Source organism: Uloborus diversus, chromosome 2 (assembly GCF_026930045.1).
Source record: "Uloborus diversus isolate 005 chromosome 2, Udiv.v.3.1, whole genome shotgun sequence".
Lineage (NCBI taxonomy): Eukaryota > Metazoa > Arthropoda > Arachnida > Araneae > Uloboridae > Uloborus > Uloborus diversus.
Window position 1 is genome coordinate 171,398,332 of NC_072732.1, and position 106,176 is coordinate 171,504,507.

A 106,176-nucleotide genomic window follows, 5' to 3' on the forward strand; every position below is an offset into this window, starting at 1 on the left:
ATGGGGGCCATGGCCCCTCCCAAAGCCTTGTGATTGTAGGAATTTAAAAAAAAAGAAATAAAAAATATTATGAGAAGATAACAAAATTTAACACATGTGTTTTACTGAAAAAGAAGTATAGGTCTTAGTTAGGAGATAAATTATATCCCTATCCTCGAAACAAAATTTTTATTTCCAAAATTTTTCTCCATCTTTTACATCATTTCTTGATTCCAACTACAGACACTTGGACGATCTCTAAATACTGCTGTTCTCAGAGTATACCTATTGTTCACAATACCAAAGAGAGCCTAAATTTTCGTTTTTATGGCTTTAATTTAGAAACTAGGGAGAGAACCTCCTTTTCCCATGCCCTTTCGCAAATGCCTTGATATGTAGCAAAAAATTGCATTTTAAGTCTTTTATTTGGAAAAAATATCAACGGAAACTAGCTTATCCAGACCTTATCACTTAACTTCTTAAAAGCAACTGAAATGAAATTTTTTGGGACTTCAGTTACAAACGATTTTTGATAGGACCCCCTCCCTCCCTAGTTTATATCGTGATGATAGCTTTAAAAGGAAGTTTTTGGAGGAGCTCACGAATCTTCCATCCCTTTCTAAAATATGCATAAATATAGTTAAAAATCGAATTTTTAGAGCCTCAAAGGCAAAATATTTCCATGAAAGAAGGATTCTAAGCACCTTCACACTTCCTTTAATGTAAGCAAACATTACCTTAAGGTGCATTTTTACGCTGGACAGTTGAAGAGTTAGAAGAGAACCCCTCCTCTTCTAACTTTTTAATGTATAATAACAGAATATTTTGGTTTCTAAGCTTTATTTTCAAAAAGTATTTTGGAGCCAGCGCCCGAAACCTGACCTTTCTCCGTAAATCATCAAAAATAGACAAAATGCGTTTTTGGTTTCCAAATTTTCAAAAATTACTCGGAAATTTAAATTTTGAAACATTTTCGAGGGAGATTCCTAAATCCACCCCCTCACCTAATGTTTCGATACCCCGAAAATTGAGTTTTTACAACTTCATTTTAATAAAATTTCTGGGGAGGTCGGAGTTTGCTCAAAAATTTCGGATGGCCCCTCCCAAAACAATCTGCTGGATCCGCCACTGAACTAGAATGATTTTTACTGCAGCTAAAACGACTAGGAACGATAATCAGCAGACAAAAGGGATGACTTGAAACTATTTTACAATGTTACTGGTTACAACTAAGATATTTGAAATAAACTTGAGGGAATTTAAGAATTCTGGAACGAAACAACGACCTATCTACACACCCTTCAACCCCTGATTCCTTATGAGTTTCGCAGCAACCTTTAGTGAACATAATTTTCTCCCCTAACCTTTATTTTTCATGAGACAAACAGTCTAAAGAGGAAAAAAAATCTACAAATGTCTCGAAAAAAAATCTACGAATGTCTCGAAAAAAAATTCGAACATAGAAATTTTTTCGATACATAGAATCCATTTTTCTATGTAATGAACATAGAAATTTGCTGGGATTTCGATATATAGAAAATTTCGATATGTGGAAGTTCGATATATGAAAGTTCGACCTTCGATATTTGTTTCAGATTTTTAAACAGCAGTACGTGCCTGTGCCACAAACTGTTTTTCGAAGTTGAGAAAAATAAAAATAGGAGAAGAGAAGGAGAAGAAAGGAAATATTTAATTTATTATTGAATAAAAATTAGCTTAACATAGACATGATAAGATTTGTCCCAGAAAATTTCGCACAGTCTTACAAGGTAATTTTGAATTCTATCTTTTTTTAAATCCTAAATTACCTGAATATTGATGAAAAGGTAGAGCTTTGAATAAATAATTAATGTTATGATTCTTTTGCTAGGAAATCTTCTTTACTAATAATAAAGCTGAAAGTCTCTTTGTCTGTCAGGATCTCTGTCACGTGCATAGCGCCTAGACCGTTCGGCCGATTTTCATGAAATTTGGCACAGAATTAGTTTGTAGCATGGGGGTGTGCATCTCGAAGCGATTTTTCGAAAATTCGATTTGGTTCCTTTTCTATTTCAATTTTAAGAACAAAAATATCATAAGATGGAAGAGTAAATTACGAAATTATCATAACGTGGAACCGTAACATGGGCCCAAGCCAACAGGCGAGATACAAAATTATCGTAACGTGGAACCGTAACATAGGTACACGCCAATTGGCGAGATACGAAATTATCATAACGTGGAACTGTAACATGGGTACACGCCAATTGGCGAGCAAATTCACCATACATTATTTGTAAATATACAGGCGAAACCAAAAACCTTTTAATTTTTCTATTACGGGCAAAGCCGTGCGGGTACCACTAGTTTTGAATAAAATAACAGCGAAACGTAAAGAAGTACGATCCATAATTTTTCATAAGGAGTTGGATTTTTTTTTTTTTTTTTTTTTTTTGTAACACTATGTTAACAAAGGTAAAATAAGTAAAAAAAATAAGTAAAAATACTGAGGTACAGCAATTTTCCTAAAATTACTGTACCTCAGTATTTTAGTACTGTGAAAGTATGAATGCCCGTCCAGATTTTGAAAAAGCATTTCTTTTGAAAAATTCGGCCATAAAGTACTTGCCGAGCAGGGAATGTGCAATCATTGAAGCGACAGAAGCTCATACTTCTTCAAAAAAATATTTTTGCTAAGGAGAAATTCAATGTTTTTTTCTCTTGTAAAATAAGTTTATGATCTTAATTATGCTGAAAAAAATTGTCTCGTTTTTTGCAAATTATCTGTGTTAACCGTTTAAATATGAGCAAAACTTTCTGTGGCAAGCCTAATGATTCCTGTTCTATAGCCGTATGATCTTAGACGTCTTAGGCAGGACATGGAGGTCTAAAGTCTATTTGACTGTTATGCGTGCTCCAAACTGTAGGTTTCATTGTATCGAAGCATTTTTTGGGTGCTTTAGAGTAGTAGTGTAGGAGGGGGGGGGGGTACGTTTGTAAGAAATTTTGTAGCTGTTTTTCATCGTTGAGTTCAGTAAAATTTTAACTATAAATAAACGCGTAAAAATGTCACTGCTTAAAATAAATGAATAAAGGATCAGCAGAACCAAAAATATTTTTAAAAATGAAACGGAATTCAAACGAATAACCGAAAAATAATCGATTTATGTTGATTTGTTCAAGACTGAGCATGCAGCAAAGCTTTGTGAAAATTCAGGAAAATCTACTCACCGGAAGCTTATGAAAATTGGGATAAAAATTATTTCAGGTGCCGATGTTTAAAAGCATGAACTTGATAAAGCGTTTAAGAAAGTCATATGAAAGCTTAGTTTTTGTAAGCATACAGAAAATTCTGGCGTAAAATGAGTGAGACGTTACGCTATAGTTACATTACCATAATGTTACCTTCCACAAGCGATGTGTAACTTTACACCAGTTATATCAGTTAAGTTACTCCAGAGCAGTGGAGACAGCAAAGCTGCCACCAATTTTATAGAGTAAGGTTACACAAAACTTTTTAGTGTGTACTGGAACATTTGTAAGCTTTTTTGTTTTTCAAGGTCATCTTCTAGTTGCCAAAAATCAAAGTAGCACGAATATCTTCTTTCTTAACATTTTCCATTTCAATCTTAGAAATTAATTTTATTTTTAATAGGATTGATCCCTATTATGGCTTTCATTTCACTAGTCCAAAAATGCGAAGGAGTGTTTTCATGCATTTAAAAAAAAAAACTCTAGGTACATCTTTGCTTCACGTTGTGTTTATTCTGAATATAAATACATTTGCTCGTATAATACAAGGGTAATAGAAATAACAAAAATAAATAAATAAATAATAAAAAGAGGAACAAAATGAATCCGAAAAAAAGGAAAGAGAAGAGAAAGAAGCTGAAAAAAAACCTTTTCACTGGGTTTAAAAAATTTCAGAGGGGCTTAGAACCTGTAAGCCGCTGCGGAAGAGTTCGGTTTTATAACCCCCCTACTCCCCCATCCACCCAGTAAATACTTCCCTAATCCTGTGACTCCTGTGGCGTAGTCTTTTGCCTAAAATGAACCCAAGAGAAACTATTCTGCTTTATTAGATTCCTGTCGTGACAGTCTAGAATTATTTTGAGCCGCAAATACATTTTCTTAATAAAGCGAAAGCAGTCGAAGCACAAAAAGAATTCAGAAAGTGCCTAAAAGTCGAAGTTCGCAAGGCATTCTGGGCAAGGCAACGAAAAGCATCTACCCCCGATTTTTGGCCCACTGCCTTTCGTTGCGCTGATGTTCGATGGAAAACACGTGCTCTTCCGAATAGTTTTTGTCAGGTAAGGACTGATAATTTAAATTAATTTTTTTGTTGACTGATAAGAAAACTGATAGTATATATTAATTTTGTTATTGTCAGGTAAGGAAATCTAAAACAAAAACATAAATGAATTTTGTTTTTCTCGGGTAAAGAAATTAATATAAATAAATTAACTTTGTAACCGTCAAGTAAGAAAATTTATGATATCAATTAATTTTTTATGGTCAGGTAAAGAAATTAGTGACGTAAATTAGTTTTGTTATTTCCTGGTAAAGAAATAAATATAGATATTTTTCTTTATTGTCATGTAAGGAAATTGATAAATTAAATACATTTTATTATCGTCAGACAAGGGAACTGATAATATAAATGTAAATTAACTTTGTTATCATCAGGTTAAAAAATTGATAATGTGAATTAATATTGATGGTGCCAGGTAAGGAAACTGATAATTTAATTTAATCCTGTTATCTCACTCTCAATGGGGCAATTTTGATCAAACAAAAACTCATAATCTAATATTAGAACATGAGTACTAATTTTAAATTTATTTCAATTTAATAGTTTTTTACAAAAGTGCTACTAAAGTTGTCGGACAAAGAAAAACATGAAGAATTCTTTTTTGAAAATGTAGCATCAGATTTGTTCGTTTTAAGCTGATTTATTTTTAACAAATATCTTAGAAGCGTTCATTATTTAGTGGAAAATTAAGAACAGAAAAAATCCTTAATAAGCATATCTTTTTCATTAGTTGACATACAAAATTTATATAGAATATTCATTTGATGTGTTAAAAGAAATCGAGTGAAAAATTTGAATATGGAAAACATCAAAAAATTAATTAGTTAAATAATTTATGCATTAAAAAAAGCCCTTTTTTGGCAATTTTAGTTAGAATTTAAGTGGTCAGTCAGCCTCGACACTTTTCTTCACACCCTCTTGCTTGCTCAGATACGATATTTTATTTAAAAGAATAAAATAAAAAAGAATAATTTTTAGTTTGTTTTGAAGCTGCAATTTTCGGATTTTTTAAGCTTTATTTTTATTTATTTTATTTCATTTATTTATTTTTATTTTAAACTTTGAAGTTTGCAGATTGTAAGAAATCCTTGGGTGATGGGTAAAAATGAAGGTTATTTCCGCACAGTCTAACCTGTTTAAGAAAATAGCAAGTTTCCACAAAAAAAAAATCAATAATAATAATAATAATAATAATAAAAAGCGGGATCAAACTGACCAATTACAACGGTATCGTACGTTAAAAATTCATTACATACATTAAGTGAGACATTCGCTTAACTGATATTCCAATAAGTGGGATCGACTGTATTTCTTACTAAAATATATATAAGAATCACTTACCAAAATTTAAAAAACACGATGCAAGTTTTGCATTTTAGTGTAGCCTAACATTCAGAAAGAATTGTTTGTATACTTTTTCCATTCGTTTATTTTCATTTACGATTTAGAGTACTGGTTTGTTAAGTATTATGTAATTTTTTGAAAGAAATGTACTTTACTTCCCAGTTCCGAAACTAGGAGGGGGGGAGCAAGATGTGACCCTTGCAACGGGCGGCAACTTCTGGGAGGCGAAAGATTTATCCTATTCGACATAAAAACTTGAAGGACAAGGGGTAAGGGCGGTAGTTTTAAAATCTGTCTCGGCTAGGAAAAACCAGAGAACTTGCTACTTCCTTAACTTTGCGATATTTAAAGCATAAAAATAAATATAAAAATGTCCGTCAGACAAATAGTAAGAAAACTGACGTTTAAATTCGCACGTATTTTGCAAAAAAATTGTAGACACATTTCCAAAAAAACTCTTTTTCAATGTAGAATAGTGTGAGCTTTTGGATGTAAAATCATTCGACAAAATCTAAAGTTTTTATCAGATGACTACATTCATGAACTTCCACTTTTCTGCATTGAAAAAGGTTTTTTTTTTAACTCCAAAATACGTGTCTGCAATTTTTTGCAAAATTAGTTCATTAAAAACGCTGTTTTGTTACTGTTACTTCGTAATGCAAATGTATTAATTTTTTAATTAATTAATTAATTAATTTGTTTTACTTTATTTTATTCATTTATTTGTTTTTTATCATTGTTATTGTTATTAGTATTATTCGTTTTGTTTTGCTTTCAGACAGCATTGCAGAAAAAAAAAATATCTTCTAACAGGCACGCAGTTCAAGCATACCCTTTTTAAAAAGTTTAAATAAATTCCATACATATACGAATATCGTTAAAAAGTATATTTGAATTTCAACAAAATACAGAAAATAAATTCATGAAGCTAGGAAAAGTAGTTTATGTACCTGATTGTTAACAACAATTACAATGTCACAGGTGAAATAATGTTTAGAAAAAACATCGTATTTCATATTCAATAGAAGTGATTTATGAAAATTAGCTAGTGTTTTTTATTAGAGTACAATTACTACTAAATTGAAAGCGTTCGTCCTGGGAACAGTTTCGTAATTAGTAGCTGCTAAAATTCTTGGAAACAACAGAATTTGTTTTGCTGCATAGGTTTTTTTTAATGCATAATTATTCAAAAACTATCCAGGTAAAGAAAAAAATCATTGTATCGTAATGGCCAAGATATAGAAATTTATTGCGAATTTCTAAAAAGAAAAAAAGTCAGGCCACTGACCTGGTTTAAAGGTTAATATAAAATAGGGATTCCGTTAGCGTGTATGTATTCGTGTGTAGTGTATCTAGAAAAACATGAAATTCCGGAAGATTTGGAGTCATAGTTAGTGCAACAGATGTAATCAACGTAAGAAGTATCTAACAAAAATGAGATTTAAAATAAATGACGAAAATAAATGAAATAAATCATTTAAAAATAAGAATTGCTGTTTTTGTGCAAGCCTATGCACGAAACCTAGTTTAAACCAAAGCAAGTGAAACTTAGTTTCTTTAGGCTTTATTTTTATTTTGACACTAAATTTGGAACGCCAATTTCTTATTGGAACTGAAATTTGAAGTTCAAGCGAAATTTTCAAATTCCCGCACTCTAAAAATGTATTTTCACCTGAATTTAGAATGTTACGTTTTGTTGATTTTCTACTGCTTAATTTGACTATAAATGACATTTGCAGATCGCATGACTCGGGTAAAAGTGTCCAATTACTCTGTAAACAAGTTAAAATAAAAATTAAAAAAATGATCTTTTTTCATTGCATTCAGTGGGCGTACAAGTTAACTTAGGGACTGAGAAGTTTATATTTCCAGAAAAGAGAAAAGGATTATTCCCTCTCTTTCCTAAAGTTTCGAAACGACCCCTTAAGCATAGAGGGATTTGAAGCGAAGTGAAATGGTAAAATATTTCACTGATTGCGGCGCCACCTCTGGCAAAAATTTTAACTATGTCGTCACATATACTGTTGATTCCGGTCAGTAAATAATTACCTCAAAAATTCAAACAAGATAGCAAAAAAAGATATTTTCAAAATTATATATTGTTATTGTAATATTTCATAGTATATCAAACGTAATTTTTGAGACTATCAAATGATCAAGTTCTTACTATCAACGTTTCAAATAATAATTGACACTTACTGATGTTCATTATAGTATTTGTACCATAAATGCACGGTGCGTCTCCCGACGTTGCATGGGAAGTTGAAGTCATATCAACACTGTAAAAAAAATTCGGAAACGTTTCTGAGTATATCGTGCAGCTGCGGTTCATGAAATTTTCGAAAACGTTTCTGAGTATTTCGGAATTCTCTTTCTGTAATGTCCGGAAACGTGTCTGAGTATTTCGGAATCCTCTTTCTGTAATGTCCAGAAACGTGTCTGAGTATTTCGGAATCCTCTTTCCGTAATTTTCAGAAACGTTTCTGAGTATTTCGGAATCCTCTTTCCGTAATTTCCAGAAATGTTTCTGAGTATTCTGTGCAGCTGTGGTTCATGAAAGTTTCGAAAACGTTTCCGAGTATTTCGGAATTCTTCAAACAATTTTCAAAAACGTTTCCGAGAATTTCGGAATCCTTTTTCCGTGATTTTTTCTAAAATATAATTCTTTATTATAGTATTGCATACCATATCAGTTTCAATTCTTTCATATCTAAGAGCAATAATACAAGCAATTTTAGAATCATTCGTGGATTTTTTTTTTTTTTTTTTTTTGGAATTTCTAATGACAAATAGCATGGTTAACAGCATAACATATGCACAGTTATAAATTTTTGAAAAATTATGAAATAATCTACTAGTTTCACTCCTAATCACAAAATCGTCGGGGAATTGGAGTGGGGGTACCTTCTGAAAAGTGGGGATTGTTTGTTAAACAATCTTAAACTTCAGTTTTTCTCTCAATATTTTCAAGACAAAACTATCAACATATTGTATTTTTAATGCAGAACTTAAAAACATATCTTGTATCAAACTTGATAGCTTTTATCTTCGGATAAAATTTGACAGGACTTACCTACCCTTCGCGTTCCGGAATTTGTTCACCTCAAATCAATTTCTCTGACGAACAAAGTGTACCGAAAAGTACCAACAGAGAAATTGATGAATTTAAATATGACACCAAGTCCCCCTGCTGGAACCATTCGGGTTGATTCTTCTGTTCTTGCCCTTTCCAGCTCATCACAAATATAAATACTTATTCAAAATAGGTTACTGATTTTATTTTTACAGTGTGCGCAAAATGCATTATATATTTTATTTATTAAAACATTGAACTCTATTACATGATTATTCCATTTCATATATACGAGAATACCCCCCCCCACCCCCCATAAGAGTGATGGTGCACCCATAAAATGCTATGAAGCACCCCCCCCCTCGAAAAAGCAACATCATATACATTATAAATCAAAGTATCATATACATTATAAATTAAAGTATCATATGAATTATAAGTCAAATACTTTAATATGGTGTAAAAATACAAAATTATTTTATTAAGTCTTTTTTTTTTTTTTTTTTTTGCTTTTGGTAAAATTGAGGCTCGTAAAACGAAAAAAATGAAGACACTTTTAAATACATACATGTATTTATTTGTTAAATAAATTAATACACATTTAACTAATTTAAAGCGTTTCGCTAATGCAAATATTTAAAGAGATATCGTCATTTAGATAATACTGAAGCACTATGTTCCTAATTACAAGAGATAGTTTTTTTTTTTTTTACTTCATACAATCTAGCTACACTGTTTACAAGAGAATGAAAACATGCAACCTTAAAGACGAACTATCAAACCTGACAATTTGCATATTATAACATTTAATTCATAATGCTTGATACATAAATGTTCAGTCAAATATTAACTGAGATTGACACATAAAAACAAAGTACACAATAACACTTATTTAAATTTTTTTATATGAACATATGAACTAAATCTCTTTAAAGTAATAGAGTTGCAAAGCGACTTACCTATTCGTCGGTGGTGGTCTTTTGCAGGCTTTGGTCACCAAAAAGGTGATTTTTATGACAGAATAAAATTCTGCCAACAAAAATTACCCATTTGGTAGAAAGAAGAAAAGTATCCAAGAAAAAAGTAAATTACCTACACAAGTTATGCGACGCAATGAATTTACATGGCGTCCTCTAGGCAGTTATTTGGTTTTTAATTTCAGTTTGTATTCCTTCCGCGAGCATGCGTCGAGAATTTGCACTTCGTACTTAAAAATAAGTGACATAGCTTCAAATTCAATCTCATGACGATACATAAGCAAGAAAATATAAGACTTTAAAATTATCTTCAGTAAATTCATGCGAGGAACAAAACTTCTACTAATTCCCTTGATGAGTGTTACTTCGCATACATGAGTCAGCACTTGTTTTCATTGCGTGCTTTCGAAAGTTTCAGTTTAGATTTTCTGCTGGACTATAAAATTGCCGTGTAATCTGCGCATGCGTCGACTCTTACTTTCTTGCTAAACCGGAAACGTTTCTGATTATAGCAGAAAACTGCGGAGGGCGTACGAATCTGTGTATTACGGAAAACTTTTTTATATATTCAGAGAGTTTTCCGAGATTTTTTACAGTGAAGAAATACAGGTTCAACACTCAGGTCTAAATAAAAGAAAAAAGTTTTAGTGTAAAATTTCCCATCAGAAAAATGGTAACAGTCCTAAGAAAATCCTACTAGAATAAAAACATCATTCCATAAGAAATTCCATTCGAAAAATGACAACAGATATATAAACAGATAAAATAAAGTCTGCACTCCTGCAAAAAAAAACCCCCTCCAGTTCGCCATCAGAGGTCAGACTGTGTTTGATGTTGCGAGGGCCCATTCGGTTGTTGCATCTTTTCCTGACAAAAAAGGCGGGGAAAAGAACTAAGATCTGGTGAGCCGTGAGGAATGTCCAACATTCTCTCCTGAATAAACAGGGAGAAATATTGTAAAAATGCCATCAGAATAAAGACAACAGCCGTGAAATAACGTCAGTAGATCCAGTAAACCCTGTTAGAATTAGGATAACCGTTACCAAGTAAAAACAAAAGTCCCCTATTACAATCTCGACATTAGTATCAAAAAATCTTTATTGAAGGCAACAGTCTTCATGAATTTGATTAGATTGATATTAGCAATCTCTGAAAAAATTCCATTAGATAGAGAACAACAGCAACTAAAATCCTCATTACAAGTAAGTGTAAAGTTCCTAAGTAACTTCAATTCTCTCATTAAAAATCCTCATCAGAGTGAGAAAGACTCAATTAAAAAATTATCATTAAAATGAGAACAATAGTCTTCAGAACTCTTCAATAGAAAACTAAAAACAGTTCAAGAAAATTCGCATTCGAATAAGGGAGTCAGTTCCTAAAATCCCTGACACATTGAATTTAAGTTCTGAAATAACATCAATCGTCCTTCTAAAAACTTCAAGAAACCTCTTCCTGAATAAGGAAAACTTTCAAAATAACATCAAGCGAGCTCAATATTCCTCAAAAGCCCTCACCAGAATGAGGACATTAGTCCCTCAACTTGCACATCAGCATCAAGAATTCCTTAACAACGTTAAGAGCTCCTATAAAAGTTTTGATTAGATGTATGACTTCTATAAGTCTTCATAAAAATTAAAATTAATGTTCTTATCGATCTTCTGTCTGTTGCACAATATAAATAAAGAAATAACTCACAGTTCTAGAGCTTGAATGCAGCACCTTGCGGTGACGTAAAATAAGAAAATAATCAAAGAGGTAAAACATTTCAATTTTGTGCGGACAAGGCAGATGTCTCATTGGGACAGGTCATATCCTACGTAAGTGCGACGATCTCGGTGCTACCTCTTTCAACCGCCATATGTCAGAGACTGTAGTGCATCCTATAATTTATTTGCACTGAAAATCAATAAACATTAAATCACAACAAAAGAATTATCTTATTATTTTCGGCACTTCGAACTTCGAAACGTAGGGAAAACTTCGAAGGGTTTCTTTGGGCGTTTCAGTGGTACCAAATTCAAAATACAATTTTTTGGTGTATAAAGAGCAATTTTATGCCTTTTTAAAAATTGAAAGCACAGAATTCTTCAGTCAATATCCTTTTTTACCATAATATTTATCTTTTAAGTTAGTAGGTAAAACAACAGCAGTTAATGGGTTGATTATATATTTTTTATAAATACGGAATACTATTGTCATTCCAAATTTTATGTAGGGGAAGGTGGCTCAAAGCAGGTAGGTCGTCCAAAGCGGAAAGGCATTCGTATGCTGCCGCATAGTGTGCAAGCTGCGATGTATGCGTATGTCGTGTTTCCCGGAGTTTCAATCAGTCACAGCGAAGCAGCAGTGAAGCGGCATGGCGTAACCAGGCTTAAAATAAGAAAAATGATACATATCTAAAAAAAACTGAAGGCATGCAACTTGTGATTAGTCAAGGACCAGTTTATTTTTTTAAATATCAATAATATTACGTTATTTTGACACCATAAATCTACTAACTACGATGATCATATCGTTCGTTTCTTTTTTAAATTTAAGGTTATAATTATTTAAATAAAAACGTACCTTCGGGAAAAGCCGGTATAAGATTTAATCATATATTCATTTATAAATTCTTGACACATGTTCTGACTTATATTTTCCATTTCAATAGGATAAGTATAACTTTAAAAAGTTATTTTTTACGACGGCAATGGGATTGTTTCCTTCAGTCAAAAGTCACTGAAATCGATAGAATAAGCAAAAAGAAATAACATGGACCCAAAAAATACTTTCATTTTCCCAAGAGTTATTTTTTAATTAATTTTTTAAAATGTTCAATTTTTCAAACAAGGCGTGGTCTTTATGACGTCACAAATGATGCATTTTGGCGCATCTTTCTACCACGATTCCACGTTATGATAATCAAGAAGCGAGTTAAAATTGCTCGCTACGCTTGCTATCATACCGTTGCCAATACACGTGAGTAAAGATGCGAATTAAATATTTCGCACAGTGAATGGCAACACAGAATGGTATTTCATCATTTGTGATGTCATCGGATAGAAGCATTAACATTGAAAGCGCCAAAATAAATATATATATATTTTTTAATATTAAACTTAAACAAATTATTTAAAAAATGGTCAGATCCTATGTTTTTAAACATGATCTTTCAGAAAAAAATACTTTTAAAATTTTGGAAATGACTCCATTAGTTATTCTATTTATTTAATCAGTTATTTCTTTAAGTTTAAAAAACAAATGTGCGGGCTTAGATTTTCAATTTAAATTGAATAAATTTAACTTTTTTTTATGTATATTTTTTATAATGGCAGTTAACTAGTGCATTAATTTATTCACTTATAACTTCATACTTGATCGGCAACTGCACCAAATCACAATTAGTTAAGCTTTAGGCCTCTGGTAGGACAAAGCGAGTTTTTCAAGTCTTTGTAATGTTTGATAATGAATAAATATTGGGTTTTAAGCAATGCAAAAATGACTTTTTTATTTTGAAGTTTAAGAATGCTGCAACGAAATAAAACCGAAGTGGTAAAAATCAAAACACTTCAACTTTTGAGCGTTCTTCGTTGACATATTCGCACACGAATAATTGGAGGAATATTTTTGAATGATAACGTGCATTGAAGTAAGCAAAAAGTACCGATGTCTCATTATTTCCATTAAACGAACTAATGAAGCACACTTCGAAGTTTGAGAACTTTTAAAACCATAATTAAAAAAGTATGACATAGTAACGTGATGCCTTTAAGCAACTTAGTCGAGAAAGAAACTGTTTCTGTCGTACTCATCGAGTAATTTGATATAAGTGATGAATTTCTCTTTTCAATGAAATATTGCACACGAAAGTATTATATAAGTAAAGAACTTTTACAAGTTCTTGCTGCTATTGATAAATGGGTGAAATGAGCTCACAGCTGTTGCTGGGAAAAACGGAATAATAATCGAAGAACAATAATGGTATATTCAACTCCTAAGATTCTTAGTATATCTATAAGCAATACGTAGAGATCTACAAAAGAAAGTTTATTGTTCGTTTTTTTTTACATAACTTTTAAAGGTATATAAATGAACAAAACAATATTAATCAAAATAAAAGAGCAGGGAGAAAATTGTACAATTAGTCAAACATTTACAAAGTAGTAAAACGTTAATAATTTTAATCTTTGTGTGAATAAATACCCACCGACAAAACAAGGAAGGGGGTTATAAGTTTGACGTGTCTGGTGTATTTGTGTGTTTCTCTGTGTCATCGTAGTTCCTAAACGAATGAACCGATTTTGATTATTCTTTTTTTGCTCGAAAGGAGACTTTTTCGAGAGTGTTCTTAGCTAGGACTCGTCTTTGTATGACCTTAATCACCAAATATATTAATTGAAAACCTCAAAAATTAACTGTCTTTTTTTTTTCTGGGAAGTTTTGGACTTGCACATTTAAAATATTAGTACCAAAGGAAAGACCGAGTTTTTCTGCGTCTGATAGAATTCGTTTGGAAGCTCTAAGTTGTACGTAACTGGAACCATATAATCTTTTTTAACAGATTTTAAATGCAACCTAAGCCTTTCATTCACGTTATTTCAACAATCGCGTGAATAAAAGGCATAGATTTTGCCTAAAGGCGACGTTTTTGTTGGTCAACAAGAAAAAAAGAACCTCAATTATTTAAACTTTTCATCTGTTGCTAATTTCTATTTGTTAACAAATGAAATACTTGTGGTTCATTTCAGCAGACATAAAAAAGTTTTTAAAAGGATTACTAATATTCCCTTTTAATTCTGCTTTTGCGAATTGTAAATTTCACTAGTTGTGATTATATTTCCTTTTCCGTGTTTCCCATAGCATCTAGAAAAAAATTTAAACGTATTTAAAGTTTACATGTGTTTCGACCCGCAATGTTCACCTTAAAATATGAGGTCAACAAGCAGGGTCAGTGGGGTTTTTTTTTTAATTTTTAATTTAATATTGGTACTTGTTTCCATCCCTTTGTGTTAAATAAGTTGATTAAGAAATTTATACTGCAATAGCTGAGTTCTAATTTTTCTCTTTTAGATTTTTTTCACACTCAATGAATGCAGCATCAGAATCAAGATAAGAATCAAGAACGTTTAATACATAGGAAGAAATCAGCTGCAAAGTTAGAAATGCGTTTGGAAGCAAACCTCCCCAACTTTAAACTGCCTTACTCTTGAGTAGATTACGGAAAATCAGAAAACTATTCCGAATTATGATGGTTCTACAAATTGCTTTATGTTCTTTTGGTTACAGTTGCAAGTTAAAGACAAAGAAAATGTCGCCAAAGTCACGAAAAAAAGAATACATTTTCTCTCTTTAACGTAATGAAAGTTTCCATAGGAACCGAAATATGAGCACTATACTAAATTCAATCAGTTTCGCATCGTACATTCCTCTTTTTTTCTGAGCAGTAGTAATTGAAGTTCAACGTTGAGTAGCGTTTTACTGCATATCTCTAAATGAAAAAGGAATAATTAGAATAAGAAGGCAAACGCATAGTAATAAAATGAAAGAGATAAAGTCAAGTAATGAAGCGAAAAGTTCTAATATAACTTCGCAAGAATATGCGTTCTACATTTATTTTTCTCAATAATCTCGGCTGCTTTAAAGCGATTTAGAAGAAATTTGTATATTGTTATGAAATATATTATCAAAGTATAGTTTCTAAATTACAAATACAAATGTGAAGACCAACAACAGGCTCTGGAACCAGCTAGGCTAGTCCTATCCAGTTTACTAGTCCTCAATGAAGATCAATAGCCCTCTTAAAAAGCTATCAATCCCTTGCTCATTACCGCATCTTCCGGTAAGCAGGTCCAAGTGCCCACGACCCTACTAAAGTAGTAATTTTTCCTAATTTCCAGGTTGGCCAGAGATTTGAATAGCTTAAAACATTGACCCCTCGTCCTGCTTTCCGTGCAATACCCATTAACATCTTTCATTTGGATAAATTTAAACAATTGAACGATTATGTTAAACATGTAGCATTCTTTCGCAAAAACCCATCTAGAAAAGAAGTTTTAGGTAGTATAAGGCACTTTTACATTTTTCGGTCTCTCTCTCTCTCTTTTCTATCATGGCTTTTTAGACTATGCACACCAGAAAAAAAAAAGCACAATGATAGCCAAAAAATATTTCATGCCATTTTGTAAAAGCTAACTATAGCACCATGCGCTGCACAATGAAAAAGGATTCAGTGTAACCTAAAATGGTCACTTTCACCTGCATCTTTGTATCCATTACATTGCTCCTGACATTTTTGGCCACGCTTTTTCTCACACTCAGTCTCTTTTCTAATGAATGGGAATACATCACATACAAGACAGAAAGAGTGGAAGATATCGCCGAATCCAAAAATCATTCTTTGGGCTGGATCATTACTGGACAGTTGGCTCGCATTGAAATTCAAGTGCCTCATGCAACTGGTGACAACAATCGGAGTGGTGTTGTCAGGAAAAAAGTGTTTTATTTGTTGCCAGCTCATGGAGGAGTCAACAAACTTTGCGTGGACATATCAGGTGAGTTCGTTTTGTCCATATACTATTTTAATATGACTATTGATCGTTAAATAACCGATACGTGGAAGCTAAAAAAAATGTCTCACTGCAACTCATCGAAAGGCAACGCTTGCGAATTGGCCAATGATTGTAGTTAAAATATCACATGTTTGATCTAGCTGATGTAGCGCAGCTATATCTAACACGTTTTCAACAAAGGTTTTTTTGTACGGTTAGCTTTTTGTATGACAGTTGAAGGGTTTGCAGCAACAAAGAGTTAACCCCATTTTTTTGGTCGTTTGGTTCAACAAGAAGTTATCTCCGGTGGATATTTCTCAAGCTATTCGCTAGAATGAGTTAGCTGCTTCATGCTCTGCTAACCCCCAGAAGAAAATTCTGACTTCTTATTCCAAATCACAAGGGAAATAATTAGGCCTGTTATGATCCCCCTCTTCCGTAGACCCTGTTGATTACACTAGAGGTTATAACTTATTAACACTGGCTTTATTGATACTGATATCTATTGATTTTTCGTCGTGTTGCTTCCCGGGCTGCTGAAGGTAAACCCTGGGAGAGACTGCGACGCGTCCCACTGTATCCCGAATTCTCCTCGAGCTGCAGCTGTGGCTGCTTTCAGACTTTTAACAGGACACGATTGTCTCAATGCCTATTTGTTCCGCTTTCCCTTGAAGGATTCCCCAACCTGCACTTAATGCAACTCTGGACAAGTCATAGACGCTGCTCATCTGGACGACTGCTCTGGACTAACTAATTTTAATTGTGTTGTCGAGAAATATTGGAGAGCCCTCGGTTTTATAGCCTAATTGCCAATCGACCCGGCATTTGTGAAATAAAATAAATATCTATTGATTTCTACAAAAGTATGCTTTCTAAACATATTTTTGGAAAAGATAAAGGAAAAAAATGTACTAAAACCGAATAGAGAAAGGTTATTATTTTTAATGTCTTTACGTATTCAATCCTTACATCCACTGAACAAAGCTATAAATCTGGAGGCAATTTCTTTTCACGAGTGGTTTATTGCTTAGATTGTAGGGTAATTTTCTTGATGGACTTAGTTGTCGAATTGTCATGGTAAGAATGGGACTGACGCCATGGCAACAGGGACCAAACATTCCCAATTAAACAAAAATCCTCGAGAACACGTGAGAAAATATTTCGATACAGGAAGATCATTTATTTGCTTACCTAGTGTATGATGTCCGCGATTTCAAATTTCGATACGTGAAGTATAAGTTCTTAATGACGGGGAAAAAGCCCATCAACTTTTCATCTAAATGTCTGCAGCATAAGAGTTAAACTATGTTACGTATACGCTGACGAGATTTGGTCAAATATAATTTTTAGAAAACCCCTTTTCTTTTGAAAAATTCAGGTTTAGTTTTAACAGTTTGTTCTTTTATTAAGTTTCCCAAAATTAACCTGGAAATTCCTCAAGAACTAAGCGAACCATCTTTCTCATAATACTAGAAAATCACCCGTCATGTTATGATGGGTGAAAACTTTTCTACATTTGAACGAAGCAATTGCCTGTTGAGTTATATTTTCATAGTTGAAATCTTAACTTTAACACCAGTAGATTAACCCTAAACTCCAGTAGATAGCGTTCATTGTTTTGGTTTCTCCGTTTTTCTAAAATGAAAGTCTTGCCAGTAAAACAGTTGTTGAAACGGGGGGCGGCGCAATCGAACTTTCTTTTTTTTCCATTGTGAGAGCCTTAACAGTAAAACTGTTAAGCTACCGGATCGAATTCAGCTTTGTCACAATGAAGCCTTTCCCTGCATGTTAAACATTACCAAAACAAATTATCAAATAATGTCGTGGCGCGAGTTTCATTGTTGAAACACGCGGGTTACTCGATCGTCGGCTATTATTCATATGAGATTAACCATCATCAATTTTGCAGTTTTACGCTTTAGGTTTATTTATGTTAAGAGAATAAAAGTAGTAGTTAATATCAAACTAAACAAATTCGTTCCTTCAGTACGTTAGACATCATGCTTCAATAAATTCGAATTTTCACGTTTTTTTCAAAAGGAAGATTGAAAAGATAAAACACAATATTTCAATAACATGCATTCAAATATGGAAGGGAGGAGCATTAAAAAAAAAAAAAAACACCCGACATCCGGACAGAGACTTTGAAATTAATTATTAGTAAAGATTTTTTTTTTCTTTTGTAACAACTTTTATTTATTTATATACTAGCTGCGTGATCCGGCTTTGCACGGTCTACCTTGACAATGAAAGTTATGCCAAGTGACGCGTGTTTGACAAGCAGACTTGAACAGAAAATTATCTGTAAAATTCCCCCAAGAGATTGCGAAAAAATAAACCAAAAAGAAAATTTTTAAATCCCTTGATTACAGGGTTACCGACATTGTAGTTCAACAAAGTCTGTGAACAGCAATGAAGTCTTGACAAAATTTTAGCATGGAAATTAGTTAAAAACAGTTATAATTCATGTTCTAGATACCTTGGATCATTGAAACAAATTTTATCTGATGCAGAAAAATCAGGGGTTTCTATGGATGTTTTTTTTTTAATTTTGCAAGCATTTTTCCACGCTCATATTATAGAACCTCACCTACGTGACAGACTTTATCAATGTCATTATTTCTGAGGTGAGAATAAATGATGGAATGGAAATATATCAATTTTAGACAGTCTACCGAAATTATAAATTACTAGTATATTATCAAATTTACTAATCTTCTATATACAGTGGCTCCCAAAAGTCTCCGTACACCTACGACTTTCAACGAAATAGGCCCCAATCCATTGGTTAGATTTAATATTTCGGAATAGGTATTTAATTATAAGATCTATGATTAATTTTTAACAAAACTACATGAAAAGTTTTTAAAAAATATTAAAACTTAATTTTTAAAAAATATAAAACCAAAAAGTGCCGGAAATTCTATGTCACAAAAGTCTTCGTACACTTTATAAAATGTCTAGATATTATTGAATAATCTAACTTATTATTAAGTTATTAATTAGTAGAATATCATACAGTATTCATAACACCTTTTAAACGTCTGGGAATAGATTTCATTCTTTTTATTTCTTTTTTTTTTTTTTTTGCGTAATTTCTGAGTAAGTGTTCAACCACACTTCGAGTCTTACTGTTTCTAGCTCTATTTTCGTTTTAAAGCCGTATTTTCGTAATCTAGCCTATAGATATGACTAAATACGTTACATTAAGTTCAAATCTGGAGATTGAGGGGGTATTTTCTGAATTTTAGGACGATTTTTGAAGCACTAGACGCACACGTTGAAAACCGAGTACTTCATATCGTTATCTTGATAAAAAACAAAGTTGTTTCCAATAACCAAATTTTTGTTAAGAGTTCAAAATTGGTTTTTAAAATATTTAAAGGAACAGTATGATTCATTATTTCATCAAAAAATTCCGAACTACCTAGTCCTGATGCTGATATGCACCCTCACACTAGAACACCTCTACCGTCGTGATTAACTGATCCAACTAAGTTCTTAAGATTAAGTTCCTAATTTTTTCTTCTACTTACAATTATGCAACAATTTAACAAAAATGTTGAATTCATTTTTATCTGTAAATAAGACGTAATTATAAAATGTTTTTAGCTTATTTATCCATGATTTTGCGACGAAAAGCGTAAGCTTTGTGTTTTTCGTGCGAACAAGAAAATTTCTGCGGGAAGAGGCCCCTGAACTTGACGAAAAATTTTAGGTGAAAATTAAACGTAAAACTTTTCTTTTAACTCTGTAGAAACTTTTACAGCACTCAAATGTGTATTTTTTATAATTTTTTCAACTTTAAATCTCCGATCACGTTTTGTCAACTTTGCCGGTTGACGTTTTCTTACCTTGTTTTCGGTCCGATCTCTTTGTTTAAAGCATTTTATCAAGCACTCTACCATACAAACAAATAAATTAACAACTAATTTAGAGTCATTTCACACCAATTTACCGCAACTGTGGGAAACAAATTCGAATTTTGAATGGTGTTTGCGGGTTTTTTTTACGAATACCAGCGATTTTATAGATAAGCACAATATTAAGAAATAAATAAACAAAAAATTAAAGTTAAATGACTTATAAGGGTCAACACAATGCAAAAATATTAATAAAACGGCATATGATAATTTTAAACATGAATTTATTCGAAAATATTTGAGTGTACGATGACTTTTGTGGCGTGTTATTTCTCTGTCCCTTCGTTTTCTGACCCATTTCAAAAAGAAGATCCGTCAATATTTTGAAAAAACCAATGGGTTGTATTTAGAATGACATAGTAATGATGTGAAAAAATATTGGACTCCATATTCGAATTCAGTTTTGAGTTATTTTGGTTTTACTAAAAAATTTCAAAGTGTACGAACACTTTTGGGAGCCACTGTATATAAAAATGAATGTTTGTCTGTATGTCATCCATGAACTCAAAAACTACCCGGCAGATTTGGCTGAAACTTTCACCGTTTGTTATTTTTGGTACTGGGAATGTTTATAGATCAGTTCGAAAAAAATCCGATCGATAGTTCCTTTTTTATTCCAATTTAAGTCACAATCCATTGGATAAATACGAATAAAATTATCGGCTGCAGAAATTAATTCGCGGTTGCCATTTTTCTTGAGTTTGAGCAAATAAATTCTTTTTTTATTGTTTTATGGCTTTTCATGCAACGGGGGGATTTAAAACTTTTCTATTTGATATTTTTAGCGATTGATTGATCTTGCAAACTGTGTGAGTACAAAATTTGAGTATAGTCACGGCTTCACTTGATACCTGGACCGATTATTATGAAAAATGCTATATATATGTATTTTTCCACGGAGAAGGTGCATAATATGCTCATTGAAGCCACTCGCCACCAGGTGGCACTGCAGAGTAGCAACTTCTGCCCCGTTCAACCGATTGTCATGAAAATCAGTATAATGATGTATTTTTTTGTTGGCGTAGCAACGCGCGACGGGTACAGCTAGTTTGGAAATATATTAATACTACAGTCGGATCCCGCTACAACGCGATCCGACTTACGCGAAATGGCTATAACGCGAGTTTTTCATGAGTAATGAATTTTTTAATGCGGACACAAACGACACAAATTACTCGACTGCAACATGAAATTTTTCGGAAAAGAGCGGCGGAGAGTTAGAATGGGCTTCGTTGACACTAAATATTGGTTTTGTGAATGGACTTTCATCCCTTTAGCATCATTGAAAGCGGAAGTTCACCCACTGTATTAGTTTAAGCAACGCTTTGCTTTAGTTTATACAAATAACCGCTCCGATTCTTAACTTTTTTTTTTTTTTCATTTTACGTATGAACGCTGATAAAACACATTCTGATAACATTCTGATCGCGCTGCATAAACCTTCTTCATTATTTTAATTACACATATATTTACTATATCTATACTGTTAATGTTAAATGCTATAATAATGCTGTAGTGTACATACTGTAAGTACCATACTGCTTTATTTTAAGTTTCTCTCCCCCATTAATCATTGATTTTGTGCTAAATTACAAAATTGTATGTCAAATAATAACGCTTTTTCTAAAATACAGAAAAAGTCGGTTCTTTGTAAAAGATACTGCAATATATAGTTAATAAATAGTTTGAAACAATATGAGGGGTGTTTACAAATGTCTGAAACATATGGGTATGCTTATGAAAAATTATTAAACATACCTTGTTCCACAACGCGAAATTCCGACTTACGCGAGGTGTCTCGGAACGCATCCCTCGCGTAAGTCGGGACTCGACTGTATACTATTTTTAGCACAAATTTAAATTAAAAGGATAACAAAACTTTAAGCTGTACTTTAATTAAGAGAGCATAATAATAGATTCACACTAATCATTAAAATAGCTCATTGTTTGCACAATTAACAAAATTACTTCTTTGATATTAAATTAGCCTCTATTTTCAACACTAAATTTTTTTTTTTTTTTTTTTTTTAGCCATCACGATGGCTAATTGTTTTTATTTGACTGTCTTTGATGTCCGTGCCTTTTTCAACCTCCACCGTCCTCTGCAGATACGACTCTAGCCGCTACTCCTGGTCGGTGGCGTCCATGTCCGCGCACGTTCGTTGTGGCGTCCACGCACGTTCATACACTACACCTTTACACACATACACACACGCGCGCCTTTACACACATACACACACGCCAACGTGCATAAATGCAGGTCTACACACACACACAAGCCTACACATACACAACTATACACACGTAACCGCAGGAGGGACAGGCTCGGTGGCACAGGAGCCGTTCAAGGGCACCCATATAAGGAGGCAAGGGGGGCTCAAGCCCCCCCCCCCTTGGAAATGAGAACTTTCTTGCTTTTAGTGCTTTTTTCTTTGCAAAAATGTAAAAAACATTTCTTTTCCAGCCATTAATGAATAAGTTATTAAAAATGTCAAATTTTAATATCTCTAATATGTACTGAAATTGCTTTCCATGGGGAAATATTCTGCTAAACCATGGGGAAAAGTTTTGAGCCCCTCCCCCCTTAAAATTTTGCATATGGGCGCCCTTGGAGCCGTTTCTAGAAACAATATGTCCAATGAGTAGGATCCTGTTGCAACTCGTGATTGCGAAAAACTTATTTCGAATTCAAAATTTTAGAATTCAAATTAATTTTCTTTTTTCTCATTTCATTTTATTTATTTATTTATTTACATTTATTTATTTATTTATTTTTATTTTATTTTATTTTTTTATTTTATTTTATTTTATTTATTTATTTATTTTTTTGTTTATTACCGTGAACAAGGTATTTTTTATTTATGAGTAAAATAATTGGAATTTAGCTGGGCCATTATATATGGTTACTTCTAGAAGGTAACACTATCATGCAAGAATGAAAGAAGAAAAGAACACAAAAAGTTTTGAAATTGAAAAATACTTTCATTCAAAAGTTACGCATTCTGGAGAATGACCCATATAATAATTATTTTACCTGTTTACAAAGGAGTATATTTAGTACAAACAAATACATTTACCAGTGCCGTCATTTCGAATATTTTGGAGGGGAGAAACAAAAATAGCTTCTTATGTAGAAACATTAGTTTTTTGAATTCAATGGTTACGCCCCCCCCCCCCCTCCCTACCCTGATCCCCCCAAATGACGGTAACTACGCACGGCAAAAAATTAACTCAATATCAGTAAATGGGCGATTCTCGAAAAAAATGTCCCGTGCGTAACGCTAAGTATTTTATTTTTTACAGCTAACCAAAGCCTTGAAAAGATAATGCTGTCGGGGATTATAATACATGTTTTAATATACTATCAAACTATAACAGTTAATCTCATATTTTATTAATAGTTACCTGAAAAAAATTTGAAAAACAAAAATAGAACCGACTTCAAAAGTGCTCTAAAAAGTGAAAAATAATTTTATTCTTTAAACACCATCGATAATATTTTTAAACATAATTTTTGAATTTAATTGGCGCAAAACCAAAAAGTAAAATCCAGTGTAACCATATGCTTCGTTCATATATTTTTTTTTTTTTCAGAAAACATCCAAAGTTAGGAACGAAACATTTATATCGTTACTAAAATATGCTGTTATCAATGCATAATGTATGAGGTAGAGAAGAAACTGGGCCTGTTTAAATTTATAGTTGTAGCTGAGTTATGGTTGTGAATGATTTTGTCTACCTTTTTTGCGCCAACTTCAAAAATTATGTTTAAAAATATTATCGATGGTGTTTAAAGAATAAAATTATTTTTCACTTTTTAGAGCACTTTTGAAGTTGGTTCTATTTTTGTTTTTCAAAATTTTTTATTTCATTCTTTTTAGTGTAAATATTTCAGAAATAGTAAGAGTTACCATCACGAAACTTCACCTTATTTTTTTCATAAAAATGCTCCATACTAAAAAAATTATAAACATGCCTCAAAACTTTATGCGATTGCCGCTAAAAAATTACCCTTGTTCCTCTGTGGAATTCATTAGTGTGTTAATTTAATTATAACCATTTAAATATTACGTTTCCCCTAACTAATGTACATTTCACAGCATACAAGTTGCTTGTGGTGCAACCCTGCATCTCCTTACTTAGTCCAGATCATCTACTATTGGCATAGTTGATAACGATAAAAACACTAAACTATAGTTGAGGCAAACTTAACCTGGTAGCATTGTAAAGGCCTAAGCAGATCTTAATCAGAGTATTATCTCGCTTCGAGATTAGGTTTACCCCGACTATAAAGCAATAACACTGAAGAAATTTGATGCTTGCTTCAGAGAAGCCTTCATTCAAAAATATCATTACAATTACTACTAATGTTACTGTTGTATGGCACCAAAACTTTATAACAATGGGTTTTATATTTAATGATTTAATAGGGAAATTACATGAAATTTACTGTTTTTTGCCCATAATTTTTTTTTTCTATAGAACAAATATGGTTAAACAAAGTAATAAGACCTAAGTTGAGCCATCCCCTACACTGTTATAACCAGAGGTTCCAGACGAGTGAATATATTCCCCCTAAGGTGAAAGCATGGTGACCAAGGGTGCCGTACTGGCCAGGAAGTAAAGCAGAGGTGCGAAAGTAGCAGACAGTCGTAGACAGGGGTGCCAAAAGAGCGAGCAATCGCTAAATGACTTGCTGGCGCATGCGCTTCCGGCATACATTCACCATTCAACCACTTCAATATGGCGGACGAATGATAGGTTGCCCTACGCGTGGCTTCTACGTCTTTCACATTGAATGAAGTATACTATTGGATTAAATCTCAACTTTTGTAGGATAATTCTTTAAAATAACAAGTAAGTACAGCTTTTGATCACTTTGTAGCTTTTAGGGCTTTCAAACATAGTTAAAAGTACGTTTAATGCTTTTCAGTTACCGTTAGTCCGTTACGATACCGTAGTACCGTTAGTTGTTTATTTTCAGGTTACCGTTACCTATCGTGAAAATTCCATCATTCACACAAAACGCTACTAAATGTATTTATCATTATTTTCTTGAGTACTCGATAAGCAACATTTAATCACCGAAATAGTAACCGCAATGATATTTTCAATAACCAACAAGTGAGAACCGAAATAAAAATGATTCTTGTGTTTCGTGTAGCGAGCGCAAAAAATAAAAAAGAAATCTCTCTCCGTCTATCTTTTTCTTTTGCTTTTTCGTTCAAGTGTTTGAATCATTTCCTGTTAGCGGTTATTCGATAGTGTTAGGAGTTTATTTAAATTTGTAACTGTCGAAAAATTTTATGCGCATTTTATTTTTTTGTTATTTTGATTGAAATGTTGAACGTTTGAGAAACGATTTTGTTTTATCGTAACTTTAATATCCCAGAATATTTTTGGCTGTTCATGTAAATAATTCATAAGTACATCTACACTTTACTTTCGGTGCGGTTATTTCTCACAAATGATCATTAACTTAACTATGATTATTCAAATAATTACTCGTCTTTAACTTTAAATATATTTGTGACAACTCTTTGATACCAAATAAAGTCTGTAGATATTTATTGTTTTATTCATCTTTAATATTACTTTGTAAAACAAAAAAAAAAAAAAAAAAAAACTCATCAGTACGCAGAATTTTTTCACAAGTTTTTTACCGCCCCGAGAGTTATTATAATTATTATTATTTATTTTATTTATTTTTAAGAAAAGGATAAAAATTTCACAGGTTCGCAATGTTTTTCATTTGTTTTTACCGACCCGTAGGTCAAAAGAGGTTGAGAAACACTGATGTAGAGAACGATCAAATGAATTAAAGCAATGAGCACTTCTTAACTATGTTGAAAACTCTGAAATATGGTCAAATGCTGTAATTACAAGTTTTAATCATTTCCAGTACTGAATTCATGCAATGTGAAAAGTGTGCAAAACGTAGACTATCATGAATCAAAACAAAACTATTAAAAAAGAAAAATACACAACTGTATTCAAAAACGCACACAATACGGGGGAGGGGGGGAGGATGTACAGTAAGGGTGCCATTTCTCTCTCCGAAGGTTCATTCTTTTCACCCCGGCTGCCTACTTTTTGAAAGGTGCCTGTTTTTCACCCTAGTTAGAGGTGAAATTTCGGCTCCGTATTGGGTGCCGCTGGTGAACAAGCGTTTCACCCCTGAAAGGTGCCGAATGCAACCTGTAGTTTTAACAGTGTATCCATTAAAAAAATCATCAAAATTGGTTCACTAGGTTCACTAGGTGAGACGCTGTGAGTGGACAAAAAAAAAAAAAAAACATACATACGGTATGAACTGATAACCGCCTCCTTTTTGAAGTCGGTTAAAAACTTAGCATTACGCATCGGACATTTTTTTGAGGATCGCACAAACACACTTAAAATACATAACTATATTTTGCTTTGGATACCAGAAAAAGTTATACCTTTCAAACTAGAGTTTAATACTTCGCGGTTCAACAAGAAAGAAGACTCCGCTGGATGCTGCCGGTCCCTGGAGAACGTTTCAATGATTCATACCCAAATTCTTCTGCATATTCAAACCACGTGATTGCATGGCGTTGGGCTCCAGGGTCTTTTCTCAACTTTTCTTAGAATTTCACCCTTTTTTTTCCAAGACGACGAAATGAAGAGTGGGGAGGGCAATAATTGGTGTGGGAGCGGTAAACGGTACTTCTGCTGGCATAGAATATCTTCCAACCCTATCATTATCTTAGTTTAGCTTCGTGGACTAGAGACTAATCAAGGAGGTATAACGACGGAGTTCGGGGAGGGGGGGGGGGGCTTTCTAAACAAGCAACAGATGCAATAGCTTTCTTGTTTTTCTTTTTTTCTTCATTTTTAAGAAAGCAATTGAACGTTACTACTGTAAAACACAGTTTTGTGTAGAACTGTTTCCAATGCCATCGTCAAGTAGGGATGTAGACTGAGGGCAAGGAGAAGTGGGGATTATGGTTTCATTTGAATGATGCAAAAAAAAAAAGAGAGAGAGAGAGAGACAATGAGAGAACGTTCACACTCTTAACATAATAAAATAGTAATAACACTGCGAGGCATGAAAATAATTCTGACACCATTTCTGCTTATTGTTATGTCTAATGAATCTAAATACGAACCCCCCTCCCTTTCCAGTTTTTTGGTGATAGCACATTGTCCTAATTTTTTCAGCTTTCGATAATTTGGCTGGCCCTACTTTTCGTCGACATTTAAAATTTCCTTTCCCCTTAAGTGTATCAAAGATAAGGTTGAAACGAGGGGCGCCTCGAGCTTAAATTTCAGGCAGGGCGGAAATACTCAGTTTTCTTAATGGAATTCCAAATTTTTCTGAATGAATGATAATTTTGCCGAATCGTCGGGTCAAATTTGCCGATTAAGGAATTGTTTGGGAAGTCATAGTGACCTCCCGTGACCTCCCATTGGGGCACCGCTGGTTTAAACTGAAAAATAGGAGGGAAAGAAATTTCGTGCCGATGGAAACTAAAGGACACCGATAATTCAATAAACTTTATTTTTATTTGAAGAAAGCATTAATAAAAGTTAATATTCTTTCGAAGGGCTAGACAGGGGAAAAATCCAACAATACAATAGAACCTATTTCATTAGGACTCATAGGGGATCCAGGTCATCCGAGTTAATGAAATGACGGATCAAACAAAATAACTTCCGAAGTACAAGGGCAAATCAAAGTCTTTGCGCCCATTTTTTTAGCCAAAATATGGCTGTGAATGCAAAGCAAACATATACATTCCCAGCAGTGACAGTTCCTTGAACTGTACCAGCAAAGGCCCCTATATATACGAGCCGACGCATCAGCTTAAGATTAGCCATTTTGGATCGGAACGCGTGTTTGAGTTGTTGTGTTTCTGGCGATTTATCGCGTTTGGTGATTGTTCAGTGTGAGCAATTATTAGCGACACACATGAATTATTTATTAAATAAAATATTATTTTCGAAAAATTTGGTGGAATCCGAAACTTTGCTGTGGTACCACTAACAGTGCAAAAATGAAAAATCCGATCCAAAATGGCAAAACTTGAGCTGATGCGTCGGTCTATCTACATAGCGGCTCTAGTACCAGCCGTATCTGCTTTTTGCTCCGAAGAGCGGAGCTCTATCAGTCATTTAAGATGACGGTTGTTCTTCAAACGTCCACAACTTATGAGCAGCGAAGTGTTATTCGTTTTGTATGGAGCAACGGACAAAAGCCCATTACCAACACATGGGCACCTACAGTTCAGACCTTGCCCTTTAATCCAGTCATATTAGACATTAAAATCGTAAAGTGCGATGTAGTTCTGTTTTTTACTTCCTTTTACAAAAAAGGAAGTATTGTATTCGCGAAAAAAATTTCACTCAAAAATCGCCCTTAATTTCCATTTTGCTCACCCCCAAATGAATGTTGAGTTTTTTTTTCGATTCGACCACATGCGGAAAAGTGCCTAAGAATGTATAGACACGCGAAATATCCATTTTGACCATCACCGAGGTAATTACAACGACTTTTCTCGTGACGTCTGTATGTATGTGCGTATGTGTGTATGTGCGTATGTGCGTATGTGCGTATGTGCGTATGTATCTCGCATAACTCAAAAATGGTATGTCCTAGAAAGTTGAAATTTGGTACATAGACTCGTAGTGGGGTCTAGTTGTGCACTTCCTATTTTGGTTGCATTCGGGTGTTTCTAAAGGGGTCTTTTGCACCTTTTTGGGGGGAAATCATTGTTAATTTCGATGCAAACTCAAGTGGTGTTATAATTTGGCGGTCACTTGGCGATATATCGCCAGTCTTTTGGTTACCAAGTTTTGTCGCCAACTTGGCGAAAAATTTGGCGATTTTTTTTTTTTTTTTTTAAATCTGCTTTCAATGTGGCCATTGCTAGTGATATTTAAAGAGTTAGAGAGAGAATCCCATTAAAATTGCAATAATAGGGAAATAGCATTAAATTGGTGTAAAAGGAAGTCATGTGATGCACACATCAGCTCGTTTAATATGTTGTTTGGATCAGTTACGGTAGCGTAAATCTACGTTAGCAGTTTTCAAAAACCTGTGCTCGCTGCGTAATTCGTGAAAAACTGCGAAATTTTTGGACTTTTTTTTAGTTTTTCCTTTTTAACTCCGAAACTATGCAACTTTTGATTAAAAACGTAAATGCCGTTTTAAGGAACATTAAATGTAGAACAATGTACGCTAAAATGGCGCTCTGTACGACCAATAGTTTAGGAGGTATCGTACTTTAAATGTTGGCCATTTTAGGCGAAAAATAATAAAATTATGCTTCGATCACATTTCAGGCCAAATATCGACATAAATTCCTACTCTACAAGAAAAGAACTGGATACACTGTTACAGTAAATTTAATTGGTTTTCATTTAAGCCAAAAACGAAGTCTATAGATAGATTAAATAGTTTTTTTATAATCGCAAAACAAACAAATGCTCGGAAAATTCAATTTTGGAAGAAATGAGACAAAACAATTTTCAAGACAATATTCAGAATCTTATTCTAAAAAAAGGGGCAAAGAATTATATAATAAAACTCTAATATGTGTTTACATAAGTTATGTGTGTTGGCAAAATACTGCGGATATGAAAAAATAAATAAAATACGCCAATAGATGACAGCTCTACGCAGGTAACGTAAGCATTCCTTCCCCTATGTATCTATATACCTTTCACATTGAAGAATTTTCGGCCTTATTTCGTTTTTCGACATGAAAGTTACCTACCGAGTTTTATTTTGAATAAATATTGTTTTTGAACAAATGACTTTAAAAACTTCCCATTACAATAAGAGAGATCTGTACAATAGAAAGAAAACGGAATGATTTTAAAAGGGTGAAACTGAATTGCCATGTTAGTTTTATCATAAAAAAATATTAAATTCTTAACAGTTAACTACATTTAATGTCTTGGTTTTTATGGTGTCCTTGATGGGTACGATCGTACTCCTGAACTGAAAAAAGTGAACTGAACAGAGATAGTGGTCAGTCGATTTTTTTCATTTTGTTATTTTTCTTTTTTCCATTTTTGTCTATTAGAATGCAAAGATGTTGTGGGAAGTCTTTTCAAATGACTGATTGCACGAAGTTGAGCAGCTAAGACTAGCTCTACACAACAGCATACACCCATATATCCCTTCTTGTACAAACATGAGACTGACATGACTAACATGAGTCTGAAAAAGACGGGTGAGGCTGCTTCGTTTAATGTTGTGATAGAGACGAATCAATCTCAAAATTTATGTTGGTCGTAGACCAACTCCACTCGAAAGCATCCTTCTCCTCTGCCAACTATTTGTTTACTTGTAGGTACCTGCAATACAAATGAAATGAAGCTTTTTTTTTTTTTTTGGTTGAAGACTAACAAAGACGGTTCACATTTGCATTACATGATGCTTTGACGAACAGGTGGAATTGAATGCTGTCACAGGACGTCGGTGGATGCCTCATTTCCATACAGAGCAATTAACTCCATCTCTACAGCTTCGGCTAAAGCTTCGTGACTCACTTTAAGAAGGAAAGCTATGGTGGCCAAGTCATCCCATACACCGGTTCGTTTGAAAAACACAGCTCAGTTTTGCTTTTCTTAGCCAGACATGGGAAGATGTGATATCACATCCACTAACTGCGTAAAGAAAGAATACGAATCTAAGAGCTATTCCATTTTTCCTCGATTGAAAAAAAAACTATAAAGCTAAATACAAATTTACTTGACTTAGTCACTTTTGAATGTTTAAGATAAAAACAGCAAAAAAAAAAAAAAAAAAACTCAAGCAGATCCACATGCTTCTCCATCAACGATCACGATCTGTTGAGATATACTTTTTTTCGATCGCGGTTGGAATAATGTTTCAATCAGTTTCTGTTATTGCTATTTATTTATTTATTTATTTTTTCAATGCCCTCAAGTCCAAACCTAGGGAGCAACACATTATTAAGGTGTCTTTTATTACACGATTTGGGAAACCGTTTCTTCTGAAGCCCTCTGATGTTGAGAAGTCAAATATATAATCATATTGCTCTAGCACGCAGTCGTTCTGATGGTACATCCAAAGACAGTACGAACGTCCCAGAGTCATTCCAGTTCTCTAATAAAGTTTAACATGAACACAATTCATTATACTCACCGAAAAGGCGCACAGCTGAATTATTTAATGTGTTATAACAAATGGATTTTTTGTGTGTGTGTGTGTGTGTGTGTGTGTGTGTGTGTGTGTGTGTGTGTGTGTGTTCTCCATTAGTTACATTAGAACCTGTTTATTACACAAGTATGCTCACAAACTAGGCAAAAATGTAGTGATTCGCAAAAACCGTGAAGTTTCTTGCAGTGTACATAAAAAATCCTTTCATACTTTACCTTTTTCAGATCTATTGTAAATGAAGGCGAGCATTTTTTGCGTGGAAATTAAGACTTAGTGAACAAATGAAGCATTTTGGTTAATGTTTAAAGGGGTATCCCTATTTTTTATTCTTTCAGCTTGAATGATATGTTCAATAAGTACAGTCATTCGACAATGTTCAACTTGAAGTGTACAGGAAGACACTTTTCATTCTAGGTTTCCCACTGAAGCTTTACGTTTGATATGATGAACCTGGACAGTTTCCTTTTCTTTTGCAAAAAGAATGAGTGAACTCTCATTTTCATTTATTCTTTGTTTCTCTGCTCTTTCGTCTTCTGATAATTGAATTTCATTACAAATTCGTCTACCATCAAAAATATTTTCTATTCAAAATATAACACGGTAGGTAACTTTCCAGTCGATAAACGGAATGAGGGCGAAATTCATCAATGTGGAAGGTAAAGAAACGTAGGGGAAGGAATGTTTACGTTACCTGCATAGGGCTGACAACTACTGGATTATTTTTTAAATTTAAAATAATCTTTTTGTTCTTTAATAACTATTTCCTCCCAATGTTGCAGTGTCGACTGCTCAATGTCCAGTAAAGTAGGGGTGACCGGTGCATGTTGCCGAACTATTTGAACTTAATTTTTTACAAGCTGTAAATGCAGTAGAAAGACGTTCTTTTACGTGTTAAAACGCTTGGATGATGAGTACAGTATCAGCAATAAAGTTTTATTCTGTTTTGGCACTAGGTTCAGGTGGGGTGGAATGGGTATGTGAGGTGTAATGGGTAATTTATTAATCTTTCAAGTTACAGAGAAGAAAAATATTTTTTTTTTTCAATAAAAACACTCATGTTATTTACAATCGTTTAACTTTATTTTGGTTCAAGAAAAAAACTGAATGGAAACAGTCAATTTAGTGGAAGCCTTCTTGTAAGTTATATTGTAAAAATCAAAACTAACTGATATCGTTGAAACTTTGTTTTCAGGATTTTGTTTGTATTGAGATAGCATTCTATTGCTGTTATTTTCATTAAAGAAAGTCTCCATTGTCAACTGAAAAAATCAGAAAAGAAAAATTCTATAAATTGTAAGAAATATGTTAATTTTTTTTTAAGTGGGATGGAATGGGTATAATATTAGGCTTAATAACATAGGCTGTGGAATTAACATTTTTTCACATTAAAAGTTTTTCTCTAAAGTAAGCTGTTCATTTTATTGAAAGTTTTATGTTCTAAAATATTTATGTTTTGGAGTTGCGTATAGTTTTCACTGAATCTGGTTGGATGGAAGACACAATCTTTCAAGAATGGTCCAAACTTTTCGCAAGGCATCTGAAAAGACATTCAAGTCAGCTGACCTATGAAACTAAAGCATGCTATCGATAATGAAATTATCTTTTGCCCACCGGCTAATACGAATCATACCATGCAACTACTAGACAACGCCAGAGCTGACTAAATAAATTAAAAACCAGTCTGAACAAACTCTCATTCCACTAAGCTTATGTTGAGGTACAATATCTACAGGAAATTGGGGGCTAGTTGAATACAGTGTTAAGAAATTTAAAAAAGTAGTTTATTGCTCAAGTTCAAGAACCTTTATATACTTGTGCTTATGTTGTAAAGATTCTAAAGAAGTCTTTGATGGGAACTTTTTTCATACCCTCCCCAATAAAGTGAAAATGGAGATTGAAGAAGAACAGATCATTAAAACCCAAGTCAACCAATCCTCAATAATCGCGGACATTATACCTTTAATTGCAGTGAAATTACAGACTAATAGATTTTTCCCCTATATTAATATATTTTTGTGAAAAAAATAATAAATAAATTCATGTTTTCACTATGAAATTTAATTTAAAACAATACTACCCATTTCACCCCACCCCATGGGGTGGAATGGTTATAAAAACAGACTTTGAAATAATAGCTTTTTCACTAAATAATAAAAGTATTTCAGTAATAATAGCTGTGAATATGTGAAGTGTATTGTTGAAATGTAAAAACTCAGTAAAGGTTTTTTAATTGTTGGATATCAAATTTGAAACTAAACGTTAAATCCCGGTTATCACCAAATTTGCCATTTCAACTGCGCTTGCGCGCGGACTTAGCTTTTTGGGCTTTCTGCTTTAAGATTTTGTGTTGTTTGTTTATATTTAAGCTGAGCTAGAGTACCAACAAATTAATGAATGCGATTCGATTTCATGATATATGAAACTACGGATATGAATAATTGATAATTTTTATAATGTAAAGAGAAAAATGACACTTCAATATTTATTGGTTTGGAAATATTTATTTAACATAAAATTAAAACACGTTGTGTACTTCAAAAATGATTGGAATATGAGTACAGATATCCGTCTTTTGCGGATAGTTTACGTTAGGCGTAAACAGCTTAGTGTTATACATTTTTATTAAGGTTGAGGGTTCGGTTTTGTATTAGAAATGCTGAAATTCTAGTATGCTTTTCTGAGTTTAAAAATTTGACTCTGAAAAGGGGAAGGGGCAGAAAAATCAGACACCGAATCCATTAATTATTAAGACACAAAACTCAATCTTTGCCGGAGCCTAAAAACTAAATAAGAGAAAGCTTTGTGATTTCTAATTTTTATCTATTGCTATCTCGTATCTTACTACTATTATATATGCCAAAGTTTGTCTGTATGGATGTATGGATGTTTGTTACTCTTTCACGCAAAAACTACTGAATGGATTTTGATGAAACTTTACAATAATATAGCTTATGCATCAGAATAACACATAGGGTAGTTTTCGTCCCATTATGGGGGGCAAAACCCCCTTAGTGGGGCAATAAAACACAATTTTCGTATAAATTCTCTAATATGGGGGTGAAAAAATACTTGCACATATTAACATTATATGTCCATCGAAAGCTCTGATTTTTCTACTGAAGATGGAAACTGTTCGAAATTTCTAAGTAGAATAAAAAACGAGTTATGTGCATTTTAGTTCCATGTTCGAAGGCTTTCCTTAACTCAATACAATATTTAGTGTATCATCTCAACTCCCTGTCGATAACGACTATTGTTATATTGTTGACTATCTTTGCTTTTCGTGACTGTTCAACGCTTTTCTCAAGTCAAATCTTGAAATAAGATTTTTGCACAAGATTGGCAAATAATACATGGATTTGGCTGATTTTTTTCCATTTTAATGGAACTTTGAGGCAATTAATGTTTTTTTTTATTTATTTGTATTGACTGGGTCGATCAGCTAGAATCTAGCCAAACTTTTTTTGTGGAATCATTTCAATAGCTAAGGCATTTGGCATTTTTTTCAACTGTCGCTGTTTTTGAAGCTTAAGACTACGCAATACTGTTTCTCGGTTTTCACCATGTAACCAAATATCGCCATTTCTTTGATATTTCTTTTTTTAAATTTGTTAACACGTAAAATAATTCGCCAACTAATTCGCAAATTCATAAACAGCGCAAAAACTTCCATTACTTTGTCTTTGCACACAATTTCAAACAATTGCCAAATTTTTACTGTTTATTGGAAACATTTCGGGCAGCATCATTGTTGACCCTATTTTGAAACGATTTTTACGGTAAGAAGTTACACATTATACAATAATTTAGATTGCCGGTGTAGCGCTGGCGATTATGTATTTGATGGAGATCGGGATTATAAGAGAACTGTTTCACATTATTTAAGAATAGTTGACCTCACTCGAATTGGAATTTTTTGGGAATTACCCAAACTGACTTCCTTACGACTCCTGAATGTTTTCGTGATTTATTTTTTGTGATTTTTGGGTTTCTTCTCAGTTTTGCCAACATTTCATTTACTCCCTTTCCCCATAATTTTCAGTTTTAATCATACCTTTTGATACATTTAAGGGGACAGGCAATTTGAAATGTTGGCGAAACTAGAGACAAACAATGTTTTAGTAACTATTTGACCTCTGCCTGTAATGACCATTAACTTGAATCAATTGAAAAAAAAAAAACTACATCAACGTGAGCGAAGCCGCGGGCAAGAGCTAGTTTAGTAATAAATATAAAATGTTTGTAATTAATTTTAGCAAGATTTTTGAAATCAGCAAAGTCCGCGCGCAAGCGTAGTTGAAATGGCAAATTTGTGATAACCGGGATTTAACGTCGATTAAATTTGAATAGTTTAATAATCATTTCAAAAATACCAGTTTTTATACACATTGCACTCCACTTGACCCTACTATGCTTTGTGAATTTGTTACATAGTTTTCTTTGAATCTTTGTAGAGTTCCCACACTTGTTCCGTCACGAGGTAAGTTGGCGAGCAGTGTTGGATAAGTTAGCGATTGGGAAAAAACTCATAATATACATAGAAAATTTGACATCAAACCTTAGAAATGATTTTAATAACTATGCAATTTTTTTCAATTAGTAAAATAAAACGAATATAATATTTGAAATGTTTTAAAAATATGTATTACTCCATAGAAAAAGTTTATTGATTTTAGAGTAGACTAGAGGACCCGACTGACGTTGTTCTGTTCAAACTTAGTAAAGTGAAAAGTTAAAAAATTTCAATAAACAATCAAGTGTTTGAACCGCTTTGTGGAAAAAAATAAGTAAAAAGAAAATGTTTCAAGTTGCTTGGTGTCAGAATGCGTATATTTATTACAACTTGATTTATCTAATGCCCACTGAGCAGTTGCTTTATTAATTATTTTTTCTCCCGTACTTGATGGTTTGTTCCTTCAGCCATACTCAAAGGATAAAAAGCGTCTTCAGATATTAAGTGTAAAAAACTAACTACCCATCTAGAACAAACGGGAAATCCCGTTGCAACATTCCCCATATGAAAAAGAATAAAACAATTGATAGGATATCGTTTAAAAAAATGATAAAGGTAAAAACAGTTCTCTAAATAAGCGAAAATCACTCATGCCTCCCCCCCCCCACCCTACCAATGTAAAATAAACTTCATTCTTCGAAATTCTTCATGACTAAAAACTCTTTAAAAACGAAAAACAATTCTTTGCAATTTGAAATATTTCGCCAAATAAACAAAAAATACAATAAAGTACATCAACAGTAGCTTTAAAATGTAAACAAATGATCACGCAACTCTATTGTTTATAGCCAAAGTCGCCAAGCCACCACGTTACTGTTATCCAGCCGATCAGTGGGCGAAGCCAACTCCAACCGATTAGCGGTCCGATCTTTTGAACGAAAACTTTTAAAACTTCATATATTGCCTAATTTGTTCTTTCCACCAAAGATAAGAAACTTCCACTGCACTGATCTTTTGTGTACCCTGCTGTAATTTATCTGGACGAAAATAAAATTCGTTTTGTCTTTAGATTTCATCATCTTTTCCTTTAATAATGTACTGATAGTTTGATAATCCTTAAAGTATTCTTGACACTGGTGCCAAAACTCGGATGGATTTCAGCCGAGAAACAAATGTTGCTAGGTATGGTACTTTCTGAACATTTGGTTAAGAAAACCTAATACACCGATCCGGTCACATGGTTCAACTACGACGACAGAACACACGTTTTGCGTGAACCTTCCACTACTTAATTCAAAAATAAATCACCGGACCTAAAATTGCTGCTTTCAAGAGAGAAATGAAAGCTTCTCTCTCTCTCTCTCTCTACGTTTTATCTATTCTCAATTGACATACCACAGTAGGAAATTTCATTACAAAAAGCAGAGCTGACTCTCTTATTGTCCTTTAGCAACGGGTTAAATATTTATTTCAGTTCTCGCTCAACAATAGGTCCGCACAAAAGAAATATATATATATTAAGATAATGAAAAACGCAAGCACTTCCTGTTGTTTTTGGGGATTTTCTGTACGTTGACTTCCGTTTCGCTGTTGCATTTACTTTTTCTTTAAGAACCTTTTAGATATGACTATCAGTGAATATTGCTGCAGAACTTTTTCGCCTCTTTCTCTACGTTTTTGGTTTTCCTCTCTCTTGACTTAGGATAAAGCTGTAATCTTAGAGAACGAATAAGCTTCTGGAAGGAGCAATTCCAATCATTGGTTAAAGAAATAAACTGGTGTGCAAAACTTAAGCAACAAGTGGTTTTTCTGCCACAGCTCCCCAACAAAGTATAAGATAGCCATGAAATTACAGTATAATATTCACGGAATTCAGTAGAAAGACTTTGTATGCAAATTTTAGAAATAAAACGTCGTAGGTGATGTAAGTGTACGTAAACATTGTGGGTCGGCGTGCGCAGGTCAAAACTGTGATAGAAGGATGAAGAGCACCGTAGTTAAATACATTCGCTGCAAGTGCAAGTGATTTGTTTTGTGAAACATGTCTTCAAGAAATCATTTAGACGACTTTACTCCAGGTTCCAGGAAGAATGATTGGAAGGCTTGAGGAGGGGCGTAGTGTGACCAGTGTCGCCAAAGAGTTCGGGATCAACAAAAGTGTTGTTTTTCGTGCTTGGAATGTCTTTAAAACTACTGGTACAGCTGTTCGGAAGGTTGGTGGTGGCCGTCCAAGGAAAACACACACCAAGAGAAGACAATCAATGTAACGGAGACGTTACATTGTCGTACATGCGAAAAGAAACCGTTTTCAGTCAGCGAGCGCCATATGTCAGCAACTGTGCACAGTCACAGGACGACAAGTATCAAGATTTACAGTGGCCAGACGCCTCCACAAAGGTGGCTTATTTGCTAGGCGTCCTGAACGCCGCATATCGGCGGCACCGTTTAGAGTGGTGCAGAGAACATGAAACCCGGACACCTCATCAATGGAGTCGTGTCCTCTTCACAGATGAGAGTCGTTTTAGTGCTACAAGCGATTCCCAACGTCAGTTGATCTGGAGAGAGGTTGGAGCCTGATTTTATCCCAATAACATCGCGGAAAGAGATCGTTACGGTGGCCTGGAGTTCTTCTCTGGGGTGGCATTATGGTGAAGGGGCGGACTGAGCTTCAGATCTTCGACCGAGGTTCTGTTACTGGAGATCGCTACTGCAATGAGGTAATCCTACCTCATGTGCGTCTGTTCCGAGGGGTCATTGGACCAGACTTCATTTTAATGGATGACAATGCCCGGCCACACCGTACTGCTAATGTTCAAGAGCTACTGGAAAGTGAAGATATCAGACGAATGGATTGGCCAGCTTACTCTCCAGCTCTAAATCCCATAGAGCATGTGTGGGATGCATTAGGGAGATGTCTTGCGACATGACAGTATCCTCCTGGTAACACCCATCAGCTGAAAGAGGCGTTAAAGGAGGAATGGAGACGTTTACCCCAAAAACACCTGGATAATCTGGTGCTTAGCATGGAGAGACGATGCCAAGCAACAATTGCAGCAAGGGGAGGGCATATCCCATACTAGGGAACATCTGCCAGTTGTACTTACGTTTCTTCGGGCAATCATGTGTATCCACTATACGTCAAATAAAGCATGGAAATTTTTTGTTCCATACCCTACTTTAAGCTTTATATTCATTTCTGCGCGATGGAGACATTCTCAGACATGGGCTACCGAAAGTGATGATGATTTATTATGTATTGCTGGGTATAATTTGTTTAGACAAGATAGGGTAGGTAAAAGAGGTGGTGGGGTTTTATTTTATGTCAGAGACACTTTAATTTGCAATGAATTGGTAATTAATGATAAACCTAATGAGATTGATATGATTTGGCTGGAGTTTATGAGTAATAAGGCAAAAAACTGCGTTTAGGTAACATTTATAGGCCACCCAACTTAAGCCAGGGTCAAGGCGAACAGATGTTTAGTATTATTAGTGACATTTCTAGCAAGGAGTCAGTCATCATAATGGGAGATTTTAATTTTCGAGGAATTGATTGGAATAATTTGTACCATAGTAATAGCGGAGAAGAGGAATTTTCGAAAGTAATTGGTGACTGTTTCTTAGATCAAATTGTAACTCATGGTACTCGACAGGACGCGATTTTGGATCTAGTTTTCTGGACATGGAAGGCTCTGTTCAGGGGTTATGTGTAGGGGAACACATTGGAGATAGTGACCACAACAGTATTAGGTTAGGGATTAAATTTAATATGCACAAAGTAGAGAATTTTAGGTTTGTGCCCAATTTCAGAAATACTGATTTTGTGGCACCTAGGCAGAGTTTGAAAGCAGTTTTTTCTTCTGGATTGGACAGTAGCGATGTGAATCTTCAGTGGGCAGAGTTTAAGGAAAATCTAGCGAATACGGTTAGGGATCATGTTCCTTTTAGGAGAAAGGGTGTCAACACTAAAATTTGGCCAATGTGGTTCTCCAGGGAAACTAAAGACGCTCTAAATTACAAGCAAGCTGCTTTTCATAGGTTTAGAAAAACAGGTCACAGTGCAGATACGCTCCAATACTGTAAGGCAAGGCGTAAATTTAAGTATTTGGTACGGATTCAGAAAAGAGAGTTGGAGCAAAGACTGGCAGATAACATAAACAGGAATCCCAAGAGGTTTTTTGCATACGCTAATTCGGGGAAAGTTCGAAATAGTCATATTGGGCCACTGGTTGATGAGCACGGAATTTTAATTCAGGACGATAGTGATATTGCTAATGTTCTTAACTATTTTTTGAGTGTTTTTAACGATAACTAAATCTCGACAGTTGACACCAACAAGACACAAGCTATAGTACAGCTTGCGGACTTTGTATTTTCCAGGGATGACGTTTTACTTCATTTGAAAAAAATTGAAGAGACTAAGGTTCCGGGACCAGATAATATTTATCCAAAAATTTTAGTTGAATGTGCAGAGGAATTAGTAGATGTAATCGCAAACATAATGCTTCTTATAATTCGGGGACCTTGCCAGAGGACTGGAAGCTGGCTAACATTACACCGCTCTTCAAGAAAGGGTCTAAAGGGAGTGCGGGAAATTATAGACCTGTGAGTCTAACTTCGGTGGTTTGCAAAATTTTTGAAACGTTAATGAAAATTAAGATAGTAAATTTTCTAGAGACTAATAATCTATTGACTAGTTTTCAGTACGGTTTCAGGACAGGTAAATCTTGTGCAACTAATTTATTACATTTCAATGACAAAGTTACCATGGCTTTGGACAATAAGAAGCCTGTAGATGTTGTTTACATTGATTTTCAAAAAGCTTTCGATAAGGTACCGCATGTTGCTCTACTTATCAAATTAGCTGATATATAGGAATAGGAGGGAAAACTTTCATTTGGGAAAAAAACTGGCTGACCGGAAGGAAACAAAGAGTAGTTGTAAGGGGAAATTATTCTAATTGGAGTGAGGTCTTAAGCAGGGTTCCTCAAGGATCAGTGTTAGGGCCTGTTTTGTTCATTGTCTTTATGAACGATATTCACAAAAATATTTCTGGGAACATGAATTGTTTTGCTGATGATGTCAAGGTTATGGGGACTGTAGAAAATGAAGAACAAGCAAATCAGCTGCAAGAGGATCTAGATCATATTACAGAGTGGGCTGATAAATGGGGTATGACTCTTAATGTTGGGAAATGTCAACTGCTACATTTAGGACATGCAAATAAGTATACAAGTTATTATTTACAAGGTTCAGTCATTAGTCAGGCAGACAAAGTTACTGATCTGGGGGTCTTAATTAGTCAGGATTTAAAGCTTAGCCAACAGTGCAACATTGCTAGCAACAAAGCCAATAAAATGCTTGGGTTTATCAATAGATCTATTTCAAACAAATCTAAAGAAGTTCTGCCCTTATATAGAAGTTTGGAGGAACAGCATACCCCATTTGGAGTATGCTGTTCAGTTTTGGTCTCCTTATCTTAAGAAAGATATTAATGTATTGTAAAGGGTTCAAAGGCGGGCTACAAGGCTAATAAGTGGACTTTCCCACTTAGATAATGATTCCAGGCTCAGAAGGCTTAAAATGTACATACAGTCTTGAGCAAAGAAGAGACCGAGGGGACATGATTCAGCTGTTTAAATTTATTAAAACGAAAGATGTTATGGGGCTGAAGTTTAGCACTGAGAACAGGACAAGGGGTCATTGTTTTAAGCTATTTAAATCTCAGGGTAACATGGATATTAGGAAAAATTATTATTTTAGCAGGGTAGTGGAACCTCTGAACGGCTTACCGGAAGAGGTGGTAATGAGCAAGGGAGTACACAGTTTTAAGAGGGCCATTGATCTTCACTGGGGATTGTAAATTGACTAGGATCAGTCTAGCTGGGCCCAAAGCCTGTTGCTGGTCGTCACTTTTGTATTTGTATTTGTATTTGTATTATTCTTTCACCATCGTTTAAGTACAAAATAATGTACATCATATTCAAATTTCATGTCTATCGAATGATTTCTTGTAGAGTTATGACAAAAAACGCACTTGTTGCTTAAGTTTTGCACACCAGTGTACTAAGGCAAAGAAATCAAGTCACAGGATTCAACTTCGACGAATGGGAGAAACTTCAGCACGACCCCCCAAATGGTAGTCTGTGTCCGCCCCTGAGCATATACAATGACATAAAACGTGTATGGTCGCACCTCATAGCTTTTTTTTTATTATTATTTAACTGCTCAATGGAACCCATACAGATATGTCTGACCAACTGACATGAAATTTCTAAATCGCGGGCCCTGAATATGGAAGCAATCCCGCATTGTATTCTGTGGTTTTGCAATTTCTTTTGAAGCATAGTGATAAGTAATTTTCTGCGCTAAATTTCTTATTCCGTTTCTTGATTGCTATAGTTGCCACTAGTGATGACATAATCGAGTTCTCATAATCGAATCACTCGATTATTCAAGATCATTCGAGAACTCAATTATCAGATCTACATTTCTGGATTATCACAACTCGAGTTCTCGTTTATCGTATCTCGAGTTCTCGATCATTACATCTAGAGTTCTCGACTATCAAATCTTAAGTTCTCGATTGTTACATCTCAAGTTCTCGATTATCACATCTCGAGATCTCGATTCAAAATAATCGAGCAATCAATCGCTCGGTTTCTAAAGGTATTTTAAAAGATCTCGATTGCAATCGCTCGAGTTCTCTATTTCAAAAGATCTCGATTATCAATTGCTCGAGTTCTCGATTTCGAAAGATCTCGACTGTCAATACCTTGATTATCAGAAGTACTCGATTCATGAGATCTTGATTATCAAGCGTTCTCGATTATGCCCATCACTAGTTGCCACTACCCAATCTTGCAATGAGAAAAGGAGAGGAAGGGGATGTGGGGAGGTGGGGGGGGGGGGGTCATTTGCTGCTCGCAAAAGCTTAAAGCTAAAAAATAAAACTGTTTGAAGATAATGTTATTCGTCGTGCTATATGTTTTGGGTAATAACACGTTTGAATACGAAAGTAATAATTTTTGAGATATTTCTCTGTGATGCTAAATTTAATTAAAGGTCGTAGAGAACTAGAAGTAAGGGACCAGCATAGTTAATAACATCTTTTGCTATAAAGTTTTGCAAAACCCGGCGCGTTAATGATAGACATCGTATTCAATTGTCGCGCTATGACAGATCTCAGACATGAACTTTTCCACTGGAAAATTGCCAAAAGGTTTTGATCCGAAGTCGCTTATTACTAAATGGCTCTGATAGCGTGAACGAATGGCGTGGTATTGATTATTAAAGAGTGACCAGAATCAAGTTATGACTTATGTCGCCGCACCAAGAAAGTTCGATGTTAAAATAGCTGCACTGAATTCTCGATTAGTACGAGAATTCAGTTTTGATAAAGATTATGAATTATTTATTGCTCTACCAGTAGTTTTTTTTTATTTTTTTTAATAATTGATTCATCAGAGTGCTTTTCCTTTTTCTTGAACATAATAACAGAGTTTGTTTGACAAATTTCAATCCGTGTAATCTTTTTGCACCATTGAACAGCAAAGCAAGTAATGTGCAGGCTTGTCGTTTCCAAACATTTTTAAAGTATTTTTTTTTTCTGAAAGAACATGCTTAAAAACATAGGATCTGACCATTTTTTTAAATCTTTGTTTAAGTTTAATATTTAAAAAAAAAGTACTTTTACCGGTGCGCTTTCATTATTTAGGGTCTGGTGGGGTAAAGTGGTCATAAAATCGCGGATTTTCAACTTAGAAATGAATAATAAATACAATAAATTCTTTAAACACTTAAACTTTTTTTGTTTTTATTTTACATTGCATTGTTAAAGAACAAGGTACATTGAGTTTTAGGAAAATAAATATTGATTTAAGTAGTTTTATAACACTTTCTTTTCCCTTTGTATTTATGACCACTTTACCCCATGGGTTGGGGGAAAATGGTCATAGCATGGAGTAAAGTGGTCATTGTTGAAAATCGATGCAAAACCATTATAAACAACCCTAATATTTGTATATTTCGGCTATTTTTATAGTTACAAGTATATGCACAAGCATATGTGTGTATACACGAGTACATACGTGTCGTGTAAACATTAGTAAACACGTTCATATTTGTGTAGATACATGTATAAATCAGATACATACATGCACGTGCCTACTGAAGTATATACCTGAATACACGAGTATATAAGCATGTATTCGTGATTATGTACAGGAGTGTATACGTGTCTACACGAGTATATACGTGTCACGTGTATGTACGGGTATATACGGGTGCAAACAAACATCATATGTATGTATGCACATGTATCTCGAGTATATACGTGTACAGCAGACGTATACACGCATATATAAGTGTACATACATATACGGGTATACACGAGTTAATTCGTCGATGCATCCAGTGCGTGTTTGTACGTATCTACTCACACACACACACACACACACATATATATATATATTGTGAAGCACGAGTATATCCGCATGTATACGTGCAAACACGATTATATGCCTGTATAGACGTATATACGTACATTTACGTGTATATACCAGTACATGTATGTATACACGAGTATATAAGCTTACAAACATGTGTGCCTACAGAGTGAATCTGAGCTCTTGGGCAAAAATCTAAATGGTGTGAGAGGGGAGGGTAAGAAGCAAAGAATTATAAGAAACTTTCGTTAGCTGACGCGTTACATGCACACAAAATCAGAAACTTATGGATGTAAAACAAATCACAAATTTGTTACACAAAGATGATTTTACCCAACATTTTAGTTTTTAAGAAATATTTAGAGCAATTGCTAAAAGTTACAGCCTGTAGTAGCTCTAATACAAGCATCGCAAAAAAGGCGCAGCGACTGATGAAAGTTTTTCAAAAGTATCGGTATTGCAACACAAAGTGGTTTGTGATTGCGAAGCACATGTATTACAGCTGCAGGCCGCAAATTTCATCAATCACTTTAAAACTTTCTTGAGACCTAAAATGTTGTGTAAATGTTGTGACCTGTTTTGCATTCATCAGTTTCTGGCTTTGCGTGCATGTAGCGCGTCAGCGTTGTGTTTGAGACTATATGTTCCTAATGTGTGATTCTTACTTCTTATCCTCCCCTCTAACACCTTTTAATAATTTGCTCTAAAGTTTAAACTCACCCTGTATACTTGTATATCATATGCTTGTATGGAAGTGTCTACTCGAGACACGTATGTACGTGTCTACCTGAGTATATAAATGTTTATATATATATATACGAGCATAAGCGAGTATATACGTATATAGTCGAATGTATATCTGTATAGATTTAAAATACTTGCAGATACCCATATACGTATTTATTGGTGCATTTATGTGAATACGTCTATACGTGCCTACACTAGTATAATGCGTATGCATACGTATATACTCGTATATTTAACCCCGTTTACTGTAAAAACAATACATATTAAGTGAAATTAATATTTAATTAATATCTTCATTATACTTAACGATTAAGTGACATTAGAAGAACAATATTTGTTAAGCCTAATATTATGACCACTTTACCCCATCTTACTTAAATTGTTCTAAAAAATTATCTAAAATAGATTTAGCTAACTGCTAATGAGTAAGAGTTCTTGAGACATGTAGGAAGCTTCCTATGCAGTCAATCTGTTCATAATTCTAACAAACAAAATTTCCCAAGGAAGTTAAAAGAGGTGTTTAGATTTAAAAACTTTTCATATTGACACAAAATATTTTTTTTCACCAAATAAAATTTTGCCAGTTGTAAAATTTTGTATTCAAAATGTAGTTTCTAACTGCCTTACGCTAAAATAAAATTTTCACATTCATTCGAACATTTATTTCCAAACTATAGCCATTTATTTGACGAATGACCACTTTACCCCATTGACCACTTTCCCCCACCAAACCCTATGCTTCTGCCGATGACATCACAAATGATGAAATGCCATTCACTGTTGCCATTCAAAATCATGATTTTTTCAACGTCCTGATCATCATCATTATTATTATACATTCCAAAACTGATACTGTAGGTTTATGGTAATTAAAATAGGAAATAAAAAACTTTGATTCGCTTATTCGAATCTATTTAAATATATTTTAAAAACTGCATCAACTGCAGTTTTATATCTCGTTGTGCTAAGATTGAATCATTGGATATCGTTAAATTAAATTCTCCATTTAAAAGTTCAATTAATGTTAAATTTTTATTATCTGCAAAGTTGATGTTGAAATATCCACTCAAAATCATTGGCAAATCATCATAGTTCTTCCCAATGAAATCTTGAAGTGATTTAATTAAGCGTCTTTAGAATAAATAAATAAATTTTCATGCAGAAAATCTCGTATTGCGCTCAAAGACTTATTCGGTTTAATTAATACCGCAACCATTACAATTAGCTGTCCATTTGCAGAGTGGCATCGGCAAACACGATGTCTCACCTTTATCTAACCGATGTCTAACTTTAATATCACACACACACAAAGAGAAACATTGTTTTTTCTCATTATTCTTTCTTCAAAATGCCTAAAGAAGTTTTCACTTTAAAAATATAATATAAGGGTGATCGAAATCACGAGTTCAGTCCTTGAGCCTGACGTGGTGCCGATCGCACCACTGAGTCTCATAATCTTAGCGAAAAAATCGCACGTAAAGGAGCAGAGAGAAGCTGCGCATGCGCTGTATTCCAAATGTTGGTAAGGTGACGGTTTTTTGGTGTCGCGAAATGAATGATTTTTCCCCACCTCAGAAATGCTCAACACGCCTAAAGAAGTTTTCACTTCAATAAAAGGTTTTTTTTTTTTTTTCATACAGAAAAAAACACACATACCCTAAAGTTCAACAGCAAAAATAGTTTCCATATGTATGTGACAGTAAGAAGCTAAAGGATGTAAGTGGCAAAATGAAAAAAAAGAGATGACTAGTACAAATGGTAGGTGAACCTCTCTTCTGTCTTGTGGTAAGAGATAGTACTTGTAATCCTGGTAGTTGCTGTTATACAGCATGATTTAGAAAAACTTTTCACCTTTGCTTCTCACTGCCTCATATATTCATGAAATGTATGTGTGAGAGTTGCAAGCATAAGGACACAATAATTGATTGTTATATCACTTTCCGGTTTTGGCAAATTCACAAGATGCAGATGTGCTTCGCTGGTAATTGATTCATCGGTAAATTAAGTAATACGAATATTTAGAAGCAGAAACTTGTACTGCAAAAGCAGAAAACGATGCGACTAGCTCCCCACTCTCCACCCAACTTTTTTTAGGCAGCTTCATCTATTGATATTTATCCCGATTAAATGATTTTAGACAGATATATTTTTACCGTCACACTATTTTTTCTTCTCTACGATATTTTTGTTTAGCTTTAACTTTTATCAAACAAAACGAGCTGATGTGCGCATCACATGACTTCCTTTTACTCCACTTTAATGTCGTTTGCCCATTACAGGCAATTTTAATGTGATTCAATAGTTAACTCTCTAAATATCATCAACAGCGGCCAAATTGAAAAAGATTTTTTTAAAAAATCGCCAAATTTATTGCCAGGCTGGCGATATATCGCCACGTGTCCGCCAAATTATAACACCATTTGAGTTTACATGGAAATTAACAATGGATTCCCCCCAAAAAGGGGCAAAAGACCCCTTTAGAAACACCCAAATGCAACCAAAAGAGGAGGTGCACAACTAGGCCCCACTAGGAGTCTACGTACCAAATTTCAACTTTCTAGGACTTACCGTTCTTAAGTTATGCGACATACATACGCACATACACACAACCGCACATACGCACATACATACGTACATACAGACGTCACGAGAAAATTCGTTGTAATTAACTCGGGAATAGTTATGGATATTTCGCGTGTCTATACGTTCTTAGGCACTTATCCACGTGTGGTCGAGTCGAAAAAAAAAACTCAACATTCATTCGGGGGTGAGTAAAATGGAAATTAAGGTCGATTTTGAGTGAAATTTTTTTTGCGAATACAATACTTCCTTTTTTGTGAAAGGAAGTAAAAAGAAAAAAAAGCTTAATACAGTGTAACTTTGATTCAACAATACCCAATTTAACGATTTCTCAATTTAATGATATATTTCTCTGGTCCGGGTTTGACTGCATTAAATGTCTATGCTCCTCGATTTAACGATAACTTTTTCCAGTCCCTTGACAATCGTTAAATCGAGATTATACTGTTCTTTGTGAAGAGTTTGAAAATACTTCTCTCTCTCTCATTCATACATCATTTCATTGAATATTATGAACTTTTACTTTGTTTTTATTTTTATTTATTTCTTTATTTTTTTGCTGGAATTTCGTAAATATTTAAAAATAAATACCATTCCCCATTCGCTAAGAAAAGTAGTGGGAACAAAAGCAGTGATAACTTTTGAAGGTTGGTGAAGCTTGGTGTCTCCTCTGTCTCGAACCCCAAATTTTACATCACGAAAGAAAGAAAAAATCTTCCATTCTTTAAGTGCTTATTCAATTCTAACTATGCCTTCCGAGGAAGAATTGCTGTTTCTCACAGATTTTTTTCCTTTTTTTTTTCAAAAAAAAAAAAATCTTTCAGTTCTTAATCTTTCACGCAAGATTGCAAATTATTTGTTGATGACGAACTAAAAAATAGGCATCTTTCCTTCGACTGAGCAAATAATTCCACAAAAGTTTATAGTACTTGTTATCAGTATGGCCAATTCAGCATTTTTAATGCAAGATTTAACATTATTATACATTCCAGTGAAATACTGCTTGGCTTTTTTTTTTAACCAAATGAAAAATATTTTTTCTTCTAAATTCTAATATCAGGTATACATTTGATAATTTTGCGTATAGTGCAGACTGCAGAGGAAAGGGTGGAAATTCGTAACGAAAATCTACAAGTTTACTTAAGAAGCTTCAAAAGCCTTTGCTTCAATACGTTAAAAAAGAATAGAACTTATAGAACAAGCCTCTGAAAGACGTAAGAAAAATCAGAGTAAAGACATTTTACGGGTAAGAAAAAAAAAATCTAAATAATCTCATTTCATAAAATGTTTGGGAAAGTGTGTTACCATTTAGCAAAGTATTTTTGAAATATTTTGAATTTTTTTCTCAAATAATGTTACGCAACATATGTTAATAACATGTACTTAATGTTTAAATACAAAAGTTCTATATAACAACGTAATTTTTTTTTTTTTAATTCTTCGATCTCTGCGCGGCTGGTGGCCAAAAAGAATGGGGGGGGGGGGGTCAAAGGAGGTGCGAGAGGAGGAAGGAGCAGGTTAGGTGGGCGGTGTCCCTAAAGTTGACTTTTTTTCCATTTAATTTTAAAGTCATTATTAATTAATTAATCTCCAAAAATGCAGGATACAGCGTCAAAAATTGGGACAGACGGTCATAAGGTAAACTTCCTTCTTCCAATTCAAAGCTACATTTTAGTGTTTATGAAATAATGACATGGCCTAAGACATAAAACACACATTTATTTAGTTATTTCCTGTTTCTCTTAACACGTAAATCGATCAATTTTATGATTTTTCAATTGATCATTAATTTTGAACTCAGTAAAGTAGAGGGGTTTTTAAATGAGGGGCATCCCCCTCTTTGCCTCCCCCCCCCCCCCCGTACGAGCCGCCAATGCTTCGCTCATCTCACGAGCTCTACCTCCCTGATGGGAAACAAATATCTTGACGTATCTAAAATCGACTGTTTGATCCAAATATAAACAGTTGAGCCAAGTTGTGCATTAAGAATATTCGCTGATGATAGAAACAGCAAAGCGTAACCTAACTACCAAGTCAGGCGATCGTATTTCCGCCAATGAAGCTACGTGATTGCACTTTCAACCGCATTGGCGCATCGATCAGTAAAGTAAAAAGCCAAGGGACCCGCCCCGAGTCAGGTATACCTCATTCAAGAACCCTTTCGAGGTCCATCCTCCGTTCCAAAGTCACCGCAAAAAATGAGAAAAAAATATAATTCATCTTAACTTTTTTTTTTATTCCGAACGAAATGAGTTTACCATGAAATATTAATTCGAGAGCATGGTGCTATGATGAGTTAAAACACGCAATCTAACGGAAATGTATCTTGTTATGTTCTTTGCAGGAATTTAAGGGTTTTCACGAAAAGATAAAGGTTTAACAAAAGACGGTAAAAGCCCTTTACTGTCGATAAAAATATTTTCAAGCATTAATTTATGCGTTTAAAGTGTAAATTATTAAATAAAATCGCGAAACATGTTACAGAGTTACAAGAAACTTTTAATAGGCTAACTTGAAAAAACTTTTTTAACCCAAATTCTTAATGTATCATAAATATTTTCGAAGCAATGATTTTGCGAATTTTATTGCATCAAGGTGAAAAAATAATTTTCAGCCCAAAAGAATTTGTTCTCTTATAAAGCGCGAAAATCTACAAAAGCTCGGATAAGGGTAAAAATTCTAATAAGCGATATATATGGTCGCAAGCACATTATCTGCAGTCGGAGCAAACCTATCCTGGCAGCATTATGAAACCTACGCAGATCCTAAATATAGAATAACGAGTTACCAGGTTAGGTTTGCCACACCTATAGGCATAAAACTCAACAATCTTGATTAAAATTATTTTTTTCATGAAGTAATCAACGAATTGCTTATTTCTCTCATTTGATCGCCATTGATCTTCCTTTGACTTTCGGATTCAATCCTCTACGAGCTCCACTGTGTACTAGCCCCTGCAGGCGCGAGACCGCTTCTCTGGTCCTGGGCCCAGAGATGCCCAACTAGGGGGGTCATGGCACAGACTGCACCACTGAAATTTTAGGGGGGTGTTTAGAGGGGTATTTTTTACTTTAGAGGGCTCTTGCTTTTGGGGGGTCTTTGCGATATTTAAGGGGGGTGCACCCTTGCTCTTAGGGGAGGACCCTGCCTGGGCCTCCACCAGCAATACTGCCCACCGGCCTGCGCTCCTCCTGGGCAGTGGCGTGTATGATCTAGACACACGCACAAACACACCACCGCCTACAAACAAACACACACAAGCACCAATACGTACACACACACACACACACACACAAAAGTGCCTACAAACACACAAACACACACACACACACACACAAGAGCCTACAAACCCACACACACAAGCACCAATACATACGCACACATACACACAAAAGTGCCTACAAACACACAAGCACCAATACATACACACACATACACACAAAAGTGCCTACAAACACACACACACACACAAGAGCCTACAAACAAGCACACACAAGCACCAATACATACACACACATACACACAAAAGTGCCTACAAACACACAAACACACACACACACACACAAGAGCCTACAAACACACACACACACAAGCACCAATACATACACACACATACACACAAAAGTGCCTACAAACACACAAACACACACACAAGCGCCTACAAACAAACACACACAAGCACCAATACATACACACACATACACACAAAAGTGCCTACAAACACACAAACACACACACACACACACACACAAGAGCCTACAAACACACACACAAGTGCCTACTCACGCACATGCTTGCATATACAAGCACACAGAGGGACACGCCCGGGAGAAGGGACATGCTCGAGGCCCCTGAACCAGAGGATATGAAAGCCACTGAACAAAAGGAGGGACATACTCGCGGAGGTTTGTTATGTGCTGGATGCTGTGTTTGTTTGAAGATGATTATTTAAAATCGTGAGTGTTGTTTCCGGAGGACAGGGGTGTAGAAAACGAAACCCAACGAGTAGGGTTCTATCGCTATTTGTAATTGCGAAAAATATACAATTTAAATCCAAGGTGTGAAATTTTCGTTTTTTTCCCCCTTTTTCTTTTTCTGATTATATTGTCCTTTCCGGTCATTCAAATCAGAGTATAAAGCCCGTTTGGGGGGGGGGATAATCATAACGTGGATTTAGACATAATAGCAAAATTTTTAGACACAAGTGCTTTATTGGAATTTTTCAAAGGCCCGAACATCCTTTCTCATTAGATGTACTTATGTATGCAGTGCATAACTGAATTTTATCATACACTGTAACAAATTTCGGAAACGTTTCTGGATATATCGGAAACGTTTCCGAAATAGTAGGAATCCTTCATCCAGTAGCGAACTCCTCAATATTCAGAAAGCTTTTTGTTATTTCAAGATATCTAGAAGCGGAAGTGATGACACAACGCTTCGAAACCTATTTCATCCTTCCAACACAGGCGCCAATGAGTCGGAAATAACGAGAACTTCTTTTTTTCTTATCTATGGTTGCTGCAGTCAGCAACTGTTCAGCATTGGATTGCTTGTTATTTCATGTCTAGAGAGTAGTAAAATGTGTCGAAACTAATTTTACGCCTTTGCATTTTGGACTGCCTTTGATTTTTTAGACGATGTACGCAGCTATTAAGTTAGTTAATAACCATTTGCTTCTTTACAATTTCCAATGCGACCACAATTAGATATATATTGTGTGTTCAAGCGTGAATAGTTTCAACACCCGTGTTTATACTTAATGAAACGAAACCCTTTGGATTACTTATTCAGTTGTAATGGAGGTACTTAGATTTTCTTCCGCTCATGTTCACTTGTAAGTATTAATGAATATTTTAAAACATGTTTTTATATACATTTATATTTTTGTTGATTTGCATTTGATGAGGCTCCAATTGTAACTGTTTTTGGGTTTATCGAATTAATTTAAAGTTATCCTACATACCTATGTGCGCGGTGTACTATTTGTTGTAACCAACTGAAACTGATTAATTACGCAAAAGAAGTAAGATTTATATTTGAGAAGCAATCACAGAAAAGTTATTTCGAAATACTTGGATGTACATACATTTTGGTTCAAAAAGAAAAAAAAATCAATTGCTTAATTCATTAGAAATATGGTAATGCAAATATTTTCTAGTATTGTAATATGCTTCACAAAAAATGTGCCGGTATAATTTATCTTTTTTTATTATAATTTATTCATTCATTTAAAAATATTTATACCATTATAAAATGACCATGTTATCTATTAGTAAGAACATAGTTATGAAATTAATTCATCTGCTTATTCATTATGTTAAATGTGGTTAACAATAAAAAAATTCCTTGACATTAGTTCCGAAAATAACATTTCCTTCGTGGATATACAAGTTTAATGTAGGACACTCAGGAGGAATGAGTCAGTGGCAAAAATGGAACAGCTGCATTTACATGCTGAAATAAAAAGTAATATTATTTCATGTCATCGTTTTAAAAGTGATCAGTTTTTAAATACTATGTTATTAATATGCAATGCACATATGGTGAGAAGACGAGGGGCGTTCACCACGCAGACTGTGCCATTGACATTTTCAAGGGGTTGCTTCTTTTAAGGTGAGGGGCGCTTTATATCATTTTATGGGTGCACCATCACTCTTATGGTGTGGGGGGGGGGACTCTCGTATATATGAAATGGAATAATCATGTAAAAGAGTTCAATGTTTTAATAAATAAAATATATAATGCATTTTGCGCACACTCTAAATCAGTAACCTATTTTGATTAAGTAACTATATTTGTGATAAACTGGAAAAGGGCAAGAACAGAAGAATAAACCCGAATGGTTCCAGCAGGGGGACTTTGGTGTCATATTTAAATTATCAATTTCTCTGTTGGTACTTTTCGGTACACTTTGTTCGTCAAAGAAATTGACTTGACGTGAACGAATTTCGGAACGCAAAGTGTAGGTAAGTTCTGTCAAATTTTATCCGAAAATAAAAGCTATCAAGTTTGATACAAGATATGTTTTTAAGTTCTGCATTAAAAATACAATATGTTGATAATTTTGTCTTGAAAATATTGAGAGAAAAACTGAAGTTTAATATTGTTTAACAAACAATCCCACTTTTGAGAAAATACTCCCCTTCCCTCCGACGACGATTTTGTGATTATGAATGAAACTACTATATTATTTCATAAATTTTCAAAAATTTATAACTGTGCATATGTTATGCTGTTAACCATGCTATTTGTCATTAGAAATTCAGAAAAAAAATCCACGAATGATTCTAAAATTGCTTGTTTCATTGCTCTTAGATATGAAAGAATTGAAACTGATATGGCATGCAATACTATAGTAAAGAATTATTTTTTAGAAAAAATCACGGAAAAATGATTCCGAAATTTTCAGAAACGTTTTTGGAAATTGTTTGGAGAATTCCGAAATACTCGGAAACGTTTTCGAAACTTTCATGAACCACAGCTGCACAGAATACTCAGAAACATTTCTGGAAATTACGGAAAGAGGATTCCTAAATACTCAGAAACGTTTCTGAAAATTACAGAAAGAGGATTCCAAAATACTTAGAAACATTTCTGGAAATTATAGAAAGGGGATTCCGAAATACTCAGACACGTTTCTGGACATTACAGAAAGAGGATTCCGAAATACTCAGACACGTTTCCGGACATTACAGAAAGAGAATTCCGAAATACTCAGAAACGTTTTTGAAAATTTCATGAATCGCAGCTGCACGATATACTCAGAAACGTTTCCGAATTTTTTTTACAGTGTACGGAAAAGTTTGGAATACTATTCGAAAAATTGAGAATTTCAGCCCTCTTGAAATTTATGTTCGGAGCCCAGTTGCATAGACTAATAATACAGAGTTGTATTATTTGTCTATAACTGCTGCATTATTAAAATTCCTTTCTAAGAGTACTAAAAAATATTTTTAAAAAAATAGCAACAGCAATTTCAGCAAGACATTCACAAACCCCAGATGAGACTAACTAAATAAGAATTTGGGGAAAAGCAAAGGAAGAAAAATACATATATAACGCATGGGCGTACTGGGTCCCGCAAAAGGGCGTCAACCTTGGCCTCCAAAGGTAGCAAAAAAAAAGGGTTGTAAAAAAGTGCAAAAAGAGAAAGAAAAGTGCAATAAAAAAAGGTGCAAAAAAAAGAAAAAAAAGGAAAGGAAAGCAGAAAAAAACCGATGGTACAAAGATTTACAAGTTTAAAGAAAATAAAAATCGAAATCGAAGGGAAGTCGCACGGGTTTGTGAGCGAAAAGAAGGGAGGGGGGATTGTACCAAAATATTTAAAAAATAAATAAAATTAAAAAACATTAAATAAAAAAAAGTTGTTCAGGCTTGAGATGGCGCATAGACGGGAGGGCGCATCGGCTCGTGGGCCGATGGACCGGCTGTCCAGTCCGCCCCTGATATACTGCCATGTCCTGTAAAGTATAGCGCGGGCAAACGCATCCTTTCATTGTAAAGCGTGATATCTGCTCGACTGTTTTTTTTTTTTTTTTAAATAACTTTTGACTGACTACAAATAAGCAATGCATACCGAATTAAATAGGCATTTTTGGTTGATTCAGATCGCAGAGTAGAGGGACACGCCTTTCCTACCAACAAATTGCAGGCTCAAATTACCCTCCCATTAAAAATGGCGACGAATTGTTTTGTCTTCTCCTCTTCGAGCTCCCGACCGACTTCTTTTTTCTCCACCGCTTTTCCAGGGATATGCTCTTATTTTTCCACCATTATACCTCACGGTATTTGGTTTCGAATAGCCAAGCTCAGATTCACTTTTTTTTCTGAAGGAGCAATTTGACTTTCACCTCATAACTTTTCGTTTTAGGTTAAAGTGAAAAAAAAAAGAAAAATTAATTTGAACTTTGACATCTTGAATTCATATTATGTTTTTCGCAATCACGAGTGTGTATATGTGTGTAGGCATGTGTGTGTGTGGGGGGGGGGGGTAGCTGTGGGTGTGTGTTTGTGTGGCGGGTATATGTATGTGTGGGTAGTTGTGTGTATGTGTAGATGCGTGTATGTGTTTGTGTGTCTGTATGTTTTCGTGTGTGCATGTCTTTGTGCGTGTAGGTGTATGTGTGTGTGTGTAGATGTAAGTGTAGATAAGTAAGTGACGCAACCTGGAGACGGTTTTCGCTAGAGGAGCAGCATCGTGAGGTGGCCGACGATCGACGGTGGTGCTGCAGAGGGCGCTGGCGGGAAAATAAAATGATAGCACATCAAAACAGTCAAGTGAGAACAATAAGCAATCGTGATTGCTCAAAAAAAAAAAAAAACAATTTTGAAAAAAAAAAGTAGAACCGACTTCAAAAATGCAACTGGAGATTGCTCTGAAAAGTAAAAAAATATACTCTATAACGAAAAAACCGAAGCACCAAGAAAGAGTTGACAGAATGAAGCAAAATTTTACATACGTAAGAAAGTGACAACAAAGAAAAAACAAAATGACCATTTATTAAAGGAAAAATCCCTAATAAATGGAGATTTTAGCACTGTATTGGGTCACCTGTAGTGTGAATGCACTAGGCAATACAGGCGAGCATTGACCATTGATGCATAAAAGTATCGCATTATATATATTTGACGCATGATGTCTTGCGTCAAATCGTTTCATAGTTACTGTGAACACGCCTCAAATTTCATCAAACTCGCAGACCGTCGAATTTACCATCCCAAGTGATCCCAGATTGCTCAATTTGAGACAAATTAGAGTGTCGGGCAGGCTAGAGTAGGTGATAATGTGGAACAGAACGAGCCGACACTCTTGCTATGTGTGAGACTGAGCATTGTCCTCCTAATTAAGGGCTCCTGGGCGCTGCACCATAAGTGGCAACACACGATATTTGTAATTGAATCATGGTTACGAATGATTTTATCTTTTTTTTTGCGCCGACTTCAAAAATTATGTTTAAAAGTAGTACCTATGGTCTTCTAAGAGTATTTTTTTTTTCTAAATTTAAAATGAAGAGAAGAAGAAATACAGGTGGTATAGTAAAAGCTCTTCGTACAAAGTTGTATACTGCTTATTTCTTCCCTCAAATTTTTAGTTTAGATTTTATTGGCTGCTTTAGAATTTACCTAAATGTAAAGATATTAAGATTAACTGCAATTTTTGAGTGTTGTAATCAAGAAATCATGTACTTACTAGCCATCTGGATGGCTAATACGAGGCGTGTTTTTAAAGTAAGTTCCGTTTTTACATAAAAAAGGAACGAGTACAGATAGAGCTAAGTAATTTAGTGCACAAAAATCTACCACCCTTACGCTATTTTTCGACATTGCTCCTGTGATTTTCCAAGCATTTGTCATAGCGTGGTACAGGTTTTTGTATACCTATTCGTACAAAGTTACCGCCCGTTTAGTCAACCATGAGGACTTTTACAGGGCTTTGGCTGGGGCGTTTTTGAACATCTTCTGGTGTGCCCTCACTTCGCCCGCAGCATCTTTCATTTGTTTCGGCATCTAAAGTCTTTCCAAGGTGGTCTGTGGCACAACAGCAATAATGAGCTCAGAGAACATGTTATCCCATGGCTGACTACACAGGCGGCAATTTTCTATGAATAGGTATACAAAAACCTGTACCACGCTATGACAAATGTTTGGAAAATCACGGGAGAAATATCAAAAAATAGCGTAAGGATGGTAGATTTTTGTGCAATAAATTTCTTTGCTCTATCTGTACTCGTTCTTTTTTTATATCAAAACGGAATTTACTTTAAAAATACGCCTCGTAAATATGGGCGGCGCAAGTACCCCCTCCTTCCAGCCTTATTTTGATAGACAACCCGACAAAATAATTCTTTCTAATGATAATTATACATACAAATACTAGTTTGTTTAAAAACATGTGGGAGCAGAAATTCGACGGGGGATCTTGTAAAGGATTGTTGACAATTTTACTGGTCTTCTTTTTCCACAAACGCTTCAAAAGTTTTTAAAGAGGATAAAGAAGTCAGCTAACAGATCGACGAACCGACAGACAGACAGGCCTGAGACACAAATTAAACCATCTCATGACTCTTCTTTCATTGCTTTTATTTTTCTATATTCATAGAATTATTCAACTATTTTTGACTATTTTCAGCCGATGCCTTCTGTTTCGTGTATCTTTTGAAGCTTTTACGAAAAAAGAGTTCGAAAAACTTTAATCGACCAACTACATGATGAATATAACTCATATATAACTAGTATGTTGTGGCCATCACGAAACTTTCTTCTATATTTTTCCTTTTTCTGATCCCTCCCCATGCTTGACGAGGAAGCAACATTCCTAACAGAAACAAAATTACACATGCAAAAACTTGACGACCATCCCAATGTCTGAATTATTGTAAAAACAAAACAAAGAGCGTAAATTGAAAGTTACTTTAAAAGCCTTACTTGAATTAATTACAAATATTTTATTTATTAACAAACATAAGATGGCAACAGTTAAAAATTTTAAATCATTGAGATAATATTTCCGATCATTTCCATACAATTAAAATCACGAGAAATACGCAGACGACAATCTATTCGGAACTCCAGCGCTCGAATACGCTACCTTGCGGTGATTTATAAAACTGCGTCTGCACCTAAAACATTGCCACGTTGCGCATCACGTGTGTCTGTTGACGTAAACACAGGCAGTTTGTTCTGAGTATTTATTAACGCAATCGATGTGTCTTAGTTTGCTTTCAGCTACAGAAATTAATTCGTCCCTTAGTAGTATTCTCGAGCTTCTCAAAATAATGTTAGTTTTTCTTATTTCTTTCAAAAAAGTATTAAATGGTGGAAGCGTAAACAAGAAAACTCTGGATTAACAAAATTGGATAACGTTATACCAGGTAAAAATTTTTATTGTTTTGTATGAATTTGTAAGAATATGAGTTTTTTTTAATCTTAAATTAATTAAACTTACCATATTTTACAGCATCATTTAGTTGGAATGGACAGTATGCAAAATATTTTCTTGAATATATTATCGTAGAACAAAATGAATAACCGAGAAAGAATTTACTTTATTCCTTTTATTCTCAGCTGAAAGGTTTCGCCAAATTTGTTTAGGGTTATAGTAGTTTTAGTATTGTGCAAGCAAAGTAGCCTTGGCGAGTTTTCGCGTTTTTAGTTAAACCATTTTTAATTTTTATCATGAGTGGAATAAAATGATAGTAAGATTACAAAATTCGATAAGTAAAAAGAAATAATGGTCAATCAACTGAAAAGAAAACTACCACCATATATAAACTGTGAGTACACATTTTATTTATTTTGTTCTGAGTGAATTTGAATAAATATCAGTTTTTCAATTCGATGAAAAAAAAACGAACTTAACAACATTGACTGGACACTTTTCTTTAACCTAATTCCACATAAATGATTTAAATAAAATTTGTTACTACAGTATCCTACTGAAATAGACAGTATGCAAATAAATTTTCTTGAAAATATTTATCGCAGAACAGATTGAAAAATCCAGAAAGAACGTTAAGAATTTGAACAATAAAAAATAAAAGTTCGCCAAAAATCTGTTTATAGTGTTATGGTTTTAAAATTATGTGAAAGAATAATGTATCTTGACAAGATTTCGCATATCAGGTAAATTATTTCCATGACGAATGAATTAAATGCATGATTTCTTTGGATATCCAATCATATAGTCATAGAAATAAATTATCTAGTGTTAAACGTTACTCTTGACAGTCTGCCACGTATGTGCACTATGTGACAAAAATGTCAACAAATGCTGGAAATGTCACGAAACTGAACTTAATATGTACTAATGTATAGAAAAAACGGTACAAAATGAAAATGCCGTTCGAAGCGAACCAAAAATTTATGAATTCCGAATTCAACATCGTGAAAATGGCTGCTTCAGAACAACTTACTGTGTGTTCTACATTAATTGTTTACTTTCGTAATACTTTTTGGTTTCTAATCTCTTTCTATATGGGTCAGAATATCCACAAGACTTTGAAAAATCTTTTCAAACGAATAAAGCGAAAAAATCATACATACGAACAAAAATCACAACACTTTTAGCATTTTCTTCGCTACCACATGCGTTTGTTTTAGTTTTCAATTCCGCCATTAAACAGTGACTGCAGTGCTCCCTATAGTTCGTTGGAGTTGCGAATTACGATTTATCTCTCTTATTGTTGCATTAATAAAACTATTTTTATTCGCAAAAAAAAAAAAAAAACTAGTATGTTGTGGCCATCACGAAACTTTCTTCTATATTTTTCTTTTTTTTCTGATCCCTCCCCATGCTTGACGAGGAAGCAATATTCCCAACAAAAACAAAATTACACATGCAAAAACTTGACGACTATCCCAATGTCTGAATTATTGCAAAAGCAAAGCAAAGAGCGAAAATTGAAAGTTATTTTAAAAGCCTTGCTTGAATTAATTACAAATATTTTATTTGTTAACAAACATAAGATGGCAACAGTTAAAAATTTTAAATCATTGAAATAATATTTCCGATCATTTCCATACAATTAAAATCACGAGAAATACGCAGACGACAATCTATTACGATTTATCTTTCTTATTGTTGCATTAATAAAAATATTTTTATTCGCAAAAAAAAAAAAAAAAAAAAAAAAAAATCAACACCTCTTGGAGCGATCGGCGTCAAAATTGAACCAAAGCCTGTTTACATATGGATTCACATATATTCCAAATTTCAACCAGAACGTAGCATTACTTCTTGAGATAGGGCACTCAAAATGGAAAAAAAGAACGGGTGATTGCGCTACCCCCTTTTTAGCTGTTGACACAAGAATAAAATCAGTTCTTATACCCACTAAGGGCTACTTGCCGATAAATTTTTCTTTCATTCCGTTCATTATTTCTTGAGATACAGCAGTCACAATTGACGACAAAAAACGTTCTATAGCTCAACCCCCGTTTGAGTTATTGACACCAAAATTGAATCAGCGCCTGTTCCTGTTAATACCAACATATGGACCAAATTTTGTTTGATTCCGCCAGTTACTTCCTGAGGAATAGCAAGCACGCGTAACTCGAAAAACGTCCCATTGCTCCACCCCCCTTGGAGGAATTCGCGCCAAAAACTAATGGGCACAAGTTCACATAGGGGCACATATGTGTACTAAATTTCGTTCGATTTCATGCGGTAGTTTTTGTTGTAGAGCGGCCACAAAAAACTGGTCACACACAGACGTGACACACATACACACACACACACACACATACACACACACATACAGACAGACAGACATTTTCCAAAAATGGTCAAAATGGACTTAGCACACCTCAAAACGTTCGAATCCGTCAAAATTCGAAATTCGAAAATTTGCACGAATCCAATACTTTCTTCTATATATTAGATATAGAAGAAAGTAAAAATCAACACCTCTTGGAACGATTGGAGTCAAAATTGAACCAAAGCCTGTTTACGTATGGATTCACATATATTCCAAATTTCAACCAGAACGTAGCATTACTTCTTGAGATAGGGCACTCACAATGGAAAAAAAGAACGGGCGATTGCGCTACCCCCTTTTTAGCTGTTGACACCAAAATAAAATCAGCTCTTATACCCACTAAGGGCTACTTGTCAAAAAATTTTTGTTTGATTCCGTTCGTTATTTCTTGAGATAAAGCAGTCACAATTGACGACAAAAAACGTTCTATAGCTCAACCCCCCTTTGAGTTATTCACACCAAAATTGAATCAGCACCTGCTCCTGTTAATGGCAACATATGGACCAAATTTTGTTTGATTCCGCCAGTTACTTCCTGAGGAATAGCAAGCACGCGTAACTCAAAAAACGTCCCATTGCTCCACCCCCCTTGGAGGAATTCGCGCCAAAAACTAATGGGCACAAGTTCACATAGGGGCACATATGTGTACCAAATTTCGTTTGATTTCATGCGGTAGTTTTTGCTGTAGAGCGGCCACAAAAAACTGGTCATACACAGACGTGACACACATACATACACACACACATACATACATACACACATACATACATACACACACACACAGAGACAGACAGACATTTTCCAAAAATAGTCGAAATGAACTCAGCACACCTCAAAACGTTCGAATCCGTCAAAATTCGAAATTCGAAAATTTGCACGAATCCAATACTTTCTTCTATATATTAGATATAGAAGAAAGTAAAAATTATTGTAAGTACATAATCAAATCCACATGGTATAAAATATTCATAAGGTTAAATTAGCTCGTTTCTTTGTTGTACCAAAGCAAGCATTTTCTATATTTCGGTCTTTCATATTTCAAGAACTAGAAGGACATGGAATTTGTAAAGATATAATTACACGAATTCTTTTTCCTTCTAACCAATCATTACTTTATCTGTCGGAATGTCCACCTTCAACATGTTTTAGGAAGATTGGATTTCCATTTGTGTTATTATTTTCTCTATGAGAGAGAAGATTAGTTTGAGCTGAATAGAATTTTGTTACAAAAGAGAAGTTTCTGTACACTCTTGTCACACTAACGCCTTAAAATTTGCAAAATACTTTTCTGATGATATTTTACAACAGAGGCTTAAAGAGATATTTTAGTTTCTTGGTTTAGAGTACATCAATTCAAAGACAATAACATGGAGGGAGGTCAATTAATTGCAACACAAGTGACTCAATTATTTTATAGAGTGACAAGAAATAACTTGGACATACATGATAGGAGAAGCTGCTGTGCACACGGACAAAATTTACTTTTCAATTTTTGCTGGTCTCTGGGAATAGATAATCGATCGGAAAAAAATTCTGGCAGAATCTACAACTTATCAACTAATTTGGCAATTTTTGTCAGGAAAAAATCTCAAAGCTTTCAACCTCAAAAAAGATTTCTTAAAAACCATCTTTTTTTCCGTCTGTACAACAACCCGTTCACCCCGCGGACAGGTGCTTTAGTGCCCATGGACGTATAAAAAAATAATATATAAATAGGTCTGAGGAACACAATTATACTCAATGCATTTTCATAAGCCATTTTATATCGAAATACTTTGCAAACATCCATTGAAAATAACATTAAATAAAATATCATCAGAAATTAAACTTTGAAAAATAATCGAAGTTTTTTTCCCTTTTTTTAATTTTCCTTAATCTTTAACATCAGTGAACTCTTTAAAAAAGTTATTAGTCTTAAGAGGATTAATGATGTTATGAATAATTAATGTTTTTAAACAAAAAAATAACTAGATTCATGATAGTATGACTCTCTATGTATCTACATAACTTCAATTTACATGCAAATTGAAACCTTAAATCAAAATTAACCCACCACAAAAAACTCAGTTTCGATTAAACAAACAAAAATCTAGAAAAGTTGACTTCAAATGAAAACAGGTGGGATTGACGGCCTGTAGATCCTACAACAGGTGGGGTTACTTCAACACTATAGCTTCAAGCCCTACTTCAAATTCATCATCATTGTTGAATGCAAATTTCGGACGTTGATGACAAGGCACTATTTTGAGGTACTTACATTGTAAGAAGACTCATGTGTGACCAAGGAGACTAAAAATTGCTGTCCGTGGGTACACATGGTTGTGTGTCCATGGGTATGAAGGTATGCCATTTTGGTTTTGCAAGGCAGCGACGGCAGCGTTATCGACAAAACCACAGTTTTACAACATTAAAAACCAGAAACAAAACCTTCAAAATATAGGGAATCATGATACCTACAACAAAAATGAATAATACAATCCACGACGGACAAAAAAAAAAAAGAAATTGCTCATGTTTTTTTTTTTTTAATTTTTACTTAGATCCTACTAAAACCAAAAAAAAATGTGATAGAATTTTAAATGTTCGTTTGATGGCGTTTGATGGTTGAAATTCCTGTGTTACTGGAGAGAGCTGTGACACACACGCTGAACTCCTAGGATCTCTCTCGACGATACCCGGAATTTCCCGACCAACGTCCGTAGGTATAACCGTCCGTGTGTGTACAGCATTTTCCCCTACATTATAATTTTAACGCTAATGAAAATATTTCGACCAAACTTCAAAATTAATATGCAGAGGGAGGGCTAAACCTCATAATACTTTGGCTTCCCTATAGAAATCCTTATGAAAGAAATGGGATAAAATATCAGTTACTGAATTACGGCCTATAACCGAAAATTTTGTGACACGGCTAAAGCTCTGTATTGAGACTAAAGGTAGCCAGTTTGAAAATTTGTAAATATATTAGACGAAATAATGTATTCTTATTTATTTTGAAGTTTGGTCGTAATATTTTCATTAGCATTAAAATTATAATGAATCATGTGTGTCCATGTTATTTCTTGTCATCCTGTAGAAAGGTCGTAAGTTCAATGGAAATGCATAGTACTTAGGGACTGTCCACAAATGATGTCGCGCTTTGAGGAGGGGCGCCGGAAAATTATAACATGGTGGAGAGGGGGCGTAATATGAAGTGTGACACCACGCATTTTTCACAAGAATATATTTATGAAAATTAGCGTGACATGTGACAAGGGGGAGTAGAGGTAAGGTAAAGTGTGTGACGGGGGGTTGTAAATATTGAAAGAAAAAGTGTGACATCATTTATCGACAGCCCCTTCCGTCCTTTCTGAAATAATCGATTTAAGTGTGTTGTTGTTGTTTCTAATAGAGCTGCACATTGGCAAAAATTTTAATTTTCTTCTTTTTTTCCTAATTTAATTTACTCAGTTTTTCTTTTACAGTTTGAAATATTTTTGAGGCTAGATTGTTTCATAAAAAAAAAAAAAAAAAAATCTGAAAATTTCACCTTTGTTATTCGAGTATATTACGCTGTAATAAAAGTTGCATCACAACTTTTCTTACATACATATTTAAATAAAATTTGTGCAAATTTAAGAGAAAAAATTATCTAAAGTTCTGTTCAATTATAAGGTTTTTTGTATTTTCAAAGCTTTTTTTCTGCTTCAAGGGCATTCCTTGCTATTTGAAATACTGTAGTTGAGGGGGGGGGATGCTGTCCCCTAAAATATTTCGTTTAGTATAGATAATACAATTGTGGTGTGAATTGATTTTAAACCACCTTTTCTTTTAGTGAGTGAGTATCTAAAAACAACGAAGTGAGTCCCACCGAATACTTTTTTCCAACTATACAGAACTGGCTGTGGGCACTTGTATGTTTTTTTTTGTTTTGTTTTGTTTTTTGTTTTCAAAACCCGGGTTCAATTTATTATGTTAAAATTAGAAATGCCTTTGCACAAAACTATTTTTTTAATTCATCTGGCGGTAACAACTTCCATTTCATATTACAGTTACGAATTTGTTTTTTGAAGATCATGAATTATGTATCGAATATTAAAATTAACGCTGATTGGATAGATCCTTGACTGGTCGGAGTCCTAAAGATTCCCCACCCCTGGTCACCAGCAACAGCTTCCATGAGAACAGAATCAAAGTGTCTTAGCAATTAGCAGAAAAATAACAACTAAGAATAGTTGCAGCCGATCTTAGTAACAAATCTGAAAGTCTATCCGTCAATGTCAAACTGTTTGAAGAAAAAAAAAAGAATTATATGAACGTTTTCTTACTGTGTCATTAGGAGCCATTCATTAATTACGTAAGGATGATTTTGGCAATTTTTGACTCCCCCTCCCCCCATGTAAGGGTAGAGAAGATTTTTCAAACCCCTCCCCTCTATTCTTACGTAAGATTCCATTTCGTTTTTCAAAATAATAAAATGTTGTTTTATAAGGATCAGTTACACTAAAACTCCCACTTTGACGTAAATCAAAGATTTTTATTTTTCAAATATATTATATGATGCGATACTAATTAAAAATAAAACATGCCATGAATTGCACTATTTCTTAATTATATTTTACACTATTTTTTCTTTGTACAACAAGTAAAACACAGCTCATCCTAATACGTTTTCTATCTTCCAGAAGCAAATGAAATATGATCTCTTCCAAACCACTTGATTCCGTGATTTCTAATATAAAATATCGGCTTGGAAAATATTACGTAAGAATGGGCTTGACCCCTCCCTCCACTCAAAGTAAGGGTATGTAGAGATTTTTGTAACACCCCCTCCCCCTCGGGACCCTTACGCAATTAATGAATGGCCCCTTACGCGTCTGACGGCTCATATCAATAACAATCTATAATCTAGTTCAGATGAAGAATCGAACTCTACTCATAATTATACAAGCGGATACGTTTCTATGTACGACATTAAAATCAAATCTCTTCCCGTGATACGAGATGTGGTTATCGTGAAATAGCTAGATGAATATTAATGATCTAAATATTCTTCGATCACCTGTCAGGTGCAACAATATGCTTCGAGAAAAACGTCTACTTTGACGCAGACGATATCATTTGAGACACTTTCGTGCATAATGCTCAAGGATTGCCACAAAACCGAAAAAAAAACTTGATCATTAAATTTCTTCAGGTTAAAATTTGTAGAAAATATGGGCTTATTACGATTCGGCGCGACCGTTTTGGCGCTGACCGTTTCGGCGCTGGCCGTCTTGGCGCCAGATTTTTGAATTCTGAACTTTGTGAATTTTAGAAATTTTAGTTCAAAGGAGGAAAAATATTTCTGGGGGAAGTATGTAAATTTGGCGCTTTAGAAGCTAGTTAAAATTAATTTTTAAAATTACAGTGGGGGAGGGGAGAGGGGACATATGTGATCCACGTATGTTTTACTGCGATAACATAAAGGAAGATATCTTGCAAAATTAGCAAATAATGCCAGTACCAGTCCTACCTCTTTGTCAATTTTTTTTTTTTTTTTTTTTTTTTTTGAGCAATCACGATTGCTTATTGCTTTCATTTGACTGTCCTTGACGTTACGGTTCCTTTTTCAGCTTGGACCAGGGCTGCAGCACCACGTCCACCGGCGGCGGCGCGGCTGGTCCTGAGCACTGTCCACCGGAATCCACTTTTGCTGGGCGGTGGCGTCCATATCCTACACACGCATGGTCATATACACTCCCCTACGTGCGCATGCCTTTACACACATACACACACCTACGTGCACACACGTAAGCCTACACACACAACTATACACATTTAACCACCCAGGAGGAGCCGTTTCTAGAAACAATAACTCTAATCAGTAGGGTCTTGTCGCAACTCGTGATTGCGAAAAACATAATTTGAATTCAAAGTTTCGGAATTCAAATTAGAATTAATTGGGGGAAGTAGCTCACAGATTTTACTTTTTTTTTTTATTATTATTAATGCTGAGCCGTTTTGTGTTTCTGTAGTGATTTCTTTTTTGTTGTATTAGCTATTGGAAGTAATTTCATAAGACTTCTTCGCATGAAAACACTTTTCAAACTAACCGAAAAGCTCGACTTAACTATTGCGAACCCATGTATGGACATCAAGGTAAATTTAAAGCAATGTTTGATTTTTTTTATTGACTAAAAAATCACTTATTTTTGAAAATTAGTTCAAAATACTAGTATTTTTCTGTAATCAATTTATAAATTTATTGCATTTTTTTAAAAGTTTTATTATTATTATTTTTTTATTCCTTTTTTTGTTACCGAATAATTAGTCGACAGTTTAGTTCTATAGAACAGTTACAGGAACTAAAAAAACCACAAAATATTTTATTTTAATTTAAAAAAAAAATTAAAAAATTTTTTATTCCTTAAATATTAGTCTTTATGAAACTTAAAAGCAACATATAATAATAATCTTAACATAGTAAATATTATTTGTATCTTGTAGTCTTATAAGTTTTATTTTCTTGTCTATCCTGTGTTCAAAGCACGCTACACAACTTAAAACTTTATAGAGAGCAGGGTTAAAGTGATTTTCTCAACACGTTAACTTTTTCCAATGACAAATATAAAAAAATTTGACAGTTTTTAATTTTTTTTCAGAAAAGATATTTAAGCAAGTGCACAAATTAATGATCAGGAACGAAAAAAATTCAATTTCAATTTAATGAGTTTTATATTTAAAATTCATAGAAAAATGTCAATGTTGTCTAATAATTTATCTGCTTCGAAAAAATATGAAGATGTTTTTAAACTTATATTTTATCAACTAATAATAAAAAACGAAACAAATTACAGCTTTAAAAATATTACTTCATAAAACTTTTTACAAAACTTAAAAAGGAAAAGTTATCTTGAATTTTGAAGCGATGTTTGGCATATTTGTATTTCGGTTTTTGAACAGGTCGTATTGAAATGGGTCGCGCTGAAACGGTCGCGCCAAAACGGCCGCTCCAAATAGTCCCATTCCGGAAAATATAATTACAACTGATTTTTTTAGGCATCATTTTATGAGTTTTTTTTTTTTTTTTTTTTTGTCAAGATTTTAATTCGTGGTAGAGCAATAATAACTCCATAATCATTGCTTCTGTACATGGCTATTATTATAGTACAAAAACCAAGGAAGCCCATCCCCCAACCCCAAGGACTATGGGAACCCTCTCAAATGCTATGGAGCCCCCCCCCCCCTAAGAAAGTGAACATACCTAAAAATGCAATGCGCAGTCTGCGCAATGAACCCTCCTTCCCCGTAGACAGTCCTGCATATATGCATTACATATCAATAATTTTAAAAATAATAATAAAACGAATAATAATTCAAAGAATGGCAGCAAGGGACAAGCCAGGGAAAATGTCTGGTATGTAAATGCAGCTGTTCCTTTCTCCCTGCTGTCCCACTCCTCCTGACTCTTCACTAATTTAATAAAAATTAGGAGGCTCCCCCCTGCTCGCTTCGCTTGCCAACCCACGCTCCAACAATGAGCATTTGAAATGAACATTTTTCACAGTTTGCTCACACATTGCACTATTGTTTAATTGAACTTCATTGAAAAGAAAAACCTTGGTTTCTTTCTCTTTAAATTCATGTATCACTTATTGTTCAAAAATTTAGTTTTTTTATAATCAGTTTCATCATTTGTGCTCACCCTGTGTTTTAAGAAAAATACTAAGTAATTTGATTTCAGAACCCATCCGAGAAAGAATGAAAACAGATGGTCAAAAAAGCGAAAACTGCATTTCATACCTTTCAAATGAGAAAGTCATTTCTAAAGATTCTTGGCTTGATCGTAAGTATAAATTTCTATCTTTCACTTGTTCTATGGTCATTAAACTACTTAAATAATTGATTAGGCTAGGGGTTCTCAAACTTTTTCGACTCACCGCCCCTTTTGATGAAATAGAATTTTCTCACGGCACCCTAGTCCATTTCTATTATATAAGGTAAATAAGGCCGTCCTAATGTTCATAACCAAATATCACGTTCAATTGTAACTGAATTGTCACCAGCTTTTGCATGTGCATCAGATTGCCTTGTTGGACTACTATCTACTACTATAGGTTATCAAAAATCATAGGAAAAAATGAAGGTACACCAAGACTTTTTTCTCGTTGAATTCGTCAACTACATAAACTTTTCTGTAATAACTTTGGTTACATTGTTGGCTGATAATCAAAAACTGCTAATTGAATAGGCTTAATCATCAGTCAGGCTCAAGGGCGCCCATACGCAAAATTTTAAGGGAGGGGGGGCTCAGATATTCTCCCCATGGCTTAGCAGGACAGAACAGATTTCAGTACGAATTAGAGTTATTAAAATTTGACATTTTTATTGACTTATTCATTATTTGCTGGAGAAGAAATGTTTTTGCTTTTGATGCTTTTCCCTTTGCAAAAATGTTAAGAAGTTCTAATTTCAAAGGGGGGGGGACTTGAGCCCCCATTTGCCGCACCCCCTAGGGGCACCCTTGGTCTGGCTTTATAAATACAATGAATACACGATATAGCGAATGTTTGTTATGCTACATCACAAATAGGGGGGATAGTTATATTGGTCTACGTGGCCTCTATTGGCACATCCACCTAACATACATATGGATACCATGGACACTTCGTGGCACCCCTTGCCTCTTCTTGCGGCACCCTAGGGTGCCGCCGCACCCAGTTTGAGATTCCCTAAATCATGCAGTTATATGACTTTTGAAGTTTTATTCTTTCGGTTCGAACTCACATTATTATTACTGAAAAGTAAACTGTCTCTAGAAAATCGCCCGTCAAGACATGACGGTTGAAAATGGCTTCTACATTTGAACGAAGCAATTGCCTGTTTGATGTATTTTGATAGTTGAAATTTTAACCCTAACTGCAGTGGATGATTAACTCTCAACTCCAGTAGATAGCATTCATTGTTGACCTTTTTTCTTTTCTTTTCTTTTTTTTTCTTTTTTTTTTTTTTTTTTGAGCAATCACGATTGCTTATTGTTCTCATTTGACCGTTTTTGGTGTCCGTGCCTTTTTCAACTTGGACCAGAAGCCTACGCAGCACCATCGCCCACCGTCCTCTGCTGGCGGCGCGGCGCGGCTGCTCCGATTTTGAGCTACCCGCTTCTCCTGGTCGGAGGTATCCATGTCCTACACACACGCACGTTCACACACATACACACACATATCCTTGCACACGCCTACGTGCATACACACAGGTCTACGCACACACACAACTATGCACACGTAACCGCCCAGGGGGAGAGGCAGGCTTGGGGGGGGGGACAGAAGCCGTTTCTAGAAACAATAACTCCAATGTGAGTAGGGTCCTGTCTCAGTTCGTGATTGCGAAAAACATAATTTGAATTCAAAATTTCAGAATTTAAATTAATTTTCTTTTTTTTTTTTTTTTTTTTTTTTTTGTTCTTTCATTCTCCTAAAATTAGTCTTACTAGTAAAACAGTTAAGTGACCGGATCCAGTTCAGCCTCGTCAAAACAAAGCATTTCCCTGTATGCCAAACATTACAGAAAATATTATCAAATTATCATGCTATGGCGCGAGTTTCTTTGCTGATGATGTCAGAGCGTTATTCGATCACTGAATTTGCTATTACATATGTACATATATGAGGATGTTGTTATCAACAGCATATTTCATTTGCTACTTGAACAAAACTAACTTTCTCTCTAACGAATGTTTCAAAACGGAGGAAGAGGTATCGCATCTGAAATCTTAGCAATGAAAACTTATGTTACCAATGCCTTTCAAAAGGAAATTTTAGGGAATCGATCGTAGAATATTACAAGATTACACAGTAAGCAGGTGCTTCCATTTTTTAAACAAAATTTACCGATTATTATCATTAAAAAGAAATTAGCAGAATTAAAATGAAACAAACGATTTATTTCTCTGATTCGATAAAACGTCAGGTGGCGATTGGAAAATATTTCGTATCATTTTCTTAAGTCATGCAAATAGCACTTAAATTCGTCTGGTACATCCAAAATTTCCATTTAATTCCTCAGAAGGAAAAAAAAAATGTAGTCATTGGTCATCTCAAGTCGTGACATGCTGGTTAAAATTCAAAACGCTCTATTTTGCTCCAGTGCAGCAACTGAGGCTTAGCCAATTTTTGCGATATAAATTAATTCTCATACCCATAGGCGGCTAGTATGGGAAGGCAAAGGGGGCGATCGCCCCCCTCACTGTTTAAGCAAAGGGGCCTTGCCCCTTCACTTTTCCCTAGCTCAAAATCATCGATCGATCGAAAAGTGCTAGTTTTGATGAATTCACGCGTTTAAACAAAGAAGAATTGACTTAATAATTTTGTATTTTATAGTTTTTACGCGTTAATATTACCATAAAAATCAACATGGAACTATGAATTAAATGGAGGGAATCTTACGGCGGCCATCTGTCCCGATTTTTGAGGCCGTTTCCCGAAGTTTTTTGAATATCATTAAATCAATACTGACGTTAAAATTGAAATTAAAAAAAAAAGTCAACTTTAAGAGCACCCCCGCCCCCCGCGCATCTCTCTGACCCTTGCCCTCCTCCAGGGCCGAATTTAGCTTCATGCTGCCCCTAGGCAAATTTGAAATCTGCCGCCCCCTTCCCCCTAAAAGAAGCAAAGACTCAAAAACACGCAAAAATGTGTTCCAGAAATTTAAACTGCAAAGCTTATGAAGAGAAGATGATGCCGCGATTCAGAGGCGCCCCGATGGGAGCTCACAGCGATTTCCCAAAAAATTCCTTATTTGGCTAATTTTTCTGACGATTCGGAAAATTTGGAGATAATATTGCAACATATTTTTTTTTTCTTTCAAAGTTTTAAAATTGTTTTTTTTTTATTGATACCCAACGTTTTTTCTTCTCAGAGTCTTCTCATTTCCGCTTTTGAAAACTGTCCATTTGAAAAAAATACCATCACGTTAAAAAAATTTTGAAGACTTTTTGTTCTTCGATTTTTAATTTAAAGTATGTTTCCTTTATTTAAAATCATTCAGCTATTTTCGCTTGTCACTTATTTTCATTTGCCTCCGAGGCTTAATGTTAACAGGAAACAATTTTTAAATATTAATAATGTAAAAAAGAAATAAACATCAATTACTCAAGAAACCAGCTCTGAATAAACTTTAGTTGCAGCACTAAAAATCTTAGTCAAACTCTAATCTTGTATGCGAGTTTTGGTCAAACCCAACGACACTTTCTGAAATCGACACCCGCTTTTCGTCTTCACTTACTATTTTACGCTGAACAATTCAATATGATCAATTCAATATTTCCATATTTCAATCACGGTAATCAACAATTACCATGATTGAAATATATTTGATTTCCGTAAGATGTGTGAAAGTAATCATTATTAAATTACAAGAAAAAAATATCTCCGAAAAATGAAAAAATGCTAATAATTTACACTCAAGAATAAAAAGTTCATTTAAAAAATGTGTTGTTGAAGCAAAATGTGCCACCCCTGAAAATTTTGCCGCCCTAGGCAAGCTGCCTACTTTTCCTGTTGGGAAATTGGGCCCTGCCCCCCTCCCCCTTTTTTTATGCACCGCTGATGCTCACACCTTTAAAGTGTAATGTTAAACATTCTTTTGACAAATGATTCACAACACACAGCTAAAATAAGTTTCAGAATGGTTAAGTTTTTTCAGGAACTGCGCTGCTCAACGAAATTTTAAGCGGATTGTGCATTTTGAGGTAAAAGAAATTTTTTCTATACATTCTTATTTTGGGACCTTAAAGCGACGTTTTTAGACACTGAAGCATTCGCAGTGCGTTAAATTTGAATAAATTGTAGTGAATAACAATTTTTCTACTTAATTATGTTTTCCTTTTGACGGACTGTCTTAATGCAACAATTATAGCTAGAAGCAATAGAAAATACACTTGTCACTGAAAAACTTACCTCTAAGATTGCAAAAATGCGAAAAACGCTGATTTTACAAAGCTGTTTCGTTGAATCCAATTTCAACAAACTGCATATTGACTTCAGTCTTTAATTTCCCAATTTTAATTTCTGCGCGGCTAAAATCACTACTGTTGAAAAATACATTTCAATTCAAATACAAATGTGGCGACCAGCAACAGGCTCTGGGCCCAGCTAGGCTGGTCTTCTCGTTCAGAATAAATTATCTTCTTGCCTTTCGACATTTTCAGTGTCTGAAGGCCTAACACAAGGAGCAAAAAAAAAAAAAAAAAAAAATCGGAGAAATATATGCCTAGTTTGAAAATTGAAGTTTCCACAATCTATCAAACACCAATGAAATTTAATCCCGTATATGTGCATTTTATTATTAAAAAATACTAGTGGCCTCAAAGGTTTTACTCGTTGAAATATTATCTTTGTATACGTCACTTTTTTCTGAAAAGTATACATTTACAATACTGCTTTAATGTCTTAGCAATCAACATTAGTAATTAATGATACAATAATGTTTAAATCCCTTTATTTCATTTTAATTTTCCCAAAGTTTTTTTTTTAATGGCTTTAACGATTTTACTCAGACTGCAATGGATGCAATGTCATACAATATTAAAAGTAGCGTAAATGTTACCTAATGTAACATAAATTAGTTTAGACGCTTTTGCATTAATTAGTACAGTGACCAAAAAAAAGCCTTGATACTTGACGCAACTGTAAAGCTATGTCGCATGTCCATATAATTTGGTACTTTCCATTTCGTGTTTAACATGGCGTTATAAAAATAACAGTAAAAACCAAAGCTTTAGCTCAACATTGAATTTTTAAGAAGAATGCCAATACTGTTATCGGAACACAACAAATAGGCAGGGACTGGGGGCCGTGGTAGCCTGATCGGTAGGGCATTGGACTCGGGGCCGGAGGGGCTCGGGTTCGATCCCCGCTGGTCGAAGACCCACCGTCGTCATTAAAGGGGACTGGGCGACGTTAAATATGCTCGTGGTCTCAATGTCCTCCAAGTGAAACGATACCTCTGGGGGTGCTAGTACCAGGTAGCTATTAGCTCTTGCACTAGTTCTAAATTCTCATTAACTGTTCGATCCGGTGATGGTGCTGCCATCTATCGGTATATAAAATAATGGAGGCAAGGCACTAGTATGCAGACCTCGACATAAATACAGTTGTAGTCAGTTGTGACTCTTGAATAGAAAAATAGAAAATAGGCAGGGACTGATTAATGGGACGGCATTTGGCTGGACTTGCCCAGTGTCACCGACTTGTAAGGGACCACTAAATTACATATTATACACCATAGGCATTATTACTTATTACAAATTACTTGTTTCCTACTAAATTTTAATTATGCGTATGAATCATCAACAACTCTTATAAATTAAAATTGTATTTATTTGCTTCTAAATTTAGTTAAATTAAATTTTTAATTTCAATATGATATATTTCTAAAAAAGGTTTAGGGTGCATCAGTTAAAAAGTTATATTTTGTCCATGACCGTATTTAAGTGGTGGGTTTTTAAGGTTCAAACTCTCTCCGAATTTTTTCAAAACTATTTTAAAATGTGCTTTTATTTATTTATTTTCTGAAAACAATATAATTGTTTTAATGTTAATGTTTGATACAATTTGCTTCAAAAAATGAATTTATCATTATTGATGAGTAGTGCTTCATCTGCAGTATTTAGTTTTACTGTAGTAATTATGAACTTCATTTCTTTCCAAAAAAATACTTCATTTTCCTTCAGATTTTGAATACCTAACGCTAACAAAACATCAAAATTCTCGAAATTTAAAAGTGCAAAACTCTGAATTTTACATCTTTTTTAAGTGTCAAAAAAATATGAATTAACAAAGTATTACTTCAAATGCACGTACATAAGTAGACGCATCATTAGAAAAAACGAGCTGATGTGTGCATCACATGACTTCCTTTTACTCCAATTTTAATGTCGTTTTCCCATTATTGGCAATTTTAATGTGATTCAATAGTTTACTCTCTATATATCACCACCAGTGGCCAAATTGACTCCAGATTTAAAAAAAAAATCGCTAAATTTGTCGCGAAGTTGGCGACAATACTTGGAGACCAAAAGACTGGCGATATATAGCCAAGTGTCCGCCAAATTATAAAACCACTTGAGTATACATCGAAATTAACAATGATTTCCGCCCAAAAAGGAGCAAAAGACCCCTTTAGAAACACCCGAATGCAACTAAAAGGGGAGGTGCACAACTAGATCCCACTAGGAGTCTACGTACCAAATTTCCACTTTCTAGGACATACCGTTCTTGAGTTATGCGACATACATACTCACATACACACATACGCACATACGGACGTCACGAGAAAAGTCTTTGAAATTAACTCGGGGACAGTGTTGCCAGATGGTGAAATCCAGATTTTCCCAATTCCCTTCCAACTTTTCCCCAAAAAGCGATGTTTTCTACCAAAATTCTCCAAATGCAAAAATTATTTTTCCACTAATATTTTCATAAAATGAATCGACTTCCTCTAATATTTTTGTTTCTTGAAAAAAGAATTTTCCCCCAAATAGCCAAATTTTCTTATAAAATTCCCCAACTTTTTTTTCTTCACATTTTCGCTTCTTTTTTTTTTTTTTTTTTTTGGCTTCTTTATCTTAATCTTTCTTTATCTTTACTAACTAGAGGACCCGACAGACGTTGTTCTGTTCAAACTTTGTAAATTGAAAAGTTGAAAAATGTCACTAAACTATCAAGTGTTTCAACCGTTTTCTTGAAAAAAATAAGTAAACAGAAAATGTTTTAAGCTGTGTGCTTGATGTCAGATTGCGTATATTTATTACAACTTGATTTATCTAGTGCCCACTGAGCAGTTGTTTCATTAACTATTTTTTCTCGCGTACTTAAAAGATCTTCAGAGATTGTATGGTTTGTTCCTTTAGCCATAATCAAAGGATACAAATCATCCACAGATACTAAGTACAAAAAAATAACTACCCATCTAGAAAAAAACGGGAAATCCCGCCGCAACGTCCCCCATACGAAAAAGAATAGAACAATCGAATAGATATCGTTTAAAAAAAGATAAATGTAAAAGCAGTTCCTTGAATAAGCGAAAATCACTCCCCTTCCCGATGTAAAATAAACACGTTCTTCAATTAAATTGACTAAAAACTCTTTAAGAACCAAAAGCAATTCTTTGCAATTTTCAATATTTCATCAAATGAACAAAAAATACAATAAATTACATTAACAGTAGTAAACAAATAATCATGCAACAATACTGTTATGGCCGAGGTCGCCAAGCCACCACGTTCCTGTAATCCAGCCGATCAGTGAGCGAAGCGAACTCCGACCGATTAGCGGTCCCGAACGAAACTTCATGTATTTGCTTAATTTGTTCTTTCCACCACAGATAAAGATCTTCCACTGCACTGCTCTTTTGTGTACTATAGAACTACCCTGTTGTAATTAATCTGGACGAAAATAAAATTTGTTTCTTCTTCAAATTCCACCATCTTTTCCTTTAATAATGTACTGTTTAGTTTGATAATCCTAAAAGTATCGTTGCCATTGGTGTCAAAACTCAGATGGATTTGAACCGAGAAACAAAGGTTGTTATGTACTGTACTATCCGATCATTTGGTTAGAAAAACCTAAAGCACCGACCCGGTCACATGTTTTAACTACGACGAAAAATACGCGTTTTGCGTGAACCTAGTGAAAGAAATCCGATTTCTTCCAGTACTTTACTTTAAAATATATCACTGGACCTAAAATCGTTGCTTTCAAGAAATAAAGGCTTCACTCTCTCTCTCTCTCTCTACGGTTTATCTATTCTCAATTGACATATCACAGAAGGAAATTTCATTACAAAATGCAGAGCTGGCTTTTTTATTGTCCTTTGGCAACGGGTAAATATTTATTTCAATTCTCGCTCAAAAATAGGTTAAAATAAATAATAATCATTTGGGAGATATAACCATTCAATGTTTAAATTAATTAATTAATTAACAAAAACATTTCCGATTCGATCCATCGCGCTTCGAAACCATGCTTGCCACAACTTAATTACACATAAAAAATTTGATCAAAATCGGTCCAGCCGTTTAAAAGCCTTATGGCGACAAACGTACGCACAGAAGATTTTTATATATTAAGATAATAAAGCTTACAGTCTCTCTGTCTGGATATCTCTCTGTCCGGATCTCTTTCTGTCTGTCAGGATCTTTAATGCGCATATAGCGCCAAGACCGTTCGGCTGATTTTCATGAAATTTGGCAAAGAATTAGTTTGTAGCATGGGGGTGTGCACCTTTACCGGTGTGCGATTTTTTGAAAATTTGATTTTTTTCTTTTTCTATTCCAATTTTAAGAACATTTTTCCCGAGCAAAATTATCATAAGATGGACGAGTAAATTACCAAGTTATCATAACGTGGAACCGTAACGTGGGCAAGCCGATTGGCGAGAAATTCATCATGCATTATTTGTAAATATACAGGGGCCAAAAGACCATTTAATTTTCTACTACGGGCAAAGCCGTGCGAGTGCCACTAGTCATGAATACAAGCGCCTGACCGAGAGATAAGAACCAAATTTTTTTTTTCTACTCGCATTTACTACTCTGCTTCTGTATGTACATTTAAACTATGATTTTTGTATATATTTATCCAAGAACACTCTTCATAACACTTATTTTTACCTGTTTCACGTATCAACTTGTTACTCACGCAGAACATTATGGCGAATTCCATAGCATAATATTCCACATAATGCGAAATGCGAATTCTATAAAGTTGAGCAAAGCTAACCCAACGCTGTTTGATACAAACAATGTTCCTACTACTTCTTGACGCGAATTTAAATACGAAAAAAAAATATTTTTTCCCCGAGGTTTTTTTTCCCCAGGTTTTCCCCAAGGGAAAAAAATTTTCCCCAAAGAATTCCCCTCAAAACCCATTTCCCCAAAATTTCCCCAGAAAGCACTAGATTTCCCCAAAATGGGGAAAATTCCCTCAATCTGGCAACACTGCTCGGGGAATGTCAAAATGTATATTCCGGGTGTTTATACTGTTACAAATCCTGTAAATAGTAATTATTGTAGTAACGTAACCTGTAAATAGTTTCCCGTAATGAATATACAACCCCTTTTCATTCGGCTAAAGTATACGACCCCCTATTTTCTTTTCTTTTCATTGATAAAATTTGATAACGGTCTACGCATTTCGAGAAGCGGTGAGAATGTTGTGGGAAATTCTTCGATGTTTATAAAAGCGTCCTGCGTGATAAAGGGGGAGTTTCGATTGAGATTTGGAACTGAGAGCGTATTTGCTCTGTTTATAGCGAGGCATTTCGCTGTGTTGTTTTCGTATTTGGAAGTAAATACATGTGTAACCGTCAAGTTTACGGTGTTGAGTGATATTTGCTTAATTGCTGATGATTAATTTAGCAGTTGTTAACGATTTCTCCTGTACATAGTGTAAATAAATTTCCTGTGTTTTTATCAAGAACTGTGTCTTCATTTCAAGAAAGTGGAAGTCACACCGAATCCGTTACAATTTGGCGCCCAACGTGGGGCTACTTTAGGACTTTCTTGGAGTAAGTGTGACTTTGGACATTTTTTCATAAAAACTTTTTGAATTTAGACTTTAATTTTATGGTGGTTACTCACGCAATGGATGAACAATTAAAACAACTTCTTGATGCAATCAACTCTGTTAAAAATGAATTGGCGGCTAATCAAGACCAATTAAAAAGTGATTAGACTGCAAGTTTTACTGCAAATCAAGAACAATTAAAAAATGATATGGCGGCTAATCAAGAACAATTAAAAAATGATATGGCGGCTAATCAAGAACAATTAAAAAGTGATCTGACTGCAAGTATGTTGGCAAATCAAGACCAGTTAAAAAGCGATTTAACGGTGCTGAAAAAGGACTTAACGTCTAACCAAGAAGAAATTAAAAACGACCTTATTTCGGTAAAGACTGTGATGGAAAATAAATTTAATGACATAGAGCATCGAGTTGATGCTATTGAAGAAAAATTTGATACCGTTGAAAGCCGATTCAATGCTGTAGAAAATAAATTTGAAGAAGAAGATAGAAGATTTCATCTATTTAAAGAAGAAATCTTTAAGGACGTGGAAAGGAGATTGGCGACCGCGGAAAGCAGCTCTGTACAGTTTGGCGCTCCCACATCGGTTGCTCGACCGTCCATTAAACTTGCCACATTTGATGGGAAAACTTCGTGGCAGGTTTACAAAACTCAATTCATGATAGTGGCGGAAGCGAACGGATGGGACTCTGCTACCAAGGCCTGTCATCTTGCAGCATCCCTGAGAGGTGACGCAGCGGACATTCTCCAGACCCTTCCGGACAGCCAGCGCCTGGATTTCGCCGCCCTCACATCTGCGTTGGAGCTTCGCTTCGGTGAGAAGTGCCAGAAAGATTTCAGCCGACTCCAGTTGAAGTCCCGTTTCCAGAAAACCGGGGAAACCCTGCAAGAGCTAGCGGCGGACGTCGAGAGATTGTCTCATCTTGCTTTTTGTGACTGTCCTGCGGATGTTCGAGACAACCTGGCACTCAACTACTACATCGACGGGGTTCGAGATCCGGAAATCCAGAAAGCTCTACGGATGGCGGATGTCAAACACCTGAATTCTGCTGTTGTGTATGCGATGAAGTTGGAGGCCGCCCAGCAAGCAACCCGCAAGGATCGCCATTCAATCCGCGGCGTGAAAACTGATGAGCCTGATCCGGTTTCGTCACGCTTTGCTGAACTGGAAAAGCAAATAAAAGAAATTGCAGGAACCCTCAAAAGGATTTCGGCTCCCAAGGACCAAAATGGACAATCACTTAAGTGCTGGAAATGTGGCGGCGAGCGTCACTTACGAAGAAATTGTGAAGCTCGCCAAGAAACCAGAAGGAAGAGCACCTCTCCCTCGCAGGTCCAGGAAAACTAAGTCATGGCAACCTCGCGGGGCGGAGGTCGCCAAATTGGAATGAGCCCCATCTGAAAGTTTTCCAGATTTCATCGACGAGTGGCGGCAGTAATGGACTGTTTGTTTACGCATATGTAAACGGGTTTCCCTGCGAACTGATTATTGACACTGGAGCCAATGTTACGATCATTAGAACAGATGTGGCTCGTCAATTTGGACTCAACATTCTATGGACGCAGCCCTGCGTTACCCTCCAAACTGTGACGGGTGACAAGATCGAGATTGAAGGTAAAGTGAACTTAGAAATTGTGTTTGGAAATGCCACTTACCATCATATAGCATTCGTTGCTGCTATCACAGACCCCTTCATTCTCGGATTGGACTTTTTAAAGAAGTATGACTTCAACCTCGACTTCAAGACTAATGAACTGCACTCGATGAGAGAAGACATAGCCATCTTCAACGCTGAAAATGATGTAAAATCCGCTCATCAAATAATAGCCCAAACAGATTTATCGATTCCCTCAAGGTCAGAATCATTAATACCTGGCTCCATTGAAGAAAGCAATAGTTTTCAATTTGGACTCATTGAATATCCTAACCTAAGCAATAACCTAAAAGGAGTGCTGGTAGCATCTACGCTTGTGGACCTTTCTAAGGATGTAATTCCTGTGAGAGTCGCCAACGTGAGTGAAAGGCCAAGGAATGTCCGGAAAGGTGAAGTGTTAGCAACCTGTATTCCAGTAAACAGCATCATCAGAAGAATCAATTCCCCCTAGACTGTGTCTTCAGAGTCCTTGACATCGAAGTTAGTTGGGAGTGGGCCATTATCGAAAGATCAAAGAACTGCTGCGGAACAATTGGTGGATAACTTCAAGCATCTGTTTTCATCAGCATCGGAGGATGTTGGCCGTACGAATTTAACGCAGCATAGGATTTACACTGGAGAACACCCCCCTATTAAACAGCATCCAAGACGACTACCGTTCGCCAAGAAGGAAGAGGTTGAGACCCTCCTGAAAGAGATGCAGGAGAATGAGGTTATCGAACCCTCGTCCAGTCCTTGGGCCTCTCCCATCGTCTTGGTCCGAAAGAAAGATGGCTCCACCAGATTTTGTGTCGATTACCGGCGGCTGAATGAAATCACCAAGAAAGACAGTTATCCTCTTCCACGGATAGACGACACCTTGGACACTCTTTCCGGACACAAGTGGTTTTCGACCCTGGACTTGAAGAGCGGCTACTGGCAGGTTGAGATACACCCTGATGACCGAGAGAAGACAGCGTTTACAACTGGACAAGGCTTATGGCAGTTTAAAGTGATGCCCTTCGGCCTCTGCAATGCACCAGCTACGTTCGAGCGTCTTATGGAGACAGTGTTAAGAGGACTTTCCTACGAATCCTGTCTGGTCTACTTAGACGATATCATCATCGTGGGACGCAGTTTCGAAGAACTTCTGGCAAATCTTAGGAAGGTGCTGCAAAAGCTTAGGAAGCCAATCTGAAGTTAAGCCCGTCCAAATGTAATTTGTTCTGCCGGGAAGTGAACTACCTTGGTCACATCATCTCTTCCGAAGGTGTACAAACCGATCCAGAAAAGGTATCTGCTGTCAAGAGTTGGAGTCGTCCCGAAAACATCCATCAGCTGCGAAATTTCCTGGGGCTCTGCACGTACTACAGGAAGTTTGTAAAGGGTTTTTTCAACATTGCACGACCTTTGCATAAGCTGACGGAGAGCAAGCAAAAGTTTGAATGGTCCAAAGAATGCGAAGATGCATTTCTACGACTGAAGGAGGCTTTAACATCAACACCTATCCTCAGCCTGAAAAATCCTTCATCCTGGACACTGATGCGAGCAACGAGGGCATCGGAGCTGTTTTATCCCAAGAAATTGACGGTAATGAACAGGTCATCGCTTACTGAAGCAAATGCTTATCAAAATCGGAGCGAAATTACTGCGTCACCAGAAAGGAGTTACTGACCATAGTAAAAGCTGTAGAACACTTCCATCATTACCTCTACGGCCGAAAATTTCTGCTTCGGACAGATCATGCCTCGTTAACTTGGCTTTTGAACTTCAAGAATCCGGAAGGTCAGATAGCCAGGTGGATACAGCGGCTCCAGGAATATGACATGGAGATCAAGCACCGAAAAGGGTTGTCTCACGGTAATGCAGACGCTTTATCAAGGAGACCCTGTCCTGAGAACTGCAATTATTGTTCCCGTATCGAGAAACAGTATGGAACGACTAACTCTACTGCCTATCAGGTGACAGTGACTCCAACATCATCAGAATCTGATCCATGGAGTGATGACCAAGTTCGAAAAGATCAATTTGAAGACCCCGACATAAAACCAATTTTGGAGTTCATGGAAAGTGACAGTCGACGCCCTAGCTGGCAGGACGTTTCCATCTTCAGTCCAGCAACAAAAAGATACTGGGCTTTATGGAACTCACTCCATTTACGGAACGGCGTACTGTACCGAAAATGGGAATCTGATGACGGCAAAACATCTAGGTGGCAGTTACTACTTCCCCGATCAAATATTTCAGATGTTCTGAAAGAAATACATAGTAGTGCGACTGGAGGACATTTTGGTGTGTTAAAAACCCTCAATAAAGTTCGGGAGCGCTTCTTCTGGAGCAAGGCGAAGGATTACGTGGAGAAGTGGTGCCATTCTTGTGACGCCTGTGCTGCTCGTAAAGGACCGAAGAAAAGAAGCAGAGGGAAGCTACATCTGTACAACGTTGGAGCTCCTTTCGAACGAATTGGGATCGACATCCTGGGTCATCTACCAAGAACTGTTGATGGGAACAAATACATTCTTGTTTCCATCGGCTATTTCACCAAGTGGCCCGAAGCGTATCCCATTCCAGATCAAGCTACCACCGTAGCAGAGACTCTAGTCCAACATTGGATCTCGAGATATGGAACACCTTTGCAGATTCATTCCGATCAAGGGAGGAATTTCATCTCTGCTGTGTTTAAGGGCCTATGTCAAATTTTCGGAATTGAGAAAACTAGGACAACACCACTACACCCACAATCGGACGGCATGGTGGAGAGATTTAACCGCACAATCCTGAATAATCTCTCGCTTATGGTATCCAGAAATCAACAGGATTGGGACAAGAAGCTACCTTTGTTCCTGCTGGCTTACCGCAGTGCTGTCCACGAGACTACCGGATTTGCCCCATCTCAGATGCTCTTTGGACGAGAGCTTCGGCTACCTTGTGGTCTCGTCTTCGGTCGTCCTCCGGATGCGCCTTCATCGCCTGAGGAGTACATCCAGGATCTCCAGGCCCGGTTGGAAGACGTTCATAACTTCGCACGAGAGCGAATCAACATCGCGGCGGAGAAGATGAAGACCCGATACGACACAAGGTCTACTGGACATGAATTCAACGAAGGCGACAAGGTTTGGTTATGGAATCCCATCCGACGGAAAGGTGTGTCACCCAAATTGCAGTCGCATTGGGATAGACCCTACAAAGTCCTTAACCGACTAAATGACGTCGTAGTGAGGATCCAAAAATCACCTAATGCAAAACCTAGGGTTGTACATTATGATCGGTTAGCCCCATACTATGGCCATAGTTCATGAGTATATTACGTAAACAACCATGGTTGATAACATAAAAGTTGTAGATAATTTTTGCTTTTAATGTTTAGTAATATTTTTTGTTATTATTGTGTTTTCTGTATCTGTTAGTTATTAATTAATGTGTATATTTGTAAACTTGTGATAGAAGTTTGGCACCCTTTCTGGGAATTGTACTGCCCGGGACGTGCAGTCCTTAGGAGGGGGGAAATGTTACAAATCCTGTAAATAGTAATTATTGTAGTAACGTAACCTGTAAATAGTTTCCCGTAATGAATATACAACCCCTTTTCATTCGGCTAAAGTATACGACCCCCTATTTTCTTTTCTTTTCATTGATAAAATTTGATAACGGTCTACGCATTTCGAGAAGAGGTAAGAATGTTGTGGGAAATTCTTCGATGTTTATAAAAGCGTCCTGCGTGATAAAGGGGGAGTTTCGATTGAGATTTGGAACTGAGAGCGTATTTGCTCTGTTTATAGCGAGGCATTTCGCTGTGTTGTTTTCGTATTTGGAAGTAAATACGTGTGTAACCGTCAAGTTTACGGTGTTGAGTGATATTTGCTTAATTGCTGATGATTAATTTAGCAGTTGTTAACGATTTCTCCTGTACATAGTGTAAATAAATTTCCTGTGTTTTTATCAAGAACTGTGTCTTCATTTCAAGAAAGTGGAAGTCGTACCAAATCCGTTACAATACGTTCTGAGGCACTTATCCGCGTGTGGTCGGGTTGAAAAAAAAAAAAAAAAACTCAACATTAATTCGGGGGTGAGCAAAATGGAAATTAAGGTCGAATTTTGAATGAAAATTTTTTCGCGAATACAATACTTCCTTTTTTGTAAAAGGAAGTGAAAAGTTAATATTTAAAAGACATCGACTATTTAACAGGGTTGTGAAGTTAGATAATGTACGCATCAGATTATTTTCTTCATTTAATAGACACGTCACCTTTTACATTTGCTCGTATTCTTGTCCGTAAAGTAGCATCCTTTGTTCATTTAAGTAACCTAGTGCAGGGGTTCTCAAACTTTTATACACTGCGACCCCCTTTTTAGACTAAGTATTTTGGTGAGCCCCCAAAGTTTTAAAACTGTTTAAACCCCTAAAAACAATAACTAAACACTACACAAATGGTTGATTTTTATCCTTAAAGTAACACAAGTAACTAGTAAAATAAATATGAGTTTTTGTCTCTTGAATTATTTTATAATAAGAGACAGTAGCAGATCTTACTGATTTTACAATCTTGTAGTAGTTTTATGAGTTTATTGACCTTGAGCTCCTTCAAGTTCTATCATTGCACGCGATACGAAAAAGAAACAAACAAAGATATATCGTCAAATTTTGGATAGGTATTAAAAAGGAATAACCAGAACTGTCCACAACAGCATTAAAAACTTTGATGCCATATTCTGCACCTTACAACTTTGAACAAGGATTCTCCATAACCATAATGATGAATTTAAAAACAAAATTAAGAAATCGTTTGACACTGGAAAATGATATTATTTTGTGTGTTACAAAGATCATTCCAGACATTAAAAAACTGGTTGATTCCAAACAAGCTCATGTATCCCACTAAGAGTACACAAAAACCAACTTGTATGTGTATTAAAAGTTTTATGTGTACTCTTTTTTCACAGCAATAAATTAGACTTTTTTTCCATATCTCGCGACCCCCCTGGACACATCCTGCAACCCCCCTGGGGGTCGAAACCCACCGTTTGAGAACCCCTGACCTAAAGTGTAACAAAAACGAATTTTATTGGAAACTTATCGACTATCTTGGCTCGTAAATGGTTTTCTGCGCAGGACCCTGCTATCTGTAAATCGGTCCGTGCAAAATGGGACTGTTTTTTTTTCTTCCGTAGGACTTTTTACACTTTATAGTGAAACTAGAAATTATCAAAAATTAATTTCTTCAGTACTTATTTTATTCAGTAACTAGTGGCACCTGCTAGGCTTTGCCCGTAGTAGATAATTAAAAGGTCTTTTGGTTCGCCTGTATATTTACAAATAATGTATGATGAATTTCTCGCCAATTGGCTTGTCCATGTTACGGTTCCACGTTGTGATAACTTCGTAATTTACTCATCCATCTTATGATAATTTTCCGTGGGAAAATGTTCTTAAAATTGGAATAATAAAGAACAAAATCGAATTTTCGAAAACTCGCTTCGAGGTGCCTTCCTTGCTACAAACTAACTTTGAGCCAAATTTCATGAAAATCGGCCGAACGGTCTAGGCGCTATGAGCGTCACAGAGATCCTGACAGACAGAGAGAGATCCGGACAGAGAGACTTTCAGCTTTATTATTAGTAAAGAAAAGAAATATTATAAGAGAGAGAGAGAGAGCGATTAACAAAAAACTTTTGGAAAACTTGATGCAGTTAACTTAAAAAAAAAAAAAGAAAGAATTTTTTCAAACTACACATAAGCACAGGACAATTTTATTGTACATTGATATGATATTAATGTTTAATTTTCACAGAATATAAATGATAACGTACCATTAAAATACTACATGAGTACCAAAAATTATTTTCTCATTAAAAATTCTATCATGTTAGAAGTAGTAATGAAAAGCTTTAAATTTATAGAATAGTCATTGTTTAGACATAATACTCACTGCTTTTTACTCTTTACTCATTTCTTTTATTTTATTTTTCAGGAATGCGTAATTTAGCTATGTCATGCGCAATTGTATCTCTAATACTATTGGGCTGTTCGGCTCCTCTTGGTATTTTAGGAATTTTCAAGAAACAGATCAGCACAATAATGGTTACAGGTGTTATGTACATTTTGGCAGGTAACTTAAAAAAATTACCTTATTTTTTTTTTTAAATGTCATTACTAATATTATGTGTATGAAATGTTAATACCTCATCAGAAAGTAGTCATTATAGCCATTTCTTTAATTCTGCTAGATAGGAAAGTTGTTTTGTTCACTAATTAACGTCAATTAACCTCATACCAATCACTTCTCAAACTAAGCTTCCGAGTAACTAAAGAACGTCTGGTACAAGTAGTGCAATTGCACTTTGGTCAAGTGACTAAATTTTACAACTATAACATACCTTTGCCTGTTTCATTTACAGTCTGGCTCTGATAAAAAGATTATTGACCTTGGAGTAGCTCAATTATGTTTGCGTTGAAAGAGAAGTAAGTTTTAAAGTAGCACAACGCCAGCGATCGTTATCGGCCGCGAATACTGGCTTTCTGCGCCCGAATTTCAACAGCTTCATTCCGTCGGAGGTCATTTATCAGAGCCAGACTGCAGAAAGCACAATGGTGTCGAAGAAAGGCACCATTTGGCGATGTCCATTACGTGCTTGGTTTGGACAAGAACAAGCTGGTGCCAAGCAGAAGGCGAATGTAAATACGGTTTCTTTAAATTTTTTTTAAAAATAGATTCCTCAGAAAATCGGAACTACTTTGATATACCCCCCCCCAAATCGGAAATTTGGCGACTTTTTTTGTTTTTGTTGACACAAAACTTTGTTGCCACAAAAATTGTTGCCACAAAACTTTTAAAAAAACTCAAAAAATGGTACAAAATACATGAAAATACTAAATTTGGCAACAGTAAAAACCTAAAAGCTGAAAAAACCTAAATTGGCAACACCAAAATAAGGAACAGCAACCCTAAAAAGTCCGTAGGGAATGCCAGATTTGGCGCATAATTTTTGGGGGTGTATATCAAAGTTATACCAGAAAATCCCCCAAGGTGTCCTCCCCCCAAAGGGGTAAACCATCGGGCACCCTGTTTGTTTACTTCCGGTCTATTTCTTCCGTGAACGGAGCATAGGATAATCTCTGGATCGTAAAATCAAATCTACAAATACTTATCTAGACGAGACGTCTCCAACCTTACCACATTGCCACACTATTTTGATGAATATTTTTGTTTTATACCGTGATGATGAAGAGTCAGATCAAGCTGAAAGTGCTGACAGTCTCTTGGAAAAGTTTTTTTTTTTTTTTTTTTTTTTGAAGTCTAACAAAAGTCTAACGTTTATTTTCGATTGAAAGCTGTAAGATAGTCGTTAGTAAATAGCAGCATTAAAGAAAATCAAAATTTATGCCGTTATTTCTACCAAACACCAAACTACGCAATGAAACGAAAGTTTCTTTTGTGATTAATTTATAGGTAACACTGGGAAACAACGTGATGGGTAAGGCAAAAATTAGCAACTAGTTGCAGACACGTGTTTCAACTTTAAAAATTTCTAACAAAATGAAAAATATTCTTCCAAGCTTATACTACTTTTGCGCCTCTGCTTCAGCGCAATTCCAACAACCACAACAACTATCCCCCTTCCTCATCCAAGTAGAGAGTGGACACAAGAATTAAGATAGATCGGATTTAAAATGAAGAATAAATTTAAATTTGGGAGTATATATTTTCTCGGATGACTTAACATCTAAAAGCTCACATACTTTTTGGCATTGAGAAATGGCAAGAGTTCACAACCTAGACGGGCGTAGAATGGTTTCAAGCGGGGGGGGGGGGGGGGGGGCATAATGTATTCTAGAAAAAAAGTTTTTCGTAAAACTGACCACAATTTGCTCAATTTTGAGGTCACATGTAAATATTTTCGACATCATTGCCGTTTTAGAAGTTTTTTAATGAAGTTTTTACTCATATATCACCGCGAATCTGTAGTTGCAGCATTGGCAAGCATTGAAGCATTAAGTCAAAATATCGACCAAGGATGGACATTAAAAGTTACCCTTTTAAACTAGTTACAACCTAACATTCAAAAATTTCTCAAGAGCGAACGGTGATAATCCACTTATTTGTGAAAGTGATTGTTAAACATACCAACCTGACCTATGTATTAGAAATTATTTAATTAGCAGCAAAGGGAGAAGCAAAGGGATGTAAGTGGACATTTTCAAGTTTTGACTAAAGCGCGTTTAAAGATAAGGTCCTTGGTAGGCACTTTTGTAACTGAGATCGGGAAATTTTTTTTTTTTATTTTTACTTGAAAATGATTGGGCAACAAAATTCTTTGCTGACAGTTGCTATCAGTTATACATAAAGTTAAAAAATAAGCAAACTAGAAGATGGCGTAGGTAGCTGTTCGATAAACAATCAAGCCAGCTTGTTATCACAATGACAGTTATTTTCGTATTAGTAGGCCTTTATACATGTAATTAAATTTATTAGTCAGTTTTTTAAAAAATGCAAGGAGAATCAGTGAAAATTAAAGAAAGAAAAAAAAAAACGGAGTCGATATGTTTTCAAACACGACTCCGACTCCACAGCCCTGATTCTAATAACAATATGTTCAAAATAAAGTTATGCGAAGTAGTATTAATTTTTGTTTACGAAATTATATTTCTTTTAATTGATTAATCACTCTGAGCTATTCCAGCTGGCTTCAGTTTCAAATTTTAATTCTACTCTTTTATTCATTACACATGGTAGTCTGATGAGGAGGGGAGAAGGGATGATCACAAATGAATGCATAGTGTTCAGGGGGGGGGGGGACGAAGAGCCTGAATGGTTGAGAACCGAAAAAGGATTTCATTGAAGCCACGATCGAAACATTGCAATTAGTTACTAATTTTTAGCTTTAGGTAAATAAATACCTATGTGCAACGTACTAACAGTAGGTGGATAATTATCCACTTACTGTTACTAAGTTGAACAAAGGTATTTATTTACTTATTTCATAATTAAAAGCATTGCATGATACATTGTTTATTCTAAAGTCCAAAATGACAATATTGTGCAGAGAAAAACACATTTAAAAGATTTCTGAGAATAGAAATTCACAGAACCGAAAAACGTGCGAAAATAAGAAAAAAAGTGTAGATGAATCACCTTAGACATAAGCAAATATTTAAATTGAGTTTTCCGAGACCGACCTAGTATACATGTTTGATTACAAGTCAGGTGCGAAGAAACGCAAGAAAGAGATTAGAAAAGGAAATAGATTTATTATCTATCTTAGGACTCTCGATATTTGAAAACGGGAAAACAGCAGTAAAATAAATGTACACAAACATATAATAAATTGTAGATACTTAATTGTACTGACTACCCATCAATATGTATGTGGACAATTAGATGTGCCATTTTGTGACTTTCTTGTCAATATAGCTTTTGCCACTTTCAAGAAAAATTAGTTATTTTTGTCACGGTGATGAAAGTAACGCTTTTCTGAAAGCTTAATATTTATTTTCGCCCCCCCCCCCCTAAGGCCATTAGGCACTGAATAGGCAACCTAGCCAGTAGTAGTCTAGAACCCCCGATTTTCAGCCCCTCAAATTAATTTACTCTATGGAAGCCCCGAAAAGTATTTGGTCTGGGGCCTTTGTACCTTAACCCCTCCCCCCTCCCCCTCAATGAAGTGAATATGATTCAGCACTGTTCTAAGACAGGATATATCTAACAATATACTACCAGCAATTGTTTACTGTTTCTTATTTTATTGAAAATACTTTCAAAACATCGCTTTGTTTTAGATGCATTGGTCATATTAACTTTTTCACGCATTTATCAGTTGGATGCAAAATTTATTCAAATAACTGAAAAAAATGTTAAATTTGAAGTTCGGTGAAAATCTCTAAAAACCATTTTATAAGTCTGAAATTATCATGGAAGTATTCTTTTAGGGTATTCTTAAGGAGTACCCTATGCTCCATTCACCGGACGGGGGCGAATGTCGAAATTGAAACTTTTTTTTAAGTATGAATATCTGTTTCAGTATTAGATTTACTGATTCAATGCTAAAAAAAATTAAAAAATAATTTAGAGTGTGTACCAGTGCTTGGATATGTAAAACATAGTTCAGAATTTAACTAGAAATTCAATTTAATTTTAAAGGCGGCAAATTTAGTGATTTAAAAGCCTTTTGAAAATATCAATATCTTTTTCACTGCCATAAGATGCACTACTTTAATGTTAAGAAAATAATTTAAAGTGTGTACCAGTGCTTGGATATGCAGATCATAGTTTGGAATTTAACTAGAAACTCATTTTAATTTTAAGCACTTGACTGTTATTTTCATTTTATTAATATAATATTATTTTACATTATTATGTATATTATTTAATGGAGGGGCGGGGCGGCACTTGTCAATATCGCTAAACTACTAGAGCCCGGCCCTGCCAACCATTCGTCGTTGTTGAGTCACGTGTCTTGGTGTCTTAGCCAATGATTGGACTTGCTCCATCCACTTACTCAGGCCAGCTCTAAGTTTGGACCTCCGTCTAACACCCTAAACCACCGATTAAAGCCTTCTGTTTGTTTGAAGGTATCAATCAGCAGTTCGGGTGCTTGACTGAGGTTTAACTTGGCTTTAGATGGCCACATTGGCACAGTTCTCGATACCTTTGTTTTGCTATTATTCCAATACTGCTTTACAGTTCCGTTGTAGCATATCTTCCCCATTAGCAAGCGCTTTTAAACCCTAGTTTGTGAGCGGTGTTATATTCTTGCGTTCGCGTAAACCTTTAGTTTGTGATAAGTAGTAATCCAAATTCTGTATTTTACTTCCCACAGCTGTCTTTGGCATCTTCAACCTCGTTTTTATGCGTTTCAAACGAGTAAAACCGGATGGCTTTTACACAAGTACTGTATTTGACAAAGGTATTCCTGAAGATTACATGAAGACAAGAATATTCACTGTTGGATGGCCACCCTCTATAGAATGGGCTGGTCTCTGCCTCTGCCTCATAGCAAGCTTATTCTGGCTCATGTTGGCGAAAATATTCCGGTTTCTAATATTGGCTCCATCATGAACTTCCAAGGGAAAAACAAAACCGTCAATCAAGTTGAAACATTTTCAATTGAAGATTGCACTGGGTCAGGGCGTAATGGGGATGGAGGTTAATTCCTCAGAGCCTATGTTATTAGCAATGTTGCCAATCCTTGTATGGCAAAAATGTAAGAACTGCTATGAACCTGCAACCCCCCCCCCCCCCCCTCTGAAGAGAAAATACTGGCTTGTAACAAGCAACCCTTTTCCATGAGAAAATTTAGTTGCGCTAGTGCATTATGTTGTGTGGCCGTGTTGCGTGAGTCAAGTTTGAATTTCGACTCAAGACAAGGAAAAAGTTTTCAATGAAGCTGAAGTAGTTGGATTTAACAATCAAATATGATGTGAATAAAACGATTCAAGTCTGATCAGATATATGTTTGACTGTAGTCAAAAAAAGATGTGTAAATGAATGTACTGTACTAAGCTAGTTCTGTACTAAGCGTATTTTATTTTTTGCTAATACTTTTTATGAATGAAAATAAAATACATTACATAAAGTATAATAGCAACGGAACAAAATAAATAATTATCACAAGATTTTTATTAGATCATTCAGCTTGTCTATGATTTAAAAAAAAAGGTTAAATCAAATAACTACTTTCAGAACTCAAATTTATCAAAACTAGTGACTTTTAGCAAAATAGTATTTTTAATTTTCGGTACGATAATCTGCAATTCTGTATAACAAATCTGAAGATCACATCACTTCAGGCTGGTTTGAATAAAAAAAAGAGGGGGGGGGGGATTAACTTTGTAGAATATAAAACTTGAATCTATTTTGTATCATAACTATAAATTGTACTAACTTTGTAGCTGAAAACCTATACGTACACTGACCTCAAAAAGTTAAGATACAACTGGTGTTTTGCCCCCACAGGGTGGCGACAGGAACTGTGAAAAAAGTTCCCTGACTTTTCCCTGTTTAAGTTCACCAAATTTCCCTAATTTAAAGTTACCAATGATAATGGTTTCCTTCCTTCGCTCTACTTGAAATCCATTGCATGTTTGTATAAAATGCAGTATTTTAAACGTTTTAAGTTGTGTAAAGTTGTTTGAACTAAAGATATATTTTTAAAAAATATTACTTTTTTAATAAATGGTTTAAAAAAAACCATATCAAGCTTTTTTTTGGGGGGGGGGGGCGGGGAATCTTTAAAACAGTATATTTAATTTTTCTACATGGAAAGATTATAGAAAATTTAAAAAAAAAAAACTTTACTTCCAGAAACTACTTAGCATACGAATTTTAAGAAACTATAATCATTCTTAAAAACATATGTGTATTTATGATAAAACTAAAAAGTAATTGAAATTATTTTGAACTAAATTTTCAAACAGTATAATAATTGTTGCAAGAATAACGAGTAACAGTGAAAGAATAGAGGTAATGTAGTTATTCTTATCTAACTAATTGACACATTTATGCAAAATAGATGAAACCATTTAACATCCATTCATAGGGAGCTTTTCGCTAATCATGAACATAGGTTTTAATGAATGAATACAACATTTTAACAATAAAAAAATAAAGATATTTACTTAAGTACACAAGTTAACTCTATTTCAAATGATTTCAGTATGTAACGAAAAAAAATCTAGATTGCTTTTGTAACAAACAACTTTGAAATGCAAGAAAAAAAAAGAAAAAAAAAAGCAATAAGTTAATTTCAAAATATATAAAAGAAGAATACAATTTGGTTATAAAATAAAAGAATCACTTAATTCTGAAGAAAAGAAAACCTTTATAATTTGCGGTGACAACAAATAGTATAACGGCAAAAAACATTTTTTTTTTTTAAATTGAAAGTTCAATTTTAGCAATTAAATTAAAAACGCGAAGAAGTAATAACTTTTAAGCTTTTATAGTATTAATTCAAAAACCAAAGATTTCTTCTTAAAATCGTGATTACAGTACGCTAATTACTTCGAGACAATGGAATAAAGGCAAAGGAGCTAAGGTATTAATGAAGGCTTCCTCTTTGCCTGTATGATTGTTTATTTTACGTAGCATTGAAAGCATAAAGGAAATTTCAAGCTAGGTAATAAATAACCTTACAAACACAGATACAATCTTAGGAAGTTCATCCTGCGGTTAATAAGTAAGATGCAATACTTTGACCTTGAGGAAAAAGATGCACAATATGCGGCAGTGTATAATCGCATCTCATTAATTATTTTTTTTTTTTTTTTTTTGAACAGATAATTGGCGGAAAATACGTAGGGAATTAAGAGTACTTAATTTTGCAAAGCAAAAAAAAAATTTCTTCATAAAACAATTTTTCCTGATTTTTTGTTATTTTTTCAAAATTCCCTGACTTTTCCCTGATTAATAAATTCCCTGACTTTTCCCTGATCTGTCCCCACCCTGCCCCAATCGAAAGTTTACATGGCACCTTCCTCGCTCCCCCCCTAAAAATTTTATTCCCCAATAATGAGATCTGTTCACAAAGACTTGAAAATTTTCAAGTACCCTTTGTGAAATTTCAATAAATTGATCTACTTGTGAACCCCCTCACCACATGAGCAGGGGGAGGGTCGTTGTAGCGAATATTATTGAAAAAATTACAGACATACTACCAGGGTCGGACTGGGTCCTCAAAAAGGCGCATACCCTAATTTTTCTGAAGGGGCATACCAATGGGAGGGGGGGGTCGCAGAAAGTATATAGACGATCATTTTAGGGGAGCGATCAGTGTCCTGTTGAGAGGGGCGATTGTGTATTTCATTAAGGGGGAGGGGACTAATGAAATTAAAATTTCAAAAAAGTTGTAAGAACTGAAGCATGTTTTTTTTTTTTTTTTTTTTTTGAATAATGTGCTTTGTTCAAAAAGTTTGAATGAACGTTATAAGTGTTTCGAATATCACACACACACACACACACAAGAATAAAAATATTGAAAAAGAGTTTCTACTAACATTCTGGATCTATTATAAAAATTAAACCCTTTAATTTTTGATTCGTTTGAAACTCGTGAAGGTTTTTCAGTTGTTATTCAGGTCCTCACTTGTACTTTTTTCCTTATAAAAGAAAGATTGCAGCACCAAAATGGCATCTCTTTTCACCAATTTACGTACCGAACATAATGAAATACTAAAATTGCATTTGTAAATAAAATTTGAAGATAGTTTTGGATTTGTTTGTTGATTGAGTTTTGTTTAATATTCGCGTAAAGGAAGGAGTGTTTGCAGGCTTTCTCCCGAAAATTTTTGTTCGGAACGCATTTTTAGACTAGTTGGAGGGTTAACAAGTGGAAGGGAGGTTTAGGGGGTCCCGTTCCGGATTTTTTTTAAATTTACGGGTATATTTTTAAAAACACAATTATTTGCTATCTTTGCGTTCTTGAAGAGAAATATGAGATACATGAGTTCTCCCCAGTTTTTTTACGATAGCTTCAAAAACGCAATTTTAGGTATCTTTAGTATTGCTAAACACCACGGGGTTCGGGGGCTTTCCCCCGGGAAAAATTTTGGAATTGAAGTCCTAAAAACGCAATTGTAAGCCATCTTTGATGGCGTAGCGAGAAGACATGGGGTTCAGAACTTTTCAACAGAAACTTTTCGATGTAGGAGTTCTAAAAACGCTGTTTTTAGACGATCTTTGAATGATGTTGAAAGATGAGGAAAGAAAGACATGGGGGCTCCTCTCCAGAAAATTTTTGAAATTAAAGTCTCAAAAACGCAGTTGTAAGCCATCTTTTATGACGTAGGGTGAAGGAACGGGGTTTGGAACTTTCTTCGGAATTGTTGGAAATTGGAGTTTTGAAATACGATGGTTAGCCATCTTTGGTAGCGTAAAGGGAAGGGATGGAGTCAGGAGTTAACCCTTAACTTTTTAATATTGAATATTCAAAAATATAATGTTAGTGGGTCTTCATTGACGATAGGAGAAGGACTCGAGATCGAGGGTTCTCCCCCGAAATTTTTTCGGAACTGAAGTTCTAAAATCGTAATTGAAAGCCCTCATTAACGACATTTTCGAAAAAGTTTTCGATTCCGGTGATTTTTCCGAAATTGAAGCTCCAAAAATTCAAAAGTTTTGACAATCTTCGATGAAATTGGAGAGAGGTTGTTGAGGAACACTCCCCTGGAAATATTTTGGAATTAAAGTCATAAAAATACAGTTGTAGACTACTTTTTGGGATGTGTTGGGGAGGGGGGAGGGGGTAGATAGAGAGAGAGAGAGAAAGGGATTTTGGTGACCTTTTCACGGAAATTTTTAACACAATTTTAGACGATTTTCGTTTGTTTTGGGAGAGGAAAGATTTTGTGGACTTCCCATTGAAATTGTAAAAACTTGACTGTAGGCCATCTTTGTTAACTTTTAGGGGAAGGCACGTTTCACTAGTTTTTTGAATCGAGTGCCAAAAACGGCAATTTACAAAAAATAATGAATAAGTACATTCGGCATTTCTGAAGCGTTGCCCAGTGGTTTGATTTCGCATCTTCTGAGTGATATTTTTTTTCGCTAGGCGAAATTGATGTCACGTGGTCATTATGTTATAAAATGCACTGCTACATATCAAGATGAAATTCAACTTTTCCCCTATGAAATTCATTAAAAATAAGTGTAGAAAAACTCATAACTTCGATGATGTTAGAAGATAAAGAGAGATGGTCTAATGGCCTTCATCTCCAGAATTTTTTTTTAAATTTTAATCCTAAAACGCTATAGTCGTCCATCTTAAATGACGCTATGGAAAAGAATGAGATTCGAAACTTTCTTCCAGAACGTTTTCGAAATCGAAGTTCCAGAATAGGCAGTCTATTTGATGGAAGATTCGAAGGTCTCTCCTTTTTCTTTTCTTTTTTAAAAAAGAGTCTTAAAAACGTTCTTGTCATCTTTGGAAACATTATGGGAAGGGAGGGGATGGAATAAAAGGAACTTTTTCCCGGCAATTTTTCGAAATTGAAACTCAAAAGATGGAAAATTTTAGACGATAACATCAGGGAAAGCGGGCTTGAAGGAAAATTTTTAAAACTTCAAAATGAGGGGAGTGTATGAGAGCTTTTCGAATCAATGAGAAAACTTTCGTTCTGAATTTGCAAGACATGTTTTTTTTTTTCCCCAGCGAAAGCGTTTGTTTGCATTGCATTTCATTTTAAAAAGTAGGAAGGGCGCACCTGCCCTCGGGCAGATTGGCAGGCGGGCCAGTCTGAGCCTGCATACTACTTACCGAGGGATTTTATCAATTGCAGATCTTGATATGCACATAGATGTATGTCCAAATGCCCCCCCCCTCCCAAAGATGACCCCCTCAATTACAACGCGCGAAATAACAGTTCATGCTCCTCAATTACAATGCCCGAAAATAAACATGACATTTCATTAAAGAGACTAAAATCCGTTTAAAAAGTCTTCATTAATTATTTCAGTAGTAAAGTCTGCGACATGCCCCCCCCCCCCCACAAAGAAGGGCACTTCTACTTCAGCTTATTAGAATAAATTACTGAGATATTTACGGATCACGATTTACGATGACTATTCTCTACTGCAGGTCATGTAGCTAGGAGTGCCGATCCTCCCCCCAAGTGTGTTGCCCTCCCCTCAATTTTACCAAACCTCCCCCTCCCCCCAAAAATACAGGATCCTTAAAAAAAAGGGCTAAATCCTTTTGAAATAACATCTCTGGTTCTTTCAGTTACATAGACTGTCTCACGCCCCCTCCCCCCTATGGGTATATCCCTGCTTTAGCAATTATTATTGGGATAAACTACTTTGATATTTAGCTTTCAAAATGTCTGATGGCTTCCCTCTATTGTAGATCTCCCCCTCAAATTTATCACACTTCCCCCAAAACGCGACCTTTTAATGAAGAGAATCAATTCCCTTTAAAATAACTTCTTTGATAATCTCAATTGAAAACTAAGCATCAAGACCCCTCCCCCCCTCCCCCATGGGCACGCCTGCTTTAACTATTATTATTGGAATAAACCGATGGAATATTTTCTTTTCAAGATGTCCAATGGTGTTTCTCTGTAGCATATCTTAATATGCAGATGATGTAACTAGGGGGGGTTCCCATTCCTTCCAACTGTGATGGCATCCTTCAATTCTACCAAGTCCCCTTTTCCCTCAAGAATTGCGACCCACTAATAAAAAGACTTAAATTCTTCAAAGTAATTTTTCCAAACGTTTCTGTGGTGTATAATCCTCATGATACCCCCCCCCCCCCTTCTGACACAAACACATGAGAATCCTTGTTATAGCTATATTGTTAGAATAAATTGCTAAATATTTATTCACCAAGATGGCTTATGGCTTTTCTCTGTTGCAGATCCTTATATAATAGGCTTTGCAATCCCCCACCCCCATAAAATGTTGAATTTAACGACCTAAATATATCGATATATGGAAAATATCGATATTTTGAGAGCAATATATCGCGGTATTAAAAATCTGATATCGCCCAGCCCTACCGCATAATCATTTCAAAATACCTACAACACTTAAAGTAAAAAAATTTCCTCATTTAAAGATTCTAACTAAGACATTAGTCAGAGTTGGTTATTATATGACAGTTCACACGCAGATAAATTGAAAATTGTGAATACATAATAAATATTTTACTCTGTCATGAAATTTAAAAAAGTTTTGGATCTTGTTGTCAATGCTATTTAAATGTGCAAATCTGGATTCATAACAGAGCCATATGTAACCATAGTACCGATGCAATTACTCTACAAGAAGATGGAATACGTAACTTAAATGAAACGTACTTCTTTTAGATTTAAACTTAAAGGTTATATTTTTCTTTAAGATATGAATTTGTATTTTGCATATTACTATAGGAATTTACATCTATGAAAATGGCTGTTTATGACATTATTTCTATAATATAAATTCCTTTAGCATGAACTTAAACTAACATCAAAATTTAGTTAAAATGCAGAAAAAAAGATTGAAAACAAAGGAAAAGTTAAACATGTGTATAAAAAATGATCGGCTGTTCTTATTAAAAAATATCAATAAAACTAGTGTTCAATGAAAGTAAAGCACAAATCTTAATTTATGCATAATTATTTGTGCTTTATTTGCATTGGTTGTTGAAATTAAATAATCAAATTTTTATTTGTATCATTTTCCAGAAATAAATAACTTATTTTTCCTAAACTCATTTGCAAATACTGTCAGCCCTGCTTAATCGGGTAAAGGATAAACGAATACCCTGCATATATGAATGAAACCTCTCGGAACCTAATATTTCCCCATAAAAGCAATGTTAAAGATCCTCGCTTAATCGAATATTTTTCCCCGATAATCAAATAATATTGATCAACTTTCGTAAGCATCTTACGGAGAAAAATTTTGAATGAATCTTCTATACATATAATAAAATAAGATGTTTGTGTGTGTGTGTGTGTGTTTGTGGCGCGCATCCCAGGAAAACGGTAAGGCCTACAAAGATGAAATTTGGTATACAGGTGCAGTTTTTGCTGAAAAAGTGCACCTCGGGCTTCGATTTTTGATATTTTTATTAGAAAAAAAGTTATTTAATGTTTTATGCGTTTTTTTGCACTTTTTAGTACTTTTTACCTCACAGACCCCGAACCAATCGCACCACACAAATATTTTTTGTACTATAATGTAGGAAATTTAGTTTTAAATATGGTGATTGAAAAAATTTTGAAGATAGAGCAATTTTTGTATTTTTTATTGATTTTTGAAAAAACCTTTATTTTACATTTTTTTCTGGGTTTAGTTTTTTTCGAAACCCATCCTGCGACAAGTATTGAACCCTCAATTCTAAAATTTTAGTTGGTAATAGTAAAAACATTCCGCCCTCTTCAGAAGAAAAAAGTTTTGAAAAATACGCAATAGTTTTTTTTTTTACAATTTTTTTAATGGCAGAACACAACGCGCGCTGTTCGCTTGCCGGCTGAGTTCAGAGTTTACCTCATCACGTGATCCAACTGAAATCGTTTGCCTTCTCTTCACCTTTCTTTTTTTTTTTTTTTTTTTTTTTTTTTTGCAAGCGCTACTTTTTGAACACTACGGGGAACAAAGAGCTTTTATTTTTGAGGGCTATTTTGATTAAATAAATAAAGTCCGCGATTTTTTGCATGATCTTCGTTTCTGTTACGAATTGGCGGTTAGGTTAGGTAGATACAGAGATAGATAGAGGTTGAGTGGACAAAAAATGTTTTTTGTTTTCGAATTAATACTTATATAAATAAAAAAAGATTGTACTGTCAGGAGGTAGATATGCGCAGATCGTATAGATTGATAGATAGACAAATATAGAGTTCGATATAGCAGATGGACAGCAAGAAAGAAGCATGTCCGTCATTTAAGGAATTTCAACTGGGTGTCAGTGCCCCCCTCCCCACACACACCATGACTTTGAAAAAACAATGCTTTCACATAAAAGTGGAAGTGCTTTTTGTTATTTTTCGACAAAATTTGCATGAAGACTACGTCGTACCCCCTCCTTTAAAATATTCCAAACGACGGAACTGGAGATAGATCTAGAAAATATTTTATTCAAACTACTAATGATATACATAGATATAGATTGATTGATACCGCCACGAAATTTGTTTAAGCAGCCGCCGAAGGCGGCAACATCGGTGTAAAAAGGCAATGATAATATTGAGAAAAAAGAAAAACGTTGATTAATACCGTCGCTAAATTGTCTAAGCAGCCGCCGAAGGCGGCAACTCTGGCGCAAAAAGGCGAATGGCGTAAAAAGGCGGACCAGCTGGTCGCCGCAGGCGGCTAGTAATAAAATAAGATGTTTGTGTGTGTGTGTGTGTGGCGCGCATCTCGGGAAAACGGTAAGGCCTAGAAAGATGAAATTTGGTATACAGGTGTAGTTTTTGCTGAAGTTGTGCACCTCGGGCTTCGATTTTTGATATTTTAATTAGAAAAAAAAGTTATTTAATGTTTTATGTGATTTTTAGCACTTTTTAGTACTTCTAACCTCACAGACCCCGAACCAATCGCGCCAGACAAATATTTTTGGTACTATAGTGTCGGAAATTTAATTTTAAATATGATGAAGAAAAAAATTTTGAAGATAGAGCAATTTTTGTATTTTTTATGAATTTTTGAAAAAACCTTTAATTTGCATGTTTTCCTGGGTTTTATTTTTTTCTAATATCGTCCTGCGAGAAGTATCAAAGCCTCATTTCTGAAATTCAAGTTGGTAATAGTAAAAACATTTCGTCCTCTTCAAAAGAAAAAAGTTCTTAAAAATACGCAATAGTTTTTTTTCTTACAATTTTTTTAATGCTGAACACATTATGTCCTTTCACGCATCAGTCGAAAAAAGCGTTCTTCAATCTTATATGCCTGTGACGTCACTACTTGGGTTTCGATTCGATATTTACGATGGAATCTTAATCGCAAGCAATGTTAATCTTTTTTTTTTACTATATAGCTTACTTCTACATTTTCTGACGTCATGACCACGTGTTTTTTCGGCAGCGCTTGCTTTTTTTCTTTCCCTTTTTTTTTGTTCTATTTCCACCCCCCCCCCCCCCAAGCTGGACCTTTCGCTGTATCTATATTACGTTACATTTCATAGTTGTGCACATTAATTCAATAAAAACAGCGAGATTTTTTTTATCTTTGTCAAACGCTACTTTTTGCATACTACGGGGAATTTGAGCTTTTTTTTTTTTTTTTTTTTGCTCTACTTAAATTAAAAAAAAAGCGGTTTTTTGAGTGTTCTTTGTTTTTATTAGGAAATGGGCGAGGAGGTCAAAATAAATAGAGATGGATAAGAAAATGTAGAGATAGATTGTAAAGGTAGATAGCCGCCAAAGGCGGCAATCCTGGCGTAAAAATGTGAATGGCACAAAAAAAAAAGATAGAGATGGATTGATTAATACTGCTGCCAAATTTACTTAAACAACCGCCGTAGGCGGCAAACTTGAAGTAAAAAGGTAAATGACAAGTTAGCCAAACAGCTGCCGTAGGTGGCTGCTTGCACATTGGGTGTCAATGCCCCCCTCCCTCCCCCACATGTAGAAGTGCTTTTTGTTATTTTTCGACAAAATTTGCATGAAGAGTACGTCGTTTGCGTCTCCCCTCCCCCTCCTTTAAAAATATTCCAAACGACGAAACTAGAGATAGATCTATAAAATATTTTATTCAAATTATTAATGATATAGATAGATATAGATTGATTGACACCGCCACGAAATTTATTTAAGCAGCCGCCGAAGGCGGCAACATTGGCATAAAAAAAAACGAATGATAATACTGATTTATAGAGAAAAACATTGATTAATGTCGTCGCTAAATTGTTTAAGCAGCCGCCGAAGGCGGCACCCCTGGCGTAAAAAGGCAAATGGCGTAAAAAGGCGGACCAGCTGGTCGCCGCAGGCGGCTAGTTAGAAATAAATTAAGAACAATTATTGACGTCAAAATATAAAGTAATATTTATCGCTGACAAAGGGGGAGGAAAACAACATCCATCAAAATGTTTCCACTATTCTATCAAATTTCTTTTGTCTTGATTATTACAAAAAAAAAAAAAAAAAATAGTGCTACCTTTAATTAAATTAAACAAATAAATGTACACATTTTAGATGATGATAAATTTATAGATAGTAAGTGTAAAATGCGATAGACAAGGAGGGGAAAACGAGTCAGAAAAGTGTTCCTAAAAGATATTAAGCAAGCAATCCCCTGTTATGGAATTTTTCAAAAAATAACGTAATGAAGAAAGGTGCCAAAACAAAGATTTCATAACCCAAGTTGTAAGTTACTTTTTATAATTTTCTAGCATTATAGTATACACTAATTATTAAACTATTTTGTTGTTTATTTACTTTATTTTAAAAAATTTTAGCAATAACATTAAATATTTTTTTATAGAGCTTTTGTTTTATTATTACAGTGAAACTTTTCTACAGCGATATTGTTGGGATCTAAAAAAAATATTGTTATAAACAGGTTATTGTTATAGACAGTTTGATTATTTATGCTGACATTTTACTGGGTCTAAGGAAAATATCGTTATAGACAGGTTTATTGTTATAGGCAGTATTGTTATAGACAGGTTTCAATGTATTGCGTTTTAAGACAAATTTTGTCAATTTACAAAGATAAATAAAATTTCCCCGCTTAATCAAATATCTCGCTTAGTAGAATAATATTTCTGGGAACCGACAATATTCGATTCAGCCGGGCAAACAGCAAAAGACAATGTTTTCAAATTTTCCTTTAAGGAGCTTTATAACCCTACAAGATATTTTAAGTTATCACAGTTGTCCAAATACAAGCAATAAAACAAGAGAGAGGAACAATTTTTGCAATGAATTTATTTGAGAAAATATTGAACATGTTTGCCTTTCACTGTAAATTACAAATTAATTACTTTCACAACTAACAACTGTAAGTCACAAAAGCGAGAATTTTGTAATTAAAGAATTAATAAGCTATTAAAAGCAGTTAATTACTGCAGTTAATAAGCTATTTAAGCTATCAACTGCACTGATTTCAAAATCTAATTAAAAAAACTAGTAAAAAGGCTGAATCACAAATTCCTTTTCCATAAAAATACACATCGAATTAGATGAAGTAATAATGCTCAAAATAATCCAAACATTTAAACATTAGATACAAAATACAGTCTAGTTAAAATATAAAAAAAATATGAGTTATCAAACAAAAATAATTGATGAGGTGACTTAAGAAAGGAAACCTAAGTAACTTCATAAAAAAATAAATAACGTTAAAAACTAACAAGTGGATATTTAAACAGTTCTTCCAACACAATAAAGTTTTGAGCAAAAAGAAAAAAATATAATAATTAAACTCATGTTGAGCATAGATAACATTTCAGAACAGTTTTCTCTGCTGCTGAAAATTTGCAAAAGAAAATGACTTAACTTTTAACAAGAATGGAGTTTTTTTAAATCCAAATCAGTGTACATAACATTTAAAGAAAAAAGAATTCTGGGGGTGTTTCTCATAATTATAACTTAACTCACATATATATAGGCTTGCCAAACGTCTCAGTTTGACCGGCACTGTCCCGGTTTTCAGACAAAATCCCGGTGTCCCAGCTGGTCTACTTCACGTCCCGGAAAACGATAAATTTGATTACAAATAGCCTCTAGAATTAATTAACTCTGAAGGATCATTTAGGATAATTACTTTATCATTTCCAACGTTGACTTGTAAAATGAATACTGGATTAGCATTTGAGGATTTTTACAAGATTAAAAACAAAAACCACTATCTAAAAAAGTCCTATAAACCAAAAAGTATATCTAATTTTTTATTCCTCATTTAAAGTGTTTTTTCTTACTAAAATAAAATGTAAATATTTCATCTAAGAAGTGAAAAGTTTAAATTTTTTCTGCTAATGTCATTTTTTACTACCCTTGTTTTAGATTCATAATTAGTAACCATTTGTGTCCTGGTTGAACCTTTCAGAAATCTGGCAAGCCTATATATATGTGTATGTAAATTTTACAAATCCAAATCAGTAGTACATAACATTTAAAAAGAAAAAATAATTCTGTGGGTATTTCTTACAATTATTATTTAACATACGTATTTGTGTATGTAAATTTTATAAAAAAGATAAATTTGGTTTTTAACTAAAATTAATAAAGATAATTAATCGTTTGTCAAAATAACTAAAAATAAATAATTTGCTACTGGTAATTTTACTATAGATAGAGATGTGTCCTGGTCCATGGTAGAAAGAATTCCCCAGGCCATAATGATGTGAGAATAGAAATTTAGTTTTACAAGTACATAGGTTGCAGAAATGTTTCACATACTGACGCACAATGTTTTTCTAAATAAAAGGTGAGAATGATTTTTGAGTATTATTGACTAATGAACATAAAAATATGACTTTTACACATGCAAGAAAAAGAAAAATGTATCAATTTAACCAGCAAAAATTTTGCTCGCTATCATTTCCAAACTATTACCCGCAGTTTCCTCACAGTTGATATGGAAAATGTAAAGTTTGACAAATTTTGCTTTATAAAACTAATAGGAGAATATATTGCTTTTTACTTTGTTTATTAATGTAATTGTTTTATTTTGTATCACATAGCAAAATGTCTGAAAAATTAGGATATGTTGAATATTTGATTAAAAGTTTCATCAAACTTTTCAGAAACCAGGGTTCATACCCTTTAGGCAGAAAAAAATTCAAGCACTTTTCAAGTACTTTTCAAGGTAAAAAATTTTGTTTTCAAGGCAATATCATAAATTTGTACTAAAAATATTGTATGCAGATTTCATTTACTACAAACACATAGAAATAAGGCAATAGTACAAAAAAGTATAGGAAAGCAAAATTGCTTTTTCTACAACGAGAGACGCTTTGATGAAAGATCTACTGCGTTGAAAGTTTTTCTGAAAATGTTTGAAAAGTTTGGTCATAAAGAGAAGCAGATACCGAAAGGTTTAATTTTGAGGTTTTTCAAAGGTTGCAGCAGTCAGAGGTTTGTATATGTTTTAGAATCAGCAAATTAATACTTAAAAAAAAAACTTTCATAAGTGCTTTTAACTTTTAAGGGAAGAAACTAAAATACCCAAGTTCAATGGCATTGCCAGAGAGGAGTTTTTGAAGTCACCCCCCCCCCCCCCGGGGTTCAACATTTATTTCCAATATCTATACAGTGGTTTATTACAATATAAGGGCGGTTAGGACAAAAACACTACCCAGAAAGTTATTTCAGTTTTCACTATTAAGTTCTAAAAATATTAGGTTTGCAAATCATTTATAAGTATGCAAATCAATTATTCATATGTATTTATTAGCTGTTCAGACAATAAGGCATTTCAACTGTCCTCGAGTAAATTTAAAAATTAGGAAGTAAGAAAAGTTTATGAAAGTCCACAGTCCAGTCTCTACACCTCAAAATATACAAAAGCAGCTTAAGCAGTGATAAATACTGTGAATGCAAACTTGAGCCTATTCAGCTTTCATTGATTAACTTGCAATAGACAATAAATGTGCAAGTTTAGATTTATAGAGCCATATTTCAAAATTGAAAAGATTCACAAGAAGTTGACATATATTATGACAAAAGTAGTTTTATTTTGGGAAAAAATGGGTTATTGTTGAAATTAGAATTTAAATTTAGAAAGGCAATAATATTCAGGTGATTTGTGAGTTCATAAAAAATTACCTGAAAGTTTCAAAGAGCAAAATGGGGCGAGGGGGGGGGGAAATAATTTTTAAAACTAAGACCCCTATTACTTGAATATACATATGTACAACAACAACTTTTGCTATGCATACAATTCATAAAATAGTTTATTAAGTCAAAATATTTTGCATAGAAATACCATGCCCAGTGCCTGTTGATAACCAGCAACAGGCACTGGGCCTAGCTAGGCTTGTACTGGTCAATTTATTAGATCCAAATGAAGATGAATGACCCTCCTTAAGCTATCTACCCCTTTGCTGATTAAAGCCTCTTTCGGTTTAGCTCCAAGTACCCACAACCTTAATAAAGTAGTAATTTTGAACATTTGAGGAAAAGGGGAAAATTGGAGATATAGGGAGGTAAAAGCATAAAAACGAACACTACTGGATTTCAAGTAAATAATCATAACACAACCACCCCTGTTATACGCCTTATTTATTTTAGCAGACATAAAAAAATGATGTACTTATAAATAAAATTATATAAATCAACTTTATATTTAAAATACAAACTTTAAGTTAATTTGTTAGGTGCTCAACTGCTGAAATTTATTTATTTTTTTTTTAAAATCTGCTATGACCAAAAATTAGGTAAAGATAATCATTCAAAATTGCAAAAATAAATTAGCAAATAATTAAACAAGACCAAGGTAATAAATTCTTTAACTCTTTAGTTATTAAAATAAAAAATAAAATAAGCTAATCTGATGTAGCAGTGTCAAAATAACTACTAATTGCCAAAAATATAAAAATATTTACAAAATGCAAAAGGATTGAAATCTCAAACAAGGGAAGCAAATTTTCGCGAATTAAGTTTAATGTTGTCATGTTTCCCATAAAATAAACTTATATTTTACTGAAATTAAACATAAAATATGCTAATCTACGGTAGCAAATATGAAAATAACATCCGATTAGTGAATATATTTAAATATTTGCAAGATGCAAAAAGATTGAAATTTCAAACACGAGAAGCAATTTTTCGCAAAGTCTGAGTTCGTTCGACGTGGCATGTTTCCCATGAAATA

At 34.7% G+C, this 106,176-nt stretch overlaps 1 protein-coding gene across 1 annotated transcript; it reads left to right on the forward strand.

Annotated features, from left to right (window-relative positions):
* The first annotated feature begins 15,509 nt into the window (after positions 1–15,509).
* LOC129217482 (uncharacterized) lies at positions 15,510–91,535 on the forward strand. The gene is made up of 4 exons (XM_054851789.1): positions 15,510–16,197; positions 68,467–68,568; positions 85,912–86,049; positions 90,758–91,535. The coding sequence occupies exons 1-4, from the start codon at positions 15,888–15,890 to the stop codon at positions 90,994–90,996; spliced, it is 789 nt and encodes a 262-aa protein (XP_054707764.1). The 5' UTR covers positions 15,510–15,887; the 3' UTR covers positions 90,997–91,535.
* Positions 91,536–106,176: the final 14,641 nt, after the last annotated feature.

Excerpts from the sequence above, each read along its gene's own strand:
- LOC129217482 (XM_054851789.1), top strand. The coding sequence starts at position 15,888 with ATGGTCACTTTCACCTGCATCTTTGTATCCATTACATTGCTCCTGACA. Across the intron at positions 68,569-85,911 it reads TAAAGATTCTTGGCTTGATC|GAATGCGTAATTTAGCTATG; the intron begins GTAAGTATAAAT and ends TTTATTTTTCAG. Across the intron at positions 86,050-90,757 it reads TGTTATGTACATTTTGGCAG|CTGTCTTTGGCATCTTCAAC; the intron begins GTAACTTAAAAA and ends TACTTCCCACAG.